This window comes from Oncorhynchus masou, chromosome 28, assembly GCF_036934945.1.
Source record: "Oncorhynchus masou masou isolate Uvic2021 chromosome 28, UVic_Omas_1.1, whole genome shotgun sequence".
Lineage (NCBI taxonomy): Eukaryota > Metazoa > Chordata > Actinopteri > Salmoniformes > Salmonidae > Oncorhynchus > Oncorhynchus masou.
This window is the reverse complement of record NC_088239.1, coordinates 73417932-73557660: the sequence shown is the minus strand read 5'-3', so window position 1 is coordinate 73557660 and position 139729 is coordinate 73417932. Positions and strand designations below refer to the sequence as shown.

Sequence of the window (139729 nt, the reverse complement as noted above, 5' to 3'; positions counted from 1 at the left end):
ACACAGAACCCAGAGGAAAACGAGGCTCTACAGAAGTTTGAGGAAACAACTACCTTCAAAGATGGACAATAGCACGTGGAGTTGCCATGGAAATGAGAAATGCCAGAACTCCAAGACAAGTATACAAGAAACGGTTTGAAGGTCTGAAGAAAAGACTGAGGGATGTGACGTTGTACAGCAGATAGAATGAAGTAGTAGAGGACTATTTACAACAGGATATGGCAGAGGACGTGCCCAAGGACAACGCATAAAGCGGAGACAATGTAAAATACTTCTTACCTCACCATGCAGTACTCCAAGGTGATAAGGTGACAACAAAACTGAGAGTGGTGTTTGATGCCTCGTCCCATGAAGATGGCTGTCCATCCCTCAATGACTGTCTACTCACAGGACTGAACCTGAATCCGGATCTGCTCAGCGTTCTGATAAGGTTCAGACTACATGAAATCGCATTCATGGCAGACATCAAGAAAGCTTTCCTGCAGATATCCCTAGCAGAGAAAGACCGAGACGCCGTGAGATTCCTATGGCTCACAGGCCCACCAAGGGGAGAAAATGAAGAGGAGCTGCGTGTGCTGAGGATGAAAAGAGTGGTATTTGGAGCTTCCCCCAAGTCCATTCTTGCTGGCAGTTAAAAATCAGGAAGCACCTGAAACGATATGAAACAGAACAACCAGAAGTTGTAGAGATAGTGACTTTCTCTATGTAGATGATTTCATCGCAAGTTCACACAACGTTGAAGAGGCTTACATTGTGACAACTGCAAAGCGAATGCTGTCGATTGCAGGCATGGACCTCTGCAAGTGGATGACCAACTCCCCTGAACTGAAAACAAAATGGGAGAGTACGACAAATGTCCACCCATTGACACTAGAAACACAAGGAGTAGTGCTGAAGGTTTTAGGTTTAGTTTGGAGATCGAGAACAGATGACTGTTTCACCTCAGGCCGCTACTGAGCATTTTCTAACGCAAAAGGAAAACAAAGAGAAGTGTTCTGCAGTCGTCTGCAAGCATCTTCAACCCTCTTGGTTCCCTGGCCCCTTCACCATTAGGATCAAGTGCATGTTCCAGGAAATGTGGAAGAGGGGACTCAGCTGGGACAAAGAATTACCACCTGATCTGACAGGAGAATGGCAACAGTGGTGTTCAACACTACCCCAGTTACACCAGCTCACCATACCAAGGTGGTACAGAACAGACATGCGGCCACAGAACGGCCACACTCTGAAACTACACGTGTTCTGTGATGCAAGTGCAAGGGCCTACAGTGCAGTAGATAACATGCAAGGTTAATCACAAGACAGGGAAACAACGACATGTCTAGTTGCATCCATGTGCAGGGTAACCAAACTCAAAAAAATGAGCTCATGGGAGCGAGACGAGCAAACAACCTGATGACCACACTGGAAATGGAAGAAAAACAGATCAAAATGTGGACAGACTCGATGATCGTGCTGCATTGGATTTGCAGCTCAGCACAGAAACAAAGTGAGAGATCCAGTCCTTGACCAATCCAGAGTCATGGTCACATATAAGTGAAAATGAATCCAGCCCTACAAGAGGACAAACTGTTCGAAACTTGCCACAGAGCCAGCTTTGGTGGAATGTACCCAGAATTCTGACATCACCCAATCAGTCCAAGGAGCCTGATGATAACAAGGTTCCAGAAGAGGTAAATGCAGAACTTAAGTCCAGTCGCCAGGTTACTGTACAACTTGCAGCAAACAGCACAGACATCACTGACCCTGTGTTGGAGCTTCAAAAGGTACAGCAAACTGAGAAGAGTGTTCAGAGTCACCGCCTTGATAAAGAGATTCATAGCCAATGCTCGTACAAACAAAGATGCAAGGTGAACTGATTGCTGATGAACTGTTCGATGCAGAAAAGTACTGGATCAAGGTAAGAAGAGTTTCGGACAGGAGATCAAACTACTGAAGGCAGGAAAATGTCTAAACAACGACTATAAAAATCAGATAACTGAAACCGTCCTTGGACGAACACAAACTACTCAGTGTAGGAGGAGGACTGCAACAGACCAACTTCACATTGAGAGTAGCACCCATGGGTTCTGCCCAACAAGTACAGATACTCAGAAATGCTGATCCAGTACCACCATGAGAAGGTGATGCATTCTGGAGTAAGACACACTCAAGTACAAATCAGAGAGCGATACTGGATCTTGCTTGCTAGGCAGCTAGCCAAGAGCACAGTGGTAAGATGTATAGTGTGCAAGAGATGCAAGGCAAGGGCCGGACAACAGGTCATCGCACCTTTACCCAAAAGTCTGAATAACTGAATCCCACCATTCGAAGTCACAGGTGTGGATTTTGCAGGACCGCTCAACATGAAAGAAAATGGTTCTGTAAAGAAGTCATACATTGCACTGTTCACTTGTGCTGTAACCAGAGCAATGCATTTGGGACTGGTCTCAGATCAGTCAGAGACATTCCTGTTAGCTCTAAAAAAAAAAAAAAGTCATCAAGGAGAGGATTACACAAGATAATACACCCAGACAAACCTTGAAACTAGGAAAGATTGAGGAACTGTTTCCAGGCCGAGATGGCCTAGTAAGGTCATGTTCAGTTCGCACTGCTTCAGGAACTTCGTTGAGGAGACCTATTCAGTTGATATACTGCCGAGAGATTTAGATGATCACAGTTGTTCATCGGGAGGAGGATGTTGTAACTTGACTGGGTTACAGAGTTAATGTTTACAGTTAATTCATTGAGCTGTATCTTAAGATATTTTCAAATGTAATTGTATTAGAATGTGTGTTGGCGATTGAGAGAACTACATTCATATTTTGTTGTATTGGTGAGTATTGGATTACGCTTTTGACTGCAAGTTTCAGAATGCCTTGCGTCAGGAAGTAGAGAGAACACGGCAGTTATGTACAAGTGATTATCCTGACTCCCGCTAGCAACTTTGTTTTGCAGAATCTAAAGTTATTAAATGTAACGTGAACAAGTAGTATTACTTAAAGCTTTCATTTCAACCCCGATGTTCCGAGTCATTACTTTGAAGATATTTATTCTATATACAGTGTTGTTGAATATGACAAAAAATTAAAATGCCAGGCAGTTATTGAGACAGGGTACAAACTAAAGTGTTGATAAGTGTTTCCTAGGGGACCCTATAAGCTTTGGCGACATTGCATGTTCTCTCTTAGCTACTTCATGCAGCTAACATATTCTTGCTTTGCATATTCCTTTTTGATTTAGAAGATACTGTTGCACAAACATGGTGATTTAGGTCTACAGCGTCACTGGTATTATCAGGCTGTATTAGCTCGCTACGTTTGCTCTTACTCAGTACATTTATTAGCTATTTATTAGCTAGCTATTAGCAGATAATTAGTGTCTCAAGTTTCCTGGCAACTTGCTAAGAAAAGACAAACTAGCAGTTTGCTGATGTAAGAAACAAACTGATAGTGTCATTATAGAACGCTAGTGGATTTATATTACGAAACAAAGTGAAAACAGCATTGTTATCATCAACATTGTTGCATGTGCTGCATTGACCATGCAGACTAAACGCAAGTGTCTCGTGGTTGAGGAACATCAAATGGCCTCCTTGAGTGACCAGGGGCGTGGCTAGGTCAGTATGGAAAGTGGCATGGAGAGAGAGCGATGACTCAAGTAGCGAACTAAAAAAAATTGACATTACACATGGCATATCACATTTAACAAACCAAACATTCAAATACCGTTATGTTTATTTGAGGGGCGGGGTTTACCTTTATTTAACTAGGCAAGTCAGTTAAGAACAAATTCTTATTTTCAATGACAGCCTAGGTACAGTGCCTTGTTCAGGGGCAGAACGACAGATTTGTACCTTGTCAGCTCGGGGATTTGATCTTGCAACCTTTCGGCTACTAGTCCGACGCTCTAACCACTAGGCTACGCTGCCGCCCATCTTGGCTCTGCCTGTCGGAAGTGGAGTTCCAGAGCTCACCGGTGTGCATGGACGTGACTCCATTTTGTTCCTTGCCCTCTTCAACGCGTCATTCTCCAACTGACTCTCCGCCAATGACGCGTGACTCTCCACCGATGCAGAGTGACTCTCCGCCAACGCATTAGCTTTCGCCTGTATTTCTGCCCTCAGATAATGCTTCTCTTTCTACTGGTCTGCCTTCAAGGACTTGATCTCGGTCTTCAAAGTTTGAATCTGATCCATGTGCACCTTCATCAGATGAGCTTAATGGTACCGCCCTGAGCCCCCATCGATTACAGCAGCCCATGATAGAAATGGTAAATCAATCCAGTTGCGATTTAAGTAGATCTTTTGACTGACGCCTTTAGTGACAGGTCTAATGCTCTAATATTTAATCATTTCTGCCCTCTGAGTTCATATCTAAGGGGCATTTTTCAAACCATTATTAGTTTCATTGCAAGTTCACACTAAAACAAACCGGCACTAAGAACAGCGTGAACGTTCACCTAGTCAGCGCCATTATTACTGCAATGCCCCTTAAAATGTTGCTCTGTGCTACCCAGTGGGAAGGGGGTCCACCCCGCCACCCTTCCCCATGGGCTAGGTCAGTTTTCTGTGCGCTGCTCTGCCGCCCGTTCCGTTCCTCCTGCACTTGTGCCTTGAACCTTGTGCGCCTACCGCTATCTCAGTGGATAAAGCTGGAGAACTGCAAGGCAATCCCATTGTGCACCACTCCGGAGCCATGACCAACATATATTGTCCTGCTTGAAACATTGTTTGCAGAATTCACAGCCTGCTACACTTGTGAAAAAGGTTGGTAATATATCTGAGAATATTTAAGGGGCTTTTATATAATTCTAAATGAATTAATAGCTTTGTTATAAAAATTACGATATCTTAGAGATTTTTTTTTTTTCAAATAACGTAAAGTGAGTGGGGAAAAACCCATTCTTGAACATGGGGTGAGACATTGTTACTAATTTGTAAATAAAGCCAGTTTGTTATATAGAATTATTTATTTCTGGTTTTAGAGGGAGAGAACCAGCATCTGTAGCAACACAGGTTGCACTGCGATGCAGTGTCTTAGACCACTGCGCCCCTCGGGGGCTGTACAACGTGACCGGTCAGGAGTACGCTACAGTACTACAGTAGGAGCAAAATAATCCTAACATTTCAACACCCTAATTGTAATCCAAGTTTCTCTTAGAATAAAAACCTTAGAGTAAGTTTTTTTAAGTAATACTGACAAGTAGTAACAAAAATGATAAGATGGCGCCAGTGCAGAAGGCAGACGTTTTTCGTGTCCCCATCCGATAGTGTTTTTTGTTCGTAACTTATTTATTTTACTCTTTTTGTACATAATGTTGCCGCTACAATCTCTTATGACCGAAAAATAATTTATAGACATCGGGACTGCGATTACTCAGACAGGCAGAGTCCTTTTTCTAACATAACTTTGACGAGCCAGAGGATATACGGCTCCCTCGGGAACAGGCCCCGACCCCAGTGATCTGCTTGAAGAGGAGGCAGAGAAAGAGGCCAGCGAAAAAACCCTCACTCCCCTCAATTCTGCTCACAAACATGCAATCTTTGGACAAAATGGACGAGTTATTGGGAAGATTAAACTACCAACGGGAAATGAAAAACGAACATCTTATGCGTCACGGAGTCGTGGCTGAACAACGACAATCTCAACATACAGCTGGCTGGTTATATGATGTACCAGCAGGATGGAACAGCGGCATCTGGTAAGACAAGAGGCAGCAGTCTGTATTTTTGCAAACAACAGCTGGTGCACGATATCTAAGGAAGTCTCGAGCTATTGCTTGCCTGAGGAAGAGTTTCTCATAAGCTGCAGATCACACTACCTACCAAGAGAGTTCGTATTTTTCTTACCACCGCAGACCAATGCAGGCACTAAAACTGCCCTCAGTGAGATGAATACCGCAATTAGCAAACAGGAAAACGCTCATCCAGAGGCGGCGCTCCTTGTAGCCAAGGACTATAACCCCTGAACCACTCATCCCGGATCCGGTATAATTGTCATCAGCAACGCTGAATAGCATAGCACCACAGTCAAATAATATTACTAGAAAATACTCATATTCATGAAATCACAAGTGCAATATTGAAAAAAACAGCTTAGCCTTTTGTTAATCCACCTGTCGTCTCAGATTGAAATTATGCTTTACAGCAAAAGCAATACAAGCGTTTGTGTAAGTATCGGTCGCTCGACAAAACAATTAGTACACTTAGCATCAGGTAACTTGGTCACGAAAATCAGAAAAGCAATCAAATTAATCGTTTACCTTTGATGATCTTCAGATATTTTCACTCACGAGACTCCCAGTTATGGAACAAAAGGAATATTTTTTATCCAAATATCTCCGTTAGTTTGGTGCGTTATGCCCAGGAATCCACCGGAAAGAGCGGTCACGACAACGCAGACAAATTCCAAATTATATCCATAATGTCTACAGAAAAATGTCAAACGGTTTTTATAATCAATCCTCAGGGTGTTTTTCAAATATCTATTCGATAATATATCAACCGGGACAGTTGGCTTTTCACTAGGACCGGAAGTAACAATGGCCCCCTTTCTCTTTTGCGCACAACACTCAGAGCCCCCACCTATCCACTTACGCGATGTGGTCGTTCACACTCATTCTTCAAAATAAAAGCCTGAAACTATGCCTAAAGGTTTTTGACACCTCAGGGAAGCCATAGAAAAAGGAATCTGGTTGATATCCCTTTAAATGGGCAATAGGGATGATTAAGAACAGAGGTTTCAAAAACAGGGGCACTTCCTGATTGGATTTTCCTCAGGTTTTAGCCTGCAATATCAGTTCTGTTTAACTCAGACAAAATTTTGACAGTTTTGGAAACTTTAGTGTTTACTATCCTAATGTGTCAATTATGTGCATATTCTAGCATCTGCTCCTGAGAAATAGGCCGTTTACTTTGGGAACGTTATTTTTCCAAACATAAAAACAGTACCCCCTAGATTCAAGAGGTTAATGCAGGGCAACTTAAATATTTTTTAACTCATTTCTATCAACAAGTTAAAATGTGCAACCAGGGGGAAAAGAACTCTGGACCACCTTTACTCCACACACAGATGCATACAAAGCTCTCCCTCACCCTCCATTTGGCAAATCTGACCATAATTCCATCCTCCTGATTCCTGCTTACAAGCAAAAATGAAAGCAGGAAGCAACAGTGACTAGATAAAAATAAAAAGTGGTGAGATGAATCAGATGCTAAACGACAGGACTGTTTTGCTAGCACAGACTGGAATATTTTCCCGGGATTCCCCCAATAGCATTGAGGAGTACACTACATCTGTCATTGGCTTCATCAATAAGTGCATCGATGACATTGTCCTCACAGTGACAGTACGTACAGAAGTCTACAGTTTACATACACCTTAGCCAAATATATTTTAAACCCAGTTTCCTGACATTTAATCCGAGTCAAAATTCCCTGTCGTAGGTCAGTTAGGATCACCACTTTATTTTAAGATTGTGAAAATGGCAGAATAGAGAATTATTTATTTCACCTTTTATGTCTTTCATCACATTCCCATCGGGTCAAAAGTTTACATACACTCAATTAGTATTTGGTAGCATTGCCTTTAAATTGTTTAAATTGGGTCAAACTTTTTGGGTAGCCTTCCCACAATAAGTTGGGTGAATTTTGGCCCATTCCTCCTGATAGGGCTGGAATAACTGAGTGAGGTTTATAGGCCTCCTTGCTCACGCAAGCTTTTTCAGTTCTGCCCACAAATTTTCTATAAGTTTGAGGTCAGTGCTTTGTGATGGCCACTCCAGTACCTCGACTTTGTTGTCCTTAAGCCATTTTGCCACAACTTTGAAAGTATGCTTGGGGTCATTGTCCATTTGGAAGACACATTTGCGACCAAGCTTTAACTTCCTGACTGATGTCTTGAGATGTTGCTTCAATGTATCCACATAATTTTGCTCCTCATAATGCCATCCATTTTGTGAAGTGCAGCAGTCCCTCCTGCAGCAAAGCACATCCACAGCATGATGCTGCCACCCCTGTGCTTCAGGGTTGGGATGGTGTTCTTTGGCTTGCAAGCCTCCCCCTTTTTCCTCCAAACATAACAATGGTCATTATGGCCAAACAGTTCTATTCTTCTTTCATCAGACCAGAGGACATTTCTCCAAAAAGTCCGATGTTTGTCCCCATGTGCAGTTGCAAACCATAGTCTGGCATTTTTATGGCGGTTTTGGAGCAGTGGCTTCTTCCTTGCTGAGCGGCATTTCAGGTTGTCGATAAAGGACTCGTTTTACTGTGGATATAGATACTTTTGTGCCTGTTTCCACCAGCATCTTCACAAGGTCCTTTGCTGTTATTCTGGGATTGTTTTGCACTTTCCGCACCAAAGTACGTTCATCACTAGGAAACAGAACGCGTTTCCTTCTTGAGCGGTATGACTGCTGTATGGTCCCATGGTGTTTATACTTGCGTCCTATTGTTTGTACAGATGAACGTGGTACCTTCAGGCGTTTGGAAATTGCTCCCAAGGATGAACCAGACTTGTGGAGGTCCACAATTGTTATTCTGAGGTCTTCGCTGATTTCTTTTGATTTTCCAATGATGTCAAGCAAAGAGGCACTGAGTTTGTAGGTAGGCCTTGAAATACATCCGTAGGTACACCTCCAATTGACTCAAATTAGGTCAATTTGCCTATCAGAAGCTCCAAAAGCCATGTCGTCATTTTCTGGAATTATCCAAGTTGTTTAACTTCTTGGATATAGGGGGCGCTATTTTAATTTTTGGATGAAAAACATTCCCGTTTTAAACAAGATATGTCACGAAAAGACAGCCTTGGAAAGAAAACACTGACGTTTCCAAAACTGCAAAGATATTGTCTGTGAGTGCCACAGAACTGATGTTACAGAAAAAAATCCAGATAAAAATACAATCAGGAAGTGACGCATTTTTTGAAACCGCCTCATGGCAATGACTCCTTATATGGCTGCAGCAGAGAACTGGAACGAAAGGCGGCCAAATGAGGTGTTGGCTTTCGGGATGATCAGTGAGATACACCTGCTGGAGCGCGTGCTACGGGTGGGTGTTGCCATCGTGACCAGTGAAGTAGTGAGGTAAGGCGGAGCTTTATCTAGCATAGACTTGTAGATGACCTGGAGCCAGTGGGTCTTTGGAGGTTAGATAGCACAGTGTCCAAGGACGGGCCAGAAGTATACAGAATGGTGTCGTCTGCATAGAGGTGGTTCGGGGAATCGCACGCAGCAAGAGCAAAATTGATATATACAGAGAAAAGAGTCGGCCCGAGAATTTAACCCTGTGGCACCCCCATAGAGACAGCCAGAGGACCGGACAGCATGCCCTCCGATTTGACACAACTCTGTCTGCAAAGTAGTTGGTGAACCAGGCAAGGCAGTCATCAGAAAAACCGAGGCTACTGAGTCTGCCGATAAGAATATGGTGATTGACAGAGTCGAAAGCCTTGGCAAGGTCGATGAAGACGGCTGCACAGTACTGTCTTTTATCGATGGCGGTTATGATATCGTTTAGTACCTTGAGTGTGGCTGAGGTGCACCCGTGACCAGCTCGGAAACCAGATTGCGGAGAAGGTACGGTGGGATTCGAGATGGTCAGTGACCTGTTTGTTGACTTGGCTTTCGAAGACCTTAGATAGGCAGGGCAGGATGGATATAGGTCTGTAACAGTTTGGCCGTTTACATTGCATTCCACGAGCACTGCATGGCAGGCTGACCACCTGTTACGTGAGTACAGTAAGGTGCCACGGTAAGTTGCTAGCTCGCATTAAACTTATCTTATAACAAACAATCAATCTTCACATAACCTAGTAAAATCAACCATGTGTAGTAAACTAGCTTGTCCTGTGTTGCATATATTCAATGCTGTGCCTGTTAATTTATCATCGAATCACAGCCTACTTCGCCAAACGGGGGATGAACTCCCGAGATAAGGCTGGCAATACTATAGTGCCTATAAGAACATCCAATAGTCAAAGGTATATGAAATACAATGGTAAAGATAAATAGTCCTATAAATTCCTATAATAACTACAACCTAAAACTTCTTAGCTGGGAATATTTTAGACTCAGGTTAAAAGGAACCACCAGCTTTCATATGTTCTCATGTTCTGAGCAAGGAACTTAAACGTTAGCTTTTTTACATGGCAGATATTGCTCTTACTTTCTCCTCCAACACTGTTTTCATATTATTTAAAGCAAATTGAACATGTTTTATTACATATTCGAGATCAAATTGATTTTATTGATGTATTATACTAAGTTCAAATAAGTGTTCATTCAATGTTGTTGTAATTGTCATTAATGCAAATATATAAAAATCTGCAGATTAATCAGTATCTGTTTATTTTTTGGTCCTCCAATAATCGGTATTGAAAAATCCAAATTGGTCGACCTCTCGTACATACCCCAACCAGAAGCATGGTTGCATCACTGCCTGCATCACTGCCTGGTATGGCAACTTCTCATACCCAGTACATCACCGGGGCCAAGCTTCCTGTCCTCCAGGACCTCTTTATCAGGAGGTGTCAGAGGAAGGTCCTAAAAATGGTCAAAGACTACAGCCACCCTAGTCATAGACTTCTCTCTGCTACCACACGGCAAGCGGTACCAGAGCACCAAGTCTAGGTCCAAGAGGCTTCTAAACAGCTTCTACCCTCAAGCCATAAGACTCCTTAACATCTTGTCAAATGGCAACCCAGACTATTTGCATTGCCACCCCCTCCCTTCACCACTGCCAATCTCTGTTGCCATCTATGCACAGTCACTTTAATAACTCTACCTACATGTACATACTACCTCAACTAACCGGCACCCCCCTGTATGTATGTGTGCAAATAATTTTTTTTTTTACTGCTGCTCTAATTACTTCTCTCATTTTTATCCATATTTTTTTAAACCACACTGTTGGTTAGGGGATCGTACGTAAGCATTTCACTATAAGGTCTACACCTGCCATATTTGGCGCATGTGACTAATAAAATTTTATTTGAAAAAAATATGTGTATTTTTCTGGGTGTGAGCTGCAGGACAGAGGATTAGCAATTCTTACAGTATTGTTCTAAATTCAATCACCATCCTCATTCAAAATTGAAATTCAATTTTAAAGACACGCACAATTATCAGTTTCTATTTGGTTTATGTCGCCAATTCACTGTCAGTTTGACAGAGTAGCACATTGGGACCCAAAATCATAATCCGTGCTCTAACTCCCCCTTGCGCTGGTCTGGAGCAATGAAGTAGTGATGCAGAGTACTGTACTAAACCACAAATTACTTTGAAGTCACGCAGTATAACACAAAACTGTGAGTTGAGCAACCACTGTTTGGTTCATCCTTACCCGGTGCAGTCCAGGTAACTCCTCCTTCGCCCGATGGTACGCTACCACACACTCCAGGCACTTATCGAGGTCATCGTTGAGTGCCGCCTTCTCGTTGACTGCCTCCTCATCCTCTGCTAACCAAGACACAGCACAGTACCTCTGGAGCAGTTTTGCAACATCGTCACCCAATGACGTGCACCAACGGCACATGCTCATCTACAAGGGACAAGATGAGAGTGTTGCTAGACCTTGTGATCATTTGACATCCAACATGCAAGAATGTACCCCTTTGAGGACAATGAACTCGTTGGTTCTGCTGACACATCCACTTTATCAATGAGCAGCATTGGCTGCCTAAATCAAATATGTAGAAATGTATTTGGTGCTACAAACTGGTAAATGTTTATGACACTGGGATTTGGCTGAGCAGTCAAAATAGGTAAGTGGATAGTACAGCAAGGTCACAAGTTCCCATTCAAGAAACAAGTACCCCAGGAAGCCTTATCCAACATAAACAATCCCATTGAGTTGGGTGTGAAACCCTGGCCGGGAGGTGAGAAAACTGGCAGAAGACAGGCACTTCAAGGTCTGCCCCTCAGCCGAAAGCTTACTTTGTCTCAAAAACTATGGTTTGAAACCACAGTTTGATACTATTTTTGATTTAACTAGGCAAGCCAGTAAAGAACAAATTCTTATTTTACAATGACGGCCTAGGAACAGTGGTTTAACTGCCTTGATCCGGGGCAGATCGAAATATTTTTTACCTTGTTAGCTCAGGGATTCAATATTGCAACCTTTCGGTTACTTGGCCCAAAACTCTAAACACTTGGAGGTGTCAAGTACAAATATTCACTTTAACAGCAGTTACGGTCCCAAAAACTACCGTCAAATAATAAAAGGCTTACTTCCTGTATTTTAGCTAGCTAGAACAAGGCCTAATTACTGTAAATTTAGTTAGCTGGCGAAAGTACAGTAAACAGGGCTTGATATAGCTAGCTAAATTACAGGATGTATGCCTTTTTATTTTGACGTAGTTTTTGGTACCGTAACGTAACTGCTGTTAAAGTGAATATGCCAACTTAATCTTATACAACTAGTAGAAAAAGCTTGAGAAAAATTTGATGTTGACACGCGAAAGTTGTAACCAAGTTACCGTTACTACGAGCATTTAGTAATAACATTACTAGGCCGTCTACTGTACTACCAACACAGTTTACAGTGACATTGGCAATATTATCTAGTTGGCCTAGCAGTGTCAGGCCCCATTTCACCAACAAAAGAGCTCCAATATCGCTAATATTCCATATGTTGGTGTGCGTGACTGTCTAAATGCTGTTTTAAATCTGTAAATCATCAAGTGATTCGTCAAGTGGCTGGTTAGGTAGTTAGCAACTAGCAGCGCAAATTGTAGCTAGTTACCTGGCTAACGCACCGTTAGCTTCAGCTAGATGCACAAACAGAAACATTTTAAATGTAACTAACTTAACTAGCTAGATATGACGCCAACTTTAATAGTTAGCTAGCTACTTGTTTCCTTATCAGCAAATGTCACGACATTTAATTTGTTGGCGATTTTAGAGACGTTTGTAGTCTAGCTTCCAGCTGTGTCGACAAGTTGTCTGGTGAAAGCAAGGATGTAAACCTGGTGGCATGAGTCGAACCCTGCCGCGGTCTGGAAAGTCGTTAGCTGGCTACAAAGTCGCGTCTTGTTTAACCAGAACTCACCATGTTGAACAAGTGCTTAATCCAAACGGTGCACTAATTTATTTCATCTTGATAGATATATAGATTCCCAATATAACGAACATTCAATGACATTTCTCGCTAACGTGCTGTTTACACTGCAAACACACGCGGTCATTCTAGAACAAAACCACCTCTGAGCCAAACCAGTGATCTCCTCACTCGCCTTGTCCCTTGCTGATTTACTTACTACTTCTTCTTTGGGATTTGGTTGGCGGATCGCATCCAAATTTAGGTGCATACACCGCCACCTACTGTACTGGTGTGTGAGGCCTTTCACGGCATACCTACATTATAATCTTAGACACAAAATTAGGAAAAGGATAAGGAAAATTACCCAACCACATATTAGCATAAAAAACACATAAAAAGCACCACCCATCCACTATTTAACCCCACCTAGACCTACTCCAGACCAGGTCTGAGAGGATATCACTACCACTCGACACCTACTGCAGCTGTTCTGCAGTAAATTCTCACAATCCCAAGTACTTCTCTTCTCTCTATTTTCTGTGAATTAAGATACATTTCTGCAGTACAACTAACATCTCCCTCCTACACACTGCTGTAATATGTCCATAACCCTGATACCTAAAACAACGTAATATTTTCATCGCATAACTCTCACGGGATAACTGACACTTCCTGCCTTGACCTTATCTAGTAATGATTCTGCATCAAAACTCAGCATGACAGATAATGTCTTCTCAGTTTCCCTACCGGATCTACGTCTTATCAAGTTGCGGGTGTCATAGACACCAGGATTCTTCCATTTCAATTGCTCTTCCTCAGCACTTATTAATGCCACCCCTGTTATCATTCCTTTCAACGGCACCCTGCTCTGGAGAGCAAAGCATGTCACAATTATTATCCCTAATCTCGTAATCTGGAGCGCCCTCTCCTCTGAGCATTGGAAACACAATAAATCATCACAAGTGCACTCCGAGTTACCTTCACCAACTCAACAGTCCCCAACCTCTCCTCCACCCAACTTGACACCACATATGAATCAACCAAACAGCAAGGATCCATTATATCTACAAATCTCACTCCCACTGGGCCAAAATCATCCTGATCTTCCTTGGGACTAGGCCCAAACTCGGCAATCACACTCAACAAGTGCCATCTCTGAACTACTGGAGCACATATCCCTGTTTTTGCACTTGACGCCGACTTTCCTCACCACACTACTTGCCTCTACACTCAACTTCTTCTCGGCAGTCATTACTGCACCTGCAACTACATTTAAATGTATCTTCACTCTCATCCTGTCCCAATTCCTCCCCAAGCTCTTCGAAAAATTCTGTGCAATCCTCCATTCCATATTCACTCAAAAAATATTCTCTCTCCTTTTTTTCTTGTTCATCATCTTCTCCTTCACCAGATATTTCAGAAGGCCTGTGTAATCCCCCACACATTTAGTCAGAATATACTCCACTTTCTTCCTTATTTCCTTTTTCACCATCTTCCCCACAGCGGCCTTCGTCCAACACCCCACCACCTCTCCGCCATCTTCCTTTTTCAAGGGAGGCTCTTTCCACATTCCTTACGTACTGAGAAGTGGACCTATTTTAGAGAGAAGTGAGCCTGATGTTGCCTTTTAGAATCCAAGAGTGAAATACTCACTCTCTCGTCTAACATGTGGGTTCAGCATTCTTGAACAAGTTAGAATGTTAAACAAATGTTCTTTCAACTTACTTCACCTGTTGTCCACAGATTTTGTCCCTATGTCTGGGTTAATCTGATTCTGAGACTGCTCTTCTCTGTATCACGGAGGCGCTCCGCACTGCTAAAGCTAACTCTCTCTCCTCTGCTCTCATCCTTCTAGACCTATCGGCTGCCTTCGATACTGTGAACCATCAGATCCTCCTCTCCACCCTCTCCGAGTTGGGCATCTCCGGCGCGGCCCACGCTTGGATTGCGTCCTACCTGACAGGTCGCTCCTACCAGGTGGCGTGGCGAGAATCTGTCTCCTCGCCACGCGCTCTCACCACTGGTGTCCCCCAGGGCTCTGTTCTAGGCCCTCTCCTATTCTCGCTATACACCAAGTCACTTGGCTCTGTCATAACCTCACATGGTCTCTCCTATCATTGCTATGCAGACGACACACAATTAATCTTCTCCTTTCCCCCTTCTGATGACCAGGTGGCGAATCGCATCTCTGCATGTCTGGCAGACATATCAGTGTGGATGACGGATCACCACCTCAAGCTGAACCTCGGCAAGACGGAGCTGCTCTTCCTCCCAGGGAAGGACTGCCCGTTCCATGATCTCGCCATCACGGTTGACAACTCCATTGTGTCCTCCTCCCAGAGCGCTAAGAACCTTGGCGTGATCCTGGACAACACCCTGTCGTTCTCAACCAACATCATGGCGGTGGCCCGTTCCTGTAGGTTCATGCTCTACAACATCCGCAGAGTACGACCCTGCCTCACACAGGAAGCGGCGCAGGTCCTAATCCAGGCACTTGTCATCTCCCGTCTGGATTACTGCAACTCGCTGTTGGCTGGGCTCCCTGCCTGTGCCATTAAACCCCTACAACTCATCCAGAACGCCGCAGCCCGTCTGGTGTTCAACCTTCCCAAGTTCTCTCACGTCACCCCGCTCCTCCGCTCTCTCCACTGGCTTCCAGTTGAAGCTCGCATCCGCTACAAGACCATGGTGCTTGCCTACGGAGCTGTGAGGGGAACGGCACCGCAGTACCTCCAGGCTCTGATCAGGCCCTACACCCAAGCAAGGGCACTGCGTTCATCCACCTCTGGCCTGCTCGCCTCCCTACCACTGAGGAAGTACAGTTCCCGCTCAGCCCAGTCAAAACTGTTCGTTGCTCTGGCCCCCCAATGGTGGAACAAACTCCCTCACGACGCCAGGACAGAGGAGTCAATCACCACCTTCCGGAGACACCTGAAACCCCACCTCTTCAAGGAATACCTAGGATAGGATAAGTAATCCTTCTCACCCCCCCCCCCCCAAGTGGCTGTTCCACTGGATGTCAGAAGGTGAATTCACCAATTTGTAAGTCGCTCTGGATAAGAGCGTCTGCTAAATGACTTAAATGTAATGTAAATGTACAAAATATCTACAGGGAAGCGTTATTAACCTAACCTTCAGTACACTGGTTTGTATATCAGTTTGTATTTACGGTTTTTATTTTCAATACTGATGCAATCCACATGTGACAAACACTTGCACAATATGGCTCCAAACACTTCCAGCTGATTGCCAGTGGGTGTGTTTCGGTTGACTATGTTTGGTTACATTTGGTTATTATTTACATATTGCAAGAGATGGAAAATAAGCGATGCTACAGAACCGACTGGTGCTGTAAAAGGTTGGGCGAACAAGGGTATCCACTGGAAAATGTTGTTTACTCATCTCCACCTGCTCCCGCCAAAAGGACCAACAGCATGTACAACTGGTAGAGTAGGTTACAACGTCATTATATTCAACATTCTGACTTGTAAAGACTACTGCTTCAGTCAGACTGGAATTCTAACAGTCTGTTTTTAGGTAAGGCCTGACATAGTACTCCGACTCAGGGACTAGTTATTTATTACACAAATAAACACAAACTAACTCAGTTGAATGAATATCATTAATGATATGTAGTAATAATAATACATAATAATACTTTTTAATGTCAGTACTATCTAAACATTTAGATAGAGATAGAGCTTACATATAGGATACGTTTCTTAATTTGTAGCATTGCGTGCCAATTTCCATATATTCTTATTGCAGAGATCAGCACAGCAGGGCTGCTGGCAAACGTACGGCTAGCTGACAATTGCCCCAGCACTTTTGACACAAAAGCGTTGAAAGGCAGAAAGAAGTACTGTTGTTTAGACTGATTTGCCACACGATTTATCTAATCATGCACAATTAATCTGTGCTTCAATATGATCAACCGATAACAACCACAGCTGCAGATAGCCCAGAGAAGCCTATACGCTTAGTTCCCCTATGGCCAGGGGGAAAAAAGTGGTAGCGTTAAAATATTTATAGCCTACACTAGGTATTTAAAGCCTAAAATAGGCCAATTTTTTGTGTTAAGGAAAAATGTGAATGTGATCAAATTTGGTATATATTCAAACTTCAGGTTGCTAGTCTACCTAGACCTTTTCAATCCAAAACAAGGAAACAGTAAACATGTTGTCCCCCACGAATGATGTACATACCGGATGTCTTTGGCAAGACGCATCATTCACCCGAGTTTCGTAAAAGTCAGTCCAGTGGTGTTTGAGATATGGTGTGGGTTAGCTAGATTCATATCCCTGAGCATGTGTGACACATTTCATACAGACCAAGAGATAAACATGACTGTTTTCGCATATGTTGAGTCTTGACAGTGTTAGCAACATGTGAACCAAATTGTGTTACAATATGAGTGTCTTTGACTGACATACAGTACATTTGTAAAGTATTCAGAACCCTTCCCTTTTTTCACATTTTGTTACCATTGCAGCCTTATTCATCAATCTACACACAACACACCATAATGACAAAAGCAAAAACACGTTTTTAGATATTTGGCAAATGTATTTAAAATAAAATAAAAAGAAATAACTTATTTACATAACTATTCAGACACTTTGCTATGATACTCGAAACTGAGCTCAGGTGCATCCTGTTTCCATTGATCATCCTTGAGATGTTTCTACAACTTGATTGGAGTCCACCTGTGGTAAATTCAATTGATTAGACATGATTTGGAAAGGCACACACCTGTCTATATAAAGGTCCCACAGTTGGCAGTGCATGTCAGAGCAAAAACCAAGCCATGAGGTAGAAGGAATTGTCCGTAGAGCTCCGAGACAGGATTGTGACAAGGCACAGATCTGGGGAAGGGTGCCAAAAAATGTCTGCAGCATTGAAGGTCCCCAAGAACACAGTGGCCTCCATCATTCTTACCTGGAAGAAGTTTGGAACCACCAAGACACTTCCTAGAGCTGAGCAATCGGGGGAGAAGGGCCTTGGTCGGTCAGGGAGGTGACCAAGAACCCGATGATCACTCTGACAGAGCTCCAGAGTTCCTCTGTGGAGAACCTTCCAGAAGGACAACCATCTCTGCAGCACTCCACCAATCAGGCCTTTATGGTAGTGGCCAGACGGAAGCCACTCTTCAGTAAAAGGCACATGACAGCCCGCTTGGAGTTTGCCAAAAGACATCTAAAGGATTCTCAGACCATGAGAATCGAGATTTTCTGGTCTGATGAAACCAAGATTGAACTCTTTGGCCTGAATGCCAATCTTAACATCTGGAGGAAATCTGCAACCATCCCTACAGTGAAGCATGGTGGTGGCAGCATCATGCTATGGGGATGTTTTTCAGTGGCAGGTACTGGGACACTAGTCAGGATTGAGGGAAAGATGAACAGAGCCAAGTATGGAGAGCTTCTTGATGAAAGGTTCACCTTCCAACAGGACAACGACCCCAATTATACAGCTAAGACAACGCAGGAGTGGCATCGGGACAAGTCTCTGAAAGTCCTTGAGTGGCCCAGCCAGAGCCCGATCGAACATCTCTGGAGAGACCTGAAAATAGCTGTGCAGCGATGCTCCCCATCCAACTTGACAGAGCTTGAGAGGATCTGCAGAGAAGAATGGGAGAAACTCCCCAAATACAGGTGTGCCAAGCTTGTAGCATCATACCCAAATCAAATCAAATGTTATTGGTCACATACACGTGATTAGCAGATGTTATTGCAAGTGTAGCGAAATGCTTGTGCTTCTCGCTCTGACAGTGCAGTAATATCTAACAAGTTACACAACATTTACCCAATACACACAAATCTAAGTAGGAATGAATTAAGAGTTTATACATATGGACGAGCAATGTCAGAGTGGAACGGACTAAGCTACCATAGAATAGTATAGAATACAGTATATACAGTCATGGCCAAAAGTTTTGAGAATGACACAAATATTAATTTTCACAAAGTCTGCTGCCTCAGTGTCTTTATATATTTTTGTCAGATATTACTATAGAATACTGAAGTATAATTACAAGCATTTCATAAGTGTCAAAGGCTTTTATTGACAATTACATGAAGTTGAGGCAAAGAGTCAATATTTGTAGTGTTGAACCTTCTTTTTCAAGACCTCTACGATCTGCCCTGGCATGCTGTCAATTAACTTCTAGGCCACATCCTGACTGATGGCAACCCATTCTTGCATAATCAATGCTTGGAGTTTGTCAGAATTTGTGGGTTTTTGTTTGTCCACCCACCTCTTGAGGATTGACCACAAGTTCTCAATGGGATTAGGGTCTGGGGAGTCTCCTGGCCATGGACCCACAATATCTATGTTTTGTTCCCCAAGCCACTTATCACTTTTGCCTTATGGCAAGGTGTTCCATCATGCTGAGAAAGACATTGTTCGTCACCAAACTGTTCCTGGATAGTTGGGAGAAGTTGCTCTCGGAGGATGTGTCGGTACCATTCTTTATTCATGGCTGTGTTCTTAGGCAAAATTGTGAGTAAGCCCACTCCATTGGCTAAGAAGCAACCCCACACATGAATGGTCTCAGGATGCTTTACTATTGGCATGACACAGGAAAATGACTTTACCCCAGTCGTCAGCAGTCCAATCCCTGTACCTTTTGCAGAAAAGCAGTCTGTGCCTGATGTTTTTCCCGGAGAGAAGTGGCTTGATTGTTGCCCTTTGTCAAGAAGAACCAGGCCATCCTCCAAATGTCTTCACCTCACAGATGCACTTACACCTGCCTGCTGCCATTCCTGAGCAAGCTCTGTACTGGTGATGCCCCGATCCCGCAACTGAATCAACTTTAGGAGACGGTCCTTGCTGGACTTTCTTGGGCGCCCTGAAGCCTTCTTCACAAAAATTGAACCGCTCTCCTTGAAGTTCTTGATGATCCGATAAATGGTTGATTTAGGTGCAATCTTACTGGCAGCAATATCCTTGCCTGTGAAGCCCTTTTTGTGCAAAGCAATGATTCCGGCACGTGTTTCCTTGCAGGTAACCATGGTAGACAGAGAAAGAACAATGATTCCAAACACCACCCTCCTTTTGAAGCTTCCAGTCTGTTATTCAAACTCAATCAGCGTGACAGAGTGATCTCCAACCTTGTCCTCGTCAACACTCACACTTGTGTTAACGAGAGAATCACTGACATGATGTCAGCTCGTCCTTTTGTGGCAGGGCTGAATTGCAGTGGAAATGTTTTTGGGGGATTCCGTTCATTTGCATGGCTAAGAGGAATTAATTAGCAATTAATTGCAATTCATCTGATCACTCTTCATAACATTCTGGAGTATATATGCAAATTGCCATCAAACAAACTGAGGCAGCAGACTTTGTGAAAATTAATATTTGTGTCATTCTCAAAACTTTTGGCCACAACTGTACATTGGAGATGAGTAATGCCAGATATGTAAACATTATTAAAGTGACTGGTGTTCCATTCCTTGAACTACCCAGTGATTTCTAGTCTATGCATACTGGCAGCAGCCTCTAATGTACTAGTGATGGCTGTTTAACAGTCTGATGGCCTTGAGATAGAAGCTGTTTTTCACTCTCTCGGTCCCATCTTTGATGCACCTGTACTGACCTCGCCTTCTGGATGATAGCGGGGGGAACAGGCAGTGGCTCAGGTGGTTGATGTTGGTGATGATCTTTTTGGCCTCCTTGTGACATAGGGTGCTGCAGTTGCCATACCAGGCGGTGATACAGCCCGACAGGATGCTTTCAATTGTGCATCTTTAAAAGTTTGTGAGGGTTTTAGGTGACAAGCCAAAATTCTTTAGCCTCCTGAGGTTGAAGAGGCTCTGTTGTGCCTTCTTCACATCACTGTCTTTGTGGGTAGTCCATTTCAGTTTGTCAGTGATGTGTATGCCAAGGAACTTGAAGCTTTCCACCTTCTCCACTGAGGTCCCGCCGATGTACCTGTATATAAGGGTGTGCACCCTCTGCTGTTTCCTGAAGTCCACGAAAAGACAAGTTCCACCTGTCTTTTCACCACTGCACAACCCCCATATGCCACACCATCGGCGTCCCCACAGTTACATCACTTTCATCACCAAGGTAAATTTGGTTTCATATTCACACATTCGTTATTTCGTTTATTGTTTTGTATAGTTTGTATTCAGTGTTCAGTGCCTCTTGGCTGCATCTCTGATCAGTCTTCTCCTTGTATGAGCTGAAAGTTTAGAGGGACGGCCAGGTCTTGGTAGATTTGCAGTGGTCTGATACTCCTTCCATTTCAATATTATCGCTTGCACAGTGCTCCTTGGGATGTTTAAAGCTTGGGAAATCGTTTTGTATCCAAATCCGGCTTTAAACTTCTTCACAACAGTATCTCGGACCTGCCTGGTGTGTTCCTTGTTCTTCATGATGCTCTCTGCGCTTTTAACGGACCTCTGAGACTATCACAGTGCAGGTGCATTTATACGGAGACTTGATTACACACAGGTGGATTGTATTTATCATCATTAGTCATTTAGGTCAACATTGGATCATTCAGAGATCCTCACTGAACTTCTGGAGAGAGTTTGCTGCACTGAAAGTAAAGGGGCTGAATAATTTTGCACGCCCAATTTTTCAGTTTTTGATTTGTTAAAAAAGTTTGAAATATCCAATAAATGTTGTTCCACTTCATGATTGTGTCCCACTTGTTGTTGATTCTTCACAAAAAAATACAGTTTTATATCTTTATGTTTGAAGCCTGAAATGTGGCAAAAGGTCGCAAAGTTCAAGGGGGCCGAATACTTTCGCAAGGCACTGTATATGATCAAAAATGTATTATTAGCTAACTTAGCTTGCTACAGAAATGTAATGTGCAGACTAACTCAAATGAGCTGCTAAGGTAACGTTCACTGCCTTTACATCAGTGGAGGTTGCTGAGGCGAGGACGACACATAATGATGGCTGGAACCAATCAAATCAAATCAAATCAAATTTATTTATATAGCCCTTCGTACATCAGCTGATATCTCAAAGTGCTGTACAGAAACCCAGCCTAAAACCCCAAACAGCAAGCAATGCAGGTGTAGAAGCACGGTGGTTAGGAAAAACTCCCTAGAAAGGCCAAAACCTAGGAAGAAACCTAGAGAGGAACCAGGCTATGTGGGGTGGCCAGTCCTCTTCTGGCTGTGCCGGGTAGAGATTATAACAGAACATGGCCAAGATGTTCAAATGTTCATAAATGACCAGCATGGTCGAATAATAATAAGGCAGAACAGTTGAAACTGGAGCAGCAGCACGGCCAGGTGGACTGGGGACAGCAAGGAGTCATCATGTCAGGTAGTCCTGGGGCATGGTCCTAGGGCTCAGGTTCCTCGAGAGAGAGAAAGAGAGAGAGAAGGAGAGAATTAGAGAACGCACACTTAGATTCACACAGGACACCGAATTGGACAGGAGAAGTACTCCAGATATAACAAACTGACCCCAGCCCCCCGACACATAAACTACTGCAGCATAAATACTCGAGGCTGAGACAGGAGGGGTCAGGAGAAACTGTGGCCCCATCCGAGGACACCCCCGGACAGGGCCAAACAGGAAGGATATAACCCCACCCACTTTGCCAAAGCACAGCCCCCACACCACGAGAGGGATATCTTCACGAATCAAATAGAATATCAAACATCTGGAAACCATGCGTTTGTATTTGATACCATTCCACAGATTCTGCTCCAGCCATTACCACGAGCCCATTCTCCCCAATTAAGGTGCCACCAACCTCCTGTGCTTTACATATTGTATAGCAAGCTAAGTTAATTAAATATCACCAGCTTGCTAACTTCATATTAGCTAGTTAGCCATCTTGATGTTTTTATTGTTGTAACTAAATGCATTTGTAGCTAGCTAGATAGCTAGCTAGCTAACAATCATGGAAGATGGTGAAAGGATTCGCTAGCTGTTCTAGATGTCAAAGAAGGGAGAGCAGACTACTCTGGATAGAGCAGGTACCTTTGTGGGAGGACATTATGCTAATATTCTCCAGTTCTAGTCCCTAGCAAGAAGAAACTGAGGACAGAGATGGAGTAACATAATTAGGGCTGTCTAATTTTAGTAAAAATCCAGCCTGTTTCATTGTGATGTCTTCTGTCCTCAGAGAGCCATGGGACCTTTACATCTTTTTATTTTACTAGGCAAGTCAGTTAAGAACAAATTTTTATTTTCAATGACAGCCTTGGAACAGTGCCCCTGAACTGCCTGTTCATAGGCAGAATGACAGATTTATACCTTGTCAGCTCAGGGATTTGAACTTGCAACCTTTTAGTTACTAGTCCAACACTCTAACCACTAGGCTACCCTTTCGCAGGCAGTTTCAATGAATGTCCCAAGAGAAAAAGGGTACATCCTTGTATACCATGGATTATATGTGTACCTATATTGGCAAAGTTTGTAAACAAAAATACAGTTTAAAAGTCATGCAATGTATAAACCTTTTACAACTGGAGCAGGCCAACCATACTGGGTGTGCACACTTCTATTACAGCCCAGAAATAACACACCTGATTCAAGGTATCAAACCGAAATAGTTTATAATCAAGTGTGCTATTGTTGGGCTGGAACGGAAGTCTGCTCACCCAGTAGATCAGGGATCAGTGGAGCGAGGTTGGCCACCTCCGGTATTGAATTATTTTTGTTTACCTGTAATTATGCTTTTGTGATAAATAGCTTACTTGCTACTAAAACTTTACACTTGAGTTAGCTTACTTGTACACTTTGAAATTATATGAAACAGTGTTGATTCTTTGAAGTTAAGTGTCTAAACATGTTTTAATTGTTAACTTAACTATTATTCAAGATTAACTAGTGTTAATGTTGATTAATTACAGATCACAATCCTGCAATAAAGAGGGGAATGGAATGTTTGTGTTTGTTTCTCAAATGAACATGACCATTTTGTCAGTCATAAGCTCTCCAATTAGATTTATTTGATTGTCACAATTTTTTCAGGATATCAGCCATGTGGGAGGTGGCAGTTAGTGGTTAGAGTGTGGGGCCAGTAACCGAAAGGTTGTTTGATTGAATCCCCGAGCTGACAAATTAAAAATCTGTCGTTCTGCCCCTGAACAAGGCAGTTAACCCAAGGCCGTCATTGTAAATAAGAATTTGTTCTTAACTGACTTGCGTAGTTATAGGTATTTTTTTGATTGATAGGAATAATGACTAAACAATATCTACATTTTAAATAGATCTATAACTAATTAAACTCTACTCTGTTTTATTATATCTGATTAACAATATTAATTCATAAGGAAGGGATTGTGGAGCATGAAACAGGGGGTAACAAAATAAATACCATTCCAGCCAGGTTAGAGGGGACTGGAATTGTGGGTTTTTAAGTAAGCAGAAAAGGTTGTTAACCTATAGTTGAACAGACTCAACTTAGCTCTGGATGTTTAGATAAGGCAGAGTGTGTTTTCTCAGGTTTTCCATGAGCTGTAACTGTCTGCTAAATGGTGATGGATGAAAACTTCAGAAGTTTATCTTGATTTAACTGTGTGTCTGGACTAAGAGAGCAAAGGGGTTGGAATGAATTTTTCAACTTGTTGGGTCCTGGTTGATAGGAGGAAAAACGTTTTAGAACTTATGATGTCATATTTTGTATATAAACTGTTGTTCGTGGTTACATGGGAGCGCGCTCCGAGAATAAATACTATTATCTAATTTTGATAAGACTGGTCTCTGTCTATTTTATGCAAATAGGAATCTTACAAATTCTTATAAAATAGACAGTTATTTAATTAATGTATAATTAATAGGAATTATGAAATTCCAGTGACACCTAGTTAAAAAAAGGTTAAATAATTTTTAAAAAGTGAACCCATTATGCAGCTGATAATGGCATGCAACGCCAATGCAGCCATATGCCTACAGCAGTGGATCCCAACTCCAGTCCTTGAGTTCCCCCAACAACACACCTGATTCAACTCATTGAGGGCCTGATAATTAGTTGACAAGAGGAATCAGGTCTGTTTGTCTGGGGCTAGAATAAAACTCTACCCCTTGACATTGTGCATCTGAATTAGATAATAGCTTAACCCACACAATGTTTGTATTGTTCAGCTATATGTTATCAATTTAAAAACTATACCAGTAGGCAATGTATGAGGCTGATCATTATGCTAGATTTTCTACATGCCTTGTGCTGACAAGATTGTTTAGTTCATATCCAACCCTTGCAATCGAGGTGGTGAAATGTCTGGACGCAGATGGGATCCTTAGCTTAAAACATACAACTACTACCAAGTTCAATGCCAGATACTTTTCTCCCAGAGGGTCTGAGTGGTACTTGGAGGCACCACCGTGATATTGAAGATAGTTTTTTAAAGACTACCACAACAACTACATTGTCTACACTAAATGTGTTTAAATTGTAAAAGAATGACACGTTTCAAGTTAATGTCACATGCACAGTAAAATGCCTTTAATGCAAACTCAAAAACCAACAATGCAATAATCAAATGTATTTCTAGAAAAAAGCACACAAGAAATATGAAATGCACAATAAAGTAAACAAACATACTATATACAGGAAACATTAAAAAAGTTTGTTCCAATACCATATTTACATGTGCAGTGATACTGGGGTGATGGAGGTAGATATGTATAGGGGTAAGGTGACAGGGATACTGGGGTGATGGAGGTAGATATGTATAGGGGTAAGGTGACAGGGATACTGGGGTGATGGAGGTAGATATGTATAGGGGTAAGGTGACAGGGATACTGGGGTGATGGAGTTAGATATGTATAGGGGTAAGGTGACAGGGATACTGGGGTGATGGAGGTAGATATGTATAGGGGTAAGGTGACAGGGATACTGGGGTGATGGAGGTAGATATGTATAGGGGTAAGGTGACAGGATCCTGGGGTGATGGAGGTAGATATGTATAGGGGTAAGGTGACAGGATCCTGGGGTGATGGAGGTAGATATGTATAGGGGTAAGGTGACAGGGATACTGGGGTGACAGAGGAAGATATGTATAGGGGTAAGGTGACAGGGATACTGGGGTGATGGAGGTAGATATGTATAGGGGTAAGGTGACAGGGATACTGGGGTGATGGAGGTAGATATGTATAGGGGTAAGGTGACAGGGATACTGGGGTGATGGAGGTATATATGTATAGGGGTAAGGTGACAGGGATACTGGGGTGATGGAGGTAGATATGTATAGGGGTAAGGTGACAGGGATACTGGGGTGATGGAGGTAGATATGTATAGGGGTAAGGTGACAGGGATCCTGGGGTGATGGAGGTAGATATGTATATGGGTAAGGTGACAGGGATACTGGGGTGATGGAGGTAGATATGTATAGGGGTAAGGTGACAGGGATACTGGGGTGATGGAGGTAGATATGTATAGGGGTAAGGTGACAGGGATACTGGAGTGATGGAGGTAGATATGTATAGGGGTAAGGTGACAGGATACTGGGGTGATGGAGGTAGATATGTATAGGGGTAAGGTGACAGGATACTGGGGTGATGGAGGTAGATATGTATAGGGGTAAGGTGACAGGGATACTGGGGTGATGGAGGTAGATATGTATAGGGGTAAGGTGATTAGGCAACAGGATATAAGATAAACAGGGTAGCAGCAGCTTGTGGGTATGTAGTTTTTATAAATGTATGTGCATATTATGTGTGAGTGAGAAAATGGAGTGTTTGTTTTGGAGTGACCGTGTGTAGGGCCCTGTGAGTGTGCATAGATGGTGCAAAACACTGAAATAAAAGGTCAATAAAGATGCAAGGTAAACTTGGTCCGTGTAGCAATTTTGTTAGCTAATTATCAGTCGTATTGCTTGGGGATAGAAGCTGTTCAAGCTCTTGCTGGGCTGCAGCAGAGAATCTATGGCTTGGGTGGTTGGGGTCTTTCACCTGATATGGAGGTCCAGGATGGCAGGGAGTTTGGCCTCAGTGATGTACTGGGCTGCCCACACAAACCTCTGGAGTGCCATGCGATCGAGGGCGATGCTATTGCTATACCAAGCAGTGATGCAGCCAGTCCATATGTTCTCAAAGGTACAGTTGTAGAACCTTTTCAGGATTTGAGAGCCCATGCCAAACTTTTTCTGCTACTCTGTTTATTATACAAACATAGTCACTTTACCTCTACCTACATGTACATATTACCTCGACTATTTTATTGTTGCAATTTTTTAATTAATTATTTTCTTCAGTTTATTTCAGTAAATACTTTAACACATATTTTTCTTAACTGCATTGTTGGTTAAGGGCTTGTAGGTAAGCATTTCACTCTAAGGCCTATCTATACCTGTTGTATTTGGCGCATGTGAATTCTATATCTTTTTGATTTAGTGACGCCAAATTAAAATCACCAGAACCAGAAAGGCAGCCTCTCCCCGACTCCACTATCCTGTCTGCCCGGTGAATGAAGAATCCACCGAGTTGGATAGTCATGGGGTGCATCTTGTTTGAGAACCATGTTTCTGAAAAGCAAGGAACATGGCAATACTTGGGCTATAAGAAATCATTTTTATTCAATGGGGCTAGGCAAAGCAAAGATGACAAAATAAATGTCTTTACACTTGGACAACAACATGGCTTAAAGTACAGTATGCTTACAATATCAACAAGTCTTTTAAACAAATACATTATATTCATACAGTTTAAGGGGGCACTTTGTCATGACAAGGTGCTCTACTCAATTGACACAACAGAATCATTCAAATTGTCCAAAGCACAGCATATGACAACCATGTCATATAACTGAGGGGAGTCTCTTCTTTCATGTCTGGAAAAAGATGAAGAAGTAGTAGAAACTGATGCTGCTGCAGCATTACTCATCTTCACAGGGGAATCCAGTCAACATGGGTGTCTTGATATAGGTCAGCTGGTGAACCTACTGTACATAAACACATGAGAAGCACACCTGACGTTAGAATATCAAATCTTCAGGTCCCCTATACCATCGGGGCTCTTAAGTGTTTGGTTGTGTTTAATTCATTCAGGTGTTTTAGTGTTATATAAAGATTACATCTATTGTTGGGCATATTCTATTGTCCAGCATATTCCATTGAGGCCTTTGTCCTATGCGGTAATGTCCATATATTCTCCCTCATCTTATGAATAAAGTTATAAAATTATCATTGAGTTATCATATGAATGTTTTTTTGAACAATAATTTCCTTCAGACTATATGGACATCATATTGTACAATTTGTGTCTACCCTTTTCATGGTCATGGCAAGAAGGGAACCTTTTGTAAAATTAACGTAATATTTTACATTTCATAGCAGATACTGAGAATATACGCTGCAGGTTAGAAGAATTAGGATAAGGTTGTGAAAAAAGGTAAGGTTAGCTAAAAAGCTAAATAAAACTTTTTTATGTCAATTTGCGAAAAACTGGATCCCTTTTAGCCAAGACCGCTTTTCAGCCTAGATTATTAGGTAAAGACAGTTTCAAGTTGGATATTCAATGGATATTCGCGCTTTCAAACCTCAATAGCTTTCAAACCACTTGAGCCACAGACTCCAAATAACTGTCATGATGTTGGAAAAATTGTGCACAACATTGCACAGGTCTTATTTTCACGATTCGGACATTAATTTGCTTTCCAAAGCTAATAAATGTGGAAATGTGAGCAGCATTTTGTATTCCAAGTTGAATTAGTTAGGGAGCACAATGTTTTTTTACATTCACATTTCAATAGCTCCTTGGTCATGTGACCTACTGACTTCAAACAAGGTTCAGAATGTCCACTGACTACCCTTCTTTATTGCACACCCTTTAGTTTGTGCATTTTCATCTCACATCGTTTTACATTAATTTTTCAAAATGTAGAATTTCAAGAGCCCCTTGGTCATGTGACTTCAAACAAGGTTCAGGATGTCCACTCTGTGGGCCTACACATTGCACACCCTTTGGCCATTTTAATCTCACATGGTTTTACGTGCATTTTTCAAAATGTAAAATTTCAATAGCTCCTTGGTCATGTGACCTAATGTGACCTAATGTCCAATGACTGCCCTTCTACATTGCACACTCTTGTACTGTAAAATCACGTGGTGTAACGTACATTTTTCATAGTTTCAAATTTGCAATAGCTCCTTGGTCATGTCAATTACACACTTAAGAAGCATGCAGTGGATTTACACCCATGTTGCATAATCTCTAGTCATGTATCTTCTATATTATTGTACATTAATATTAGTTTGACAATTAGGGGGTTCAGTCCAGTGTTGTGTTTACCCTTTTCTTTAATATTTATCTACAATAATTGGTAGTTCTAAGTACCTATTTCCCCAGTTTTTTTATTTGTCCACAGTATTTAACAGTGGTACACAATAGGAGAGACAGATAATATCTCCTTTCGCCGTTAATATCAACCATAAAGGAAAAGGGCAAAGTACGAGAGTCATGCTATTACTTGTCCAAAGCAGGGATGGAGAGTGAGCCATAGTACGAGAGTCATGCTATTACTTGTCCAAAGCAGGGATGGAGAGTGAGCCATAGTACGAGAGTCATGCTATTACTTGTCCAAAGCAGGGATGGAGAGTGAGCCATAGTACGAGAGTCATGCTATTACTTGTCCAAAGCAGGGATGGAGAGTGAGCCATAGTACGAGAGTCATGCTATTACTTGTCCAAAGCAGGGATGGAGAGTGAGCCATAGTACGAGAGTCATACTATTACTTGTCCAAAGCAGGGATGGAGAGTGAGCCATAGTACAAGAGTCATGCTATTACTTGTCCAAAGCAGGGATGGAGAGTGAGCCACAGTACGAGAGTCATGCTATTACTTGTCCAAAGCAGGGATGGAGAGTGAGTGAGCATGCATTACTTGTCCAAAGCAGGGATGGAAAGTGAGCCATAGTACGAGTCATGCTATTACTTGTCCAAAGCAGGGATGGAGAGTGAGCCACAGTACGAGAGTCATGCTATTACTTGTCCAAAGCAGGGATGGAGAGTGAGCCATAGTACGAGAGTCATGCTATTACTTGTCCAAAGCAGGGATGGAAAGTGAGCCATAGTACGAGAGTCATGCTATTACTTGTCCAAAGCAGGGATGGAGAGTGAGCCATAGTACGAGAGTCATGCTATTACTTGTCCAAAGCAGGGATGGAGAGTGAGCCATAGTACGAGAGTCATGCTATTACTTGTCCAAAGCAGGGATGGAGAGTGAGCCACAGTACGAGAGTCATGCTATTTCTTGTCCAAAGCAGGGATGGAGAGTGAGCCACAGTACGAGAGTCATGCTATTACTTGTCCAAAGCAGGGATGGAGAGTGAGCCACAGTACGAGAGTCATGCTATTACTTGTTCAAAACAGGGATGGAGAGTGAGCCACAGTACGAGAGTCATGCTATTACTTGTCCAAAGCAGGGATGGAGAGTGAGCCATAGTACGAGAGTCATGCTATTACTTGTCCAAAGCAGGGATGGAGAGTGAGCCACAGTACGAGAGTCATGCTATTACTTGTCCAAAAGCAGGGATGGAGAGTGAGCCATAGTACGAGAGTCATGCTATTACTTGTCCAAAGCAGGGATGGAGAGTGAGCCACAGTACGAGAGTCATGCTATTACTTGTCCAAAGCAAGGATGGAGAGTGAGCCATAGTACGAGAGTCATGCTATTACTTGTCCAAAGCAGGGATGGAGAGTGAGCCACAGTACGAGAGTCATGCTATTACTTGTCCAAAGCAGGGATGGAGAGTGATCCATAGTACGAGAGTCATGCTATTACTTGTCCAAAGCAGGGATGGAGAGTGAGCCACAGTACGAGAGTCATGCTATTACTTGTCCAAAGTAGGGATGGAGAGTGAGCCATAGTACGAGAGTCATGCTATTACTTGTCCAAAGCAGGGATGGAGAGTGAGCCACAGTACGAGAGTCATGCTATTACTTGTCCAAAGCAGGGATGGAGAGTGAGCCATAGTACGAGAGTCATGCTATTACTTGTCCAAAACAGGGATGGAGAGTGAGCCACAGTACGAGAGTCATGCTATTACTTGTCCAAAGCAGGGATGGAGAGTGAGCCATAGTACGAGAGTCATGCTATTACTTGTCCAAAGCAGGGATGGAGAGTGAGCTGGTGAGGTTGGCTGCAGTGGGTTTGCTGGTCAATACATATACTGAACATGTAATCACAGTAATGGTGGCCAGTAAATCAATGAATAAAAATGTAATATTGACAAATTAAACATAAATTGTAGACCTTTCATCTTTTCCAACATGTCAGACACTTAATTGAAGTTAAGTATGAAACATTTCACAGTGTTAACTTTCTCTTTATCCCTGGTTGATGTACATTTCAGAGCCTCTTCAGTGTGGATGGGATATAGCATACATTTTTAACAACAAAGACAGCACTTCCAGTTTGTGTTCTTCACTCTGTTGAACTCTTTTGTCTTCATTCCTAGGAACAGCACATGGAACCACCGTTGGCATGCAGAACATTCAATCAAAACAAAACGTAACACGTTATAAATAATATCAAACATCAATGCAGTATGACGAATTAGTCATCCATTGTGTTATCTCATATATTGTCTTACATGCCGTCACTGTTGTCAAAAGATTATAAACATGTTAAATGAAGTTACTAACCCAGTCCGTCTTTGGGCCACATCCAGGGTCTTTATCAGTGTCACACATGAAGCAGTGGGTTTGTTGAACTGTGAAATCATAGGCATGAACTGAACACATGGCTGTCCCACACAACTACATCAAAATAAAGAATTTACATTTACTTTGAATTAAACGTCCTTACATACCAGACATTTTTTGTCTATCCTCAGCCATTTCTTTCCGCAGTTGCTCCGTGTGTTTTTGAAGGTTCCATATCAATTTGGGATGTTGGGGAAGTTCTGTGCAACTTCCTTGGCCATCTACACCAAAGAATAAATGAGGGTTTTTGACCTAATTGTCACACAACAGCTAACCATTCATTATTGAAAATATAACTATAAAACCTGCATTACAAAGACCCCACAGCTGAAGGTGTCCTGCTGCATGGTGGGAGTTATTTCCCCTCTACACTTAATGTCCAGCCAGTCTTCTTTTCCATGGCAGGATCTTCTCATTTTGAAGTATTCTCTTTTTATGTAAAATAATGGAATTCTGATTAGTTATAGAAAAATGGATACACAAGCCAAATGTGTATGCTATTTTCCTTATCACTATAATATAGTAGTAATTTATTAGTATAGGTAAATTCCTTTATTCCCCATTCTTCACACAGCCTAAATTATAAGCACTGAACCATTTACAGGACAATAATAAAAGTAGCATATAGGATCCAACTCTATAACAGAGTGAATAAATGTAGAGCGTTTGTAGACTTTAAGAAAAAAATATGAAGTGACAGTTTCATCAGTATGTGCTTAAAGAAAGTCAAAGTCAATATCACAAAGATCACAGATGACAGTGCCCACAAAATCTATGACAATAGAGATTGAATTGTAAACACCAAAGTGTGTTTGTCAAAATAATATCTGAAAATATCAGTTGTTGAACATAATACTTCTATTTGCAATATTCCATGTACCAACACTACATGTAGGATGGACATAAGACATTCCCACATACAGTATTAAAAAAATATATTATTTCACCTTTTTTCAACGAGGTAAGCCAGTTGAGAACAAGTTCTCATTTATGGTTAGAGCGTTGGACTAGTTAACTTTGCGGTTGCAAGATTTGAACCCCTGAGCTGACAAGGTGAAAATCTGTCGTTCTGCCCCTGAACAAGGCAGTTAACCCACAGTTCCCCGGCAGTCATTGAAAATAAGAATGTGTTCTTTGGATGCAACTCAGCATTCTTTGTCCTCCAAACACGACGAGTTGCGTTTTTACCAAAAAGTTCTATTTTGGTTTCATCTGACCATATGACATTCTCCCAATCTTCTTCTGGATCATCCAAATGCTCTCTAGCAAACTTCAGACGGGCCTGGACACGTCTGGCACTGCAGGATTTGAGTCCCTGGCGGTGTAGTGTGTTACTGATGGTAGGCTGTGTTACTTTGGTCCCAGCTCTCTGCAGGTCATTCACGAGGTCCCCCCATGTGGTTCTGGGATTTTTGCTCACCGTTCTTGTGATCATTTTGACCCCACGGGGTGAGATCTTGCGTGGAGCCCCAGATCTTTAACCACATAATGGTTAAAGAGCTATTGAAATGTGAGCATTTTGATTTGTCACTATGTTGACGGTCCATAACTACTGTTGGTGGACGTAAGGAAAACTACAGGCGGATATCCGTCGAATATCCAACTTGATACTCTTTACCTCGGTCTAGATTACATGGTTGCTTTCAAGACAAGGTCGTTCTAATTGATCTGTTGTCAGTAGAGTAGGCCTAGACTACCATCGTATTAAAAAAAGATTCTGTTAATGTCTCCAGTGATATAACGTGTAGTAGAATTGCATTTAAAGTTATCAACGGCCACATGTTTCCCGTGCAAAGGAAAGAAACGTGTCTGATATAGCCTATTAACATATGCCACTACGCGCTTATTAACAGCCGAAATGATCACTATCCAATCTACTCATCACATTAGGAATAGTAGGTTCACATTAGCCCGCAAATGCGACGATAGAGGCATGCAATACCTTGTTATATGGGGCATTTTTATGGTGAAAAAAAATGGATTTCCAAAACTTGAAACTCACGCGACACATGCTAAAAGCTAGACTACAAGCTATCGAGCCAACTAATTCTGCTTAGTGTTGTTAACGCCTGGTTAGCATAACAGCGAAACTAAAATCAAAATCGATAAGACTTGACCTACCAATGATGAAATGATCGTAGCAGCAAACCCTGTATTGACAGCTGTCTGGGTTGAGGTCTTGATGGGCAAAAAGGTTTATTCGCTTCTCTGAGTTCTTGAGTCTTATCTCATTGGTATTGCCAATGATGTTTCATGATTGCGGGGAATCTGTAAACATATTTTTCCCCCTTTGTGTTTCCGGCCTCGTTTGAGCAGCCATATACTCCACAGAAAATGACCGTGGTGATGAATCAACTAGTTCCAGTCACTTTTATCATTCAGTTTGGGGTAGGCCCTCGGCTGTTGTCAGAATAATTAATGCAGTAGTCTTCCAACATAGCCGCCAGGAGGCGTTCTCCGTCAACTGAAAGCTCTCCAGGGTTGCCAGGTCCAAATAAAATTTCTAGCCCGATGACATGTGAAAACCCACTCACAAGGCCTTTTTGCAATAAGAGGGGAGTTGCCACATTTATCAAATAAACCCCTTTTCCATAACGTTTTCGAGCGAAATAAGAAGGAATATCAACATTATTTTTAACAACGTAGGCTACGAAGTAAAATTAGGGTTTTCCATCAAAATAATAATTAAAGCGAATTTAAAGATATGTTGCAAGAGAAAAGACAAACTGCCCTTAAACTCTAAAGATCATTTTCCATCAATGGATGTCAGTCAACTTGTTTTGACTGCTATGATTAGGCAACAAGGCCCGAGGTGTGGTATATGGCCAATATCCCATGGCTGAGGGCTGTTCTTAGGACATAGGACATATACCACAGGCCATATACCACAAAGAACAGCCCTTAGCCATGGTATATTGGCCATATACCAGAAACCCCTGAGGATCCTTATTGTTATTATAAACTGGTTACCAACATAATTAGAACAGTAAATTTAAGTTGTCATTCCCGTGGTACGCCTCTGATATACCATGACTTTCAACCAATCAGCATTCAGGGCTCAAAACACCCAGTTAATAATTGTAAATCAATCCTGTTTGCGCATGTGCATAACTATCGATAAATCCGACAGGAGAGTTTGAGCGAAGAAAGTTAGACAGGATCTTGAAATCTCTGTGCAAGAAGCACTTGGATGAACTTAAAGAAACTAATGTTAGACTATATTTTGGCAATTGTGCCATTATTATGTGCCAGAGGTTAAGACTACAAACCGTTACAAATGGCCTATATGTGAGATTTACTTATTTTATTAGGCATAGGCTACTGACTAAAATCTGGGTTTATAATCGCAATTACATTTTGCTATGGTTTGCTGAGCTAGATGCAGGGAGGCTATAGCCCCTGATAGGCCAACATCTAAATTCAGGGAAAAGTCCACAATGAAACTGACATTACATGTGAATAATGATACATTTGCCTTAGAGCTGTGACCAAGATCACAATTGACAGCTTCCTATTTAATTAACTAAACATGGCCATTAATAATGGCAAAATCACACAAGGCTACAACAACAAACTGAGTTATAGGCTGTTAATTACATCTGTTTGTCAGCTCCAGGTAGACTACATAAGTGGCATAAAATGATTTGCAATGACTCCAGTGATATCATCATTTCAATATATATGTATTGTATCAAATGGTAGGTTAAAGTAGCCTGCAATGGCATATAAATTAACAGCCTACTTGATGGCCAATATATGCAAATGTGCCCTATGATTCTCCACTTTCAATGTGGACTTTTGACTATAACACCAGCACACAAGGAAGTAACTTCCATTCCAAATTTCCACTCATGCAGTGCTCCAGACCCTAGAACTGTGCATGAGTAAAACCCTTCACTAGATAGTGTTAAGTCTACATTAGAATTAATTCTACTTTAAACCACCTCTGAGAGAAACGCCTAAAGTAGTTTTCCAATGCTTTGTTCCCGTTCTCTGAGTTTTAGTGCTCTAATATGTTTTATGGAAACAGGGTGTCTCCATAATGACCAATCTAAATAGCCTACCTACAATTTGTAAAAAGTTGTCACGACGTGCATTGTCTCAGCTGCAGCACTCACTCAACCAGTGCTCTCAACACGCACACACACACAAATCTTGCTGCTGTGATTGCACACTGTGGTATTTCACCCAATAGATATGGGAGTTTATCAAAATTGGATTTGTTTTCTAATTCTTTGTTGGTCTGTGTAATCTAATATGGTCATACATTTTTGGCAGGAGGTTAGGAAGTGCAGCTCAGTTTCCACCTCTTTTTGTGGGCAGTGTGCACATAGCCTGTCTTCTCTTGAGAGCCAGGTCTGTCTACAATGACCTTTCTCAATAGCAAGGCTATGCTCACTGAGTCTGTACATAGTCAAAGCTTTCCTTAATTTTGGGTCAGTCACAGTGGTCAGGTATTCTGCCATTGTGTACTCTCTGTTTAGGGCCAAATAGCATTCTAGTTTCCTCTGTTTTTTTGTTGATTATTTCCAATGTGTCAAGTAACTCTCTTTTTGTTTTCTCATGATTTGGTTGGGTCTAATTTTGTTGCTGTCTTGGGAATCTGTGGGGTCTGTTTGTGAACAGAGCCCCAGGACCAGCTTGCTTAGGGGACTCTTTTCCAGGTTCATCACTCTGTTGGTAATTGCTTTGTTATGGAAGATTTGGGAATCGCTTCCTTTTAGATGGTTTTAGAATTTAATGGTTCTTTTCTGGATTTTGATAATTTTGATCATTACTTTTACTTTGTAATTTAACTAGGCAAGTCAGTTAAGAACAAATTCTTATTTTACAAGGACGGCCTACCCCGGTCAAATCCTCTCCGAACACGGACGCCGCCGGGGCAATAGCGCACCGCCGTATTTGACTCCCGATCAAGGCTGGGCGTGATACAGCCTAGGATTGAACCAGGGTCTGTAGTGACGCCTCTAGCACTTAGATGCAGTGCCTGAGACCGCTGCGCCAATCAGGAGCCCCAAGTGTATATAACTATTACGTATACTTTTGATACTTATACATTTGAAGTCGGAAGTTTACATAAACCTTAGCCAAATACATTTAAACTCAGTTTCACAATTCCTGACATTTAATCCTAGTAAAAAAATCCATGTTTTAGGTCACTTAGGATCACCACTTTATTTTAAGAATATGAAATGCCAGAATAATAGTAGAGAATGATTTCTTTCCTTCATCACATTCCCAGTGGGTCAGAAGTTTACATACACTCAATTAGTATTTGGTAGCATTGCCTTTATATTGTTTAACTTGGGTCAAACGTTTCAGGTAGCCTTCCACAAGCTTCCCACAATGAATCAGCTTTGTAGGCCTTCTAGCTCGCACACGCTTTTTCAGTTCTGCCCACAAATTTTCTATGGGATTGAGGTCAGGGCTTTGTGATGGCCACTCTAATACCTTGACTTTCCTTAAGACATTTTGCTACAACTTTGGAAGTATGCTTGGGGTCATTATCTATTTGGAAGACCCATTTGCGACCAAGCTTTAACTTCCTGACTGATGTCTTGAGATGTTGCTTCAATATATCCACATAATTGTCCTCCTCATGATGGCATCTATTTTGTGAAGTGCCCCAGTCCCTCCTGCAGCAAAGCACCCCTACAACATGATGCTGCCACCCCAGTGCTTCACGGTTGGGATGGTGTTCTTTGTTTTGCAAGCCTCCCCCTTTTTCCTCCAAACATAACGATGGTTATTATGGCCAAACAGTTCTATTTTTGTTTCATCAGACCAGAGGACATTTCTCAAAAAAGTACAATCTTTGTCCACATTTTTATTTATTTATTACACCTTTATTTAACCAGGTAGGCTAGTTGAGAACAAGTTCTCATTTACAACTGCGACCTGCAGAGATAAAGCAAAGCAGTTGGATACATACAACACAAATGTGCAGTTGCAAACTGTAGTCAGGCTTTTTTATGGTGGTTTTGGAGCTGTGGCTTCTTCCTTGCTGAGCAGCCTTTCAGGTTATGTCGATATAGGACTCGTTTTACTGTGGATATACTTTTGTACCTGTTTCCTCCAGCATCTTCACAAGGTCCTTTGCTGTTGTTCTGGGATTGATTTGCACTTTTCGCACCAAAGCACGTTCATCTCTAGGAGACAGAACGTGTCTCCTTCCTGAGCGGTATGACGGTTGCGTGGTGCCATGGTGTTTATACTTGCGTACTACTGTTTGTACAGATAAATGTGGTACCTTCAGGCATTTGGAAATTGCTCCCAAGGATGAACCAGACTTGTGGAATTCTACAATTGTTTTTCTGAGGTCTTGGCTGATTTCTTTTGATTTTCCCATGATGTCAAGCAAAGAGGCACTGAGTATGAAGGTAGGCCTTGAAATACATCCACAGGTACACCTCAAATTGACTCAAATTATGTAAATTAGCCTATCAGAAGCTTCTAAACCCATGACATCATTTTCTGGAATTTTCCAAGTTGTTTAAAGGCACAGTCAACTTAGTTTATGTAAACTTCTGAACTACTGGAATTGTGATACCTTGAATTATAAGTGAGATAATCTGTCTGTAAACAATTGTTGGAAAAATTACTTGTGTCATGCACAAAGTAGATGTCCTAACCGACTTGCCAAAACTATAGTTTGTTAACAAGACATTTGTGGAGTGGTTGAGAAATGTGTTTTAATGACTCCAACCTAAGTGTATGTAAAATTCTGACTTCAACTGTATATTTAACACCAAATACTTGGACTTTTACTCAAGTATTTTACTGGGTGACTTTCACGTTTACTTGAGTAATTTTCTATTACGGTATCTTTACTTTTACTCAAGTATGACAATTGGGTACTTTTCCACCACAGCCCCGGAGTCTCTTCCCTGTTTTACACCTGGTCGTTTGGTGGATGGGACTACCAGCTCTCTGTAACCTAAAGGGCAACCAATGGGTCTGTCTCCTCTATCTCCAATCCAAAGTTAAATCTAGAATTGGCTGGAATGAACTACAAAAATCTCTGAAACTGGAAACACTTATCTCCCTCACTAGCTTTAAGCACCAACTGTCAGAGCAGCTCACAGATTACTGCACCTGGACATAGCCCATCTATAATTTAGCCCAAACAACTACCTCTTCCACTACTGTATTTATTTTATTTATTTTGCTCCTTTGCACCCCATTATTTTTATTTATACTTTGCACATTCTTCCACTGCAAATCTACCATTCCGGTGTTTTACTTGCTATATTGTATTTACTTCGCCACCATGGCCTTTTTTTGCCTTTACCTCCCTTATCTCACCTCATTTACTCACATTGTGTATAGACTTGTTTCTACTGTATTATTGACTGTATGTTTGTTTTACTCCATGTGTAACTCTGTGTCGTTGTATGTGTCGAACTGCTTTGCTTTATTTTGGCCAGGTCGCAATTGTAAATGAGAACTTGTTCTCAACTTGCCTACCTGGTTAAATAAATAAATAAAAATAAATACCACGTTTCTTGTAGGATGACAATGTCTGTATTTCCAATTTCTTTGATGAAGTCTGGGTTCCTGCTTTTTAGGCCAAAGGCAGATGACCTTGTATATTCCAGGATGAGATAGTAAAAGCTTTGTGTTCCATGGTGTCCATGCTCTGCTCATGGCCTGGGCATATGTGTGGCTGTCATGTTGAGGTCCTTGCTGCAGGGCCGGGGGCATGGGGTGGCAGAAGGGGCATAGGTCTGATCTAGGGTGTTGCCAGGGTTTGTTTGGGGTGGTCTCAGCTGGTTGGGGTGTGGCTGGTGAAGCTGTGGTCTGGGTATAGGTCCTCTTGGCGTGGGTTCTCTCAGTGGAGGTCCTTCGGGAGCTGGTCTGGGCGGGGTGTCTGTTGCTCCTGTGTGAGGTTCCGGGTGTTGCGGTTGAGGGGGATGTCCTTAAGGGTCCTGGCAAAAGTTGGGATTGCTGTCTTGTAGAGGTGGACCTGGTCGTAAAGACTGTTCAAGTCCAGGGTGTAATGGTGAGCCAGGTATACATTAGGTTTTGAGGCACAGTCCCGAGAAATGCTTGCGTTCACCTGCTGTGTGGTGGCAAGGTGAATGTCTTCTCGTGGTAGCATGCTGGCGATAACCACTTGTGTGTTGGGGAAAGTGGAAGAAGCTTTTTTAATCACTCCCTTGAGTGCTGTGGCCACCCGTTCCTGCTGGGCCCTCAGGTCGTTTGTGCCTTTGTGAACTATAAATGTGGCTGGGGGACCCTAGTCTGTCCTCTGACTTCTCCAAGGCATGCCTAGTGTTTGGGCACCAGGGTTTAGTCACTTTGTGTTTGGGAAAAAAAATCTCTTGAATGTATTTGCTATTTGAATCAATGAGGAGCACATTTTCTGGCTTTTGTGTGTCCTCAGTGGATGTGTGGGGGTTGTCAAGAGAACAATGAGGGGAGCTGACAGGGGGGCAGTTAGGAGGGGGTGGGGTCCGTTGGGTTGGTGGGTCCTGTGTCGTCTGTCCCATTGTGGTGTTGGCGTTCTGGTTCCGGGTCTAAGACCCATAGTTGTGCATGCATTGGTTTTGTTGCTAAACAACCAAGCAGTCTATATAAACCACAGCCCTCTGCAAACACACCTTCTCTGATGTTGGTTTCAAGGCAGTACTTATTTAAATTAGGTAAGAATATCATGTTATCATTGGTGTATGGAACGGAGAGTTATGATGACATCACCCTGTCCCCTTAATAATCCTGCCTCCTGAATCCAAGTATTTGACATGGGGGAGGGAACCAGAAACTATGATCAAACATTGTCAATGTGAAAGTAACAGTAATTTTTCATACTTGTTATCATACAGTAATTGGATCTGGTTTGATCCAAATATCATGACTGACACTTCATGACCTTAAAAATATGTCCAACATTTTTGTTCAATAGTCCCAAAATATAACATCTATAAAATACATAATGATGCTTATCTGGACCTCTGTCTATTTCCATACCATGGACCACTTTTTGTTGACTATTCACTGAAGAACTGGAGGGAAAAGAAGCCTACAATTGTACATAAACACGACATTTCTTTATTCAGCCTGATATGGGTTACACTCGATGAAAAAAAAAGATAATCTAAGAGAACTACTTCCCTTTATGGAGTTAATGACATTTCCAAATCAGCTTTTGACCCTCACCAGACCACTTCAAATATCAGTTGTTGCATTTACGAGAGGAACACAGCGTAATCAAATGCTACAATTGACCTGAGGTTTCCTTTTTGAAAAACAAACAAAAAAACAAATTTTTCCCTCAGCAGTCATCTCGTTTGTTTTTCCACCAAAAGATATGGAATGTTTGGAAAGGTAGGTGAAAAGAATGTTTGGAAAGGTAAGGTGAAAAGAATGTTTGGAAAGACAAGTGGCAATCCACCATTTCATGTTCTCTCAAACTGCAACAAAAATGGAAAAAAAAGAAAAACAAATCCTAGATTTCTGCTCCTGGGGTGTCAGACATGCAGGTAGAAAGGGGTTGAGAAAACACTCCTTTGCTCACTGAGTGAGTAAGAGGTGCAGAAAAACACTTCCCCTTGTGTTGTGGCGCTTATTTCTCTGCTTCTCTATCATCTCCAACAAACAGAAATCCAGAACTCGTTGCTGTACAGCAGGTAAACTAGCCCCAGCTTGTACAGTATGTGAGCGCTTAAACGCCTGTAAGTCAATTTTTGAAACGAATACATAGGGTTGGTAGTCATACAGAGACAGGAAAGAGGTATCAGAGGGGTCTTTCTCCCCCACCTTTTTCTTACATTTTCAGAGTTCAAATGTGTTTATATTATGTTTTACACAACTTTTTATTTTTTATTCTCTTTTTCGTAATACAAGAGCCAAAAAAACTGTTTGCTTGTTTCCCCCTAGAATTATGCAATATAAAAAAATATCTAATTTCATGCTGTTTTAACATCAGCCAATATTGGTACTTGACAGAGCCCTCTTTCTTGGCTTTTCTGAAAATCTTTTTCTTACAGTACATGGTTACCATCTGCGCATGTGCTTTTACAGTTGAAATATAAACTCAGCAAAAAAATAAACATCCCTTTTTCAGGACCGTCTTTCAAAGATAATTTGTAAAAATCCAAATAACTTCACAGATCTTTATTGTAAAGGGTTTAAACACTGTTTCCCACAAACAATTAATGAACGTGCACCTGTGGAACGGTCGTTAAGACACTAACAGCTTACAGACGGTAGGCAATTAAGGTCACAGTTACGAAAACCTAGGACACTAAAGAAGCCTTTCTACTGACTCTACTATCTAAAAACACAAAAAGAAATATGCCCAGGGTCCCTGCTCATCTGCATAAACATGCCTTAGGCATGCTGCAAGGAGGCATGAGGACTGCAGATGTGGCCAGTGCAATAAATTGCAATGTCCGTACCGTGAGACGCCTAAGACAGCGCTACAGGACAGACAGCTAATCGTCCTCGCAGTTGCAGACCACGTGTAACAACACCTGCACAGGATCGGTACATCTGAACATCACACCTGCGGGACAAGGACAGGATGGCAACAACTGCCCGAGTTACACCAGGAACACACAATCCCTCCATCAGTGCTCAGACTGTCCTCAATAGGTTGAGAGAGGCTGGACTGAGGGCTTGTAGGCCTGTTATAAGGCAGGTCCTCACCAGACATCAACAACATTGCCTATGGGCACAAACCCACTGTCGCTGGACCAGATAATACTGGCAAAAAGTGCTCTTCGCTGACGAGTCATGGTTTTGTCTCCCAGGGGTGATGTCAGATTCTCGTTTATCGTTGAAGGAATGAGCGTTACACCGAGGCCTGTACTCTGGAGTGGGACTGATTTGGAGGTGGAGGGTCCATCATGGTCTGGGGCGGTGTGTCACAGCATCATCGGACTGCACGCAATTGCAGGCAATTGCTGTGCGTTACAGGGAAGACATCCTCCTCCCTCATATGGTACCCTTCCTGCGGGCTCATCCTGACATGACCCTCCAGCATGACAATGCCACCAGCCATACTGCTCGCTCTGTGTGTGATTTCCTGCAAGACAGGAATGTCAGTGTTCTGCCATGGCCAGTGAAGAGCCCGGATCTCAATCCCATTGACCACGTCTGGGACCTGTTGGATCAGATTGAAGGGTGAGGGCTAGGACCATTTCTCCCAGAAATGTCCAGGAACATGCAGGTGCCTTGGTGGAAGAGTGGGGTAACATCTCACAGCCTGAACTGGCAAATCTGGTACAGTCCATGAGGAAGAGATGCACTGCAGTACTTAATGCAGCTGATGGCCACACCAGATACTGACTGTTATTTTTGATTTTGACACCCCCTTTGACACATTCCATTTGTTAGTCACATGACATTGGAACTTGTTCAGTTTATGTCTCAGTTGTTGAATCTCGTTATGTTCATACAAATATTTACACATGTTAAGTTTTCTGAAAATAAACGCAGTTGACAGTGAGAGGATGTTTCTTTTTTTGCCGAGTTTATATTAATTTATCATTAAATAGTATACCTCTTGCACAGTCTTGCATGCATTGGGGGAGCATTTCGGCAAGCTATACAAGGAGAGGCATATGGACGGACTTGCTCAGGCTGTGGAATCCGGGCCGAGTCCAGACACTCTCTTGGTCCACCTGTAAATCGATGGCCTTTATACCATTTCAACCAGGTCAGTCCAGAAGATAATTGATTCTCCAGTGTGTTTTTTAATGAGTGAGCGAGCGTGTGTGTGTGTGTATGTTCCTTTACTCAATTTCTCCAAGGAACTGCTGAGATCACTGAAGCTTTGTTCCAAGCTTCCGTTGTCTGTTTCTGGAGGATAAGCAGACATTCAAACCATTACTACACAGGTAAACATGGTTAAAAACATCAACTCTATTTGGAGTCACACAGATTCCCACCTAATGTGGTTATTAAAATATGTCCCTTACCTCGCCTCTGACCTGGTCACTGTGTACTCAAACCAAAGGATGTTGGGGATCAGGCTCGTGTCCCGCACCAGAAAGAACTCTGATATCGGCCTGTCAGCAGTCAAGGATGGCGAGAGAGGTGGGACAAAATAAAAAATGGAGACACACTGAGAAAGGGAAAAGTACACAACAGATAATCAAGATGAACACATCAGTAGCTACAGTATACGCTGCCCAAATCTGTGCCAGGCTCTGATGGTTCACTTCTTGCTAAGCCTGTGTGCCCCCCTGAGAGGTGTCCCTGTTCTTTACCATGCTGCTATCTTGGGGAATAGCGGTGTAAGCACCTCCTGTGTGAAGAAGAACCAGACTACTCCTATGGTGCTACCGGCCACTCCCCCATAGAAGACCTGACTCCAAGTGTGGTACAACAGGTACACCCTGCGAAAAGGTACATTGAGCATTTTTTAAATAAAAATTGTGCAATTGTGCTAAATGGTTAAGAGTTGGGACCAAATTGACAAATGTGTCATGGTCTAAAAATACATTAAAATCAAGATAAATTAACTTGTCCCTCACCTGCTGTATGACACTGATAAGGCCACGCCCAACAAGCTGATGGACAGTATGTGTCTCCACAGCAGCTCCACACACCGAGCGTTGTTCGTTTGATGCATTCTAGACACAGGGGGCAAAGTGCGTCAGCCGACATCAAATGTTATGTATGGCTACAATGCAGAATTTTTTCCCCTTTTAAATAAATGTAGTCTGCGAGAGAATGGTAACTCACCTTAAATAAAGGAAAAGAAAGAAGTAAACAACAAAAAACCAGATGAACTGGGAATGACTGGAGGGCATCCCATACTCTGTTGTCAGGGTTGTGTGAGCTCCTGAGAAAAGATACAGAAGAACAGGGTTTAATCACACGCTATGACAATCACAAATAGAACAGGGTTTAACCACACTCTATGACAATCACAAATAGAACAGAGTTTAACCACACGCTATGACAATCACAAATAGAACAGGGTTTAACCACACGCTATGACAATCACAAATAGAACAGGGTTTAACCACACGCTATGACAATCACAAATAGAACAGGGTTTAACCACACGCTATGACAATCACAAATAGAACAGAGTTTAACCACACGCTATGACAATCACAAATAGAACAGGGTTTAACCACACGCTATGACAATCACAAATAGAACAGGGTTTAACCACACGCTATGACAATCACAAATAGAACAGGGTTTAACCACACGCTATGACAATCACAAATAGAACAGAGTTTAACCACACGCTATGACAATCATAAATATTTATGGGCATTTTTGTCCATCAAAAGCTGAAATTAGTAAAACTCGTGACGGTTAATGTCAGAGATGCTTCCGTTAGAAATGCCTTCAACAAGCTGCCACCCATAGTATTGTTGTTTTGTGTATATATTACCACTATCATATGAAGTGTTTTGCTAGTTTGGGATTATATGATTGATGTGAAGATTATAAATTGGTGTTCAATTCGGTCTATGACTGAAAGAAACCAATAAAACCTACTACGTTAAATCGACTGACAACTGAGAATGCTCCCCGTTCTCTCCACTGTGACCCATACAAAAGCAATTGGCTCATTTGTTTTTGACTAATACAAAAATCTGTGTCTCGCTGCATCCTGGAAGCATGAACTTAGTAATGCTGTGTACCATTTCTGCATTCTTGCAGTCTTGCCTACAATATGAACTTATGTTACCATTGTTGGGTTCTGAGAATATGAAATCTACTTCATGTTACTGAGAGAGTGCTGAGGTTTAGAGGGTCTACATCAGAAGTTAATGGTTATAGGAGGAAGGTATGTAGTGTGTGCAACTAAGCTTGGAATGTGATGAGTGTAGGGGAGCGATTACATGTGGCAGGCGTGAATGGTAAGGGGAGAGAGCCATGGATTAGTGATGGGGGTGTGGTCCGTATCACTAGTGTCCTGCCTAGCAGTAAAGAATGATGTTTGTACAGATGGGTAGGAGACTCAACTTATGAGGAACGGTTAAATATCAGTGCTTGTGTGAAAATGTTTTTTTTTGTCTAATGCAGGGAAGAATAAACTTGTTTAAGCTTTCAGTGTCCGTTGAGTGTTTTACTCTGAGAATTAACACAATACACCAACTGTATATTTATTTGATGCACGGACAGACACTGTATTGGCATTATTTGTATGTGTACAGACATATCCAAGGTGACGTAGCAGTGCAGAGGTGGTTTGTTGTCCTCTCGTTTACTTTTTGTATTTTTCAGATTTTTTTGTATATATATATATATATATATATATATATTCCAATTTATTTTTCAATCGCTTTTTCCATTTTTAAATTAAATATACCTTCCGGGAACACGCCTCACTCAATGTGACACGGATCCACTATTTTTTTTTTAGACCCTATAGCCAAAACTTTCACCAGAAGGTAGCCAGCTAATTAACTAAGTTACTATCCATTTAGTCATTGTTAGCAGCCTTTACCCTCTGCTCAGGCACCAGCCGTTTTTTTAGCCTGGATAATGCCTGCCAGCCTCGGACTGTTTTTCTCCACTACAACGCAAGATTCCTGCCGTAAACACTGGACCATTGATAATCACAGCTAGCTAGCTGCCACTGAGTGACCCAGCCCCGAAACAAGCCCAGAGCCAGGCACATCTCCCGGCTAGCAAACAAAATTCCCACAACTAAAATACCTATTTCGCCATCTGTCCCAGTCCCTTCGTCGTCACGGAGATAGCTTGCAAAGTTCTTTCATACTTTCCAGGTCTATGCCCAAACAGTTCGAGGTTCAAATTTTAAAAATGAATCTCTCCAGAAATAAGTCTCTCACTGTTGCCGCCTGTTATAGACCCCACTCAGCTCCCAGCTGTGCCCTGGACACCATATGTGAATTGATGGCCCCCCATCTATCTTCAGAGTTCGTTCTTGTTAGGTGACCTAAACTGGGATATGCTAAACACCCTAGCAGTCCTACAATCTAAGCTAGATGCCCTCAATCTCACACAAATTATCAAGGAAAAGACCAGCTACAATCTTAAATCTGTAAATCTGCAACTGTTCAGGGAAGTCAGGAACCAATACACACAGTCAGTCAGGAAAGCAAAGGCTAGCTTTTTCAAACATAAATTGGCATCCTGTAGCTCGAACTCCAAAAGGTTTTGGGACACTAAAGTCCATGGAGAACAAGAACACCTCCTCCCAGCTGCCCACTGCACTGAGGCTAGGTAACACGGTCACCACCGATAAATCCATGATAATCAAAAATGTCAATAAGCATTTCTCTACGGCTGGCCATGCTTTCCTCCTGGCTACCCCAACCCCGGCCAACAGCTCCGCACCCCTCGCAGCTACTTGCCCAAGCCTCCCCAGCTTCTCCTTCACCCAAACCTGCAAAACCTGGACTCGTACAAATCAGCTGGGCTAGACAATCCTGGACCCTCGCTTTCTAAAATGATCTGCCGCCATTGTTGCAACCCCTATTACCAGTCTGTTCAACCTCTCATTCTGTCCGAGATCCCTAAAGATTGGAAAGCTGCCGCGGTCATCTCCCTCTTCAAAGGGGGTGACACTCTAGACCCAAACTGTTACAGACCTATATCCATCCTGCCCTGCCTTTCTAAAGTCTTTGAAAGCCAAGTTAATAAACAGATCACTGACCATTTAGAATATCACCGTACCTTCTCCGCTGTGCAACCCGGTTTCCGAGCTGGTCACGGGTGCACCTCAGCCACGCACAAGGTACTAAACGATATCATAACCGCCATCGATATAAGACAGTACTGTGCAGCCGTCTTCATCGACCTGGCCATGGCTTTCGACTCTGTCAATCACCGTATTCTTATTGGCAGACTCAATAGCCTTGGTTTCTCAAATGACTGCCTTGCCTGGTTCACCAACAACTTCGCAGATAGAGTTCAGTGTGTCAAATTGGAGGGTCTGTTGTCCAGACCTCTGGCAGTCTATGGGGGTACCACAGAGTTCAATTCTCAGGCTGACTCTTTTCTCTGTATATATCAACGATGTCGCTCTTGCTGCGGGTGATTCCCTGATCCACCTCTATGCAGACAACACCATTCTTTATACATCTGGCCCTTCTTTGGACACTGTGTGAACTAACCTCCAAACAAGCTTCAATGACATACAACACTCCTTCTGTGGCCTCCAACTGCTCTTAAACGCTAGCAAAACCAAATGCATGCTTTTCAACCGTTCGCTGCCCGCACCCGCCCGCCCGACGAGCATCACTACTCTCGACGGTTCTGACCTAGAATAAGTGGACAACTACAAATACCTAGGTATCTGGCTAGACTGTAAACTCTCCTTCGACTCATATCAAACATTTCCAATCCAAAATCAAATCTAGAATCAACTTTCTATTTCGCAACAAAGCCTCCTTCACTCACGCCGCCAAACTTACCCTAGTAAAACTGACTATCCTACCGATCCTCGGCGATGTCATTTACAAAATAGCTGCCTGACCGCCTTTCCTTCCAGTTCTCTCTTGCCAGTGACTGGAACGAATTGCAAAAATCGCTGAAGCTGGAGACATACATTTCCCTCACTAACATTAAACATCAGCTATCTGAGCAGCTAACCGATCACTGCAGCTGTACATAGTCCAGCTGTAAATAGCCCACCCAATCTACCTACTTCACCCCTATATTGTTTTTATTTACTTTGCTGCTCTTTTGCACACAAGTATCACTACTTACACACCATCATCTGCTCATCCATAACTCCAGTGTTAATCTGCTAAATTGTAATTACTTTGCTACTATGGCCTATTTATTGCCTTACCTCCTCATGCCATTTGCACACACTGTATATAGACTTTCTTTTTTTTCCTCTATTGTGTTTACTGTATGCTTGTTTATTTCATTTAACTCTGTGTTTGTCGCAGTGCTTTGCTTTATCTTGGCCCAGTCGCAGTTGTAAATGAGAACTTGTTCTCAACTAGCTTACCTGGTTAAATAAAGGTGAAATACAAAAATGTAAAAAAAAAAAAACATTTTGAAAAGTTCAGACGCCTCGAATTTTCTAATTTGTTTTTTGAATAAGACTTTAAAGTAACAAATGTGGAAAAAGTCAAGGCGCCTGAATACATTCCGAATGTACTGGGTCACTACAGTAAGTGAATTGTCGCTTTCCTCACCTTCACATGGGCGGGGCTCCCGTAGAATATGCTTCAGCAGCCAATTCACACCTTCGTTCAGGATGAGCCCACCGAAGGAGGAGATCTATGGATGAGGATTGGGAAAAGGATTATGCGTGAGCATATGTCTTAGTCCACCATGTGTATGAATACAGCTTAAATATTTTCTTACAGAAATGTAGCTTGCAACATTAGCCTAATCTTTACTATTAATGGGCAATATCTATATGACCTTGCACAAGCTATATGACCAAGCTACAAGTTATGCACAGTGCCTTGCAAAAGTATTCACCCCCCTTGCCGTTTTTCTTATTTTGTTGCATTACAACCTGAAATTAAAATGGATTTTTACTTGGATTTCATGCAATTGACACACACAAAATAGCCCAAGTGGGTGAAGTGAAATGAAAAAAATATTATTATTTTTTTTTAACAGAAACAGAAAACTGGTGCATGCATATTCACCCCCTTTGTTATGAAGCCTCTAAATAAGTTCTGGTGCAACCAATTACCTTCAGAAGTCACATAATTAGTTATTTTACCTTTATTTAACGAGGAAAGTCAGTTAAGAACAAATTCTTAATTTCAATGACTGCCTTGGTCAGGGGCAGAACGACAGAGTTGTACCTTGTCAGCTCGGGGATTTGAATTTGCAACCTTTCGGTTACTAGCCCAACGCTCTAACCACTAGGCTACCCTGCCTCCCCAAGTTAAAGTCCACCTGTGTGCATTCTAAGTGTCACATGATCTCATATATATATATATAAAAACTTGCATCTTCAAAGTGGTAAGCATGTTGTGTAAATCAAATGACACAACCCCCACAAGAAGAATTATATATATATATATATATATATATATATATATATATATATATATATATATACGTTCTGAAAGGCCCCAGAGTCTGCAACACCACTAAGCAATGGACACCGCCTAGTAAGCGGCACTATGAAGACCAAAGAACTCTCCCAACAGGTCAAGGACAACGTTTTGGAGAAATAAGGATCAGGGATGGGTTATAAAAAATATCAGAAACTGAACATTCCACAGAGCACCATGAAATCCATTATTAAAAAATTGAAATAATATGGCACCACAAAAAACCTGCCAAGAGAGGGCCGCCCACCAAAACTCACAGACCAGGCAAGGAGGGCATGAATCAGAGAGGCAACAAAGAGACCAAATGTAACCTAGAAGGAGCTGCAAAGTGCCACAGCGGAGATCGGAGGATCTGTCCATAGGACCACTTTAAGCCATACACTCCACAGAGCTGGGCTTTACAGAAAAAAAATAAGCAAACACATTTGGTGTTCGCCAAAAGGAATGTAGGAGACTCCCCAAACATATGGTAGAATGTACTCTGGTCAGATGAGACTAAAATTTAGCTTTTTGGCCATCAAGGAAAATGCTATGTCTGGCACAAACCCAACACCTCTCATCACCCCGAGAACATCATGTTTTTCCATCGTAAGGGACTGGGAAACTGGTCAGAATTAAAGGAATGATGGATGGCGCTAAATACAGGGAAATTCTTGAGGGAAACCTGTTTCAGTCTTCCAGAGATTTGAGACTGGGACGGAGGTTCACCTTCCAGCAGGACAATGACCCTAAGCATACTGCTAAAGCAACACTCAAATGATTTAAGGGGAAACATTTAAATGTCTTGGAATGGCCTAGTCAAAGCACAGACCTCAATCCAATTGAGAATCTGTGGTATGACTTAATGATTGCTGTACACCAGTGGAACCCATCCAACTTAAAGGAGCTGGAGCAGTTTTTCCTTGAAGAATGGACAAAAATCCCAGTGGCTAGATGTGCCAAGCTAAGAGAGACATACCCCAAGAGACTTGCAGCTGTAATAGCTGCAAAAGGTGGCTCTACAAAGTATTGACTTTGGGGGGCTTGATTAGTTATGCACGCTCAAGTTCAGATTTTTTTTGTCTTATTTCTTGTTTGTTTCACAATAAAAAATATTTTGCATCTTCAAAGTGGTAAGCATGTTGTGTAAATCAAATGACACAACCCCCACAAAAAGCTGTTATAATTCCAAGTTAAGGCAAAAAAATAGGAAAAATGCCAAGGGGGATGAATACTTTTGCAAGCCACTGTATGGCTTAGCATGTGACATGTGTCAGTGTGACACGTGTCCTGTCCTCATTTAGTGATCCAGCAGGGAGTTGGGTAACCCCGTATGGGGCAAGGATCTGGGTTACATTACTTACCGTGTGCAGTTCACGCTTGAACACTATGAGAGTGACAAAGCCTACGAGGATCGCTATGGGCAGCAGGCTGGTGTAGGCCAACACTTGTCCAGTCAGATCACCTTTGAGAGCAACCAACAAGAAATTCTTAAACACAATCCCCTTGCAGGAAAATGTGAACATTCAGGGGAACATCCAGCAGGGCAGTGCCTTCAGGAAAGTATTCAGATTTCTTGACTTATTCCGAATTGTGTTACGTTACAGCCTTAATCTACACACAATACCCCAGACATTTTTGCTAGTTTATAAAAATAACACTTAAATATCACATTTGCAGAAATATTCAGACCCTTTACTCAGTACTTTGTTGAAGCACCATTAGAAGCAATTACAGCCTTGACTCTTCTTGGATATGATGCTACAAATTTGGCACATAGAAGCAAGCGTTGCGGGTACTATTTAACGAAGCTGCCAGTTGAGGCCTTGTGAGACGTCTGTTTCTCAAACAAGACCTTCATGTATCTCTCTTTCTATTCTGGTTAGAGACAGTTTGCACTGTTCTGTGAAGGGAGTAGTACACAGCGTTGTACGAGATCTTCAGTTTCTTGGCAATTTCTCACATGGAATAGCCTTCATTTCTCAGAACAAGTATAGACTGACGAGTTTCAAAAGAAAGTTAATTGTTTCTGGCCATTTTGAGCCTGTAATCGAACCCACAAATGCTGATGCTCCAGATACTCAACCAGTCTAAAGAAGGACAGTTTTATTGTACTTTAAATCAAAACAAGTTTTCAGCTGTGCTAACATAATTGCTAAAGGGTTTTCTAATGATCAATTAGCCTTTTAAAATGATCAACTTGGATTAGCTAACTAACACAATGTGCTATTGGAACACAGGAAAATAAAATAAAATAAATAAAGCCATTTCCAGCTACAAATAGTTTTTTACAACATTAACAATGTCTACACTGTATTTCTGATCAATTCGATGTTATTTTAAAATGGACAAAAACAACTTGCTTTTCTTTCAAAAACAAGGACATTTCTAAGTGGCCCCAAACGTTTTGAATGGTAGTGTATATGGATGAATTATAAAGCCACGTACATTTAACAGTTAGGCTATTGATTATAGACCTCATTACTTTGGACTTTGCGCTCTCAATTTTCTTAGACAATTAGGGTAAGCCCTATTTGCAAGGGGCTAGTATTACTAGAAGACGTTGGTTATGTAATTATTACCCCAGAATGTCTTATTCCAGAGGATGATTCGGACTGGATTCGTTTTTTCCAAACTGTTTTTTCTTTCTACAAATAAATTGATCATTATGACCGATGCCTGGAGTTTTTTTTCATAGGCGGGAATAAGTCCAGGCGATTATAGGGCTACACTTATAACTAGAGCTTGGTTCCCACGTTTCTAAACCATCTTTGGTTCGTGTCGCCATAATATTTGAATTGAGCAAGTATGATCATAATCATTAGGATTTTTTAGCAATCCGTAGTCGACATACTAAATGGCCACCAGCCTTCAGATGTGAGCTAAACAGTGCACTTGAGATGTGTTTTAAGGCTATATGCGCAAGTGAATGTATAATTTCTGAACGTTTAGGCCAGTTGTACGCTGCTTGGGAATCTATTAACAGCAAGGCTTATATTAAATAGGCACAATATTGTTTACTAATGCATTTGTCAATATATAAAATTCATACTAACAACATTTTAACAAAATAATTCACTGTGAAAGTTGATACATGTAGGCCCTTCATATAGGCTATGCGTAGCACTTCATTAAATGTATCGAATCAGTTATTGTTTTTTTGCTCAAACCATGATTAACACCTGTCAAACTCAGACATTTCTCTCAAAACACATGGATGTCGATTCGCACGCGAGTAGAGTTATCAGAGGACCTTGGAGGTCGTAAAAAAAACAGGATATTCTGGCTGGAATTGTTACTCTGCACAAATTACTGACATGGCAGATTCGGACGGGACTCAAATTACAAATGTGTTTTGTGCTTGTGCACATAATTACATTCATTACCCGACCAACCGCAGTAAAACGAATCCATTCCGAATAGGGTTTAAGGCAATGGCTGTTTAATTGCCTCTGCTGCTCTCAATATGCAGGCTAATTTTGCTATTATGCACATAGCAACATAGTGAAAGGCGCCAATTCTACTGCGCACCCTAGATTGTTTCAGTACAGAGGACAGCGACCATATCCAACGCGGGAGACAACGCATTTGTTATCAAAAAATAATGATGTATTAGTGTTGCACCATTATCTTTACATAATATAACCATATACAATCAGTATCACGTCTTCGAGTGATTGACTGTGCCATCCGCAATGGATTAGTCTGAGACATGTGCGAATCAGACAGGTAGGTGTTTTGTGCATCATGGAAAAAAATAAAATGCGACTGCTCAACTAAAGAAATCTCAGTCAACCAACAGCCTTTCGACCAAACAATCGGCGAGTCGACTAAATGGTGTATGTTTTTGGGCAACCTGACCAAATGCACATAGAAATATGTTAGATCTGTCATTCTCATAGAAAGCAAGTCTTAGATGCAGTAGATATGTTCTATTTGAGCCATTTCTATGCTTCCTGTTTTGTACACCAACTTCAAAAGGACTGAAAATACAATATATTCATTAATGGAAAATATACCTCACAGGGTTTAGATGGAACAATGATGTTTTATTTTACCTTTATTTTACTAGGCAAGTCAGTTAAGAACAAATTCTTATTTTCAATGACGGCCTAGGAACAGTGGGAACTGCCTGTTCAGGGGCAGAACGACAGATTTGTACCTTGTCAGCTCGGGGGTTTGAACTTGCAACCTTTCGGTTACTCGTCCAACGCTCTAATCACTAGGCTACCCTGCCGCCCCATTCAATGTCATTGCTTGTTTTGTCACAAACGGAAATTAGGTAAACTAATATTTTTTGTAACCAGGAAATAGTGGAGCGATTTCTGCATAGCATATCTTTACGGTTGGTGGAAAATTCTGTGCTACACTAAACAGTACCAAACCTGTAACTCTCCAGTAATGGATACCAAAAATACATGGTAAACTCAGTTTCATGTGTTACAATCTGTAGTTAGCATCAAGCAGAAGTTAGTATCAATGTGATAACTAATTTGGGTTAATATTCAAACACCATAAAGGAAGTTAGCTAAATTGTATGATGATACTTTTTTAATCGTTTCCCACGTTCCATTAAAATGGGTGATGGTTGGTGTACTGGGTAGTTGGCAAGTTATCTAAACCAGCTAACGTGAAGATGTTCGTACAATGTATTACACATTATCAATTTGCGTGATAAATGTAACACGTTCCACAAATGTTTTGTCAATGTTTGAGGCTTGGAAGGCATAACGTTAGCTGGCAAACTACACAGTGTATTTCAACTAGCTAACTTCGCTAGCTACCTTACGGTCTCACAGTCAAAACGAGTTGGCTATACGGGGCCAGTAGTCAAGTGGCAAACAAAGATATATTCTAACGAATACATTTCATTATGGGCATGGGTTGTACATGACCATTTTTAAATGCAACACGTCAATGTAGCAATGAAAGCTCGAGCTAGTTAGCTTGGCATTATGGTCAACTGCGCATGCGGAACTGTCACACAATTTGGCAGTTCATGTTCGGAGCTGTGTATACGCTTTTTCCAGGTCTCACTATTTGGCAGTTCCCGTCGGTCGTGCCCAGTCAGTTGCAAATCATCCCAAGATCTCTTGCAGATTACCAAATCGTCAAGCATCCGACGAATGTAAGCTAATATTGACGCTTAAATACACTTACCAGCAGGGAACTCTATGTGGGTTAGCGATATCGACCGCCATCGAAGTGGTACCGAGCACTGTTCTTCAGACGCCATTTTTCCCGGACACCGGTGACGAATCAAAATGTAATACGTAAATCCGTCCAACCAATAGGAAACACGGTTCCTTCCATGAAAATCACCATTCACAAGAGTAGATCCCCATGAAAAATAATGTATGGCTATTCGGAATGCGTTTTTCCCCAGAAAGGAGCATTATTACAGACATAAATACTTCTGTTTCATCAGCTGTCCAGGTGGCTGGTCCCAGTTGATCCAGCAGGTGAAGAAGCCAGATGTGTAGGCCCCGGGCTGGCGCGCTTCAGACTTGGTCTGCGGTTGAGACCAGTTGGACATACTGCATAATTATCTAAAATGACATTGGAGGCAGTTTATGGTAGAGAAATTAACATTAAATTATCTGGCAACAGCTCTGTTGGCCATTCTTGCAGACTCCCTCAACTTGAGACATCTGCACATTTTAGAGTGGCCTTTTATTGTCCCCAACCCAATGTGCACCTGTGTAATGATCATGCTGTTTAATCAGCTTCTTGTCAGGTGGATGAATTATCTTGGCAAAGGAGAAATGCTTGCTAACAAGCATGTAAACAAATGTGTGCACAACATTTAAGAGATATGCATGCACAAAAGGTATATGTAAAATGTCTGATTTTATTTCAGCTCATGAAACATGGGACCAATACTTTACACATTGCATTTATATTTTTGTTAAGTATATTTAGCTACTGTCCACATCACCAACCAACTAGAATGGTCCACACACACCAAGACAGTCGTGAAGAGGGCATGACAAAGCCTAGTCCCCCTCAGGAAACTAAAAAGATTTGGCATGGGTCCTCAGATCCTCAAAAGGTTCTACAGCTGCAACATCGAGAGCATCCTGACTGGTTGCATCACTGCCTGGTAAGGCAAATGCTCAGTCTCCGACCGCAAGGCACTACAGTGGGTAGTGCGTACGGCCCAGTACATTACTGGGGCTAAACTGCCTGCCATTCAGGACCTCGACACCAGGCGGTGTCAGAGGAAGGCCCTAAAAATGGTCAAAGACCCCAGGCACAGACTGTTCTCTCTACTACTGCATGGCAAGCGGTACCAGAGTGCCAAGTCTCGGACAAAGGCTTCTCAACAGTTTTTACCCCCAAGCCACAAGACTCCTGGACAGGTAATCAAATGGCTACCCAGACTATTTGCATTGTGTGCCTCCCCCCAACCCCTCTTCTACGTTGCTGCTACTCTCTGTTTATCATATGCAGTCACTTTAACCATATCTACATGTACATACTACCTCAAATCAGCCCGACTAACCGGTTCCTGTATATAGCCTCGCTATTGTTGTCTTTTTTACTGTTTCTATTTCTTTACTTACCCATTGTTCACCTAATACCTTTTTTGCACTGTTGGTTAGAGTCTGTAAGCATTTCACTGTAAGGTCTACACCGGTTGTATTCGGCACACATGACAAACTTTGATATGCCTTAATGATCAGCTATGAAAAGTCAACTGACATTTACTCCTGAGGGGCTGACTTGCTGCACCCTCGACAACTACTGTGATTTATTATTATTTGACCATGCTGGTCATTTATGAACATTTGAACATCTTGGCCATGTTCTGTTATAATCTCCACCCGGCACAGCCAGAAGAGGACTGGCCACCCCTCATAGCCTGGTTCCTCTCTAGGTTTCTTCCTAGGTTTTGGCTTTTCTAGGGGGTTTTTCCTAGCCCCCGTGCTTCTACACCTGCATTGCTTGCTGTTTGGGGTTTTAGGCTGGGTTTCTGTACAGCACTTTGGGATATCAGCTGATGTACGAAGGGCTATATAAATACATTTGATTTGAGGGATCTCTCTTAGGTGATGCAATGCCAAAAGCCAAAGACAGTCACAATTTATTTGATAGGGAAAAGTCTAATTGAAAGATATTTTAATAAGAAAAAAATATGCAGATTCTAAAACTTTCAGTTTGTGCTGGCATTGTAATTTCACAACAATAAAAAGACACAAAAGGCATGAATAGGACACTTGTAGTGTACAACAAGTAATTTCATCATACTTAACTGAGTAAGAAGTTTTTCCTCCTCTTTGGCCATTTTGAAATCATAAACCTACTAATGTCACATAATGCAGACTTAAAAGATTGAATAAGCAAAGAGTTAACTGGCCTGTCTCATCAGCTTACATAAGAGTTCCTACAGCTGAATTTTGAAGTATAATCCATACAGTACAGAGTAAACAGTATTAAGCAGTTAATCATTCACTAAATCTGCATTGACATTTTCCTAGTTTTGATACCACAATTACTGGTAATTAAGATTAATTGTTCATTAAAAAGGAAGTCACAGGGCATCTAATGCAATCCAACACTATGCTGACTGATGGGACACATTAACAAGATGCAAAAAGCAGTACAGGTATGACAAGAGTCCACATGCAAAGGCTGTTGAGGATAGTGCAATTCTGATACTACATATAGATCTATTGTTGGTTTAACCGAGAAGGAAAAGTAAACTAATCTCACAACCCAAAGGCCACCATTTGGGTATCCGAGCAGTAACGCATAACTATTACATTAATCTCCCATTGGGATGCGATACGTATTGATCAATTCATATACTTTTCATAGTAATTGGAGCCTAGGAGATCCCAAAATAGGCAGGGCAGTTTTCATTTGTCACTCAATTGATTCGAGTAACACAATAGAAATATCTGAATCAAATGTAGGTCTGCGAGATAGTTTGCCCAAATTAGACCAACAAATCACATGTACAAAAACCAAGAATTCAATCTAATACGTCGTCTGGCACAATGTCTGCCAGTCTTAGAATGGGTATTCAATAATGCCATTTCTAGGGAAAAAGCCTCAACCTTGCTGTCATTTACTCATGTTAAATATATCCAATAACATCAGTACATTTCATGGCGCAAGAACATTTTAAAACTAGACCTACCAATGACCTATCCAACTATTGATTAACAAAATAAAGGGTTAAGAGCGTTAATGTATTTTTTCCAATATACTGCAAAGGAAGGATCTTTCATGTGCCAAAAAAAAGAAAGTTTAAACTCTACTGGTTACTAGAAAAGCTCCATAAACAGTAATAGGTATTAAGTTAGACTTCGATTTTTATTTAACCCTTCTTTTACCAGGTAAGTGGACCGAGACCATATTCTCATTTACATCAAAGATCTGGGGAAGAAGAGGGGGGATGAATGAGCCAATTGGAAGCCTGGAATCCAAAGTGATATGTTCCGTTTCATCATCGTTTCACTTCACCAATATACACTACATGCTTGAACATCTCATTCCAACCGAGGACTGACTATTTCTACACACTTTAGCACTCGCCGGACCCATTCTGTGGGCTTGTGTGGCCTACTACTTCTCGGCTGAGCAGTTGTTGCTCCTAGACATTTCCACTCCACAATAACATCAGTTACAGTTGACAAGGGCAGCTCGAGCAGGCCAGAAATCTGACAAACTGACTTGTTGAAAAGGTGGCATCCTAGTACAGTGCCTCATTGAAAGTCACAGAGCTCTTCCTTATGGGCCATTCTACTGCCAATTTTTGTCCATGGAGATTGCATGGCTGTGTGCTCGATTTTATACACCGGTTAGCAACGAGTGTGGTTAAAATAGCCAAATCCACTAATTTGAAGGTGTGTCCACATACTTTTGTATATGGATTTCAGGCTAACAAGACAGCCCTAAAGCCGATTCTGAATACACAGCTACAATATACTGAACTCTTATATCAAGATCACAATAACCGCATACTATACCACAACATTTGAATGTACATTGACAATCCCCATTTCAACAAAATGTGTGAGAGCTCAGTACAAGGTAGCTGTGAATTCAAACATGTAAGGTAGTATCGCTCCTGTCTTTTGTTGAGGGCATGTGGGAATATTAGTGGGAAGTGCTATTCAGAAACAATGCTTTACTCAAAAACAGCGGAAATGTATTTTAAAAAAAATCTCATCCTGCTCCGTTAGGTGCGGTAAATACCGGTATCACTGTTTGTTTTTTTTACAGACAAAAAGCGTGATTACAGACAATAAGAATTTCACTCGATCGTATACTCACACACACAACTCAACAACAATCATCAGAACTGGCAAAGCAGTTCATGATATCCTACACCACCATTCAAAAGTTTAGGGCCACTTAGAAATGTCCTTATTTTTGAAATAAATCGTTTTTGTCCATTAAAATAACATACATTTGATCAGAAATACAGTGTAGACATTGTTAATGTTGTAAATGAATATTGTAGCTGGAAACAGCTGACTTTTAATGGAATATCTACAGAGGCCCATTATCAGCAACCATCACTCCTGTGTTTCAATGGCAATCGAATGGCAATCCAAGTTTATCATTTTAAAAGGCTAATTGGTCATTAGAAAAAACTTTAGCAATTATGTTAGCACAGCTGAAAACTGTTCTGATTAAAGAAGCAATAAAACTGGCCTTCTTTAGACTAGTTCAGTATCTGGAGCATTTGTGGGTTTGATTACCGGCTCAAAATGGCCAGAAACAAAGACCTTTATTCTGAAACTCGTCAGCCTATTCTTGTTCTGAGAAATGAAGGCTATTCCAATCGAGAAATTGCCAAGAAACTGAAGATCTCAGACAGAGCTGTGTACTACTCCTGTCACAGAACAGCGCAAACTGGCTCTAACCAGAATAGAAAGCGGAGTGGGAGTCCCCGGTGCACAACTGAGCAAGAGGACAAGTACATTAGTGTCTAGTTTGAGAAACAGACACCGCACAAGTCCTCATCTGGCAGCTTCATTAAATATTACCCGCAAAACACCAGTCTCAACATCAACAACGAAGAGGCAACTCCGGGATGCTGGCCTTCTAGGCAGTGGCAAACAAAAAGCCATATCTTAGACTGGCCAATAAAAAGAAAAGATGGGCAAAAGAACAAGACACTGGACAGAGGAACTTTGCCTAGAAGGCCAGCATCCCGGAGTCGGCTCTTCACTGTTGAGCCTGTAATCGAACCCACAACTGCTGATGCTCCAGATATTCAACTAGTCTAAAGAAGGCCAGTTTAATTCCTTCTTTAAATCAGAACAACAGTTTTCAGCTGTGCTAACATCATTGCAAAAGGGTTGTTTAATGATCAATTAGCCTTTTAAAATAATACACTTGGATTAGCTAACGTGCCATTGGAACACAGGAGTGATGGTTGCTGAGAATGGGCGTCTGTACGCTTATGTAGATATTCCAATAAAAACCAGCCGATTCCAGCTATTAGTCATTTACAACATTAAATGTCTACACTGTATTTCTGATCAATTTGATGTTATTTTAATGGAAACAAAAAAAGTGCTTGTCTTTCAAAAACAAGGACATTACTAAGTGACCCCAAACTATTGAAAGGTAGTGTATTTCCTGTTCTCCAAGCGTAACCTAAATTCAGCCTGCATTGTCACACGTCACCGAGGTATATGCTACAGTATATTATTAGGATTTCTGGGGTGGTATGCCCCTGCTTGGCATCTTTTTTTTACCCCCACAGTACCTCGATACTGACCATTTTAAGTATGAGGACAAGAGGAAGGAATATCTGTGCACTTTTTCTGTACATACAAGTTAATGACTGTCCAATGCCCTGCCTGACCTTATGTACAGTATTAGACATTTGTATTACACATTCTCTTGAATGAATAGGTGCTTTTTTTTTCATCAATGCGGCACCTAACACTATTGGAATAAATACGATAAATGAAATGGATGATCAATGGATAGAGGAGACGGAAGCAACGAGTCCTGCAACATCACGTCCCAGGGCACGCCTTCAAATTGGGGGGAGGGGATCGGTTCGGATCCCCTGCCTCAGAGAACACACTTACTATACATCCATTACATAGACACAACAAACATTTTCTTGCCGGATGGTTGTTGGTTCATCACACATTTGGAAAAAGGGATAACTAGGTATTGACTGATAAACAACTCCAGATTCAACTCAGATGATAAAATGTACGAGGAGAGCTAGAACAAAAACATCCCTCTTTCACGTAAGGACCAATACAAGTCGGGTTCTGTTCGATTTGGTGGCTGTTATGTTTAGGGTGTAGAACCACCGACTGACTGGGTGATGCTGCAGTTCAAGCTTGTGAATTAACAACCCTCCTAAATCTTGCTCTTTAAGTCCGGCTTTTAACAACCCAGTCCATTCCAGCTCAGCTAAGTCAGATACAGGGTCATATTCATTGTGCCACAGTAGCAAACCACTTTCTAACTGAAAATGAAAATCAATGTTCTTATTGGACAAATTCATATACTACCTCCCTGTTTCATAACATCCCAAATGAACACTACCCATGTCTCAGTGGTGGTTGGAGGGGCTGGGGCCCGGTTCTATGTCTCCTTGGGGTAGGGCTCCATTGGGCTCCAGCAGGCTGTCAATGCCAAGGTAGCCCAGCAGGATGTCACTGCGGCGGTGGGACAGGCTCAGGATGTCCTCAGCTAACGACTGGGCCGAGGTGAAGCGCACCTTGTCGTGGTCAAACATATCTTTCAGGTACTGCACTATTTGTTGCTGGAGAAGAGAAAAGGACATTGGTGAGGAATGTGCTCATAAGAGATGTAATTTTGCAGATTTATTTATAAGAAAAATCTAACTTGTTTTCCACATTAATTTCCCTCCTGAAAATCTGTCGAATTTAGGTAGACTGGGTAAGTCACTTGGTAGACTGTCCACAGGGATTATGATATTTGAGAGATTAAGGCATCGTAGCGATCAGCGTGATTAAACTGCTGATGTAAGGTAAAAAGGACAGACAGATGGAAAGATGCAGACAGAGACACACGTGAAAATAGTAAATTAGTAGAAAATAACAAAGTGGTGACGTGTGACCTCTAAATACTGCTAGTAGTAAATTGGAGACAAAAAGTTAGGATTAAAACTCACCTTGAAGATGGTGCACACCTCACTGAGGTGCTGTCGGGGCCCCAGGAAGCCAAAGGCCAGGACGGGGCTGACTTGTTCTGATATGGCGTAGAAGTGGGAGATGAAGCCGTCTGGAACCATCAACAGACGCCGCTTGGCCTTCAGAACGGACCAGCACGCAGTAGCCAGGGCCTGAGAGACACACACATAAAGTATGGTTTATTACATTTTAACCAATGGTAAAGTTGCAGTGAATGCTATAGACCCTGTTTTCCATGTCTGCCTGTGTAATTATATTTATGCTGTGTAATGCTTGTTGTGTTTGTATTGCAGTTGTAACAGCTAGTATCACTAGATCATGTTGACTATAGGATTGTGGGCGTCTGTCTGTCTCACCGTCTCCTTGAAGCTGTCAGAGAGCCAACGGTTCCTGAGCACGGCCACAACGGACGAGGGTGGGCTCTCCAGGTCATCAAAGGCATCCATCAGGATGAAGTCCAGCACGATGTCAAAGAAGTTCATAACCACCACCTGGTAAAGGTCATAGATCATACGAGGTCAGGAGCTTTAAAACACAACTAGGTCATATATTCATCAAGGCACACCATAGGAAAAACAAGGGTTTTTCTTACTGGTAGAAAAAAAAAATGGTAGTCTACCTGTATCAGTCTGTTTGGTTTGCAATGAATATGGCCCAGCTTCAAGCCACATGTAAAATGTGAGAGTTCATGAGTTGTCAGACACTAAAGTCAGTCTATCCAGAGTGATTTAGACACAGATTATTCCTACAATACCTTAAAATAATCACCAGAATCTCTACAAACAAACACTTTCATTCATGTTTGAAAAAAAAGAATAAAGGAAAATAGTGTCTCACCCCTCGCCCCTCCAGTTCCATCCTGCTGACTGGCCAGGTCTCCTCTCTCTGGGTGTAGAGAAGCATGTCCTCATAGGTTTCCAGGAAGGCTTTGGGACTCTACAGGTGAAACAGGAACACAACCAACTCAATAAAAAAGCCAATCAGAGGAGTTCATTACAAAGTAACATGTTCATAGAGAAGAGTGTTGGTGTTGAGCCGTCTGTCCAGTGCACGGTCTGTCCAGTGCACGGTCTGTCCAGTGCACGGTCTGTCCAGTGCACGGTCTGTCCAGTGCACGGTCTGTCCAGTGCACGGTCTGTCCAGTGCACGGTCTGTCCAGTGCACGGTCTGTCCAGTGCACGGTGGGAATGAAATAACTTAGCAAGAAAAATAAAAAATATCCATGTCAACGGACAATAAAGTTGAAATGTATTGTCTGGGTTAGTGTTGCCACCTTGTTTGCCTTGGTCATGAGTCCTGTGATCATCTGCTTGCCGGTCTCCATGAAGAACGTCCGGTGAGTTTCGTCCAACAACAAAACCTGTCAAAACAACAACAACCACTGAGGACGTCAGCAAAGATGACCAATCTTAGTCACATCAAATCCATAGAGACATTATCCATATACAGTTGAAGTCAGAATTTTACATACACTTAGATTGGGGTAATTAAAACTTGTTTTTCAACCACTCCACAAATTTTTTGTTAACAAACAATAGTTTTGGCAAGTTGGTTAGGACATCTACTTTGTGCATGACACAAGTCATTTTTCCAACAATTGTTAACAAACTGATTATTTCCCTGTATCACAATTCCAGTGGGTCAGAAGTTTACATTCTCTAAGTTGACTGTGCCTTTAAACAACTGGGAAAATTCCAGAAAATGTCATGGCTTTAGAAAATGGGGAGGCTTCTAAGCCGAAGAACACCATCCCAACCGTGAAGCACGGGGGTGGCAGCATCATGTTGTGGGGGTGCCTTGCTGCAGGAGGGACAGGTGCACTTCACAAAATAGATGGCATCATGAGCTTCTAAGCCGAAGAACACCATCCCAACCGTGAAGCACGGGGGTGGCAGCATCATGTTGTGGGGGTGCCTTGCTGCAGGAGGGACAGGTGCACTTCACAAAATAGATGGCATCATGAGGAAGGACAGTTATGTAGACATATTGAAGCAACATCTCAAGACACCAGTCAGGAAGTTAAAGCTTGGTCACAAATGGGTCTTCCAAATGGACAATGACCCCAAGCATACTTTCAAAGTTGTGGCAAAATGGCTTAAGGACAACAAAGTCAAGGTATTGGAGTGGCCATCAGAAAGCCCTGACCTCAATCCCATCGAACATTTGTGGGCAAAACTGAAAAAGCATGTGCGAGTAAGGTGGCCTACAAACCTGAATCAGTTACACCAGCAGCTCTGTCAGGAGGAATGGGCCAAAATTCACCCAACTTATTGTGGGAAGCTGGAAACAATTTAAAGGCAATGTTACTTACCAAAAACTAATTGAGTATGTAAACTTCTGACCCACTGGGAATGTGATGAAATAAATAAATAATTCTCTACTATTATTCTGACATTTCACATTCTTAACATAAAGTGATGATCCTAACTGACCTAAGACAGGGAATTATTACTCGGATTAAATGTCAGGAGTTTAAATGTATTTGGCTAAGGTGTATGTAAACTTCAGACTTCAACAGTACCAATAAGTCATCTTCAGTAAGGATTTCAGACCTGGAAGGCTTGTCTCACACAGTGGAGCTTGGCTAGGAAGTCTTGGTCACCGTAGCATTCTAGCAGCTCAGTTCTGAGGAAACATATGGAAATCAGAAATGTGAATAGTTATTAGTTCATTTTAACAGAAATATACGGTTGTGAGTAACACTAAACAAATAGTAGTATTTGTTTTCTTCCAAATACTTAGAGCTACGATTGATTTTTGCTGGCGCAATGGGATCTATGGAATAGTCCAAAAAGTAAAAACCCCAAAACTCCCATCTGGCACTCAATCAAGTGCGCAAAAAAATAAAATAAAAATACTACTATTTTAACCCAGGTCCAGTACTTAACTAGTCCTTACCGGAGCTCTCGACAGGGCACGCTGCCGCTCTGGACCAGTGACACAGCCTCGTCGTAAAGAGCAGCGGGCCTCAGAGGCTGACACACCTCCAGAGATAGGTTGTCAAACAACTGCAGAGTAAAGAGGGAGAGGCACAATCCTCAACACGTTCATAACATAGGATACATGATAGTCATATGAGAGAGACTGTGTGTGTGAGGGAGAGTAATGTGCGTGATAGAGTGAGTGAATGAGAGAGAGAGAAAGAAAGAAAGAGAAACTAACTTCTGCTGCTGAGAAGAAGGAATCGTCAGAAGTGATTGTAGTGGCATCGTCTTCACGCATTCTACTCTCCAAGTTTGGCAGGATGAGTGTTCCCTCACTCTCTGACAGGACGACAAAGCAAACAGTCTGAGCCACAACAAGGACTATGTAAGTCAAGTGACCCATTATGGATAAATGCTAAAGCTACTGTCAACATATTTGAACTAGCTGCATGCTAATAACAACAACAAAAATCAACAGATTTGCGCTATCGTAGCATGTTAATTACCAAAGTCTGCCAGCAGGCTATCTGGGGGAATAGTGGCGCCAAAGTCCTCCTGTAGGTGGTAGGCCCTGTGCAGGAGGGTCTCCAGCTTCTCGGCAAAGACCTTGTTACGCGATTCAGACTGAAACCATGAAAACAAACAAATCACTACATTAGTTGATTAAATCAAAATCACAGTGGCCCTCCAGGGCTGGAGTTGCCCATCCTTTCTCTGAATTTTTAAGGAAATAGAGGCTGGTGGAGGAAGAAATCCGATGGGCTCATTCAATTCCACTCAAGCAATTACAATAAGCCCGCCCTCCGATTTTTAATGTAATGGTAGGTGGATTTGTGAGAGTGCTGCTTGCTCTTGACCAGGGCTCAGTTGAGAATGAGATGCATATCTCAATGGGACTCACCTGGTTAAATAAAGGATAAATAAAAGTGTACCGTACCGTTGAAAGTGCGATAGTTCTGTGGCATACCGTGGGCAGGTTGGGGCAGGCCGCTGCCCCCTCCAGGGCTAGGCTGGTACTGGCTTTGGAGGCATTGGAGTGGGTGTGGTGCCGGATGTTCAGGGCCTGCTCCCACTTCTGAAGGGCCTCCTCAAACAACTCCATACCTGGGAGAGGGGAAAGATGTGATCAGAATAACATAGAAAATCTGGGATTTTGGCTAAAGGAAAGGTCAGTTTCAATAATATATGAATGATAAATGCCAGAAAAGCAGGAATTACGAATTAATCAGGAAGAACGGCATTCCTGTTAGGGGAGGGGGACCTTAGGGTCTGTTCCTATTCCTTACCCTTTCCACCAGAGTGTGTAGTGCACTTGTAAAACCGATGCTTTTTTCAATCCAGTGTTTCTTTACATGCATGAGCGAGCGGGAAAGAGCAATTGTACATATGGGGAAAATACAGTAGGGAGAATGGAACACAACCACAGCTTAATGTCAGTCCTTAGTATTATGATGCATCATAAAATGACAAGATGAGTGATGCTATCCTGCCAGGTTGGTTTATAATGACATCTACGTGCTGGGAGGCCACCCAGGTGTTTGGTTGTCAAAGACGGATAACGGAGTCTAGCTGAATTAGAGATGTCTTTGTCCAGGTGTTAATGGAAAAACTAACAGTGCAAGAAATACAGCATAGTCAGATGTAACCCTCTATATCAATGTCCCACTCCTATTCTTCCTCTACCAAGGGTCCTCAAAGCCCCTTTCATTGAGCCAAACAGTTATATTGAATATCAAATAAGAACTAATTCCACTTTGGGAAATACTTTTCCCCATTGGTGGGCAGGTAGCCTACATTAGTGTTGGGCCAGTAACTGAAAAGTTTCTGGTTCGAATCCATGAGTCAACAAGGTGAACAATCTGCCCTCGAGCAAAGCACTAAACACTATTTTCTCCTGAAACTCGTTCTCGATAAGAGCGTCTGCTAAATGAATACAAATTTAAAAGCGCACCAAACACTGTCTCAGTTTGCTATGGACAGTCCCCTTTGCTGAATCTTTGAGGGAATCCATGAAGGGGTATTATTACCAATGATGTACAGGTTCTCTGCGTTTGCATCCCCCATGGCTCCCGACTCCTCCTCCACAGGCTCTGCCTCCCAGGGAGTCGACGGATTGGCCGACTGGTTCGGAGAAGTCGGGACTCGCATCTGTGACAACAAAAAGACAATAACAAATTGAAATCTTGAGGGGCCATGGACCACAAGGGTCTAAGAAGAGTTAAGTGAGGTAAACAATCCACTGAAGAAGAAGAGTGAAATCAGAATGAACTATGTTAAAATGATCGTCAAAGACTATAGCTCAGCGTTCAACACCGTAGTTCCCTCCAAGTTCCTCACCAAGCTAGGGACTGAACACCTTCCTCTGCAACTTCCTGAGAGGCCGGGCGCAGGGTGTGAGAGTGTAGGCAACAATACATCCACCACGTGAACCCTCAACACAGGGGCCCCTCAGGGGTGTGTGCATAGTCCCCTCCTGTACTCCCTGTTCACCCACGACTGAGTGGCCACGCACGACTCCAACACCATCATTAAGTTTGCAGACGACACAACGGTGGTAGGCCTGATCACTGACAAGACAGCCTACAGAAAGGAGGTCAGAGACTTAGCAGTGTGGTGCCAGTACAAATGACCTCTCCCTTAACGTCAGTAACACCAAGAAGCAGATCATGGACTATAGGAGAAAGGGGAGAGTACGCCCCCATCCACATCACTGGGGCTGAGCTCCCTGCCATCCAGGACCTCTATAGCAGCGGAGAAAGGCCCAAAAGAATGCCATAGACAACAGCCACCCAAGCCATAGACTGTTCACTCTATCATCTGGCACCAGATCATAGACTCTGGGACCAACAGGCTCCGAGACAGCTTCTACCCCCAATGCATAAATCTTCTTAGACATAAGATTGCTAAATAGTCCATTAAAAATGGTTACCCGTGCTATCTACACTGACCCTACACACACTTCATTGACACTCCCACACATACTTATATTCACACACACACTTTCACACATAATTTTCTGAGTCTACTCTGTTCTTTATTTTACGCTAATTATGTTCTATCCTGATGCCTAGTCACGTTACCATGCCTTCATGTACATATCTACCTCAAATACCTCGTACCTCTGCACACTGATCTGGTACTCAGACGCCTAGACCTTTTCCACTTTGTTATGTTACAGCCTTATTCTAAAATGTTTTATATAAAAATCTCAGCAATCTACACACAATACCCCATAACAACAAAGCGAAAACAGGTTTAGAAATGTTTGAAAATATATATATTAAAAAATATTCAGACCTTTTGCTATGAAACTTGAAATTGAGAGCAGGTGCATCCTGTTTCCATTGATCATCCATTAGATGTTTCTACAACTGGATTGGAGTACACATGTGGTAAATTCAATTGATTGGACATGATTTGGAAAGGCACACATCTGTCTATATAAGGTCCCACAGTTGACAGTGCATGTCAGAGCAAAAACCAAGCCATGAGGTCGAAGGAATTGTCTGTAGAGCTCCGAGACAGGATTGTGTCAAGGCACAGATCTGGGGAAGGGTACCAAAAAAGGTTCTACAGCATTGAAGGTCCCCAAGAACACAATGGCCTCCATCATTCTTAAATGGAAGAAGTTTGGAACCACCAAAACTCTTCCTAGAGCTGGCTGCCCGGCCAAACTGAGCAATCGGGGGAGAAGGGCCTTGGTCAGGGAGGTGACCAAGAACCCGATGGTCACTCTTTACAGAGCTCCAGAGTTCCTCTGGAGATGTTGTCCTTCTGGAAGGTTCTCCATCTATGCAGCACTCCACCAATTAGGTCTTCATGGTAGAGTGGCCAAACGGAAGCCACTTCTCAGTAAACGGCACATGACAGCCCGCTTGGAGTTTTCCAAAAGGCGCCTAAAGACTCTCAGACCATGAGAAACAAGTTTGTCTGGTCTGATGAAACAAAAATGTAACTATTTGGCCTGAAAGCCAAGCATCACATCTGGAGGTAACCTGGCACCATCACTATGGTGAAGCATGGTGGTGGCAGCATCATGCTGTGGGAGTGTTTTTCAGCAGCAGGGACTGGGAGACTAGTCAGGATTGAGATAAAGATTAATGGAGCAAAGATCCATGATGAAATCCTGCTTTAGTGTGCTCAGGACCTCAGACTGGAGGCAAAGGTTCACCTTCCAACAGGACAACAACCCATAACACAACAACGACAACGCAGGTGTGGCTTCGGGACAAGTCTCTGAATACCCAGCCAGAGCCCAGACTTGAACCCAATCTAACATCTGGAGAGACCTGAAAATAGCCGTGGAAAGACACTCCCCATCAAACCTGACAGCACTTGAGAGGATCTGCAGAGAAGATTGGGAGAACCCCCCCCCCCCCAAATACAGGTGTGCCAAGCTTGTAGCGTCATACCCAAGAACTCTCGATGCGGTCATCACTGCCAAAGGTGCTTCAACAAAGTACTGAGTAAAGGGTCTGAATACTTATGTACAATGTGTTATTTCAGTTTTTTAAACCAGTTTTTGCTTTGTCATTATTGGGTATTGTGTGTAGATTGAGGAAAAAACAAAACAATTTTAGAATAAGCCTGTAACATAACAAAATGTGGAAAAAGAGTGAATGCTTTCCCAAATGTACTGTATATAGCACCAGATTGATCTGGTACCTACTGTATATAGCTCCACTCGTATTTTATTCCTTGTGTTACTATTGTTACTATTTTTTAATTTGTATTCGTTGGGAAGGGCTCGTAAGAAAGCATTTCACTAAAGTCTACACCAGTTATAGTAGGCGCATATGAAAATGTCTTTAATTTGAGTGATAGTAAGGAGAGTCAAACGTACAGAGGCTATGCTGTGGGAGGAGCTTGAGTGTTTGCTGGGAGCCAGTGAAGAGATGCCGCTCATGGTTTCGTTGCTCCGTGTGCTGGGGCTCATCATCTGTCGCCCGGGAAATGGACCACCTGGGATGGAAATGAGACTGTTAGCTAACACTTCTATCAAAAAGGCATTTTGATCACATTAATAACTGGTATTCTAACCGTGATCATGATGAAACAGCTTTCACATACAGTATCCACACAGCCTTATGGAAACACCAGCATGTCAATGAACCAACTTACTTGACTTAATCCGTTTTACTTCCTTGATGTCAATCAGCCAACCAACAAACATCAACAAAATGATGTGCCAATTCTACAGCCTGATTCAAACCACCAGTAATCACATTGAAGTGAAACTCACCTCTCCTCAGAGATGACGGTCTCCCTGACCGGATCAACGCCTCTGGTATTCCCACCTGCTTCTGCTCATCTTTCACAGCTGTTGCCTGTTTCCGTTTCCTGCCGCGTCTCTTCATGTGGTGGGCGGTGAGAGCCAGGGCTACGCTCCCCAGAGCTGTGGCGAACAGCACCTTCTTTAGACTGGGAGAAAGCTTCAGCTGAGAGAATATGGACTGATGGGAAAAAGAGATGGGGTGAGTGGTCACAACAAGCTAAAACAACTTGAAGCATATATGCTTATGTATCAAACATGTATCTTCGGTGTGTCACATATGGGGGGAATTAAAAATAAGTTACTTGCTAATAAAGAACAAACTTATGCTTTTTTTGGCAACATTCTTTGCAATGTTTTAGGATTCTTACAAACATATTCAATAGTGTACTTGAAAGTGTCTTCTTGGGGAACATTGTTTACCTGCCCAAAGGTGGAGTAGAGAAACACGGGGATCTCGGCCACAGTCATGGCCAAGGCCTGGGCGATGGACATCCCTTCTGCTCTTCTGATTGACATTTCAGTAGAATGCCCACAGAGCTTCCAACAACCCCTTTACATCAACCTCCTAAGGGGCTTCCTTCTCTGTTCTGCTCTGAGACCAGCCAGCCAGCACAGTGCCTGGTCGTAATTAGGCTGTGGTCAGCCACTTCTGAGTCTGGGTGGGTCCCTCTGGTCCAGCTTCAGACTGTAGCCGCAACCAGTGTACCGGAGTCCTGTCCACACTGGTTTTGGTGCCCTGTCTCTCTTCTTCACTTATCCAAAGGCACCATGTTTCTCGATCCGTGCAAACCTAGGGGGAGTGTGAATTGTTGTCATCATTGCTACAATGAAGTGATATCAATCAGTGATAGTTAAATCTGACTACTTCACAAAATATGTAATTAACTGAAATGAACACATATACATAACATCGTCTCAGGCTATATAATGTAACAACCAAACAGCATCGAGAACAGAGTGAAGTAGACACACAGGCATTGCACAGGCCACCACGACAGCTGCAGTTACACTCTTAGCTTGCTAGCTAACGTTAGTTACTAGCCAGCATAGCATCAAAGAAGCACGACCAACTACATATGAGTAGAATTCCTCTAGAAGTTAACATGTTTAACGTTATTTTTTACTTTGACCAAATATTAACTCAAAAAGAGACCCTCACAGCCTAGCGCCAAAGTAGCATTAGCATCATGCTAGCTGACAAGCCGTCCCAGCAGGTTCACAACTTTCAAGGGTTATCATATTTGACAATAACCTTTGTAACATCAATAAGGTCTCTTCGGTTTTGGCTGCGAATGGAATATTACAAACCTGTCCTGATTGCTGACCAACCCCACTAGCCGGACATGCTAGTTAGCCAGCTAGGAACTTTGATTCGCGCACTGACAGCTACTGCTGGCTTCGAATCCGGCCTGGCTGTCAGATCACTCAGTCAACGGTCTCCGATGGACTACTAAAAGCTGTCGAAACGTGTATTCAAGAGATTGCTAACCTTTTTATGGATAAAAAAGATACCTAACACAATAAATCATAGAATCATCCAAAAGCTACTAATGCACATTGCGCATCCAAAGAGCTGTAAAGGACATTCAGCGGCGCATTTCACACACTACTGTGATATTTGCTTCAAGGCAGACACATTTGTAATTGATACCATGGAAGACCAATGTCTGTTGAGTATATGCGGGCGCGTTCCTATTGTGGTCAATCACAATTGAGGAAGGAGGAGGGTGTACATTGAATATCCAATCGTATCAAAGATTGGGGCCTGACTCTTGCTTGTTCCATGGCAAAAGTTAAGTGAAAAGTCAAAACGTTTCATCCAAAAATGGATCAATAGTGTTAAAGCATTCATATGTTTAACATTGGTAACGGATTGTTTATTTATTTTTGTACACAATTGTGTTGTCACAGTTGGATCTGTGCATAAAAAGCCATTTCTGTTTTAGGTCTTGTGAGATAAATATCTACTCCTGTCTTAAGTGTAGTGTATGGACATAAACTGTTCCCAGTGCTGGTGTTCGTATTGGTTGTGGTGGGTTTTGACTAGATGGGATAACGGCAGTTTATGTCAGAATTAACCAGAATAGAGAGCAATAGTAATTACATACTCATCAGCTAACATTGCTTTTTGTGAATTTTGAAGCGTTTATGTAGGATTTTTTTTAAAGCAAAGGAAAGGCATCATAATTCATAAAGATCACTGACTGATATTATCTCATATAACAAAACGTATAAGATATCCTAAGCCTGCGTTAACCTTATTTTCGGCGTTTATCCCCAATTCCTATTCTTTTCGCATTCATTTTCCTCATTGGAATGGCTGAACGAACCAGACGTAACTCATTTCCACTTTTTTAGGAAGTTACATGCTGGCGAGTGCTATTGACATTACGGAGCAGGCTAGGAAAACTTACTCCGCAGGTTAGAATAATTAGGTTAGCGTTGATTTGAATGCTAAAAATGTTATTGATGCTTGTGCTGCAACCAAGAAAGATAATGTGCCTGCTGCTCATTAATTTAATTAGGCAAGTCAGTTCAGAATACATTCATGTTTACAATTACGACCTACCCTGGAAGCAGCTGGGCGCCGCTTGGTCTCTCAATCAATACAGCCGGGATTTGAACCAGAGACTGTAGTGTCAACTCTTGCACTGAGATGCAGTGCTTTAGACCGCTGCGCCACTCGGGAGTATGATGAAAGGGATGTCTAGTATGGGCTATAGAAATAATTTACTAGTATGAAGGATAGAAATAATTAGGTTTTCCATAATAATAAGGTTTTCCATAATTAGGTTTTCCACAGTAATAAAATGTGTCCAATATCAGGAACTAAGCTATCCAGGTTCTGTTCACTGACGGAACATAATATGGGTAACACCATCACTCACAACAAGGGAAATACTAGGTTAGTTAGCTTAACATGTATCTTCTTATTTCATGTTAACGTATTATAATAACCGATACAGAGAGTCGGTTATTCGTTTGGTCAACGTTTCTGTTAATTGATTTCCTTTATGGCACTGAATTAGCTGCCACCATGTTATGGCAAAATATTGGTCATGATGATAGTTAACTAGCTAGCTAACGCGGTTCGATTGGTTATTTTGTCAGTCATTTCGACCGATGTGCACTGAAGTTGACCCCCTACACTGGTTTTAAATGTGCTATTGATTAAACATCAGTTGTCAAATTAACGGTAGACGTTTTTATTCAACAGGTGAGATACCCAATTTATTTCCCACCAATTGTGATGAAATCCATTAGGGGCGGGGCCAGAGGTCTCTAATGGATATGAAGTCTCAGGTAAACATGACATCTTGTTTCCTACTCCTCATCATTATTACAGTAACATTTACTTCCTATGCACACTGACTATAGTTTTTTAACCTGTTCATCTGATGTCAACAGAGGTTCCACTGGATTTGTCTAGTTATTGTAACACTGTCAGTGTTGTTATGGTACGTCCACATGACCAGATCAGATGGGTCCAACAGCATGGTCAACATTGGTCTCCAAGGATACCTCAGGATCACCCCTGGCAGGAGGGATCAGGTGAGCTGTTGATTTGCAGAGGTCTGCGTTGTGTTTTGCAACAGAGAATTAAAATTAGCATTTCCATTGGTCAAGCGCAGGTAGTCCCTCTCTATTTCATTCTATTTTCTTCTTTTTTTTGGTGCCTAATGAACACACCCCAAGCCTTGTTCCACTTGCCAACACCTTCAGCCAGAAAGAAACAAACTATATGTTGATGTAAACATGTTAATACATTTTCACCTCATGTGATTTTATGCCCTATTCTCTCCCTCCAGTTTCTGAAGATGCACTGCCACCAGTGTGCCTTGGTGTCCAGCTCGGGCCAGATGCAGGGGGCAAGTCTCAGAGAGGAGATTGACCAAATGGGGTGTGTGATCCGCATGAACAACGCCCCCACGCTGGGCTATGAGAAGGACGTAGGGAGCAGAACCAGTCTGAGGGTCGTATCGCACACCAGTGTTCCCCTGCTGATTAAAAACGAGAGCTATTACTTCAGGCACTCTGCGGACACCACCTACGTGTTCTGGGGTCCTGAGCGGAACATGAGGCAGGATGGGAAAGGGCGTGTTTTTAATGCCTTGATGAAGATGGCCACGAAGTACCCGCAGGTCAAAATATACATGGTGACTCGGGAGAAGATCCAGTACTGTGACAGTGTTTTTCAGAACGAGACAGGGAAAAACAGGTAAATAATGTCCTCGCCAAGCACTCAGGGGTCATGTTAATTAGGGTACAAGGGTCAAGTCCAGGTAGTCTATTACTTTTTCAGTCCGTTTTCTTCTGTTTGGTGCCGAAATGAACACGGCCAAGATGGCTGTGTTGCTATTCTTATTATTGTAAGTTTTCTCTGTTTCAGAATGAATTCAGGTGCTTTTCTCAGCACTGGTTTCTTCACCATGATCCTGGCCATGGACATGTGTGACAGTATTCACGTCTATGGGATGATCGACGATAACTTCTGCAGGTGAGTTATTTGAAAAAGATGTGGAAGCAACTACCTGTCCAATAGCACATTTATTCTGGCGTAATAGCACATTTATTCTGTTTTGAGACTAATTAAATTTGAATAAAATAAATAGGAACCCTGAACTAGCCGTCAACTTGCCTTATATTACACTGTTTTGTGTTACACCACATTGTACTGAGAGCTATTGGGATTGATTGGCTGTATTTGACAATTAACCACACCCCTTTCATGCTTCTCTGAAGCCGTGCCGATCACAGTGTTGCTCCTTACCACTACTACGAGGGAAGCCGGATGGACGAGTGCCGCATGTACCGGATGCACGAGCACGCAAGTCGTGGCGGCCATCGCTTCATTACCGAGAAGGCCATCTATGCCCGATGGGCCTTGCACCACAGGGTGGAGTTCAAACACCCTTCCTGGAACCTGCGGGAGAGGAAACATGACCCCTGAGTGTTGTGCCTGGTGACTTTTTAAAATATTTGACCTCTGACCCCCGTATGACCCCGTTGGGGAATTCTGTGCAGTATGAGAGTCAAATGATCTTACTCCTTCATGGGGCTACAGTATTAATTAGAATATTTATGACAGCCTAAATGGTGTTCAAAACATTGTATTCAATAGTCAAGCATCAAACTGCCAACTTTTTTACATTGGTCAAAGTGCTCATATTTATAATTTTAGACCTTTAGCCTATGTCTAAAGTACAGTATTCTAACCACTATTAAATTAAAACTGCTATTGGTAGGTCTAGTGATGCCAAATCAAATAAGATTTTTAGTGTTTGAACAAACTTGATGCCTTCGTTGTTGGTTTGTCATAATTATGCCTTTTCATTTCTGCACTCTTAAGATCCAATGTTTTGTCATTTAATGTAGCTGTTATGATGCACTGACTGAATGTTCAGCAACGTATTATGTTTTTTCCTGTTCACTGCTATATGCCCATGTATTTCAATGTAATGAAACATTGTTGTGCTTTCCTATCAGAGTTTAGTCTTAACAACATTTCAAACTTTTACATATATTTATAATGTTATGGTTCAAATGTAACAAGAATCATGAATTTAGTGTCACTGAAATATAATAATGTGCTGGTCATTTACTATCAGAGAAAGTGATCTGATAGCAAAGAGAAACTATTTTGCTGATTTGATTGGTTTTTGCAGAGGCCAATGGAACGATTTGACATGTTATGAGTTGAGACTCATCCCCAAAAAGTGTGCCTTTTTTCTTTAACTTCCTATTTTTGTCTGACATTATACACATGTTGACTTTAAACAAAAAATGTTGTTACTTGACAAATGGTAAATGGTTTAATGTTACTTTTATATAAGGTCTGATATGCCTTATATTCTGATGGTCTTAATGATGATATTTACAAAGCTTGACAATGCTACAATCATGTTCATTGGAAAATCCCTATAGTGCTCTCTTTTAGGAAATATGAAATGCTCTTTACCTGCCTTTTTAAATGACTTAATGATGTTGTCTGATTCCAAAGAAATGTATTATAAATGTTTACAGTATTGTGGTGTTTATCTAGTTTATTCTGAAGGTGTCTGGTTTTCACAACACTGAAATTAACTATGTCCATTTTTAAATACTGGCCTTTGTGTCTTCTCTAAATGTTTTATTTAGTTCCTAATAATAATTATCACTGCGGCGCTGAAATTTTGATGACGCAAGCGAGTCCCCTCCTACGATGGTTTAGGGAGATGGGGGACGCGCCGACAGATCAAACGTCAATGATGCACAGATCTCATATGGATAAAAAACGAATTGGTAAGCAAACCTCGTATTCATTTCATTTAATCATTATTCTACAGAAATTGTTGAATGACAGCCATTTCCCGCTATTATGGCTTCAGAATAAAGCTATTTATGGTGTCAACACGAGTCATGTCCGATAGCCAACGCTAGCAGTGAGACCACGGGTTTAGGTTTGGGCCAGAATATTGTCATGTCCCCCAATAGCTTATTCTATTGAATTTGTATATTTAAGTAGATAGGCTTATAATTACAGTTGTGCCAGTGCGCTCAAATGAAATATGTGCAATAGATATTCCTTTTTATTTAAACCGGAGGTGTTGGTTTTCATGAACTACTGTCAAACGGATAGGGCCCAGATGTTGGACATCAGTTGGAATAACAAAAAACGAAAGAAAATAAAAAAGATTGTGGTTGTCAAATTCTTGAGAATGCATTTTATTATGCAATTTGCAGATAACCACAAGACATTATTCTGAGACAATTGTGATTAATTTTCATTGCTACCATATCATAGGATTCTTATAGGTCGTTTTAAATTAAACGTCACAATAGGCTATTGTACGTTTGATTTGGCTTCTGGGGGGCAAGGACACCCCCATCTCCGCTCGAACTATTGACAACTACTATGCTTCCCGTTCTTAAATTTCATTTTTTTGTCTTTTACTTTCGGTTGTGTACACCAGCTTCATACATTGATTCTCTACAAATGCTTGTTTTGTCACTTAGAATGAAAATAGGCAAACTATTAGAATGTTTGCAACCAAGAAGTGGCGGAGCGATTTCTGCATAGGTCCCCTTTAAATAAATGTTTGGCATCCTAGCAAAGAAAACAACATAATTTAGCTTGCTTCATCAGTGATTAACCGAGGTAAAAATAAGTTTCAGGTTGGATATTCAACGGATATTCGCGCTTTCAAACCACTTGAAAGCTATTCATGAGGTTGGAAAAATTGCGCACAACATTGCACAGGTCTTATTTGACCAGCATTTTTTATTCCTAGTTGAATTAGTTAGGGAGCGTAAACAAAGTAAAAACGTTTTTTTTTTTTTAACATTCAAATGTCAATAGCTCCTTGGTCATGTGACCTACTGACGTCAAACAAGGTACACAATGTACACTCAGTGGACCTACACATTGCACAACCTTTAGTTTGTCTATTTTCATCTCACACGTTTTTACATTAATTTTAGAGCCAATCCTTATCCTGAAGTTACAGATCTTTTTTGCCAACTTCCCTTACCTACATTGTTATAACATGCCAGAGGCTGTGCACCTTGGAGACCCGCTGCGGATATGGGTACGCCCCGGCGTGAGATTTACACCCTCTCCCACAGATTTTCAAGGGCCGGGGAGAGCTCACCAGATGCCGCCGAAACCGCAACGCTTTCCAGGGCTTGGGCCCCTCTCTTGGGCGAACCCATTTCAGGGCGCCCTGCCCTTCACAAAGAAAAGAGAACTCTCCCCGAGGCACCCGCCAGCTTATCCGGAATCGGCCGCATTACCGCACTGGATGACTCGCGGCGCCCTTCTCCGCCAGTCCATGGACATTCTGAAAGTAGTTTGAGGTCAGTAGGTCACATTACCAAGGAGCTATTGAAATGATCAAGTTTGAAAAATATATGTAAAATCGTGTGTGATGAAAATGGACAAACTAGAGGGTGTGTAATATACAAGGGTATTCCCTGGACATTCTGAACCTTGTTTGAGTCCAGTAGGTCACATTACCAAGGATCTATTGAAATTAGAAACATTGAAAATTAATGTAAAATTGAGTGAGATGAAAATGGACAAACTAAAGGGTGTGCAATGTGTAGGCCCACTGAGTGTACATTCTGAACATTGTATGAAGTCAGTAGGTCACATGACCAAGGAGCTATTGAAATTAAAACATGTAAATAAATAATTTAAAATAGTGCGAGATGTAAATTGACAAAAAAAAGTGTGTGCAATGTGTATCTATGCCATCAGGTTAGCTAGAACCAGTTTTGAAACTTTTAGGAATAATGGTTAAAGATCCATTGAAATTTGAAAAATATTATTTGTCACTATTTTGACGGTCCCTAACTGCTGTTGGTGGACGTAAAGAAGACTACAGGCGAATATCCAACCTGAATCTGTATTTTCCTCGGTCAGAGATTAGGTTTTGAGAAAGAACTTGATATCTGTAAATCATCATCCTCCTGGTAAAGTTATCAGTATAGATGACAAGCAAATCAAACAATATTTGGATATACTCATCTAGTTTAACCCCAAAAGTTCGCTTGTTAACTAACTAGCTCGCTAGCTAGCCAGCCATATTGACCTGATCTGTGTTTAGCTAACCATTTTGGCATGGTCCATCAATAAATATAGACTATATTGGTATATCATGTCTGTCAGCAGCAATCACAATCTAACACTCTTAAAAACGGTTGAAAAGGGGAATCTGTTAGCGATGTTCACTTTGTAGGCTACAATGGTTGGGGGGAAAAGTACATTAGGTCTACCTACCACACTAGCTACATGTTTAGCCAACTGTACAAAGTTTCTACCTGCGGTAGCTTGCAAAGTAGACGTCAGCTAACCGTCCCATGGCAAATGCTCCCTTCTGCTGCTTGACAGGCAGACCAAAAAATATTTGAAATTAACCTAAACCATGCATACTTGTCAGGTATAGTTCACATTTATTTTATATCACTCAAATATCAAAATAATGGTAGCCAATATTGAGAGATATCGTGAAGCTACCTTAACGTATCTGAAATTACATGATCAATTGATGTTTACTAATCATGAAAAGTACGCAGTAACTTGCTGTATAACTCTGGTATAGCTAAATGTGCGCATTTGTTTTGCATGGAATAATTGGAAATGTGTAGGTCTGACAATGCTCTTCAAGGGGTGATGATATTACAGCCAAATAGTTAACATTTATTTAACAACAGCAAGCAGTTGTCAATGGTTTTAGCGGAGAAGGCAAATCGAACGGAAAACAACTTATTGTGACGTTTTGTTAAACTACCTATTGACTATAAGTATACAATATAGCAGCCTGAACGAATTTAGCGTGTATTCACTTTTGAACATCTGCCTCTTGACAGGGGTGGTAACCAGAAAAGCACAGAACATGCAATGTAGCTCAGCCTGACTTGGAAGCATGGGGATGAGGCTTGTTGAAAAGGTAAAATCATTCTGAGCATTGATATACTCTCACTTAAAATGTTTTTCTTGTCAAATTAGCTATCAAATATTATTACTGATGCACTGTGCATAATAGGCCTATCTGTATGTTTTGTAAAAGCATTTGGTCACATTATGTACAAAGATGGTAAATAAACCTGAACTTGACACAAATGAGTTCCTCTCAGAATGGCAACTGTTATTTGAACTGCCTTTGAGAGGTTGTTTTTCATTACTATAAACCAGATAGACAACAAAGCACTAACATTGATCTCGGTACCCAGAACCAAATACAGTGTACATGCTAGTCAGCTACTAAATACATTTATGTAACAGTCTGTCACAAGAGACTAATATTGACAGACAACACACCACGAACATTGATGTATATTATATCAATGGTTCCCCTATCTTTGGCAGCAAGGGCCTCAGAGCCAGAAGATGGTGATCTTCGGAGCCATATTCCTCCTGATGACCCTCCTCATCCTCTTTAGCTCCAACAGCGGCAACGACATCAGTCCCTTCTACAGTCCCTTCCGGGCGTCCTCGCCTCATCACCCCATCAAGGTCACTGACCTCAAGAAATGGGCAGGGAAGGAGGGCTATGTGGCTGTCTATGGAAACAAGGTAATTTACACTCAGGGTTTGAATTACAGAGACCATCTATGGAACCTCTATTTAATCCAGGAGACGTGGTCAAGAAGGCTACATCTTGTATAAAAACAACATTAAAGTCATGGGTTAATATGAACCCTGTTCTCACACTTGCGGGGTTAAGTTAAAGTAGTGCCAAAAATGCTTAGCACTGGCTAAATTTTTCGGTGGATTATAGATATATAGTCTCTACCACATGATCCATAGATCCATAAATCAAATGTATTTATATAGCCCTTCGTACATCAGCTGATATCTCAAAGTGCTGTACAGAAACCCAGCCTAAAACCCCAAACAGCAAGCAATGCAGGTGTAGAAGCACGGTGGCTAGGAAAAACTCCCTAGAAAGGCCAAAACCTAGGAAGAAACCTAGAGAGGAACCAGGCTATGTGGGATGGCCAGTCCTCTTCTGGCTGTGCCGGGTGGAGATTATAACAGAACATGGCCAAGATGTTCAAATGTTCATAAATGACCAGCATGGTCCAATAATAATAAGGCAGAACAGTTGAAACTGGAGCAGCAGCACAGCCAGGTGGACTGGGGACAGCAAGGAGTCATCATGTCAGGTAGTCCTGAGGCATGGTCCTAGGGCTCAGGTCCTCCAAGAGAGAGAAAGAAAGAGAGAATTAGAGAGAGCACACTTAAATTCACACAGGACACCGAATAGGACAGGAGAAGTACTCCAGATATAACAAACTGACCCTAGCCCCCCGACACAAACTACTGCAGCATAAATACTGGAGAAACAATAATGCATAGCCCAAAAACAGACACAAATGCATTTTAAGAACAACTCAAGTCCAAATTGAGTAAAAAACTGTTGCACAGTTTCATACAGCTGTATTAATATAGCTGTTTTCTGTATGATTGGTGAGCTTTAGTTTTGAACTACTATTTAACTTCCACAGAATTTTTAGAGAGAAAGAGAACACAGGGAGACGAACACCTACCTAGAGGTGACAGCATCCCCTCCCCAATATGCCCCCTTAGACACAACTATGACAAAGCAACCAACAAAAGCGGGTCACAACTCCTGCAGCTCTGTCGCAAGCTGGGTCTGTACATAGTCAATGGCAGGCTTTGAGGGGACTTCTGTGGTGCACCTACAGTTGAAGTTGGAAGTTTACATACACTTAGGTTGGAGTCATTAAAACTCGTTTTTCAACCACTCCACAAATTTCTTGTTAACTACAGTTTTGGCAAGTCGGTTAGGACATCTACTTTGTGCATGACACAAGTCATTTTTACAACAAAAGGTTTACAGACAGATTATTTCACTTATAATTTACTGTATCAGAATTCCAGTGGATCAGAAGTTTACATACACAAAGTTGACTGTGCCGTTAAACAGCTTGGAAAATTCCAGAAAATGTCATGGCTTAAGAAGCTTCTAAATTGACTCATTTTTATTTTATTTTTTAATTTCACTTTTATTTAACCAGGTAAGCTAGTTGAGAACAAGTTCTCATTTACAACTGCGACCTGGCCAAGATAAAGCATAGCAGTTCGACACATAGAACAACACAGAGTTACACATGGAATGAACAAAACATACAGTCAATAATACCGTAGAAAAAAAGAAAACAAAGTCTATATACAGTGATTGCAAATAAGAAAGTTAAGGCAATAAATAGGCCAGGGTGGCGAAGTAATTACGATATGACAATTAAACACTGGAAGGGTAGATGTGCAAAAGATGGATGTGCAAGTAGAGATACTATGGTGCAAAAGGAGCAAAATAAATAAATACAGTATGGGAATGAGGTAGATAGATGGGCTGTATACAGATGGGCTATGAACAGGTGCAGTGACCTGTGAGCTGCCTTGACAGCTGGTTCTTAAAGCTTGTGAGGGAGATGGGAATCTCCAGCTTCAGTGATTTTTGCAGTTCTTTCCAGTCAGTGGCAGCAGGGAACTGGAAGGAAAGGCGACCAAAGGAGGAATTGGCTTTGGGGGTGACCAGTGAGATATACCTGCTGGAGCGTGTGCTATGAGTGGGTGCTGCAATGGTGACCAGGGAGCTGAGATAGGACGGGGCTTTACCTAGCAGAGACTTATAGAAAACCTGTAGCCAGTGGGTTTGGTGACGAGTATAAAGCGAGGGCCAGCCAACGAGAGCGTACAGGTCGCAGTGGTGGGTAGTATATGGGGCCTTGGTGACAAAACGGATGGCACTGTGATAGACTACAACCAGTTTGCTGAGTAGAGTGTTGGTGGCTATTTTATAGATGACATCGCCGAAGTCAAGGATCGGTAGGATGGTCAGTTTTACGAGGGTATGTTTGGCAGCATGAGTGAAGGAGACTTTGTTGCGAAATAGGAAGCAGATTCTAGATTTAATTTTTGATTGGAGATGCTTAATGTGAGTCTGGAAGGAGAGTTTACAGTCAAGCCAGACACCTAGGTATTTGTAGTTATCCACGTATTCTAAGTCAGAGCCGTCCAGAGTAGGGATGCTGGATGGTGCGGGCAATGATCGGTTGAATAGCATGCATTTAGTTTTATTTGCGTTTAAGAGCAGTTGGAGGCCACGGAAGGAGAGTTGTATGGCATTGAAGCTCGTCTGGAGGTTAGTTAACCTCTCTAGGGTAGGGGGCAGCATTCAGAATTTTGGATGAAAAGCATGCCCAAATTAAACGGCCTGCTACTCGGGCCCAGAATATATGATATGCATATAACTGATAGATTTTGATAGAAAACACTAAAGTTTCCAAAACTGTAAAGTTAAAATAGTGTCTGTGAGTATAACAGAATTGATTTAGCCTGTGAAAACCTGAGAAAAATCCATTCAGGAAGTAGTTTTTGTTTTGTTTTTGTAGTTTTCTATTCAATGCCATTTTTTTGTAGTTTTCTATTCAATCCATTGACTTAGGACTCAATTTGCTGTTCCTATGCCTTCCACTGTTGACATCTAGTCTTTAGAAATCGTTTCAGGCTTGTATTCTTATAAATGAGAGAGTAAGACCAGTCTGAAGGAGTGGACCCTAATGCAACGCAGAGTTTTTTTCGGGCTCATGTGCATTTCTTGTTTACGTTTTATATTGACAACGTTATAGTCCGGTTGAAATATTATAGATCATTTAGGCTAAAAAACAACCTGAGGATTGAATATAAACATCGTTTGACATGTTTCTATGAACTTTACAGATACAATTTGGATTTTCTTGTCTGATTGTTTTGACTGAGTTTGAGCCTGTGGATTACTGAAGAAAACGTGCTAACAAAACGGAGGTTTTTAGATATAAAGAGACTTCATCGAACAAAAGGAACATTTATTGAGTAAATTAATGTCTTCTGATTACCGCCATATGAAGATCATCAAAGGTAAGGGATTCGTTTTATCTCTATTTCTGAGTTTTGTAACGCTTCTGCTTGGCTGGTTACTGTTTGTAATAATTTGTCAACTGGGCTATGTTCTGGGCTAGGTATGTTCTGGGCTAGGTATGCTTTCGCCGAAAAGCATTTTATAAATATGACACTGTGGTTGGTTTAACAAGAAGTTAATCTTTAAACCTATGTAAAATATGTTTTGTTTTCTGAATTTTTATAATGAGCATTTCTGTAATTAAATTTGGCGCTCTGCAACCTAACTGGATGTTGGCCAGATGGGACGCTAGCGTCCCACATACCCTAGAGAGGTTAACACAGTGTCCAAAGAAGGGCCAGAAGTATACAGAATGGTGTCGTCTGCGTAGAGGTGGATTAGAGAATCACCAGCAGCAAGAGCGACATCATTGATGTATACAGAGAAGAGAGTCAGCCCGGAAATTTAACCCTGTGGCACCCCCATAGAGACTGCCAGAGGTCCGGACAACAAGCCCTCCGATTTGACACACTGAGCTCTATCAGAGAAGTAGTTGGTGAACCAGGCGAGGCAATCATTTGAGAAACCAAGGCTGTTGAGTCTGCCAATAAGAATGTGGTGATTGACAGAGCCTTGGCCAGGTCGATGAATACAGCTGCACAGTAATGTCTCTTATCGATGGTGGTTATGATATCGTTTAGAACCTTGAGCGTGGCTGAGGTGCACCCATGACCAGCTTGGAAACCAGATTGCATAGCGGAGAAGGTACGATGTGATTCAAAATGGTCAGTAATCTGTTTGTTAACTTGGCTTTCGAAAACCTTAGAGATGCAGGGTAGGATAGATTTAGGTCTGTAGCAGTTTGGGTCTAGAGTGTCTCCCCCTTTGAAGAGGGGGATGACCGCGGCAGCTTTCCAATCTTTGGGAATCTCATACGATACGAAAGAGTAATATGGGTTGCTATCTGGATATGGGTGAAGGAGAAATGGTGGGGGCTTGGGCGGGTTGCTGTGGAGGGTGCCGGGCAGTTGACCGGGGTAGGGGTAGCCAGGTGGAAAGCGTGGCCAGCTGTAGAGAAATGCTTATTGAAATTCTCAATTATTGTGGATTTGTCCGTTGTATCAGTGTTTCCTAGCCTCAGAGCAGTGGGTGGCTGGGAGGAGGTGCTCTTATTCTCCATGGACTTTAGTGTCCCGGAACTTTTTTGAGTTTGTACTGCAGGATGCACATTTCTGTTTAAAAAACCTAGCCTTAGCTGTGTAAACACAATGGGACCATGCAGCCGTCATACCGCTCAGGAAGGAGACATGTTCTGTCTCCTAGAGATGATCGTACTTTATTGTGAAAAGTGTAAATCAATCCCAGAACAACAGCAAAGGACCTTGTGAAGCTGCTGGAGGAAACGGGTACAAAAGTATCTATATCCACAGTAAAACGAGTCCTATATCATAATAACTTGAAAGGCCACTCAGCAAGGAAGAAGCCACTGCCCCAAACCGCCATTAAAAAAAACAGACTACGGTTTGCAACTGCACATGGGGACAAACATTGTACATTTTGGAGAAATATACTCTCGTCTGGTGAAACAAAAATAGAACTGTTTGGCCATAATAACCATCGTTATGTTTGGAGGAAAAAGGGGGAGGCATGCAAGCCCGAAGAACACCATATTAACCGTGAAGCACGAGGGTGGCAGCATCATGTTGTGGGGGTGCTCTGCTGCAGGAGGGACAGGTTCACTTGACAAAATAGATGGCATCATGAGGAGGGACAATTATGTGGATATAGTGAAGCAACATCAAGACATCAGTCAGGAAGTTAAAGCTTGGTCACAAATGTGTCTTCCAAATGGACATTAACCCCAAGCATACTTCCAAAGTTGTGGCAAAATGGCTTAAGGACAACAAAGTCAAGGTTCTGGAGCGGCCATCACAAAGCCCTGACCTCAGTCCTATAGAAAATTTGTGGGCAGAACTGAAAAAGCATGTGCGAGCAAGGAGGCCTACAAACCTGACTCAGTTACACCAGCTCTGTCAGGAGGAATGGGCCAAAATTCACCCAACTTATTGTGGGAAGCTTGTGCAAGGCTACCCAAAACGTTTGACCCATGTTAAACAATTTAAAGGCAATGCTGCCAAATACTAATTGAGTGTATGTAAACGTATGACACACTGGGAATGTGATGAAAGAAATAAAAGCTGAAATAAATCACTTTCTCCAATTATTCTAACATTTCACATTCTTAAAATAAACTGGTGATCCCAACTGACCTCATACAGGACATTTTTACTAGGATTAAATGTCAGGAATTGTGAAAAACTTGAGTTTAAATATATTTGGTTAAGGTTTATGTAAACTTCCGACTTCAACTGTATAGCTCATCTCTTGGCGGTAGTACACTACTTTATCACCGATTTCAACCCAGAGTCAGCCCGCTGACACACCTATCAAATCACAATATATAGTTGAACAAAGCAATACTCAACTAGGGCCAGATGGATTAACAGGATGTGTACTCTGAGCATGCGCTGACCAACTGGAAAGTGTCTTCACTGATGTTTTCAACCTGTCCCTGACCGAGTCTGTAATACGAACATGTTTCAAGCAGACCACCATAGTTCCTGTGCCAAAGAACACCAAGGTAACCTGCCTAAATGACTACCGACCTGTAGCACTCACGTCTGTAGCCATGAAGTGCTTTGAAAGGCAGATCATGGCTCACATCAACGGCATTATCCCAGAAACCCTGGACCCAGTCCAATTTGCATACCGCCCCTGCAGATCCACAGATGATGCAATCTCTATTGCACTCCACACTGCCCTTTACCACTTGGACAGAAGGAACACCTGCGTGAGAATGCTATTCATTGGCTACAGCTCAGTGTTCAAGACCATTGTGCCATCAAAGCTCATCCCTAAGCTAAGGACCCTGGGACTAAACACGTCACTCTACAACTGGATCCTGGACTTCCTGACAGGCCACTCCTAGTTGGTAAGGGTTGGCAACGGCACATCTGCCACGCTAATCCTCAACGCAGGGGCCCCTCAGTGGTGCGTGCTCAGTCCTGTCCTGTACTCCTTGTTGGTAAGGGTTGGCAGTCCTGTCCTGTACTCCTTGTTCACTCATGACTGCATGGCCAAGCACGACTCCAACAATATCATTAAGTTTGCTGACGACACAACAGTGGTAGGCCTGATCACCGACAACGATGAGACAGCCTATAGGGAGGTCAGAGACCTGGCAGTGTGGTGCCAGAATAACAATCTCTCCCTCAACGTGATCTAGACAAAGGAGATTATTGTGGACTACAGGAAAAGGAGGACCGAGCACACCCCCATTCTCATCAACGGGGCTGTAGTGGAGCAGGTTGAGAGCTTCAAGTTCCTTGGTGTCCACATTACCAACAAACTATCATGGTCCAAACACACCAAGACAGTCGTGAAGAGGGCATGACAGGGTAGTGCGTATGGCCCAGTACATCACTGGGGCCAAGCTTCCTGCCATCCAGGACCTATATACCAGTCGGTGTCAGATGAAGACCCAAACAATTGCCATAGACTCCAGTCACTCTAGTCATAGACTGTTCTCTCCCTCTCTGCTACCACATGGCAAGTGGTACCGGAGCGCCAAGTCTAGGTTCAAAAGGCTTCTTAACAGCTTCTACCCCCAGCCATAAGACTCCTGAACAGCTAATCAAATGGCTCCCTGGACTATTTGCATCCCCCCCTCATTGATAGACTTAAAGGGGCAATCTGTAGTTGCTTCAACTATTTTTGGACTTATAAATTATATATACTGTATAATACCAGTCAAAAGTTTGGACTCTACTCATTCAAGGGTTTTCATTTATTTTTTACTATTTTCTACATTGTAGAATAAACTATGAAATGGAGGAATCATGTTGTAACCAAAAAAGTGTTAAACAAATCATAATATATTTTAGATTCCTCTATGTAGCCACCCTTTGCCTTGATGACAGCTTTGCACACTCTTGGCAAAGCATGCAATTCCATTAGCGCAGCATTTATTTTTCAACTGGAATCAATGAGACCAGTCAGTCCTCCATGACAACAAAATCATAAACAACAGAGTAGGGCTGGCTGGTCCTTAGTTTTGGGGTCATGCTCAGGTAAAATTAATCGTATTATTATATGTAGTAGAAAGCGATGGGTTAGAAGAAGCCTACATAACCAACCCATGAAGTAAAATTTTACATCCATATATGACCAGCTATGTAAACTTTAACATTGATTTATCCTGCAATAGATGTTGTTAAATTGGTAACATACATTTTTGTTTTCTTCTAATGCCTCTTAAGGGGAAAGTAAGCTAAAAGTAACAGAATGTAACCAGATTACGTTACTAAGTTTGGGAAATCCAAAAGTTTCGTTACCAATTCCAATTTTGGACAGGTAACTAACGGATTACATTTATAAAGTAATCTACCCAACCCTGCTTGGGGGTATGATGTTTGTCCGTCTTTCTTACTCATTATTCACAATTCATTCATGATTATCCGTAATGTTAGAATCCACATTATTGTAGAAGGGTTTAGAAACATATTATATTCTTATTGACAATAAGTGACTCAAATGGCACAATATATTATTTACCAATCATTTCTTTTGGGCACAAAATAATCTAAAACACAAGCAGAAAACAAATCCAACAAATGTGTAGAATCACAAACTTGATGTAGTCATTGCGTGTTATGAATATGGGACCAAATACTTAACTTTTGGCTACTTTAATAAGCATATAAATGAATTTGTCCCAATACTTTGGGTGTCCTAAAAAGGGGTGGATTATGTACAAAAAGTGCTGTAATTTCTAAACTTTTTTAAAAATTAAAGCTGACAGTCTGCATTTTAACCCCATTGTCATTGTATCGTTTCAATGGGCTTGAGTACAAAGCCAAAACAAAAAAAAATGTCACTGTCCCAATACTTTGAGCTCACTGTATATTATATACTGTATATATTTTCTCAGTTGTTGTTTCTGCATTCCCTCTCCAGAGTCTGACCCTGCACTGCCACCACTGTGCCCTGGTGACCAGCTCCAGCCACGTGCTGGGCAGCGGGGCCGGACCGGACATCGACCGCGCCCAGTGTGTGATCCGCATGAATGACGCCCCCCTGTCGGGGTTTGAACGTGACGTGGGGAGCCGGACCACCCTCAGGGTGGTGGCTCACTCGAGTGTGTTCAGGGTGGTTCGACGGCCAGCTGAGTTTCTCAACCTCACGGATCAGCAGGCAAGTTCTGCAGTCATATTCTGGGGACCACCCACCAAGATTGGTAGAGAGGCTAAAGGAACACTGTACCGTCTGATCCAGAGAGTCAGCATGACCTACAGTAACCTGTCCAGCTTTACCATCACGCCCAGCAAGATGCACAAGTTTGATACACTGTTTCAGAAGGAGACAGGGCGAGACAGGTGGGTAGAATGAAGGAAAGCTGTTATGGTGAAAGAACAATGGGGATAATGCAGAAATCTGTACAAATTCAATATATAATTACCAATCTATTTTGGCACTAATATCGATCGATAATGATGAGCACAATGTGGGGATTTTCCTGGCATCTAATGATAGACATTTCTATCAACCTCTAAATGCTATTTTTGTTAACGTTTTATTCTACGGTTTCCTTCCACAGAGCAAAGTCTCAGTCCTGGTTGAGCACTGGCTGGTTCACAATGGTGATTGCGATAGAGAAGTGTGACAATATTAAAGTGTACGGGATGGTTCCGCCCAGTCACTGTGGGTGAGTATGAACTAATGAACAATGTTACACATAAGAAGAGGATGAATCAATGATAGTGATCTATCAAGCACTTAAATCTACCAGGCTATTACATTGTGTGTGTAATCATAAATTAGTAGTAAGCAATTAATCTATACTGATTATTTTGGAACCATTGTCTCCAACTGACAGGATTGCTTTCATATAAACAACAGAACATTGTATATTATGGTTGTCTCTGAAAGAAGCCAGACGAAGATCTTTGGGTTGGAATGTTGCACTTTAAAACAGCAGGGGGAGAATTTGTCTATGAAGGAGCCGTAGGGTTATTGCTACCCAACATATGCTGGTTGTCAACGTAATCATTTGTAATGCCTCTTTTTCCAGAAAAAAGCCCCAGCCCAAGAAGATGCCTTACCACTACTATAAACCCAGAGGCACAGATGAGTGTGTGACCTACCTGCAAAATGAGAGGGGTCGGAAGGGCCCCCACCATCGCTTCATCACAGAGAAACAGGTGTTTGCACGCTGGGCCAAGCAGTATAACATCACCTTCGCTCACCCAACATGGTGAGATGACTGGTTCCTTCAACAAAGTTAGCCCAAGGTATGAGAGAGGTGACGCACACATCTGGACCAGGGTCCTGGACAGTGCACGAATACCCTTTTCACACTACTGGACCAAACTGAGCTGAGCCTAGCTGTATTGGCCTGGTTGGGCATCTACCATACAGTAGTTGCTGGAACTGTGATGTAAAGGACAACGTGAAAAGAAAATATCAGAGCCAGCACGTGTATGGTTCAGATCGGCCCTATTATGTCAATCGGGCAATAAGTTGAATATATTTTATTATTCTTATAGAACTACACATTTCTGTGTCCCCTTCTCCGAATGGCAGCCATTTCTGTAGCTCTGTGATGAACCTGAGCTTAGTTTGTAAACATTAATATACATTCTGAATGGGCTTCTTTTTTTTTTACAGTGCAAAATCAAAATTTTATGGGATTTTGTAAATACGGTATTTCCTGTGTTTGGCAAGGAAGTTTGAAGAGGGCAACTGCAAAAATATTTATTGTAAATAAACAAATTAATTGATATTTAAATATGTATTTTTACATGTTTATAATGCTTTTGTTAAATGTCCTCAAAAGTACTCACATAACAAGATAATGTCAACTTTACGAATTGAGGGAAGATTGTATTATTCAAGAAGTTTTAAAGGGGAAATCTGCAGTAGCTACATCAATTTGAACTTGAGGAATATAAATTAAATGCCTCATGAGCTTTGTTCAACTTTCTTACCCCATCAGAACTGAAAATATAAACTTGTTTTACTCTAATGGTTGTAAACAAATACTGTATAACCTCAAAGCAAAAACTATCATTTTTATATAGTTTTCAGTCCTTGCATCCATAGCTCTATGAATGAGTGGTTACATTTCTCCGTCCCATAGTGAAACAGTGAGAGTACACTTGTTTCAACGCTTTAAAGGAATTCATTTGAGACCTTTATATGCTTACAGACAGTATGGCTAAAGTTAACAGTGACATGTTGTTTGTAGCATTACCGTATCCAATCTAACCTTTAATGGCTCAGTGTTAATATACCAACATCAGAACACAAGCTTACATTTATAGCGCTGTAGGTTGGCCCGTGCCAAGCCAGTGGATTCACACCATGCCTGTTGAATGTAGGGGTGTGTGAGCTTCCGTAAGGCATTCACACAAATGTGCTGTATTAGATACCAAGTAGTTTTATCCTGTCTAACCACGACATGGACGAACGTTGCCTCGTCATCATGATTGACCCTTTACCTCTGACATCCTGAGGCGTGCAGAGGTTTGAGTTTGAATAATTCAAACTAATGTATTGCGGTATTCATTAGCATCACTGAACAGAATGTATTGCATTATTTATTGTTAGCATTGTGTTCAGCAACTTATTCTTCATGTATGTTCTGTAATGCGTCTTGAGAACAAATGACAAACTGATGCATATAAATGACTTAATTCACCTGGAATCCTATACAGAGGGGATAGTAGAAACAGAGCAAAGCTAGCGTTAGCTTTAACTAGCAAAATGCTACCAAAGAGAGAGGATATAAATAAGGAAACACCAAGAATGAGGTCTCATGGCCAAGACACTAGGTTCTTCTTCACTTGTGCTGTGATCTCTTAACCTTGAATAAGTAAAAAAACAGCACAGAATAATCCCAGCAATGTCCATTCATTCGAACCCAGAAGTATTTAAATATTAAATTGACTCCTGGGTCAGTTAGCTTCACCCAGTTCCCTAAAAAAGTGAATTATTTTTTAGATCCTTTAGTCTTCCTCTTAGTGATGGTTTGTCAGTAGCCACTTCCTGTTATGAACCATTCGACTTGTCTGGAAATGCGGCTGTGATTTTCTGCCTCAGGCTGGACATGGAGATCAGGATGGCCTCCTGTGGAAGACATGATCAGAGCAACAGAATATAGACTGGTCAGATTGAACTCCCAGCCAATATGACAGATTAAGGGCCCTGAGATTTTCCTTCACCAAGTAGGGGCACCTGTCAAACTCATTAAACGGAGGGTTGAGTGTCTGGGAGTTTCGCTGCACCCTTGTACTTGATTGATGAATTAAGTTCACTAATTAGTAAGGAACTCAGCTCACCTGATTGTCTAAGGCTTAATTTAAACAAAAAAAACAAAAACCCGCAGACACTCAGGCCTCTGTGGAATGGGTTTGAGATCCTCGATGTAGGGAAACCATGTTCCATTGTCAGAGTCGTTACTGGTCAGGGAATAACTCTGACCTACAGCAGACATGTGAACGACAGTTCGCTATACTCTGTCTTCCCCTGCTACACACTCACCTCTGTGCGGATGGTTCTGCTGCCCTGGTTGGGGCAGGTGTTGAGGTACAGGTCAAATAGGACACCGGGGTCCGTCACCTCCAGGTTCTGATCAGCGTCCACACTGGCCTCCAAGCCCTGCAGACCACCAAACACAACCAACATGTGCCTGGAGAGTGAGAACAGAATAAAGTTTCAGGCCATATATAATCTCAGCTAACCCAGAATTAAAGTCTTGCATTATTGGTCAGCTGCTCGATTAAATTCTGGGTCCTTACATGTTAAGAGAAGGGATTAAGAGATGCTAGAACAAGGAACTCCACCCTCTATCTTTGCTAGTTACGTACAAGTCTATGTCCCCTACTCTTCTGAAATTCTAAAGATGCCAACGCCTGCGACATTGTGATATGTCAAAATAACCAGTGATGAAAAACCCAAAAATCAGATCTACTGCTGCTCATTATCCCACGCATTCCCCACAGACTCTACGGTACCAGTTGTTGACGTAGATCTGTCCACGAGAGATTCAGTCATACACAACGAAGTTATGTAACACATGTAAACAGGTCTTCCACCAGACCTTCTTGCCCTCATACTCTGAACTTACTTGAATGGAGAAAGAGAAGTTTTGTCAACATCACTGCCTTTCTCAGATGTTCCAATGGTCAAATCATAGCCCTCTTTATGTGGACACTCAGTGAACACATTACCTGCAATCCAAATCAACACTTGGTAAATTGAGATTAGTCAAATTGAATGAAACTCTCAACCTCACGAAATTGAAAATAATGGCTCCAGTTGTGGAAGATACAGTGCCTTGCGAAAGTATTCGCCCCCCTTGAACTTTGCGACCTTTTGCTACATTTCAGGCTTCAAACATAAAGATATAAAACTGTATTTTTTTGTGATGAATCAACAACAAGTGGGACACAATCATGAAGTGGAACGACATTTATTGGATATTTCAAACTTTGTTAACAAATCAAAAACTGAAAAATTGGGCGTGCAAAATTATTCAGCCCCTTTACTTTCAGTGCAGCAAACTCTCTCCAGAAGTTCAGGGAGGATCTCTGAATGATCCAATGTTGAACTAAATGACTAATGATGATAAATACAATCCACCTGTGTGTAATCAAGTCTCCGTATAAATGCACCTGCACTGTGATAGTCTCAGAGGTCCATTAAAAGCGCAGAGAGCATCATGAAGAACAAGGAACACACCAGGCAGGTCCGAGATACTGTTGTGAAGAAGTTTAAAGCCGGATTTGGATACAAAAAGATTTCCCAAGCTTTAAACATCCCAAGGAGCACTGTGCAAGCGATAATATTGAAATGGAAGGAGTATCAGACCACTGCAAATCTACCAAGACCTGGCCGTCCCTCTAAACTTTCAGGTCAAACAAGGAGAAGACTGATCAGAGATGCAGCCAAGAGGCCCATGATCACTCTGGATGAACTGCAGAGATCTACAGCTGAGGTGGGAGACTCTGTCCATAGGACAACAATCAGTCGTATATTGCACAAATCTGAGTGGCAAGAAGAAAGCCATTTCTTAAAGATATCCATAAAAAGTGTTGTTTAAAGATTGCCACAAGCCACCTGGGAGACACACCAAACATGTGGAAGAAGGTGCTCTGGTCAGATGAATCCAAAATTGAACTTTTTGGCAACAATGCAAAACGTTATGTTTGGCGTAAAAGCAACACAGCTGATCACCCTGAACACACCATCCCCACTGTCAAACATGGTGGTGGCAGCATCATGGTTTGGGCCTGCTTTTCTTCAGCAGGGACAGGGAAGATGGTTAAAATTGATGGGAAGATGGATGGAGCCAAATACAGGACCATTCTGGAAGAAAACCTGATGGAGTCTGCAAAAGACCTGAGACTGGGACAGAGATTTGTCTTCCAACAAGACAATGATCCAAAACAAAAAGCAAAATCTACAATGGAATGGTTCAAAAATAAACATATCCAGGTGTTAGAATGGCCAAGTCAAAGTCCAGACCTGAATCCAATCGAGAATCTGTGGAAAGAACTGAAAACTGCTGTTCACAAATGCTCTAGATCCAACCTCACTGAGCTCGAGCTGTTTTGCAAGGAGGAATGGGAAAAAATTTCAGTGTCTCGATGTGCAAAACTGATAGAGACATACCCCAAGCGACTTACAGCTGTAATCGCAGCAAAAGGTGGCGCTACAAAGTATTAACTTAAGGGGGCTGAATAATTTTGCACGCCCAATTTTTCAGTTTTGATTTGTTAAAAAAGTTTGAAATATCCAATAAATGTCGTTCCACTTCATGATTGTGTCCCACTTGTTGATTCTTCACAAAAAAATACAGTTTTATATCTTTATGTTTGAAGCCTGAAATGTGGCAAAAGGTCGCAAAGTTCAAGGGGGCCGAATACTTTCGCAAGGCACTGTATGTAAATAATACACCTACTTAGACTTGAGGCCAGGCGAACACTGTAGCCCCAGTACAGACCTCCCTCTGTTCGCGGCTTGTGAGGCGCCACCACCACCCCTTTGTGTAGTCTTCCATCTGTGTAAACACACATACACAAAATACTGAGCAACTATGAGTGAAGCATCATATTTGTATGTGAATAGCTGAAACGTACTTCTCAGAAGCACCTATTCATGGAATCAAAGATAAGCGGAGTTGGATGGACAGATGTGGACCGACCTTTATTCTGGATCTTGTTCATGTGGACAGTGACTCTGAGACCAGACTGTAGCTGCTTATCTATCTGCACCTCCTAAAAGTAGCAGAAAAATAAATCAATCCTCTACTACATCCTGCTGCTGTTGGGGTTCAATGTCAGCACACAACTTTCTCGGTCCGTTGACCTATGGTTCTTCTTATGGCATATTACCGAACTTTATCATCATATCGAGACATCTACTCACCTTCCACATTCCACAGTTGACCAAGGAGCCTTTTCCTGGTTTGCTAGGCCGATCGAGGACCACCCCCTCCCGGTACTCACACTCATCATCCTTCCTCATGTGGTGAGGGCTGTCCAGAGGGTTGAGCAAGCCTTAATGGGAAGGCACCAACACACGGTTAGGGCAAATATGGCTGTACTAGAACATTCATTATAATGTTTACACCATGACATCTGTTCATATATGGTTGGGAAAACCAGGAATGGAGGTGGAGTTTTCAGCTACTCACTCACCGGCATACTGTAAATCTTTATGCATTGGGAAGAATGATTTGCGCAGGTACCTTGGAAAATAATACAAAGGGAAGAGGATTCAAACCATAGTCAAAGACAGCAGCTGCGTTTGACTTAGTCTGTTATAAGTCAATGTAGTACTTACTGTGGGCATTCCAAGAACTGGAGGATTCTAGCCAGTTGAATGCTGGCTTGACCCTTCTTGCCGACACCATTGAATTCTCCCTCAACAGTCCTGGGAAATAAAACATTGTGGATCAGTATAATTATACTGCCACTGTCAAGACCTAACATCTAAAACAGCATCAAATTACTAAAGACATGAGCCTAAAATAAGATGCACAGAAACAGAGGTCTTACTTGACATCCTCATCTTGTTCGTCAAATACGATGATCTCGTCGACACAGAACACGACGCAGGCTCTGGCTATCTGTCCAGCCAGGTATGTGCGGAGTTCTGTAGACTGGGCATTGTCCAGGACAGAACCAGGCAAGGCCACGCTCACTGTGTACGACCGTCCTATGGTTGCAGATGCGGGAGTCAAAATCATACATTATTTTATTCTTAGGCATTTTTTAAAGATAGAGGGATCATAGTGGAATAACCAGTGGGATGAAAACCGAATCAATATTACCTGATTGGTTTTCCCTCTGACTCTGCTGCAGTGCTGCCTCAGTCTTCTCCTCCTCCTCTTGCTTCTGCTTGTCAAGTTGTTGAATCAGCTTGGATTCTTTGATTTGCTTCTTGATCTCTTTTCCTATTATTCAAGGAAAAACATGAGCTGGATTCACAAATCAACAAGTAGTAGGAAAGGAAGTCAAGGTGGTTACCTAGTCAGTTGCACAACTGAACACATTCAACTGAAATGTGTATTCGGCATTTAACCCAACCTCTGAATCAGAGAGATGCGGGAGCTGCCTGAATCGACATTCACGTCATCGGCACCCCAACGGCAGATTTTGCCACCTTGCCAACTCGGGGATTCGAACCAGCGACCTTTCGGTTACCGTTAGGCTAAGATACTAAGCAGTGTACACTTAGCCTATACATAGGCACATGGCAATAATTTCCATTTCATGTCTTGAGAGTCTGCTTATATACACGGTTGTGATTTCTGATGTAGTACAAGACTGAACTCAATCCCAACTGGGGTCAGATAACATGTCTGTAAAAGTGCGCATGCCCCGATAATCAACCATAGCGATTAGTTTGGCAAGTTTTTAATAATAATAAAGTAGGATGAAGGATGCTTACGTTCCGCTTTCCATTTCTTCCAATCTACTCTGTCCTCGCCCTGTAAAACATGAACATATACACACCATGTTAGTTAGCATTATGCTAGCTGGCGAACCGATGTAAAATTACGGTCGTTTAACGTAAAAAAATCACTAAAATCTCAAGATGTGACACGAATTGCCTCTTTTAGACATCAGAAGACAACGTATGACGTCCCAGTTTAAAATACCTGAGAAGAGGACAATTTGGGCTTTTTCGATGCAACGCTGTCCGTCATCTTTCCCTGCAACCAACACGTGAAAACAGAAACTTCCGGTTCGCATAATACATTTTCAAAATAAAAGTAATCTACCAGCCTTAAATCAAACATGATTGCTCTAAACATGTCATTTACACAAACCTGGTAAATGTAGATGATTTCATAAAAAGCAGGACTCATTCAAATTTAGCCGCTTCAAAACTCTTTATTTTTACAAGATCAGCATACAGTTTTATGCAAATAAGCACACTTTGGGACAATTTCTCTGAGGAGTAGACCACCAGTTGATAATACAAAAAAAAAAAAAAATCACTAAAAGATTGAAGGACATTGTTGGGTTCTGAGAATATGAAATCTACTTCATGTTACTGAGAGAGGGTCTACACCAGAAGTGAATGGTTATAGGAGGAAGGTATATAATGTGTGCAACTAAGCTTGAAATGTGTTGAGTGCAGGGAAGCGATTACATGTGGCAGGCATTGATAAGGGGAGACTCAGAATTAGAACCTTACAGCATCAAATACAGTGTTGTCTACCAAAGACAGCAAATTCAATGCACATCTTTCCCTTGGTCTCATTTTTAAATGTGCATTAATGTCATTCAGAACAGTTAAACAAAAATATTCAAATCAACAGTAATGTGATAAAATTATAGTGCACTCTGGATGGTGATCACATCCATGCAGGACGGATGATTACTCTAAATGGTTGATTACTACCGTATCAGGACAGATTTGAAAAAACAACAACAAAAAACAGCCAACTAGAACAATCAGAACTGGGAGTGTGACTGACTACGCCGACATATGCCTTCATGACATAGTAGATATACACAGTATCCAAAACATTAGGAACATCTGCTCTTTCCATGACAGACTGACCAGCTGAATCCAGGTGAAAGCTATGGGCCATCCACTTCAAAAATCAGTGTAGATGAAGTGGAGGAGACAGGTTAAAGAACAATTATTAAGCCTTGAGACAATTGAGACATGGATTGTGTATGTGTGCAATTCAGAGGATTAATGAGCAAGACAAAATGTTTAAGTGCCTCAATGGGTTATGGAAGTAGGTGCCAGGAGAACTGCGATGCTGCTAGGTTTTTCACGCTCAACAGTTTCACATATGTATCAAGACTGGTCCACCACCTGACGCCCATCCAGCCAAATTGACAACTGTGGGAAGCATTGGAGTCAACATGGGCCGGCATCCCTGTGGAACGCTTTGGATAAGAGTCCATGCCACAACAAATTGAGGCTGTTCTGAGGGCAAAAAGGTGTGCGAATCAATATTAGGAAGATGTTCAGGACACTCAGTGTACGTTGACAAAGGAAAACATTCTATGGAGGTATATTCCTACAGTAATACATAGTGTACACAAATCCAGAGGTGTTGAATATGGCTCGGTTTAACGGAGCAGACTTAAATTGAGCTAGGGTGGATAAAGGCAAAAACAGGAAGGGTTGTCTGTGCCTTCTTCATTTTCAGTCATTCCACTTTCTGAGGATATCCTCAGCAGCGTTCAATGTCGAGTCCTCCTTGACGAAGCAGAACCGAATGTAGTTTTGGAAGTCCTTGCGGTGCTCAGGGCTGTAGAAAGCCGAGACAGGGATAGTGGCCAAACCCTGCATTATGAAGAACATATATAAAGTCAGGATTACATTATGCATCATCCATACCATGTCAACGTTTCAATATTTATTTCAACCTAAACCTCTCCCCTCTTGTTACCTTCTCTTTAATGAGCCACTTGACAAATCTGTAGTCGTGAGGTTCATCCTGAGTGCTTGGATCATTCAAGTCAACCTCTTTGAGAAAAAAAACAGTTATGAAATATTAAGAGACATTGAACCATTACTTCACATGCCCATATTAACCAAGACAAATTTGATGAAGCTGAAACATTGTTACTCTCACACAAGCGGATCCATGAAAAAAAACAACACATTGCAACACTCGCAAACAGATAAATGACATTTTAACAACCAGATACAAGCAAACACACTGTAATGGTACATTAATACTCACTGAGAGAGGAGATGTCTGATATCATGAAGTAGCCTCCCTCGGGCAGAATGGGCTGCAGGCCAACACTCTCCAGACAGGTCGCCAGCTTCTTCCTCTTTTGATTCAGCATCTCAGGCAACTGCAGGAAGTAACTCTCTGGCGTCCCAAAGAGCTCGTACTCTCTCTGGAAACCTTGGGCCACCGCCTCCTGAGTGGGTGCAAGAGTGAGTGTGAACGACTCACCCAAAGCATGAGCTGGAGGATGTTGTCTTACCTTTGAAAGTTAACAATTCAATTTCAGATAAGATTTAGACTGAATTTAAAGACAACTTCCGTCAATTTAAAAGTTGTGAGCAAGACATACAGTATTCTCACCTTCCTCATTCAATAGGCAAGTTAGTTAAAGTAAATAAGTCAAGAAGTTAGCGTAAGGGTGAGGTCATATGTCTTCATACACCAACAGTAGTGGTTTAGAAATCAGTCATAAACCTGAGCGGCCGTGGCACAGTGGTACACAGAGTTCTGATGGACGGTCTTCAGGTGCTTTATAATGGGCCCTGCTCCAATAGCCCAGCCAACCTGAAACAATCATCATTGCAATACAAACAATATGGATTAGATATGTCTTAGTCAATTCAATACACACAATATAGATTGCATATGGCACTGTGCCTCAACTTGAGCATAGCATTTCAGTGGGTTACCTACCTTCCACCCTGTAGCACTGAAGCTCTTTCCTCCGCTTCCTATCGTGACAGTCCGCTCCCACATCCCAGGAAGACTGGCTTGAATGAAAACAGTCAAAATAATATTTAGCTGCATCAGGGCATTATTACCATACTGCTATCACCGTTGACCATGGCTATTACATCATGCTATAGAAAATGTGCTGCTCGTCTCTATTGAATCCACTGTCTCTCACCTATCTTCACGTGCTTGGCACCGTCATAAGTCAGCCACTCGTACACCTCGTCACTGATACACACCACATTGTGCTTTATACACAGGTCAGCAATCACTTGGAGCTCCTCCCTCTTATACACCTATGTGACAAAGAGGAGATGTGGTAGGTGAGAAAAGTCAGTGATTAAGGTGTTTCTAATTCAATTGCACTGCCAGATTACGTGGTTAACTGTGTTTCTGCACAGATCGTTTGCACGACAAGAATGTCACCCGTAATATGAAATGGAGATGTTTCAATGTTATCCTTGAGCTAAGTCTCACCATACAGTGGGTGGTCTCACCTTGCCTAATGGATTGTTGGGAGTGTTGATGACGATGGCTTTGGTGCGTGGGTTGAATTTACTGGCCAACTCCTCAGAAGATAGGACCCAGTCTGCACTAGTCAGGGCCTTGCCCCCCTCCACTCTCTAGGACAACACAACCTCAGCTTTATGTTATCTGGACTTCTCTAAATTAATTACATGCACACAATAAAATAAAATCACCTCAACTAATCTGTATCCCCGCACATTGACTAGGTACCGGTACCCCCTGTATATAGCGTAGTTATTTTTATTATATTTCTTTCAAATTAAATGTTTTACTTTAGTTCATATTTTAAGTCTTTCTTGAACTGCATTGTTGGTTAAGGGCTTGTAAGTAAGCATTTCACAGTAACGTCTACCCCGTCTGTATTTGGTGCATGTGACAAATAACATTTTATTTGATGCAATTATTGTGGATTGTTCAGATTAATATAAGTTTAATTAAAAAGTTTACATGCTTTGCAAGGAGAACAATTTTCCTAATAATTATGTTTATATGGACCCATCTGAAATCAGGCTACTTCATGGAACGTTGATAAATGCAGAATATCGGCAATCAAAATAAACGTTCTACCACAGTGTCCATGTTATTTGAGAAGCATAGTTGATTATGAGTTCGGACATACAAAAGTATGTGGACACCCCTTCAAATTAGTGGGTTCGGCTATTTCAGCCACACCGTTGCTGACAGGTGTATATTATATATTTTTTTTTAAATCGAGCACACCGCCATGCAATCTCCATAGACAAACATTGCCAGTACAATGGCCTTACTTTACTGTAAAGTTTGGTGGTGGAGGAATAATGGTCTGGGCCTGTTTTTCATGGTTCAAGCTAGGCCTCTTTGTTCCAGTGGTTTAAAGTCTATGTGAAAGGCTCGCTCGGCGCTGCCACATGCGCAGATCACACTGCTGGAATGCCGATTAAGGGGTTTACATGTCTTAATAATTTGAAAGATTGCTCAGAAAACCAGGTGTTTTAATGGGCATATGCTTACTTCGAATTTTACCTTACGCCGATTAACATAAACAGAGTCAGGTGTTTACAGGACTATTACATAATCTGCCTACTGCCATAATCAGTTTAATATCGGCAGGGTAGCATAGTGGTCAGAGCGTTGGACTGAGCTGACAAGGTACAAATCTGTCGTTCTGCCCCTGAACAGGCAGTTAACCCACTGTTCCTAGGCCGTCATTGAAAATAAGAATTTGTTCTTAACTGACTTGCCTAGTTAAATAAAGGTTAAAAAAAATAATAATAATAAAATATCGAATTACTGTGCATGTAAACATTATCAATGAGCTTTAGGCTAGCACTTACTGTTACACCATAGGAAATGGGCCATGAAAGGTACATAAAAATATCACTAAAAAATAAATAAAAAAAACACTACTCACGGGCCTCAGTGGCACATAGACACCTTTTCCTCCTGCCATCTTCACCATTGGCTGATAGCAGTCGAAAAAAGGCTCAATAATGATGACCTAGAAGACAGAAGTGACTGACTGATAGGAGATGCACAGTAAAAACTGTGCATCTCAGTATTGAGTTGCACCCTTTGTCTAGGTGTTGTTGACGACAGTCACTGTTACCTCATCTTCTTCATCGACGAGGGCTTGAAAGGTGCAGAAGAGAGCCTGGTAGGCTCCGACAGTGACCAGGATGTCCTTGAAAGCATCAATCTCATGTCCCACGACTCTACCAAAGAACTTAGCCAGGATCGACACAAGAGGGGGATGGCCCTAGAGAAGAACAAAATAAACCACACACACTTTAGAATAATTAACACGCACATTACCAAGCTTCTTATTTGTGGTGCTGGGAGTTACTGTCCCTAAGACCAACAATGTAAAAACAAAATGTGTGTGTGCGTGTGTGTGTGTGTATATACAGTGGGGTAAAAAAGTATTTAGTCAGCCACCAAATGTGCAAGTTCTCCCACTTAAAAAGATGAGGCCTGTAATTTTCATCATAGGTACACTTCAACTATGACAAACAAACTGAGAAGAAAAAAAAAATCCAGAAAATCAAATTGTAGGATATTTTTTGAATTTATTTGCAAATTATGGTGGAAAATAAGTATTTGGTCAATAACAAAAGTTTCTCAATACTTTGTTATATACCCTTTGTTGGCAATGACAGAGGTCAAACGTTTTCTGTAAGTCTTCACAAGGTTCTCACACACCGTTTCTGGTATTTTGGCCCATTCCTCCATGCAGATCTCCTCTAGAGCAGTGATGTTTTGGGGCTGTTGCTGGGCAACACAGACTTTCAACTCCCTCCAAAGATTTTCTATGAGGTTGAGATCTGGAGACTGGCTAGGCCACTCCAGGACCTTGAAATGCTTCTTACGAAGCCACTCCTTTGCCCGGACGGTGGTTTGGTATCATTGTTATGCTGAAAGACTCAGCCACGTTTCATCTTCAATGCCCTTGCTGATGGTAGGAGGTTTTCACTCAAAAATCTCACGATACATGGCCCCATTCATTCTTTCCTTTACACAGACCATCATCCTGGTCCCTTTGCAGAAAAACAGCCCCAAAGCATGAGGTTTCCACCCCCATACTTCACAGTAGGTATGGTGTTCTTTGGATGCAACTCAGCATTCTTTGTCCTCCAATCACAATGAGTTGAGTTTTTACCAAAAAGTTATATTTTGGTTTCATCTGACCATATGACAGTCTCCCAATCTTCTTCTGGATCATCCAAATGCTCTCTAGCAAACTTCAGACGGGCCTGGACATGTACTGGCTTAAGCAGGGGGACACGTCTGGCACTGCAGGATTTGAGTCCCTGGCGGCGTAGTGTGTTACTGATGGTAGGCTTTGTTACTTTGGTCCCAGCTCTCTGCAGGTCATTCACGAGGTCCCCCCATGTGGTTCTGCGATTTTTGCTCACCGTTCTTGTGATCATTTTGACCCCACGGGGTGAGATCTTGGGTGGAGCCCCAAATCGAGGGAGATTAGTGGTCTTGTATATCTTCCATTTCCTAACAATACCTATTGCAGATTCAGTCTTCCCAGCCCCCTGCAGGTCTACAATTTTGTTTCTGGTGTCCTTTGACAGCTCTTTGGTCTTGGCCATAGTGGAGTTTGGAGTGTGACTGTTTGAGGTTGTGGACAGGTGTCTTTTATACTGATAACAAGTTCAAACAGGTGCCATTAATACAGGCAACGAGTGGAGGACAGGGGAGCCTCTTAAAGAAGTTACAGGTCTGTGAGAGCCAGAAATCTTACTTGTTTGTTGGTGACCAAATACTTATTTTCCAACATTATTTGCAAATAAATTCCTTAAAAATCCTACAATGTGATTTTCTGGAATTTTTTCTCATTTTGTCTGTCATAGTTGAAGTGTACCTATGATGGAAAATACAGGCCTCTCATCTAAGTGGGAGAACTTGCACAATTGGTGGCTGACTAAATATTTTTTTTGCACCACTATGTATATATATATAAATAAAACACATTTGGGGTCACTTAGGAATGTCCTTGTTTTTGTCCATTAAAATAGATCAGAAATACAGTGTTGACAATGTTGTAAATGGTAGCTGGAAATGGCAGATTTTTTAATGGAATATCTACATAGGTGTACAGAGGCCCATGATCAGCAACCATTACTCTTCTGTTCCAAAGGCACGTTGTGTTAGCTAATCCAAGTTGATCATTTTAAAAGGCCAATTGATCATTAGAAACTCTTTTGCAAATATGTTAGCACAGCTGAAAACTGTTGTTCTGATTAAAAAAGCAATAAAACTGGCCTTCTTTAGACTACTTAGAGGATCAGCATTTGTGGGTTCGATTACAGGCTCAAAATGTCCAGAAACAAATAACTTTATTCTGAAACTCAGCCTATTTTTGACCTGGGAAATGAAGGCTATTCCATGCAAGAAACTGAAGATCTCATACAATACGGTGTACTGCTCCCTTCACAGAACAGTGCAAACTGGCTCTAACCAGAATAACAAGAGTGAAAGGCCCCGGGGAACAACTGAGCAAGAGGACAAGTACATTAGTGTGTCTAGTTTGGGAAACAGACGCCTCACAAGTTCTCAACTGGCAGCTTCATCAAAGTCAACAGTGAAAAAGCGACCTCGGGATGCTGGCCTTCCAGGAAGAATTGCAAAGAAAAATCCATATCTCAGACTGGCCAATAAAAAGTAAAGATTAAGTTGGGCAAAATAACAGACACTGGACAGAGGAACTCTGCCTAGAAGGCCAGCATCACGGAGTCGCCTCTTCACTGTTGACGTTGTGACTGGTGTTATACGGGTACCATTTCATGAAGCTGCCAGTTGAGGACTTGTAAGGCGTCCGTTTCTCAAACTCAACACTAATGTACTTGTCCTCTTGCTCAGTTGTGCACCAGGGCTCCCACTCTTTCTATTCTCATTAGAGACAGTTTGTGCTGTTCTGTGAAGGGAGTAGTACACAACATTGTATGAGATCGTGGCAATTTCTAGCATGGAATAGCCTTCATTTTTCAGAACAAGAGTAGACCGACGAGTTTCAGAAGAAAGTTTTGTTTCTAGCCATATGGGGCCTGTAATTGAACCCACAAATGCTGATGCTCTAGATACTCAACTAGTCTAAAGGCCAGTTTTATTGCTTCTTTAAAATCAGAAGTTTCAGCTGTGCTAACATAATTGCAAAAGTTTCCTAATGATCAATTAGCCTTTTAAAATGATCAAATTCAATTAGCTAACACAATGTACCATTGGAACACAGGAGTGATGGTTGCTGAAAATGGGCCTCTGTACGCCTATGTACATATTCCATTTTAAGAAAAGCCATTTCAAGCTACAATAGTCATTCACAACATTGTCTAAGCTGTATTTCTGATAAGTTTCATGTAATTTTAGATGGACTTTTTTTTTTTTTTGCTTTTCTTTCAAAAACAAGGACATTTGTCAGTGACCCCAAACTTTTGAACAGTACTATTAAAAATAAAGGAAAACCCTGGAATAAGTAGCTGTGTCCAAACTTTTGACTGGTTCTGTATATATGCCACACACAATTTTACCTCTGCGCATTTATTGTGATCGACATTTCTGTACAAGACATTTTTCTAAACAAAAAGACCATGTAATTTCCTCACCATCTGACATAAGCACGCCCCACTCAAAAAATGTAGAACTAAGAACAGATATAGCCAAGACCTGACTGCCCTTGACCAGCACAAAAACATCCGGTGGCGGTCTGCAATAGCGTCGAATAGTCCCCGCGATTTGCAACTGTTCAGGGAAGTCAGGAACCAATACACAGTCAGTCAGGAAAGCAAAGGCTAGCTTTTTCAAACATAAATTTGCATCCTGTAGCTCGCATTTCTCTACGGCTGGCCATGCTTTCCTCCTGGCTCCCCCAACCAACAGCTAAGCGGTCATCCTCCTCTTCAAAGGGGGTGACTCTCTAGACCCAAACTGTTATAGACCTATATCCATCCTGCCCTGCTTTTCTAAAGTCTTCAAAAGCCAAGTTAACAGATCACTGACCATTCCGAATCCCACCGTACCTTCTCCGCTGTGCAAGCCAGTTTCCCATGGGTGCACCTCAGCCACGCTCAAGGTACTAAACAATATAACCGCCATCGATAAAAGACACTACTGTGCAGCAGTCTTCAACGACCTGGCCAAGGCTTTCGACTGTCAATCACCATATTCTTATCGGCGGCAGATTCAATAGCCTTGGTTTCTCAAATGACTGCCTCGCCTGGTTCACCAACAACTTCTTCGATAGAGTTCAGTGTGTCAAATCGGAGGGCCTGTTGTACACAGACAGACAGACAGACGGACAGACAGGACAGACAGACAGGACAGACATATATATATATATATATATATATATATATAGATGATGTCGCTCTTGCTGCCGGTGATTCCCTGATCCACCTCTACGCAGACGACACCATTCTGTATACATCTGGCCCCTTTGGACAATGTTAACTAACCTCCAAACGAGCTTCAATGACATACAACACTCCTTCCGTGGCCTCCAACTGCTCTTAAATACAAGTAAAACCAAATGCATGCTTTCCAACCGTTCGCTGCCTGCACCCACCCGCATCACTACTCTGGACGGTTCTGACCTAGAATACGTGGACAACTACCTAGGTGTCTGGCTAGACTGTAAACTCTCCTTCGACTCATATCAAACATCTCCAATCCAAAATCAAATCTAGAATCGGCTTTCTATTTCGCAACAAAGCCTTCTTCTCTCACGCCGCCAAATTTATCCTAGTAAAACTGACTATCCTACCGATCCTCGAATTCAGCGATGTCATTTACAAAATAGCTTTCAATACTCTACTCAGCAAATTGGATGTAGTCTATCACTTTGGCCACCTTTCCTTCCAGTTCTCTGCTGCCAGTGACTGGAACGAATTGCAAAATATATATATATATAGCTGAAGCCTTACATTTCTCTCACTAATTTTAAACATCAGCTATCTGAGCAGCAAACCGATCGCTGCAGCTGTACATAGTCCATCTGTAAATAGCCCACCCAAGCTACCTACCTCACCCCCATATTGTTTTTATTTACTTTGCTGCTATTTTGCACATCACTACTTACACACCATCATCATCATCATCTGCTCATCCATAACACCAGTTAATCTGCTAAATTGTAATTACTTTGCTACTATGGCCTATTTATTGCCTTAGCTCCTCATGCCACTTGCACACATATAGATTTCCTTTTTTTCTATTTTGTTATTGACTGTACACTTGTTTATTCCATGTGTACCTGTGTTGTCGTTTCTGTCGCACTGCTTTGCTTTAACTTGGCCAGGTCACAGTTGTAAATGACAACTTGTTCTCAACTAGCTTACCTGGTTAAATAAAAAATACAAATGTCTTGAAAAAAAGGTATAAAACATCAACCACAAATGTGCTGAGGTAAAATCAAGTGTGTGGCACACACAGACACTATTGTGTTTCTCACGAAAGCATGTGTGTACTGATGCATTGAACATCCTCCGTTGACTGCTTTGCAGAGGGCCTCTTGGATGTAGCTTGGTGGGGAGAAGTCAGGAAAGCCCTGGCCTAGATTCACCACCTTGTAGTCAGCAGCCAGCTGTGTCAAATCAACCCTGTCAATACAGAACAATTGATAAACAACAATGTATGATATGGCTCATGTGCGTGCAACATTTTTATTTCTGTAAAATTACCATATATTTTTGTCAATTCCCTCGATTCTGCGAGCATGTAGCTGGCGTGCCATGATTAACTGAAATGAAATAAATGTTCATTTACTTTATTAAATAGTCAATTGAAATATGTAGATGATTTCACATTGCTCTTTAGAGCATACAACTCCTTATAAAATATACTTGAATAGCCACAAGCGGCCATTTCAATAGCCTGACCCTGGACACTTTGTTTAGTCACCTGAGGCATGGGGCTGGAGAAACCACTCTCAAATTAATTGACATATCTATGGCTGCAATGATTGACAGTCTGACATGCCAACATTTTGAAGCTATATTGTTTGCTGCTTTCAAGAGAACTGAGAACTCAGGAGGAAGAAAAATAGCTGACTGGGGAAAATAATTTGAATGGTCAGTCATCCAGCTCGGAATTCCAAGTTGGGAACTCAGGCTTCTTTCCAGAGTGGTTCCCAACCCTTTTCATTTACTGTACCACCAACTGAATTTAGCTCTGCCCGGAGTACACTTTCATGTGCATTTTACCAGTTGGCTTATGTTCTCATCTCAAATAACCCCCGTGGATAGGCCAAGTAACACCAGGGATCCAAGTAACCCTGGTTGGGAACCACTGTTTTAGAACGCCAATCTGAAGATCACTGACGCCATGATTTGACGTTATTTTTCAGAGTTCCCTGTTGTCTTGAAAGCACAAAGAGAACATGTAAAAATGGTTACTTATTCATATCGGTAGATCCCCATACCTTAAGTTCAAAAATGTTTCCTTTCCAACTATTCACAGCCACATTTGCCGCTACTCTTCTTAGCATGTCAGTGAGGAGTGCAGATTACCTTGAATCAGTTGGTGTAATGAACCACCCACACAACTCAGGCTACGCATTCAATGAATGATTAGCCACAATAAAACTGGTTAACACAAAATAATCTTTGACTAGTTCAGTTTGACATTTTCAGCTGGAGGCTATAAGTTAGCAATTTATCTTATAAAGGTTATCTAAATTCTAGTAAAACAAAAATATTACCTGATCTTATAACAGAATCAACGTTTGCAAATTCGAGCTATACGTTCGTGTCTTTAACCAATTCGCTGATGTTTTGCTAGTGTGCCGACTGTACTTCTCAGCTGGGGTAAAAAAAAATAATACTAAAAACTCCTTCAGCTGGGGGAAGACGTCACGATACTACCCCCGAACCTTGACCCCCCCCCCGTTTTGATTATAACTTCCCGTATAGGCGGGGCTTAATATATAAATTGTCACTTGTGCCTTTAGTTTTAGGTCGGTTTATTTCACCGGTTCTACACCAGCGGATGAATCGTGCACGCGCCAATGAAATAATTTAATAAATAATTAACCATCAGTTGCTACCTTAGTGTTTCATTTGTTTACATAAACACCCATTAATAGGCCTATCAATCACTCAATCAATCTATAAGAGACAGTGTGCACCACATATGGCAATTAAGTGTTTCCAATGCTATTTGTGTGGCGCTTTCAAACAAATGAATACAGGGTAGTTAATATGGGCATATTTCTTCAATTCAATTACATTTAGCAAAACATTGACATTCAATATAGAGAAATCAGATGAAGTTAGGTATTTTAAACTGAAGCTTACACTTTCAATACAGGACATCCATGGCATGTGTCAACCATTGCGACCAACAGAATAAAAGTAAAAAAGCAAGCATTGATTTGACAAAGAGCTCTGGTTATTCAAACCTTGAGGAACCCTGTATTGGGTCTTTGCCCTGTCCAGTGGCTTTTAACATAAGTCCAAAGCATTATGAATATTATGTGGACACTGGACAAAGCACCATACCACAAAAAAAGCAGTAGAACTCAATCAAAAAGACATGTTCATCAATTAATCAGTCCATTTTCCACAACCCTCAGCTTGACCCTCCTCCCCATCCACCTACACCTGAGCCTTCTTCAGGTCTTCAGGCAGCACACGGCCCCTCTTCCTGGCCCGGTCCTTTTTCTTCTCCACTTTGCCCTTGTTGTTCTTCTGGATGTTTCTGCGTCTCTTGTCCTGTCGCCTTTGCATCTTCTCCACCACCGTCTCGCTGCGCTCCGTCCACTTCTTCTTCCGCTGCGAGCGCATCTTCTCTTTCCTCTTGAGCGAGGCCCTCAGCAGGTTCTCGTCATCCTTGATCTTCAGACCCTCTGCCTTGTACAGCACATTGGTCCACTTCATCTTCTCCTCCTGCACCTTGGCCTTGCCCTCATCCTTCTCCCGCAGCTCCTCCAGCTTAGCCTTGCGAGCCTCCACGCGCCCCAGCAACTGCTTGTAGTTCTTGCCCACCAGCGGTGTCAGGCCGCCTTTTATCCGGTTCTTCTTCTCCTTCTTCTTCTGCTCTTTGTCCAAGAACCCACCATCGCCCAGCTCCACCTTATTGAAGACGATGGCTGTCTCGTCCCGCTTGCCCGCAGCTGGTGCGGTGGGAGGAGGGGCCTCTTCCCTTTTGATCTCAGGCTCATACTCTAAGCCAGCTTTCTCAGCGAGCTTCTTAATGAGGAACTCTTTACGCTTCCTCTTCTTGCGCTCCCTCTCCTGCTTTCTCTTCTCTCGCTTCTTCTGCACCTCCTCAGAGGATGGGTCCTTAGGGGTTCCCTACAGGAAGAAAAGGGGATGTAAGGTTAGTTGTAGGCTATATCAACAGAATTGTGCATTGTCATGACAGTCAACTGTGGATAGGTAATGAGACATTTTACCGCATGTAGACACTGAACAACCCCTTAGATAACCTAATACATACCTGCCCACGAGACTCCTCAATCTTCTCATGAAGTCTCTGCCGTAGAATATCTACCGTGGAGAATTTAGTACCCGGCTTTCCACCTTCAGGGTGAGAACAGAAGTCAGTGAAGAGTACAATAATGTCTCTGACATGGCTATTACACCATTTATATTGGACCTAGACAAAAAACAAAGAGGAAAGGCAAGTATCACCAGAAGATGTTAGGAAGTTGAGCATCATTTGTGGACTGGACATCAATATATAACTTTACCTTTGGGCTTCTGTTTAGTCTCAACCACCACCCCATTTGGAACTGTAGCTTTTGAGATCTTCTGTTCTACTACACCAGATGCTCTCTGTGCTGGGGTGATGGCAAGCTTCTTGTTTGGCTTCAAAGGTAACTTCTGGTGTTTCACTACGTTGCTGTTTACACTTATCTGTTTGTGATTGGTTTTGTTCCTCTTCTTTGGAGGGCCAGCCACACGTCCACCTTGAAAAGGGACTTCATTCATGAAGAGAGACAACATGTTAGGTTGTACAAGTACAGATGAAAATGCCTATAATATAATAATAATAATAATATATCCCATTTAGCAGACGCTTTTGTCCAAAGCGACTTACAAGTCGGCTGGGGCTACTACTTTTACATATGGGTGGCCCCAGCGGGAATCGAACCCACGACGCTTGGCGTTGCAAGCGCCATGCTCTACCGACTGAGCCACACAGGACCCTATACATTGGAGGGGTGTTTATTTTTAAGTCAGTGATGCTAGAGGTTCATTGATTAACATCAGCAACCATCTAAAATGTATTCAAAAACAATTGTCATACAAATTAAAACATGCAGCAAGCTAATAGATAGAACCCGAAAACATTTACCAAATGGCCTATTCCTTGGTTCTTGCTGTTGAGCACATACTTTACTCGCCAATTTCTGAAGGTATGAGTCCTTTGAAGCAAGACTTGCCATTTCTCGAACAACAAAAAAATCGACAACCACGAATCTGCTAACAATAAATAGCCACTAGCTAATGTAAAGTCCCTCTTCAAACAGAAAGTACGAGCGAGATGTTGCAGGTCATCTTTCTGATACCTTAACCAATGGTGAATAAATAACTTTACTTATGATGACCAAAATAAAATTGCAACATTTGCTGTTAAAATGACAACCAAAGACAGACAGCATTAAAAGTACTAGCTAGCTACAAATGCACGTGTACAGACTGAAATGGGCGTCACATTGAAGTCAGGTTGGACCGGATGTAGTTACATCAAACACAATCCCTCCTGCACACAGGACATGTAAGTTATTTTGCCAGTTGCCTTGTCAAATTGACTATCTCTGTGTGTTTACCATATTTTCAGTAACTATGGGCAGTTTAACAGTTATGTTCGCGTGTTCTGCTAAGACCTTGAAGATGATCAAAAATAACGTAAGTTGATATAGCTACAGTATTTCAAGTATTAATATCTTAAGAACTAACGTTAACAGGCGTTAGCTAGCTTGCTATTGCATAAATTCCAGTGACCTACAGTTTGACTGCTGATGTAATGATGTAGGTGAATGCATTTCTCTTTTCAGTCACATGCAATTTATTTCAAGAGGACTCTATTGCCACGACTGCCTCTCTTCAAACAATCAGAAGGTAATGTTTCAGACATATTCATAGCTAGCAAACTAGCCATGTGATTCAATGACCGAAGCTTACCATTTCATAACGTTGATTCGTAATGGTTATAGCTCTGACACCTTTCCAAACACTCCGACACCTTTCCAAACACTCCAGGCAAGTGTATCAACTTTGGTCGACTGTCAAGCTCCACAGCTGCCAGTGCAGCGAAGGGAGAGGACTCCTTCCTCAAATGGCTCCTGCTTCTGATCCCTGTCACCACATTTGGTCTTGGGACATGGCAGGTATGACTCCATTAAACAGTAGTTCAAATGGCAGTACCTCTAGAATGGATATGACAAATTATATTGACCTAAGCAACTCTTCTACTTAGGTGAAACGTCGGGAATGGAAAATTAAGTTGATTGCAGAACTGAGAAGTCTTACCTCCGTGGAACCCATTCCTCTTCCTATTGAGTGAGGAACACATGCACACACAAGTTATCAGACAGATAACTACACATAATTATGTTGTTTTGATTTTTTTAGTTCAGACTGGAAGTGTTTGTAATGTTCTTGTTTATATGTCTTTGCTTCCTAGTCCTCTGGAGTTGAACAATCTGGAGTACAGGAGAGTAAAGGTGCGTGGGCACTATGACCACTCCCAGGAGATGTACATCTTACCACGCTCACCTGTCGACCCAGAGAAAGAGGCAAGGGAGGCAGGCCAGCTGTCATCCAGTGGAGATACTGGAGCCAATGTCGTTACCCCGTTCTACTGCAGTGACCTAGGGTAAGAGACACACACACATCGCAATTGCTGCTACCAGTATGTGTGTGTATGTGAGAGCTCCAAAATGTTAAGACATTATTGTCTCCTTACACTGTTGACATTCTTGTATACATTTCACAGGATCACAATCCTTGTAAACAGAGGATATGTTCCTAGGAAGAAGATCAAACCAGAAACCAGGATGAAGGGACAGGTAAGGCCCCCTCCCCCCATATTCATTGTCTAATTCAAGACTCAAAGTTGTCATGGGTGACGATTTTGTCATGGCGCTGCTCTGTAGGTGGATGACGAGGTTGACCTGGTAGGTGTGGTGAGGCTGACAGAGATCCGCAAACCCTTTGTGCCACAAAACGACGTGGAGCACAACCGCTGGCACTACCGCGACCTGGAGACAATGGCTAGAGTCACAGGGGCTGAGCAGATCTTCATCGATGCTGACCTGGGTACAGCTCTCAGTATTACCCTATTTAGACAATACACTTTGATTTAATTGCATGGTATATGAGAAAATAAGGTATGTGAGACTGAATGGTGATTAACATGCCCTTCAGCTGAGGTTTGGAATAACAGTAAATCCATTTTTTATCCGAAGTGAGTTGGTAGTGAGTTTTTCATTCATTCTCAATGAAACAAAGGTTTGTTGGTTAATATTCTCAGCCAGCACAATTCCGGGTGGACCTATAGGAGGACAGACCCGAGTCACCCTAAGGAATGAACATATGCAGTACATTATGACGTGGTAAGTTGACATTTTTCATATCAATTACTGTCCTTGGTTTTTTTCTTCACTGTGAGCCTCTATGGCTTGCATAACTAAAAGTAGGACTAGGATCACTTGAGCTGTATGCATATCCAATGAGTGCTTCTCTTCCTCTCTGTAGGTATGGCCTCTGTGCAGCAACCTCTTACATGTGGTATGCGAAGTTCATCAAAAGGATTGTGTAAAACACCCCGCAATGGCTTGAGTAGTGGAAATGAATGTTTGTCATGAATATACCACAGCCTGATCATGGCAGTATAGAAGCTGCTGTAGGTACTTAATGTCTAGGTTTTATTTGACAAATGTACACTTACAAATGCAACATGTAAAGTTGGTTTCATGAGCTGAAATAAAGACCCCAGAAATGTTCCAAACACCAGTATTTCTCTCAAATGTGTTACCTGCCTCAACTGCAGGCGAGCGGTTTAGACGTAAACAGAAGTGCCCCACAATGACGGTGGGGCTATGGCATGGGCATTCATAAGCAGCGAACAATTAAATTATTATAGATGGCAATTTGAATGCACAAATACCATGAGCGAGGCCCATTTGTCTATGCATACCTGCATTCCTATTCATGTGAAATCCACAATTGGCTTAATGAATTTGATGTCCAAATCAATGAAATTGCATGTTTGTAAGTAGGATTGTGCATATGAAGTATCCTAATATAATAGCAAACTGCATCCAATTGTCATGTTATGATTGGGTGGTTTAAATATGTTCAGGCCTGAGCTGAACTATTTCAAGTAAAGCACACTACACAATGTTTCTGCTGGGTAATGCCACCTGTTGCACCATCAGTGGCCTTAGGTCAGCAAGTGTAATACACAGAGGAGCACCAGTCGTCCCACTTTTTGTCCAGGTAGTTCTCCCGGCATCAGAAATCATACCAATTTGTTATACATGATTGGCACCAATGGTGTATGATCATTTATTTTATAGATTCAATACACATACAAAATGTGCCACTACCATTGACATTTGAAACTCATGTGATCAGCACAATATCCATTTAAGGTTCACATGCATAACATAGGGGTTCTCATTGGACAAAAAAAACAAGAACATATTTCTTGAGACATTTATTTTGATATCAAACAGTTTATCCGAGCTTGGTGGCCAGTTCCTTGGCCTTAGCCTTCTCCAGCTTGGCAATACGGGCTGTGGACTTCGGACCCATGATACCACCTCCCCAGTGACGACGGATCTAGAAGGAGCACATTGTCATGAGTTAATTCAGTGGGAACCAAGTTAAATTAAGTCAGTTCAGGGTGACAAAGAGGTGACTCGTGTGCTTTAAGCTAGATCCCCCTCAAGTTAAATATATTTTTGGGGGGGGATAGGGGGCAACATTTTCACTTTTGGATGAATAGCATGCCCAGAGTGAACTTCCTCCTGCTCTGTCCCAGATGCTAATATTAGCATATTATTGGATAGAAAACACTGAAGTTTGTAATACTCAGTCATCATTCAAACAGTTTTAACAGAACTCATGGCAGGCAAAAACCTGAGAGAAGAAATCAACCAGGAAGTGGGACATTGAAGTTTGTAGTTTTTCAAAGCTTGGCTTACCAAGTACACTGAAATATGGATGAGGTTGCACTTCCACTAGATGTCAACCGTATTTTGAAACTTGAGTGAGGATTCTACCATAAAGGAGGGGCTCATGAGACCTGATTGAGTCAGTGGTCTGGCATAGTGCCTGTCATGACGCGAGCTCCCGACAGAGTTACCTCGCGTTCCAGTGCTTTATCTGAAGACAAAGGAATTCTCTGGTTGGAACATTATTGATGTTTTATGTTAAAAACACCCCAACGATTGATTCCATACATTGTTTGACATGTTTCCAAAAGGACTGTAATGGAACTTTTCAAGTTTGTGTCTGGATGAAATGCTCGCGCCTCATGAAGATGGATTATTGAGCTGAACACGCTAACAAACAAGTGGCCTTTTGGACAACATGGAACTTTATGGAACAAAGTCATTTGTCTACCCGGGATTCCTGGGAGTGCCTTCTGATGAAGATCAAGGTAAGTGAATATTCATGGTGTTGTTTCTAACTTTTTTGATTCCAAAATTGCGGCCATTCCCCTGGTTGTTTTGGGTTCTGAGCTGGATATAAATATGCACATTATCGAACAAAACATACACGGTGTAACATGATGTTCTATGAGTGTCATCTGATGAAGATCAAAGGTTAGTGATTCATTTTATCTATATTTCTGCTTTTTGTTGACTCCTATCGTTGGCTGGAAAAATGGCTGTGTGTTTCTTCGACTTGGTGGTGATCTAACAATCATGTTGTGCTTTAGCTGTAAAGCATTTTTTTATTATTTTTATTATTTATAATTCGGACACGATGGATAGATTAGCAAGATGTTTCTTTCATTTACTGTATCGGACTTGTTAATGTGTGAAAGTTACATATTTCCCAAAAATATTTTTTAATTTCGCACACTTCCTTTTCAGCGGAATGTTGTTGAGGTGTTCCGTTAGTGGAACCCCTGTGACAGAAAGGTTAAGCCAATTGCATAAGTATTCTTGGTGGGTGTCAGCATTGCTGTTAAGACAGCTAATATTCATTCCCATCTGCAAAAGCCATAAATGAACCCACAAGAAAATCCACCCATCTTCAGGACCCAGAAACATTGTGGCTTGACTACTTGTCAATATTGACAAAACGGTAGCTGATCAGACTGGCCACTCACCTCCTCATATCGGTCATTGTAGTTGGTCTTGATGGCTTCCACCAGCTTGGCAAGGGAACCTTTGTCTTCACTGAAAAAGTAGGAACATGTCAGTGCATCGTCAAAGTACAATTGACATTCAGGTGAACTGCACGTATACCTTTGGCTCAGGGTTAAAAAGCTCATAAAGCCACACGGTCGTTCAGTTGAAGAAATTCATACATCATCGCCAAAAGGATTTCATAGAACTTACTAGAGGTAGGCCTCAGTGCATCAATATTTGTCTTTGCCACTTGTTACTCACGGGTTTGTCTGTGTGAAGGCGACTGAGGTACAGGTCTTTCTGTGCACCAGTCTTCCCAGCCTGGCCTTGCCCTTGACAATGCAGTAAGGGACGCCCATCTTGCGACACAGAGCAGGCAGGAAGACCACCAGCTACAGAGGAGACAAGAAAAATGACTAGTATCAATATCTATGGACAACACATTTCTGGCTGTGCCTTCTCAACTACAATACAGGGCAGCGGTCTTAGCTCAGAATTAAAAAGCTCGTATGTTTGATCCACATAGAGGATTCAGGTGAAGAAATTCAAGCATCATTGCAAATGACCACATATGCCCACGAGTAATAACAGCCTGCTAAAGTGAACCCATACAGCAAGAAACAAGCCTACAATTTCAGTTGTCTTACCTCAATAGGGTCCACATCGTGGGCAATGACCACCAGCTGGGCCTTCTTGCTTTCCACCAGAGTGGTGACAGTGTTCACACCTATGGGAGAATTCAACATTGATATCAAACCCACATTCAAAAGAGTTGTTGAAATAGTCAAACAATTCATGGCTTATGCTCAGGGTTAAAAAGCTCAATAAAACTACATGACTGTTTCAGGTGAAGAAATTCAAGCATCATTGCATCAACGCCAAAGTATGTATAATTTATTTTCTTTAAAAAGACCTCAATCCCTGCCTCACCTGCACGGAGAACAGGTGGCCTCTTTGTTGGGGTGTCTCCCTTTCCAGCGGCCTTCTGTTCAGCGCGGGCCAGCAGCCTCTGCTTCTTCTCCTGCTTGGTCTCCGGCCTGTACTTGTGGGCCAGCTTGAACAGCTGTGTGGCTGTGAGGGAAATAGAAAACCAGTACATTAACTGTCTCTGGGACATAGCAGAAAACATGACCTGCGACTCAGAATATCTGAAGTTAGAGATCCACAAGGATCGTTTTAGGGTCTTCTAAGTAAGGTGCATCAGTGATCTTGGTGGGATGTCAACATTGCTGTTCAGATAGCAAATATTATTCACATCATCTGCAAAATACCCCACAAAATAATTCATTCAAGACCCAGAAAAAAAATTACCCAAGCAATACACGAATCAACAGCAAAATTGATAAACGCATGCACTGAGAATTACCAGTCTGGCGGTCTAGTGCCTGGGTGAACTGGTTGATCGCTGGGGGGACCTTCAGACGCTTGTACAGGATGGAGCGCTGCCTCTGCAGACGGATGTAACGGGGCCATTTCACAAAGCGTGTCAAATCACGCTTTGGCTGGATGTCCTGACCTATGAACAAACATGGGAGATTAGTGCACCCAATCAGTACTGTGTAATCAGAAAAGTCAAAAGCCACTATAGTCATGGAACAAGTGCATCAGCGATCTTGGTGGGTTGTCTGCATTGCTGTTAAGATAGCAAATATTCTTTACATCATCTGCACAGGCAAGACAGAACAGTTACTAGAAATCAAATACAAATCCCAAAAGGTTCACTTTACGCACCAATGCCATAGTTCTTTGGCCTCTTCTCGAACAGGGGGTTGACCACTTTCTTGGCCTCATGCTTTTTGGCCACAGAAGGGGCTGGTGCCACCTTCTTCCCCTTAGACTTCTTGCCTTTAGGCTGTTTAAAAAGTAGACTGGTCAGCATACATGACAGTTTGTTCAAAGATATTTAAACAATAGTGTGGCTTTACCTCACGGTTAAAACGTTTGTTTTCTAATCCACATATAATATTCAGTTGAAGAAATTCAAAGCATCACAGCAAAAGCCAGAAAATAAAGACTGTTCCGTGGTTATAACGAAGGAAGCTACACATCGTGACATGTAAGTTGGTTAACCAACCAACTTTACTGCGAGGTAAGGTTAGTTATGGATACCTAGCCAGCTAAGTGAACCAACCAAACAACTAACTTACAGCCCTCGTTAACTATCCAAACAGGCATTTGACAACTTTATGTAACGTTACACAATGCCAATATCCCCTTGTCTATGCGAATTGACTGCAAGAGGGCAGGCATCGTAGTTAGCAAAACGGGCTGAAGCGAGGTTAGGCCTACTACTTGGTTGTCCATCGAGTCTTGTACACTACCCGCCACAAGCGTAAAGCGATTTATACCTGCATACACTACATTTCAGCCGCACAGTCGGACTCCGAATACATTAATTAAAATGCTGTACTAAGAGGTCCCGTGTGGATAACGTCACCGGCAATATCACTGCCAATTCATGAGTTATCCGATAAAACAGCTAAATATTAGCCCACCATACAAAGATAAAATTGGTGCTTGTGTTATGTATACCAGATTAATATAACGTTTATCAGATATCATAGCTTTAGAAAGAAGATGACGAGGGATGAAAACATCTAGATTTCCCCCCGAAATAAAATACCCGTACACTCACCATGTTGGATCAGACAGAAAGGAAGATCCATGGATTGTGGGTAATTTAAGTACCGCGAGACATTTATGTGACGTCATAAACAATCGACGGCAGTGGTGATTTTGAACGGGATGTGCACCTTTCTATTTTCATAAATAATACTTTTCAACAATGTATTAGGAGGTACGTGATGTTTTATAATTGATATAGAACTGTATATACCATGCACAAATAGATGACCTCAGTATTGACGATTTGTGGTTAAGTTAATCGATTTCTCTTCATTTCTGCAAGTAGCAGTAGCGGTGGGTGCGTGGGTAAAATCACTGGCGAAGCTAGAAAAAAACCTTATTACAACATAAGCGTTGTGATAATTGCGTTGTTTGCTCTAAAAATAGTGTTAGTTAAATATGCCTTGCACCCGTGATATACAGGTCTAAAGGCCGAGACAATAGGAAGACACAGTGGCAGAATAAATTCAACCACACCTTTATCACAAAACTGGAGCGCAACCTCTGTCCGGTGAAGTCCACAGTGAAGTCCACAAAGCATATTGCATGTTACAAACGCATTCGTGCAAGTCGAAAAACATGTTGACTCACTCTACTTGTAGAGGAAGCTTATGTCATCTTAGGCTACCTGGCTAAAATGCTAGCTCGCCTGCCTGACTTACTTTCATGTGAAACGTTAGCTAGTTAACATTAGCCTTATATCCTCTCAGGCCAGGAACACAACAATGAGTTATCCGAGGTAGAGGTCAACCGATTATGATTTTTCAACGCCGATAACGTAAACTCGTACATCGTCTTGGTCCGTACAATTGCCCTTATTCTAGCGCCCCAAAAAGTAATACTTCCAGATCAACTGTAATGTCAATACCATTGTAAAGCACTATTTATCCCATTTCCAACATAATCAATTACATGCCCTAAACGCTGCCCGTTTCTGCATAATTCAAGCAGGCAATGAGCCCTTTTTAAAAATGGCGGGTGGGGAAGCGAAACTAATGCGTGATAGTGAGAGATGTTGTGTGGGAAAATTGCTTTTTTCACTCGATCTGTCCAACGTATAACCTTATCGCCTCTAAAATGTAAATAAAACACTATAAAGAGTTGATATAATGTGTCATTAAATACCTATTTGAGGGTTTGTGTCGAATTTGAATCAGGTTTTTAGGAAGGTGCTTCTAAGTGATCTTAGAAGTAAACAGCGGCTTTGAGAATGATGACAAAAAATGACTGTATCCCCCCTTACCCAGCCACTGACCATTTATTTTTTTTAAAGTATGATAGAAGTGCTACACCTGGTGGAGAGAGATTGTAAGATAGAAATAGTTGCTTTATCCGTGCTGTACATTACGACATGACACGTCAAGATGTCACGGTGGGTCAGTTTTTTCAACTTTTCTCCAATACTATAGAGCCATTACCATGTCGATCAACGCATGAATAGAAACCTAGTTCACACCCCCGATTTTGACGTCAACACAGTCATTACAGTCCCATTAGTTTTCTTTGTAGCCTCGTTTGAATGCTGCGGTTGCGCACATTTGTACGGAATGGGGTGAGTTTACGTTACCGATTATTGGAGGACCAAAAAAAGCCAATACCGATTAATTGGCCAATTTTTTAAAATGTATTTGTAATAATGACAATTACAAACAATACTGAATGAACACTTATTTTAACTTAATATAATACATCAATAAAATCAATTTAGCCTCAAATAAATAATGAAACATGTTCAATTTGGTTTAAATAATGCAAAAACAAAGTGTTGGAGAAGAAAGTAAAAGTGCAATATGTGCCATGTAAGAAAGCTAACGTTTAGGCAAGACCATGGTGCTTGCCTACGGAGCTGTGAGGGGAACGGCACCGCAGTACCTCCAGGCTCTGATCAGGCCCTACACCCAAACAAGGGCACTGCGTTCATCCACCTCTGGCCTGCTCGCCTCCCTACCACTGAGGAAGTACAGTTCCCGCTCAGCCCAGTCAAAACTGTTCGCTGCTCTGGCCCCCCAATGGTGGAACAAACTCCCTCACGACGCCAGGACAGCGGAGTCAATCACCACCTTCCGGAGACACCTGAAACCCCACCTCTTTAAGGAATACCTAGGATAGGATAAAGTAATCCTTCTCACCCCCCCCCTTAAATGATTTAGATGCACTATTGTAAAGTGGCTGTTCCACTGGATGTCATAAGGTGAATTCACCAATTTGTAAGTCGCTCTGGATAAGAGCGTCTGCCAAATGACTTAAATGTATATGTTAAATGTTTACGTTCCTTGCTCAGAACATGAGAACATATGAAAGCTGGTGGTTCCTTTTAACATGAGTCTTCAATATTCCCAGGTAAGAAGTTTTAGGTTGTAGTTATTATAGGAATTATAGGACTATTTCTCTCTATACCATTTGTATTTCATTAACCTTTGACTATTGGATGTTCTTATAGACACTTTAGTATTGCCAGCGTAACAGTATAGCTTCCGTCCCTCTCCTCGCTCCTACTTGGGCTCGAACCAGGAACACATCGACAACAGCCACCCTCGAAGCAGTGTTACCCATGCAGAGCAAGGGGAACAACCACTCCAATTCTCAGAGCGAGTGACGTTTGAAATGCTATTAGCGCGCACCCCTCTAAATAGCTAGCCATTACACATCTGTTAACCAGCCTAATCTCGGGAGTTGATAGGCTTGAAGTCTTAATCAGCGCAATGCTTGAAGCATTGCGAAGAGCTGCTGGCAAAACGCATGAAAGTGCTGTTTGAATGAATGCTTATGAGCCTGCTGGTGCCTACCATCGCTCAGACAGACTGCTCTATCAAATCATAGACTTAATTATAACATAATAACACACAGAAATACGAGCCGTAGGTCATTAATATGGTCGAATCCGGAAACTATCATCTCGAAAACAAGATGTTTATTCTTTCAGTGAAATACGGAACCGTTTCGTATTTTATCTAATGGGTGACATCCATAAGTCTAAATATTCCTGTTACATTGCACAGCCTTCAATGTTATGTCATAATTATGTAAAATTCTGGCAAATTAGTTTGCAATGAGCCAGGTGGCCCAAACTGTTGCATATTCACTGACTCTGCGTGCAATGAATGCAAGAGAAGTGCCACAATTTCACCTGGTTAATATTGCCTGCTAACCTGGATTTATTTTAGCTAAATATGCAGGTTTAAAAATATAAACTTCTGTGTATTGATTTTAAGAAAGGCATTGATGTTTATGGTTAGGTACACATTGGAGCAAGGACAGTCCTTTTTCGCGAATACGCACCGCATCGATTATAGGCAACGCAGGACACGCTAGATAACTAGTAATATCATCAACCATGTGTAGTTAACTAGTGATAATGATGGATTGATTGATTGTTTTTTATAAGATAAGTTTAATGCTAGCTAGCAACTTATCTTGGCTTGCTGCATTCGCGTAACAGGCATGCTCCTCGTGGAGTGCAATGAGAGGCAGGTGGTTAGAGCGTTGGACTAGTTAACTGTAAGGTTGCAAGATTGAATCCCCGAGCTGACAAGGTAAAAATCTGTCGTTCTGCCCCTGAACAAGGCAGTTAACCCACCGTTCCTAGGCCGTCATTGAAAGTAAGAATGTGTTCTTAACTAACTTTCCTAGTTAAAAAAAAAATTAAATAAAGGTGTAAAAAAAACAGCCAAATCGGTGTCCAAAAATACCGATTGCTGATTATGAAAACTTGAAATCGGCTCTAATTAATCGCCCATTCCGATTAATCGGTCGACCTCTAATCTGAGTTATCCCATAAAACAGCTAAATATTAAATCAAATCAAATTTTATTTGTCACATACACATGGTTAGCAGATGTTAATGCGAGTGTAGCGAAATGCTTGTGCTTCTAGTTCCGACAATGCAGTAATAACCAACAAGTAATCTAACTAACAATTCCTAAACTACTGTCTTATACACAGTGTAAGGGGATAAAGAATATGTACATAAGGATATATGAATGAGTGATGGTACAGAGCAGCATAGGCAAGATACAGTAGATGGTATCGAGTACAGTATATACATATGAGATAGTTAAAGTGGCTAGTGATACATGTATTACATAAGGATGCAGTCGATGATATAGAGTACAGTATATACGTATGCATATGAGATGAATAATGTAGGGTAAGTAACATTATATAAGGTAGCATTGTTTAAAGTGGCTAGTGATATATTTACATCATTTCCCATCAATTCCCATTATTAAAAGTGGCTGCAGTTGAGTCAGTGTATTACCACACCATACATACTTACCACACCATACAAAGATCAAATTAGTGCTTGTTTTATATATACCATATTACTATAACTGTTGAATTAATGGTTGGATCAGAATCAAATCCCTATCTCCGCCCATGCCTAGTATAGGAAAGGGACCATTTTAGCTAGCTAGCCACTGGAAGACAAAAACACAACTAGTAGACGCGACTTGACAGCAGTGACGTGAAATACAAACTGGCTTCCCTTGACCCTTTATTTTGGTGCACCAGGATCAAATCAAAATCAAATCAAATGTATTTATATAGCCCTTCGTACATCAGCTGATATCTCAAAGTGCTGTACAGAAACCCAGCCTAAAACCCCAAACAGCAAGCAATGCAGGTGTAGAAGCACGGTGGCTAGGAAAAACTCCCTAGAAAGGCCAAAATCTAGGAAGAAACCCAGAGAGGAACCAGGCTATGTGGGGTGGCCAGTCCTCTTCTGGCTGTGCCGGGTGGAGATTATAACAGAACATGGCCAAGATGTTCAAATGTTCATAAATGACCAGCATGGTCGAATAATAATAATGCAGAACAGTTAAAACTGGAGCATCAGCACAGCCAGGTGGACTGGGGACAGCAAGGAGTCATCATGTCAGGTAGTCCTGGGGCATGGTCCTCCGAGAGAGAGAAAGAAAGAGAGAATTAGAGAGAGCACATGTGGGGTGGCCAGTCCTCTTCTGGCTGTGCCAGGTGGAGATTATAACAGAACATAGCCAAGATGTTCAAATGTTCATAAATTACCAGCATGGTCGAATAATAATAAGGCAGAACAGTTGAAACTGGAGTAGCAGCACGGCCAGGTGGACTGGGGACAGCAAGGAGTCATCATGTCAGGTAGTCCTGGGGCATGGTCCTAGGGCTCAGGTCCTCCGAGAGAGAGAAATAAAGAGAGAATTAGAGAAAGCACACTTAAATTCACAAGGACACCGAATAGGACAGGAGAAGTACTCCAGATATAACAAACTGAGGACTATTCACACCAGGACTATTCACAGTTGAGCACACTCAGTTTAGGTCGATGCTATTATTTTTTATTTTTTTTATTAACCAAATGCTCGCTGGCTTCCCTTGCATTGAATGCTACTGGCCAGACAGGGGCACTGTTTTGCTTTCTCCGGTGAGATACAGGTCATTCAGCCTCTTGCGAATTGAAGGAAAATTATGAAACACAGAGAGACAAAAGACAAATAATTGTATTTTTTTTTTTTTGTATTTTTTGGGGGAAGCCTGGCTTCTTCTGGCATTCATGAACGCAACGCCACTGTCAAGTGTAAAGAGTCAAGACATTGGCTTATGGCGCTGGAGATTGGAGGTGTCCTGTGAGAGAAAGGCATGTTGAGGTTGCCAGGGTTAGAGCAGTACAGAAAGTGTTGTATGCTGAAGCAATGAAGAGGTTGGTAGAGGAAGATGGGTACAGGGTGAGGGATTCTGAGAAGATTCCTGTGAGTAGGCAGAGACCAATAAAGCGTTATGGGAATAAAATGTGCTTCGTAAGGTGGGTGTTTTAGTATTCATAGCCATGTTTGTCAACTGTACGGCAGAAATGGAATGTAAGCCACAGAAAACAGCTGCAGAGAAGTACTTGGGACTGTTGGATCTGGGAATACAGGCATTTCGCTACACCCGCAATAACTTCTGCTAAATATATGTATGTGACCAATACAATTGGATTTGATTGCGAGATTTTACTGCAGAAGAGTTGCAGGGAATATTGAGTGATAGTGTTCTGTCCTCCCAGACCATTGGCCTGGAGAAGGGTAAGATAGGGTTAAATAGTGGAATTAGGTAGTGTTTTTTTGTGGGGGCTAATAGTTGTCAGGGTCATTTTAATCTCCCCCAATTTTGTATTGCCGTAATTTAACGTAGGTAGGTTGTGACTATCCTCACACTCCGGTACAATAGGTGGCAGTGTATGCACCTAAAAGTTGGAATGTGATCCGCCAACCCAATCCCAAAGAAGACGAAGAAGTCAAGACATTGCATTTGATGATGCGCGCTAGCAATGCCATGCCATTTTATTTTGCTGGCTAACTACAGTATAATGTGGGGTTATTTTGAATGTTATGTATCTCCTTTATTTGCTTTTAGGGGTTTGTTTACGTTCCTGAATACGATGGCCAATCAAAGAGCGCTCCCTCAAAGCAAGGAGAGTCTTCTTCAGAACTACAACAAAAGACTGAAGGATGACATCAGGTCCATTCTAGATAACCTCACGGAAATCATAAAAACCGCAAAGGTAGCTGTAACGTTACGGGATTGTATGTGTGTGTGTGTGTGTGTGTGTGTGTGTGTGTGTGTGTGTGTGTGTGTGTGTGTGTGTGTGTGTGTGTGATCATGCGATCACATTTGAGTGTGTGAGACAGTGTGTGTTTTTCTATGTGAGCGAAAGAGAGAAACAGACAAAGGAGTTTTTCCCTAATGTTTTTTTTTACTGAAAGACGGTTTAACCCATAAAGTCATTCTATCTCTTCTGTTCAACCAAAATGTGTTGTGTTGTTTTGCTCCAGGTAGAGGACGAGACACAGGTCTCTCGGGCTACACAGGCTGAGCAGGACCACTATGAGATGCACGTCAGAGCAGCCAACATTGTAAGTGCATGCCAGCAAGACTCCCTCGAGACTAGGAGAGCTTTCCTTCAACTTTAAACCCCTTGCTTAGGGAACTTAATGATTGAGTTGGAATTCAACCCTGGCTCATGTTCATTTGGGCCTGCAATGGAAAACATTTTGGAACAGAAAACTCAAATGAGCGTTTCTTATTGAACAATTTCAGGTAGTCCCACCCTGTTTCAATCTGTTTCTTCCACATTTGTTGCATAATGAACATGACCCTGTATTGAGTGCATGTTACAAGGCAAAAGCACCAGTGATAATCCCAGTGGTTTGCTGTTGTGTCTGTAGGTGCGTGCGGGCGAGTCCCTGATGAAGCTAGTGTCGGACCTGAAACAGTTCCTGATCCTCAACGACTTCCCTTCGGTCAACGAGGCCATCAGCCTGCAGAACCTGCAGCTGCGCTCGCTGCAGGAGGAGTGCGACAAGAAGCTCACCTCGCTCCGTGACGAGATCGCCATCGACCTGTACGAGCTAGAGGAAGAATATTACTCCTCCAGGTACAAGTAGGCTCATACTGCACAGTCAAGGTTCGGTTGATCCACTCTATCTTGACTTATAGCCCCTCGTCCCCCTCACTGTCGTGCCTTATGAAGGGTTTATCTTACCCCACCACCTCAGTCATCGCCATTAGTCCTTTAGTGTCTCTGTGTATTGCGTCAACTTCAATAGAATATCCAAATGCTGGTTTTAACAGCAAAATAGATGGTTGAACTATGGGCAAAGTTATTTTGCAGTACATTCACCATGATGAATCTAATCTCATTTGGTTGAAAATTAAATTATGTGCCTTGTTTGTAATGCCTCTGGAAGTTTTTTTTTATATCCTCATGTATGATAGATTGTAGGTCTCAACATGGTAAATGTTATACCCAATCATAAGTGTGGTCCTAGGGTACACTATATATACAAAAGTATGTGGACACCCCTTCAAATTTGTGGTTTCTGCTATTTCAGCCTCACCTGTTGCTGACAGGTTTATAACATTGAGCACACAGACATGCAATCTCCATAGACAAACATTGGCAGTAGAATGGCCTTACTCGAGCTCAGTGACTTTCAACATGTCACCGCCATAGGATTCCAACTTTCCAACATGTTAGTTCATTACATTTTTGCCCTGTTAGAGCTGCTCCCTGTCAACTGTAAGTGCTGTTATTGTGAAGTGGAAACGTCTAGGATCAACAACGGCTCAGCCGCGAAGTGGTAGCCACACATGCTCACAGAACGGGACCGCAGAATGATGAAGTGCGTAGAGCGTCTGTCCTCGTTTGCAACACTCACTACCGAGTTCCAAACTGCCTCTGGAAGCAACGTCAGCTTTCCATGGCCGAGCAGCCGCACACAACCCTAAGATCACCATGCGCGATGCCAAGCGCTGGCAGGAGTGCTGTAAAGTTTGCCGCCATTGGAGTCTGGAGCAGTGGAAATGCGTTCTCTGGAGTGATGAATCATGCTTCACCATTTGTCAGTCCGATGAATGAATCTGGGTTTGGTGGATGACAGGAGAACGCTACATGCCCGAATGCGTAGTGCGAACTGTAAAGTTTGGTTGAGGAGGAATACTTGTCTGGGGCTGTTTTTTATGGTTTGGGGGTGAGGCCCCTTAGTTCCAGTGGAGGGAAATCTCAATGCTACAGCATATAATGACATTCTAGACAATTCTGTGCTTCCAACTTTGTGGTAACAGTTTGGGGAAGGCCCTTTCCTGTTTCAGCATCTCAAAGCACCCATGCACAAAGCAAGGTCCATACAGAAATGGTTTCTTGAGATCGGTGTGGAAGAAATTGACTGGCCTGCACGAAGCCCTGACTTCAACCCAATCGAACCCCTTTGTGATGAATTGGAATGCTGACTGCAAGTCAGGCCTAATCACCCAACATCAGTGCCCGACTTCAGTAATGCTCTTGTGGCTGAATGGAAGCAAGTCCCCTCAGCAATGTTCCAACATCTAGTGGAAAACCTCCCAGAAGAGTGGAAACTGTTATAGCAGCAAAGGGCGGACCAACTCCATATTAAGGCCCATGATTTTGGAATGAGATGTTCAACGAGCAGGTGTCCACTTACTGTTGGTCATGTAGTGTATCTAGTTGCTATATTCTTCCTCAGTTGTTTGTAATAGGCTGATGACTGAGAGAACATACAGTTGAAGTCGGAAGTTTACATACACTTAGGTTGAAGTCATGAAAACTCATTTTTCAACCACTCCACAACGTCTTTCTTGTTGACAAACCATAGTTTTGGCAAGTTGGTTCGGACACTTTGTGCATGACACAAGTAATTTTTCCAACAATTGTTTACAGACAGATGATTTCACTTATAATTCACTGTATCACAATTCCAGTGGGTCAGAGGTTTACCTACACTAAGTTGACTGTGCCTTTAAACAGCTTGGAAAATTCCAGAAAATTGACGGTGTACCTGTGGATGTATTTCAAGACCTACCTTCAAACTCAGTGCCTCTTTGCTTGACATCATGGGAAAATCAAAAGAAATCAGCCAAGACCTCAGAAAGAAAATGGTAGACCTCCACAAGTCTGGTTCATCCTTGGGAGCAATTTCCAAACGCCTGAAGGTACCACGTTCATCTGTACAAACAATAGCACGCAAGTATAAACACCATGGGACCACGCAGCCGTCATACCGCTCAGGAAGGAGACTCGTTCTGTCTCCTAGAGATGAACGTACTTTGTTGCGAAATGTGCAAATCAATCCCATAACAACAGCAAAGGACCTTGTGAAGATGCTAGAGGAAACCGGTACAAAAGTATCTATATCCACAGTAAAAAGAGTCCTATATCGACATAACCTGAAAGGCCACTCAGCAAGGAAGAAACCACTGCTCCAAAACCGCCATAAAAAGCCACACTACGGTTTGCAACTGCACATGGGGACAAAGATTGTACTTTTTGGAGAAATGTCCTCTTGTCTGATGAAACAAAAATAGAACTGTTTGGCCATAATGACCATCGTTATGTCTGGAGGAAAGAGGGGGAGGCTTGCAAGCCGAAGAACACCATCCCAACCGTGAAGCACGAGGGTGGCAGCATCATGTTGTGGGGGTGCTTTGCTGCAGGAGGCACTGGTGCACTTCACAAAATAGATGGCTTCGTGAGGCAGGAAAATTGTGTGGATATTTTGAAGCAACATCTCAAGACATCAGTCACGAAGTTAAAGCTTGGTTGCAAATGGGTCTTCCAAATGGACATTGACCCCACGCATACTTCCAAAGTTGTGGAAAAATGGCTTAAGGACAACAAAGTCAAGGTATTGGAGTGGCCATCACAAAGCCCTGACCTCAATCCTATAGAAAATTTGTGGGTGGAACTGAAAAAGCAAGGATGCCTACAAACCTACTCAGTTACACTATCTCTGTCTGGTGGAATGGGCCAAAATTCACCCAACTTATTGTGGGAAGCTTGTGGATGGCTACCCAAAACGTTCACCTAAGTTAAGCAATTTGAAGGCAATGCTACCAAATACTAATTGCGTGTAAGTGTATGTAAACTTCTGACCCACTGGGAATGTGATGAAAGAAATAAAAGCTGAAAGAAATTATTCTCTCTATTATTCTGAAATTCACATTCTTAAAATAAAGTGGTGATCCTAACTAGAGGTCAACCGATTAATCGGAATGGCCGAATTTCAAGTTTTCATAACAATCGGTAATCTGCATTTTTGGACACTGATCATGGCCGATTACATTGCACTCCACGAGGAGACTGCGTGGCAGGCTGACTACCTGTTATGCGAGTGCAGCAAGGAGCCAAGGTAAGGTGCTAGATATCATTAAATGTATCTTATAAAAACAATCAATCTTATCATAATCACTACACAGGTTGATGATATTACTAGTTTATCTAGCTTGTCCTGCGTTGAGTATAATCGATGCGGTGCCTGTTGATTTATCATTAAATCACAGCCTACTTCGCCAAACGGGTGATTTAACAAGTGCATTGGTGAAAAAAGCACTGTGGTTTGCACCAATGTGTACCTAACCATAAACATCAACGCCGTTCTTAAAATCAATACACAAGTATATATTTTTAAACCTGCATATTTAGTTAATATTGCCTGCTAACATGAATTTCTTTTAACTAGGGAAATTGTGTCACTTCTCTTGCGTTCTGTGCAAGCAGAGTCTGGGTATATGCAGCAGTTTGGGCCGCCTGGCTCGTTGCGAACTGTGTGAAGACCATTTCTTCCTAACAGAGACAGCCAACTTCGCCAAATGGGGGATGATTTAACAAAAGCGCATTTGCGACTGGGAGGTCCATGGGGCGACGCACAATTGGCCTAGTGTCGTCCGGGTTAGGGAGGGTTTGACCGGTAGGGATATCCTTGTCTCATCGCGCACTAGCGACTCCTGTGGCGGACCGGGCGCAGTGCACGCTAACCAGGTCGCCAGGTGCACGGTGTTTCTTCCGACACATTGGTGCAGCTGGCTTCCGGGTTGGATGCGCGCTGTGTTAAGAAGCAGTGCGTCTTGGCTTTTTTTTTGGTCCCCCAATAATCGGTTTCGGTGTTGAAAAATCATAATCGGTCGACCTCTAATCCTAACTGACCTAAAATAGGGAATTTTTACTAGGATTAAATGTCAGGAATTGTGAAAAACTGAGTTGAAATGTATTTGGCTAAGGTGTATGCAAACTTCCGACTTCAACTGTATACCTTTAAAGGGATCTAGGTAACACATTCTTAAGCTTTACAGTCAGTATTTGTGGACTGGTGAGTGGGTGTAGTTGTGTGCTGAAATGTGGATAAGATCCTTTAGTAAACTATTCAATCATGTAATTGAAAGATTTGTGTTAACTCAGAGCAAATGGCTCAGGAAGGGAAATGTAAGAAAAAACATGTTTTAAAAATGCTTTCATTGCAAAATACTTGGAATCTAATGAAGAAGGAAAAACTATGCTTTAATTACAAAATCACTGTAAGATCATTTCTACAAGCAAAAGTATTATGCATTTATAACCCTAATTATACATTGTGAACATATAGGTCCATTAACCAACACACAGGCATTTGTGTTATTTATTTTCTATTGAATGGTTTTATACTGGAAAATGCGAGACGACAAATCTAATCTCTACGAGAGTTCCAGAAACTTTGCATTGAACGGAATCCAGTGTTGTATCTGACAATTGACCAAGCCAGTAACCGTGCAAACTGTGTTCACAAAGCATGCACTGTTGCACACATCAACTATGGCAATATGTATTTAGTCTGTGTCCGTCACCTGCATAGACCAATGATGTATATAAACCCTGGATTGCTGATGCAATCCATTGACCATTGAGAGGCTTTGAAGCCACCGGTCGGCCATATTTGCACTGCCCAGTAGGAGCAGTCCTCCATAGGAATGAATGGAATTCTACAGTGTTTAAATTACATGTTTCAAGGACAAAATTGCATGTATTTAAGTGTTTTTGTTGTTGTAGTGGCGACCGTAACATTAGTAATCTCCCAAAATTATACATTGTAAGGAAAATAAATAGCTCACAATATAATGTAAAAGTATGCAATAAGGTATCTGTAATAGAATAAATGTGGCAAAAACAAATGTAGACATTAATAAATGCATCTCTATTCCATTTTTTTTTACACTGGTGGGGGGGGGGGGGGCGCCATGTCAAGATGGAGGCACGGTGGCTTCAACACAGCACCCTCTATTGGTCATATAGTGTGTGTGTGTGTGTGTGTGTGTGTGTATGTATGTATGTATGTATGTATATATATATATATATAATATATATATATATATATATATATCATTGGCATAGACCAAGTATTTTATCTTTATAAACACTGAAAAATAAACTAGAGACAAAACATTGTCATTTTCTGTCTAATTTATTAAACTGTGAGAAACCGAGCTGTCTCTAGATGCTGCTTTTCAGCATGCAAGGTGTTGTATCCCTTCTTTTTCTTTGCCTGTGCATTTCCTGTTCTTTGCCCTGCATCAGGATCTAATGCACTTCTGGGGGTAAGATTACACAGCTAGGTGATACAAACTAGGGTCACGACACCAGTATTGTGATACTACGATACTTGATTTTCCTTGGCAAAAAGGAAAACACAAATTCAGACTAAACTCCTTGATCCTTCAAAAAACCAACTGTATGTGACATATAGTGTGCTTTAGCTTGGAAAAGAAACATGGGATTCTGTGTGACAACATCAGGCTACTGGTTTCTGACATTAGGACTGTTTTCCTCAGGAAATTCAGTACGCCTCATGTTTTGTTTTGATTCCTTCCCACGATACTTCACAGTATCACATTACTTGTATCGCAACAACCCTAATAACAACTAGTGTATCTAACAGTCAGTTACAGATGACCCAACTCTACGTTTACATTTCAGGCATTTAGCAGACGCAATTAGTGTTACATGCCTTGCTCAAGGGCACATCGACAGATTTTTACCTACTCATTGACCCTTTGCTCCAGGTCATGTTTCATTGATTGTGTTGCATTTGGAAATGGAAACAAAACAAGCAATGAAAGTATCCACTTTACCATCTTTGAGACTGCATTGCAGCTGTTAATAGCGAAGACGAAGAGGAATGAAAGACTACAGACATTTATTTAGGGAAATGGTCACAGCACCAGACACTAGCTGACATTCCTCTGGAATCCTTTTAGAGCTTAAGCTTGTACTTCATACTGCTGATTCCTGTGCATCATTCCTGTGTCTGTCTCTTTAATGCAGGTGTGTGTCTGTACTCTACCAGATGTGTCAGACACACACCTCTCTTCTCTGTGCTTTGCTGATTCTATGCCCCTCTATGGTTTTTGTTCTGGTAAAGCTACGGTCAGTGGGACAGTACCGACCTGCCCCTGTGTGAGGCCTACTGGCGTTGGGACAGTTGGGCGTCCCCGGATGGGGGCGCCACCTCCGGGTCAGCCCAGGGGGTCGAGGAGGACACGGACGGACCTGCCTCCCAGGAGACCACCCCCAAACACCACCTCAACGGACACGGGACCACCACCGCGGCAGACAAGCCCTAAAGCAGACCACATATAGATGTAGAATGGACCTCTCCCTCCAACACTGTCACTCAGATTCTCAGTGGTACGTAGATTAGTGTTAATGTATCATAGTCTATCCATGTACAGTATGACAAGTCTTCCACTGTCAGTGTGTCTGGTGGAAATGGGCGGCAAGCAAAACTGAAGACCTTTTAATGTTTCAAGGGTATTCCTCTGTATACTTTAAGATTACAAGGGATCAGTATGAACACTGTTGATAAGCTAACGTTACACTCCAACTGCACAAATATCACTCATACTTTATTTAATCAATAATGGTAATCCATCTAAGGTTGCTTCTCCGATAGTTTATAAATGCTGTAAGCTCTGTAGCAAGGTATCCGACCAAATGGATAGTGTTATTTTTTTTTTTCAAGTTAAATTTGGACAAGATTACAGATAGTCTTCACACTAGTTGCATTAAGCATTATTAGCTGGCCCAAACAACTTAATGTGTCTCCCAAAAATCTAACCAAGATTTTGTTTTTGCCTTGTCTAATATCCCCATCACATACACCTGTTGAGATTTAGTTCGAAAGACATTTCAGTTACCCCAGTGACAGAAACATGGTGCATTACTGATGCCAATTTCTTTATTTTGGTTAACTTGTCTAAGTGTATGACCATAAGACTGCATGTCATGCAAGTGTATGGATGTTATGTTCTTGGATATCTTTTGTAGCATTGTTTTTGTAATATTGCAATTTCAGTTAGTAAGCTTTTAATTGCATGAAGAATTCAATAAGTGAATAAAACACCATTATAAACTTAAGCCTGTCTCTAATCTTAAAAATAAAAGATTTCTGGAACAATCCAAAAATAGTCAGCTATTACTACTGGTTTTGTTCTGACAAATGTCAAAGAGAACATGGTACATTTATTGTAGAAACCAAGGATGTAATGACATCAAATAATTCAGATGTATGACATTTCACATGCTATTGATAGAATACACTATATCAATCGAGTCCCAGACAAAACAACAAAAGCTGGAAACAAAAAGCAGAAGGGGCTATTTATACAAATGGGCATGGATTTGTTTTCAAAAGGAAAAACTAAGCATCGCCCTCGACTAAAAATCATGTTCAATGGAGATGATCCAAATTCCAGTCAAAGGGCAAATCTATCCTCAGTATCTACGGTTCATCTTCTTGAACTTCTCGTAGTGGTAGTCGTCCGTGGCCTTCTCGTTGTTAGGCCTCTTGCGATGGTTGGCTGGTTCCACAGCTGGAAGAGACATGAGAGCAGATTGACAGTTAACGTCTCTAATAGGTGTATTCTCTAATATTTCAGCTAAAAATATACAAATGTTTTCATCTCAGATACTGTGTTATGCTATCAGTATTAGCTGTGGCTTCTCTCTAGCAATACGTTTGTATATATCCTCTGGTCTGTAGTGGTTGATGCAGTTGTGTGGATTCTTCTTACCCTCTGGTCCTGGTTTCTCTGTGTCACCCACACGAAGAGGCCTGGCCTCTGGCTCCTTTGGTTTGTGTCTATTGTGGTGTCTCTGTGGGGCGTTCACGTCTTCACGGTAGACTGGAACAAAAGATATTCACACAGTTAAAGGCTGACAGATCAGCATGTGTAAAACAGGTGGACGTGATTTGATGTCATGCTACGGAGTCAAGCCTAGCTGTACTGGGCTGGCCTGGTTAAGCATCCACCACTGTTCGGGTCTGCCCTGTAGTGTGAAGCAGGTATCAGATGACATTAACATAACTCACAGCGGTTGTGCTGGACGTAGTTGACAGCGATGTTGGTGGGGACGAAGGAGGTACCGTTGTCCTTCTTCTTGTTCCTCTGATCCTGTAGCAGCTTGGCCTTGGCCTCCTCTGTGAAGATGATGTTCTTTATCTTAGCACTGAAAAACAAAAATCTGAAATAATGCTCTTTATCTAAGCTTCAAGGTGTGCTAAACAAACACAGCTGTTGTGCAAGGTTTTCAGTCACTGGATTTGTTGTGGTAAGATTACGAGACATTGCTATAGTTGCTACAGACATTAATACAGATTTAACAAGAGCAAAAAAACAGAACTCCTAGGGGAAACACTCTTGGTGTATTCAGCTGCAGAAACTTTGAGACCCTGGCCACTCACTCAATGCCAAGGTCAACTTCGGGGATCCCACTCAGCATCTGATTGGACAACATCTCTTCAGTCTTCTTGGCCGAATTGACTCGGATGTTCTCCGGCAGCTCGTACAGGAGGTCCTCAGCGTTCTTCACTTTTACCTTCTGCTCCTCCGCTTCCACCAAGCCCTTCTTCTTCTTCAGCTCTGTCTCAATGTACTTCATCCTAGTCGGGGGGAGAACATTTGAAAATATACAGCAAAATATAGAACTTGTGAACTGAGACATCAGTGAGACCTCATCAGACAAGATGAGAACTCAGCAAAAAAAAGAAATGTCCCTTTTTCAGAACCCTGTCTTCCAAAGATAATTAGTAAAAATCCACAGATCTTAATTGTAAAGGGTTTAAACACTTTCCCATGCGTGTTCAATGAACCACAAACAATTAAAGAACATGCACCTGCAGAACGGTCATTAAGACACTAACAGCTTACAGACGGTAGACAATTAAGGTCACAGTTCTGAAAACTTAGGACACAAGGCCTTTCTACAGACTCTGAAAAACACCAAAAGAAAGATGCCAAGGGTCCCTGCTCATCTGCATGAACGTGCCTTAGGCATGCTGCGAGGAGGCATGAGGACTGCAGATGGGCAGCAATTTATTGCCAGGGCCACGAGTTACACCAGGAATGCACAATCCCTCCATCAGTGCTCAGACTGACCGCAGCACAAACCCGTCGCTGGACCAGACAGGACTGGCAAAAAGTGCTCTTCACTGACGAGTCGCGGTTGTGTCTCACCAGGGGTGATGGTCGGATTCAAATTTATCGTGGAAGGAATTAGCGTTACACCGAGTCCTGTACTCTGGAGCGGGATCGATTAGGAGGGTCCGTCATGGTCTGGGGCCGTCATGGTCTCAATCCCATTGAGCATGTCTGGGACCTGTTGGGTCAGAGGGTGAGGGCTAGGGCCATTTCCCACAGAAATGTCCGGGAACTTGCAGGTGCCTTGGTGGAAGAGTGGGGTAACATCTCACAGCAAAGAACTGGCAAATCTGGTACAGTCCACGAGGAGGAAATACACTGCAGTACTTAATGCAGCTGGTGGCCACACCAGATACTGACTGTTACTTTTGATTTTGACCCCGCCTTTGTTCAGAGACACATTATTCCATTTTTGTTAGTCACATGTCTGTGGTACTTGTTCAGTTTGTGTCTGTCTCAGTTGTTGAATCTTATGTTCATAAAAATATTTACACAAGTTTGCTGAAAATAAACGCAGTTGAGAGAGAGGACATTTCTTTTTTTTGTTTAATGTATTTTCCGTATGGCGTCAGCTAATGGGGATCCTAATAAAATCGAATAAAATGTTTGGTTTGCAGAGATTTGTTGATAACATACATGTCGGCATCTTCATCTCGTCTGTTGGTCTCGGCAGAGAAAGAGGTGCCCAGATTAAGGTCCCCTGTATCGTCATCGGTCCTGAAGGTGGAGAAGAGACATACACCATAAATACTGACAAAAACTCAGTCTTACACACTTTAAAAGCCTCAAACTGGTAGCAATAAAAGCTTACATGTCTCTGGCCCGGTCTTTAACTTTTTTCATGTCAACAACCCCTCCCGTCTTCAATTTAAAAGGGTCATTCTGTTGAGCAATGAAAGTTGAGAATAATGTAGTTAGTATAAGATGTTTGAAGCAGAAACAAACACATTCAATGTATCAACTACTGAACAATAACACTATGTAAACAAGGGAGAAAAAAAACATACATCACCCCCTTCGTCCAAGCGAAGTTTCTCCCCCTCCAACAATGCGGCCACGCTGAATAGTATAACAGAAAGTTAATCAGAACTTTTCAGTTTCGTTAAGGTACAATTTCTCAACTATTAAAGTAATTTTATAATATGCCTGTTAATTTTTTTTAGAATATATGCTAAATTGTACATGCCTCAGTAGGCGCAAGTAACGGTCTTACTCCATCTTAACACAATAAGCTTGCTCATTTGAGTCTTTGTAAATAAACTATGATTAAAGCTATTATGTCTCATGGACTGAGAATTATTCAATTTATCCAGCCGCATCCCTTGGCTTTATAGCAGCAAACCAAGTTATGAGCCTGTAATTTGGCTGAAAACCCAATTCAGTCTTTAAAAAAATAAATGTTGATAATCAAATATTATTGCATAGCTAGCTGTGATATACACTTCTAGCTAAGTGCAATTGCCATGCTTTCCATCTGGCTACTCCTACCCCGGTCAACAGCACTGCACCCCCCAAAGCAACTCGCCCAAGCCTTCCCCATTTCTCCTTCTCCCAAATCCATTCAGCTGATGTTCTGAAAGAGCTGCAAAATCTGGACCCCTACAAATCAGCCGGGATAGACAATCTGGACCCTTTCTTTCTAAAATTATCTGCAGAAATTGTTGCCACCCCTATTACTAGCCTGTTCAACCTCTCTTTCGTGTCATCTGAGATTCCCAAAGATTGGAAAGCAGCTGCGGTCATCCCCCTCTTCAAAGGGTGGGACACTCTTGACCCAAACTGCTACAGACCTATATCTATCCTACCATGCCTTTCTAAGGTCTTCGAAAGCCAAGTCAACAAACAGATTACCGACCATTTCGAATCTCACCATATCTTCTCTGCTATGCAATCTGGTTTCAGAGCTGGTCATGGGTGCACCTCAGCCACGCTCAAGGTCCTAAACGATATCTTAACCGCCATCGATAAGAAACATTACTGTGCAGCAGTATTAATTGATCTGGCCAAGGCTTTCGACTCTGTCAATCACCACATCCTCATCGGCAGACTCGACAGCCTTGGTTTCTCAAATGATTGCCTCGCCTGGTTCACCAACTACTTCTCTGATAGAGTTCAGTGTGTCAAATCGGAAGGTCTGCTGTCCGGACCTCTGGCAGTCTCTATGGGGGTGCCACAGGGTTCAATTCTTGGACCGACTCTTTTCTCTGTATACATCAATGAGGTCGCTCTTGCTGCTGGTGAGTCTCTGATCCACCTCTATGCAGATGACACCATTCTGTATACTTCTGGCCCTTCTTTGGACACTGTGTTAACAACCCTCCTGGCAAGTTTCAATGCCATACAACTCTCCTTCCGTGGCCTCCAATTGCTCTTAAATACAAGTAAAACTAAATGCATGCTCTTCAACCGATCGCTACCTGCACCTATCCGCCTGTCCAACATCACTACTCTGGACGGCTCTGACTTAGAATACGTGGATAACTACAAATACTTACGTGTCTGGTTAGACTGTAAACTCTCCTTCCAAACCCATATCAAACATCTCCAATCCAAAGTTAAATCTAGAATTGGCTTCCTATTTCGCAACAAAGCATCCTTCACTCATGCTGCCAAACATACCCTTGTAAAACTGACCATTCTACCAATCCTCGACTTTGGCGATGTAATGTACAAAATAGCCTCCAATACCCTACTCAACAAATTGGATGCAGTCTATCACAGTGCAATCCGTTTTGTCACCAAAGCCCCATATACTACCCACCATTGCGACCTGTACGCTCTCGTTGGCTGTCCCTCGCTTCATACTCGTCGCCAAACCCACTGGCTCCATGTCATCTACAAGACCCTGCTAGGTAAAGTCCCCCCTTATCTCAGCTCGCTGGTCACCATAGCATCTCCCACCTGTAGCACATGCTCCAGCAGGTATATCTCTCTAGTCACCCCCAAAACCAATTATTTCTTTGGCCGCCTCTCCTTCCAGTTCTCTGCTGCCAATGACTGGAACGAACTACAAAAATCTCTGAAACTGGAAACACTTATCTCCCTCACTAGCTTTAAGCACCAACTGTCAGAGCAGCTCACAGATTACTGCACCTGTACATAGCCCACCTATAATTTAGCCCAAACAACTACCTCTTTCCCTACTGTATTTAATTTATTTATTTTGCCCCTTTGCACCCCATTATATTTATTGCTACTTTGCACATTCTTCCATTGCAAATCTACCATTCCAGTGTTTTACTTGCTATATTGTATTTACTTTGCCACCATGGCCTTTTTTTGCCTTTACCTCCCTTATCTCACCTCATTTGCTCACATCGTATATAGACTTGTTTATACTGTATTATTGACTGTATGTTTGTTTTACTCCATGTGTAACTCTGTGTCGAACTGCTTTGCTTTATCTTGGCCAGGTCGCAATTCTAAATGAGAACTTTTTCTCAACTTGCCTACCTGGTTAAATAAAGGTGAAATAAAAATAAAATTAGCTAATGTACACAACAGAAACATGCTGTTTAACTGTAAACTTTACTTACCTAACTCCAGTCTGTCTTTTCCGTAAACTCTGAAGTTCTTTAGCTTCGTCCAGTTTCGATCTGAGTAGAGAAAAAAAGATTTGACGAGTGTCAATATCAAGAACAGGAAGAACTGCTATCTGGCAATCGAAGTCATTAGCCAACTAGAAGCTAGCCATCATACACGTCGTGGCTAACTAAGGTAAGCTATATTGAAAACGTCTCAAACGTTACCTAACTTCAGCTGTTATCTCGTCTTCCTCTTCATCCGAAGAGCTTTCTCTTCTCCTTCTAAAGTTTTTTCCCGACGGCATTATTGTAGAGTTTTCGAAAGGATGGAAGCAAACGTTGTGTACACGACTTTACAGTGTACGCAGATGCTCTTTTGGCAACAATAATAACACAGGGGACAGATTTCGCTGACGGACTAATGCACCACTTTCCCCCAAACCGGATGTGACGTATATTGTGACGATTGTAAAAAAAATAAAAAATAAAAATACATACATGAACATATATATTTTTATATGTTTTATTTCTTAACCCTCCTGTTGTGTTCGTTTCATGTTAATTAATTATGTGTAATTATGTGTCCAAAATTACCGCAACATTATTGCTGATAATACATATTTTATAATATATATTATCACCTAATGTTGCCTTAGATCTTTTTATCAACTTAAGTTCTTGTGAACATTACACGTTTTGGACTTCTATTTGGTATTTATGGCCTGTAGGTATCATTGACCTGAGCTCATACGACTCGTTTTTGAGTAGAAAAAAGCAGAATGTATGGATTTGTAAGCCAATTTGTAAGTCGCTCTGGATAAGAGCGTCTGCTAAATGACTTAAATGTAAATGTAAATTATTTTGACTATAACAAATACTCAGATGAAACATATTGTGCTATTTATCACAGACTACTTTGAGTCAGAGTTTAACAGGGACTCTTTCCTCCTCACCAGTGTCATGATCAAAGATATGATCAAGAGCCTCAAATACAGTATATCGTTTGGTCATTATGCTACCACAGAATAAATTGAGAGCAAGGCCTCAAAAAAACTTTATATACTGTACAAGAGCTGCGAGAAAAGTTCTATATATTAATGAAACAATGTTGCGATTGTTTGTGAGAATGCCAACAGGTGTGGTTCCCGTGGGGGAA

At 41.9% G+C, this 139729-nt stretch overlaps 12 protein-coding genes, 1 long non-coding RNA gene and 6 other non-coding genes across 29 annotated transcripts in view; 4 read left to right on the top strand and 15 right to left on the bottom strand.

The window, feature by feature from the left end:
• Positions 1-13215, bottom strand: part of setx (senataxin) — a 60010-nt gene extending 46795 nt beyond the window's left edge. The window contains exons 1-2 of the mRNA XM_064943257.1: positions 13031-13215; positions 11324-11521 (exon numbers count right to left, since the gene is read on the bottom strand). Of these exons, the coding sequence (XP_064799329.1) occupies positions 11324-11521; positions 13031-13033 (201 nt within the window). The 5' untranslated portion in view covers positions 13034-13215. The remainder of the gene's footprint in view (positions 1-11323; positions 11522-13030) is intronic.
• Positions 13216-27491: 14276 nt separating this feature from the next.
• LOC135518241 (uncharacterized) lies at positions 27492-34067 on the bottom strand. Its single transcript, XR_010452123.1, has 5 exons — positions 33765-34067; positions 31751-31864; positions 31584-31651; positions 31324-31392; positions 27492-27881 (listed from the first exon to the last, which is right to left on the bottom strand). It is a non-coding gene; the product is annotated as an uncharacterized LOC135518241 (long non-coding RNA).
• A 6611-nt stretch (positions 34068-40678) lies between these two features.
• dolpp1 (dolichyldiphosphatase 1) lies at positions 40679-54856 on the bottom strand. 2 transcript variants are annotated; one of them, XM_064943254.1, is made up of 8 exons: positions 54758-54856; positions 50962-51062; positions 48737-48821; positions 44337-44436; positions 44126-44224; positions 43859-43987; positions 43568-43657; positions 40679-43448 (listed from the first exon to the last, which is right to left on the bottom strand). In XM_064943254.1, the coding sequence occupies exons 1-8, from the start codon at positions 54831-54833 to the stop codon at positions 43412-43414; spliced, it is 717 nt and encodes a 238-aa protein (XP_064799326.1). In that variant the 5' UTR covers positions 54834-54856; the 3' UTR covers positions 40679-43411. The 2 variants fall into 2 exon arrangements, with proteins under 2 accessions (XP_064799326.1, XP_064799328.1); XM_064943256.1 differs by lacking the exon at positions 40679-43448 and having other exon boundaries at positions 43627-43713.
• Positions 54857-56639: 1783 nt separating this feature from the next.
• miga2 (mitoguardin 2) lies at positions 56640-71565 on the bottom strand. 4 transcript variants are annotated; one of them, XM_064943250.1, is made up of 16 exons: positions 71251-71565; positions 70363-70732; positions 69910-70120; positions 69511-69629; positions 66695-66815; positions 65605-65771; positions 65174-65291; positions 64906-65006; positions 64642-64751; positions 64296-64368; positions 63017-63103; positions 62581-62679; positions 62363-62401; positions 62100-62234; positions 61725-61895; positions 56640-61352 (listed from the first exon to the last, which is right to left on the bottom strand). In XM_064943250.1, exons 2-16 carry the CDS (start codon positions 70456-70458, stop codon positions 61140-61142), a joined length of 1860 nt encoding a protein of 619 aa, XP_064799322.1. In that variant the 5' UTR covers positions 70459-70732; positions 71251-71565; the 3' UTR covers positions 56640-61139. The 4 variants fall into 4 exon arrangements, with proteins under 4 accessions (XP_064799322.1, XP_064799323.1, XP_064799324.1 ...); XM_064943251.1 differs by having other exon boundaries at positions 65635-65771; XM_064943252.1 differs by lacking the exon at positions 62363-62401.
• A 1224-nt stretch (positions 71566-72789) lies between these two features.
• st6galnac4 (ST6 (alpha-N-acetyl-neuraminyl-2,3-beta-galactosyl-1,3)-N-acetylgalactosaminide alpha-2,6-sialyltransferase 4) lies at positions 72790-75970 on the top strand. Its single transcript, XM_064943245.1, has 6 exons — positions 72790-72847; positions 73160-73245; positions 73351-73494; positions 73752-74161; positions 74333-74440; positions 74686-75970. Exons 2-6 carry the CDS (start codon positions 73228-73230, stop codon positions 74891-74893), a joined length of 888 nt encoding a protein of 295 aa, XP_064799317.1. The 5' UTR covers positions 72790-72847; positions 73160-73227; the 3' UTR covers positions 74894-75970.
• A 91-nt stretch (positions 75971-76061) lies between these two features.
• st6galnac6 (ST6 (alpha-N-acetyl-neuraminyl-2,3-beta-galactosyl-1,3)-N-acetylgalactosaminide alpha-2,6-sialyltransferase 6) lies at positions 76062-90414 on the top strand. 4 transcript variants are annotated; one of them, XM_064943240.1, is made up of 6 exons: positions 76062-76224; positions 79294-79373; positions 79793-79999; positions 88347-88765; positions 88987-89094; positions 89461-90414. In XM_064943240.1, the coding sequence occupies exons 2-6, from the start codon at positions 79350-79352 to the stop codon at positions 89645-89647; spliced, it is 945 nt and encodes a 314-aa protein (XP_064799312.1). In that variant the 5' UTR covers positions 76062-76224; positions 79294-79349; the 3' UTR covers positions 89648-90414. The 4 variants fall into 4 exon arrangements, with proteins under 4 accessions (XP_064799312.1, XP_064799311.1, XP_064799314.1 ...); XM_064943239.1 differs by lacking the exon at positions 76062-76224 and adding an exon at positions 78273-78396; XM_064943242.1 differs by lacking the exon at positions 76062-76224 and adding an exon at positions 78289-78341.
• Positions 90415-90975: 561 nt separating this feature from the next.
• Positions 90976-96632, bottom strand: spout1 (SPOUT domain containing methyltransferase 1). Its single transcript, XM_064943236.1, has 12 exons — positions 96559-96632; positions 96348-96387; positions 95728-95850; positions 95453-95612; positions 95238-95327; positions 95093-95142; positions 94821-94951; positions 94597-94669; positions 94354-94452; positions 92518-92620; positions 91932-92079; positions 90976-91517 (listed from the first exon to the last, which is right to left on the bottom strand). Exons 1-12 carry the CDS (start codon positions 96604-96606, stop codon positions 91440-91442), a joined length of 1143 nt encoding a protein of 380 aa, XP_064799308.1. The 5' UTR covers positions 96607-96632; the 3' UTR covers positions 90976-91439.
• Positions 96633-96773: 141 nt separating this feature from the next.
• On the bottom strand, positions 96774-108440 carry kyat1 (kynurenine aminotransferase 1). Of its 3 annotated transcripts, none has more exons than XM_064943233.1 (13): positions 108047-108440; positions 107768-107896; positions 107028-107086; positions 106799-106946; positions 101453-101602; positions 101258-101344; positions 99837-99962; positions 99515-99635; positions 99301-99377; positions 99082-99171; positions 98614-98800; positions 98317-98393; positions 96774-98210 (listed from the first exon to the last, which is right to left on the bottom strand). In XM_064943233.1, exons 2-13 carry the CDS (start codon positions 107831-107833, stop codon positions 98070-98072), a joined length of 1329 nt encoding a protein of 442 aa, XP_064799305.1. In that variant the 5' UTR covers positions 107834-107896; positions 108047-108440; the 3' UTR covers positions 96774-98069. The 3 variants fall into 3 exon arrangements, with proteins under 3 accessions (XP_064799305.1, XP_064799306.1, XP_064799307.1); XM_064943234.1 differs by having other exon boundaries at positions 107768-107855; XM_064943235.1 differs by lacking the exon at positions 107768-107896.
• Positions 108441-108544: 104 nt separating this feature from the next.
• On the bottom strand, positions 108545-111000 carry surf6 (surfeit 6). Its single transcript, XM_064943238.1, has 4 exons — positions 110647-111000; positions 110039-110269; positions 109786-109868; positions 108545-109640 (listed from the first exon to the last, which is right to left on the bottom strand). The coding sequence occupies exons 1-4, from the start codon at positions 110735-110737 to the stop codon at positions 108942-108944; spliced, it is 1104 nt and encodes a 367-aa protein (XP_064799310.1). The 5' UTR covers positions 110738-111000; the 3' UTR covers positions 108545-108941.
• A 51-nt stretch (positions 111001-111051) lies between these two features.
• LOC135518234 (surfeit locus protein 1) lies at positions 111052-113500 on the top strand. Its single transcript, XM_064943243.1, has 9 exons — positions 111052-111200; positions 111350-111413; positions 111555-111682; positions 111772-111854; positions 111979-112170; positions 112291-112363; positions 112451-112613; positions 112828-112909; positions 113052-113500. The coding sequence occupies exons 1-9, from the start codon at positions 111138-111140 to the stop codon at positions 113113-113115; spliced, it is 912 nt and encodes a 303-aa protein (XP_064799315.1). The 5' UTR covers positions 111052-111137; the 3' UTR covers positions 113116-113500.
• Positions 113501-113850: 350 nt separating this feature from the next.
• Positions 113851-117557, bottom strand: rpl7a (ribosomal protein L7a). Its single transcript, XM_064943247.1, has 7 exons — positions 117395-117557; positions 117030-117179; positions 116594-116734; positions 116311-116390; positions 115925-116055; positions 115642-115711; positions 113851-114140 (listed from the first exon to the last, which is right to left on the bottom strand). Exons 1-7 carry the CDS (start codon positions 117540-117542, stop codon positions 114036-114038), a joined length of 825 nt encoding a protein of 274 aa, XP_064799319.1. The 5' UTR covers positions 117543-117557; the 3' UTR covers positions 113851-114035.
• Positions 115783-115852, bottom strand: LOC135518670 (small nucleolar RNA SNORD36). Its single transcript, XR_010452207.1, has one exon. It is a non-coding gene; the product is annotated as a small nucleolar RNA SNORD36 (small nucleolar RNA).
• LOC135518668 (small nucleolar RNA SNORD36) lies at positions 116149-116224 on the bottom strand. The gene has a single exon (XR_010452205.1). It is a non-coding gene; the product is annotated as a small nucleolar RNA SNORD36 (small nucleolar RNA).
• LOC135518669 (small nucleolar RNA SNORD36) lies at positions 116465-116536 on the bottom strand. The gene has a single exon (XR_010452206.1). It is a non-coding gene; the product is annotated as a small nucleolar RNA SNORD36 (small nucleolar RNA).
• Positions 116860-116928, bottom strand: LOC135518676 (small nucleolar RNA SNORD24). Its single transcript, XR_010452213.1, has one exon. It is a non-coding gene; the product is annotated as a small nucleolar RNA SNORD24 (small nucleolar RNA).
• LOC135518675 (small nucleolar RNA SNORD24) lies at positions 117264-117332 on the bottom strand. Its single transcript, XR_010452212.1, has one exon. It is a non-coding gene; the product is annotated as a small nucleolar RNA SNORD24 (small nucleolar RNA).
• Positions 117558-117583: 26 nt separating the features above from the next.
• On the bottom strand, positions 117584-117660 carry LOC135518671 (small nucleolar RNA SNORD36). The gene has a single exon (XR_010452208.1). It is a non-coding gene; the product is annotated as a small nucleolar RNA SNORD36 (small nucleolar RNA).
• A 715-nt stretch (positions 117661-118375) lies between these two features.
• med22 (mediator complex subunit 22) lies at positions 118376-133028 on the top strand. 2 transcript variants are annotated; one of them, XM_064943248.1, is made up of 5 exons: positions 118376-118460; positions 124661-124808; positions 125080-125160; positions 125473-125681; positions 131992-133028. In XM_064943248.1, the coding sequence occupies exons 2-5, from the start codon at positions 124686-124688 to the stop codon at positions 132191-132193; spliced, it is 615 nt and encodes a 204-aa protein (XP_064799320.1). In that variant the 5' UTR covers positions 118376-118460; positions 124661-124685; the 3' UTR covers positions 132194-133028. The 2 variants fall into 2 exon arrangements, with proteins under 2 accessions (XP_064799320.1, XP_064799321.1); XM_064943249.1 differs by lacking the exon at positions 131992-133028 and having other exon boundaries at positions 125473-131015.
• Positions 133029-133071: 43 nt separating this feature from the next.
• c28h9orf78 (chromosome 28 C9orf78 homolog) lies at positions 133072-138990 on the bottom strand. The gene is made up of 9 exons (XM_064943244.1): positions 138799-138990; positions 138586-138645; positions 136057-136108; positions 135861-135931; positions 135686-135766; positions 134314-134511; positions 133942-134078; positions 133643-133753; positions 133072-133441 (listed from the first exon to the last, which is right to left on the bottom strand). The coding sequence occupies exons 1-9, from the start codon at positions 138876-138878 to the stop codon at positions 133344-133346; spliced, it is 888 nt and encodes a 295-aa protein (XP_064799316.1). The 5' UTR covers positions 138879-138990; the 3' UTR covers positions 133072-133343.
• Positions 138991-139729: the final 739 nt, after the last annotated feature.

Excerpts from the sequence above, each read along its gene's own strand:
- dolpp1 (XM_064943254.1), bottom strand. The coding sequence starts at position 54,833 with ATGGCGTCTGAAGAACAGTGCTCGGTACCACTTCGATGGCGGTCGATA. Across the intron at positions 51,063-54,757 it reads CCACATAGAGTTCCCTGCTG|GTGATCTGACTGGACAAGTG; the intron begins GTAAGTGTATTT and ends TTGCTCTCAAAG. Across the intron at positions 44,225-44,336 it reads TTTCTTTTCCTTTATTTAAG|AATGCATCAAACGAACAACG; the intron begins GTGAGTTACCAT and ends CCCTGTGTCTAG.
- miga2 (XM_064943250.1), bottom strand. The coding sequence starts at position 70,458 with ATGTCAATCAGAAGAGCAGAAGGGATGTCCATCGCCCAGGCCTTGGCC. Across the intron at positions 69,630-69,909 it reads ACCGTCATCTCTGAGGAGAG|GTGGTCCATTTCCCGGGCGA; the intron begins GTGAGTTTCACT and ends TTTCCATCCCAG. Across the intron at positions 64,752-64,905 it reads CCTTCTTCTCAGCAGCAGAA|TTGTTTGACAACCTATCTCT; the intron begins GTTAGTTTCTCT and ends TTTACTCTGCAG.
- st6galnac4 (XM_064943245.1), top strand. Across the intron at positions 73,495-73,751 it reads CCCCTGGCAGGAGGGATCAG|TTTCTGAAGATGCACTGCCA; the intron begins GTGAGCTGTTGA and ends CTCTCCCTCCAG. Across the intron at positions 74,162-74,332 it reads AACGAGACAGGGAAAAACAG|AATGAATTCAGGTGCTTTTC; the intron begins GTAAATAATGTC and ends TCTCTGTTTCAG.
- st6galnac6 (XM_064943240.1), top strand. The coding sequence starts at position 79,350 with ATGGGGATGAGGCTTGTTGAAAAG. Across the intron at positions 80,000-88,346 it reads TGGCTGTCTATGGAAACAAG|AGTCTGACCCTGCACTGCCA; the intron begins GTAATTTACACT and ends TTCCCTCTCCAG. Across the intron at positions 89,095-89,460 it reads GTTCCGCCCAGTCACTGTGG|AAAAAAGCCCCAGCCCAAGA; the intron begins GTGAGTATGAAC and ends CTCTTTTTCCAG.
- spout1 (XM_064943236.1), bottom strand. The coding sequence starts at position 96,606 with ATGACGGACAGCGTTGCATCGAAAAAGCCCAAATTGTCCTCTTCTCAG. Across the intron at positions 92,080-92,517 it reads ACTTCTCTTTCTCCATTCAA|GCACATGTTGGTTGTGTTTG; the intron begins GTAAGTTCAGAG and ends CTCACTCTCCAG. Across the intron at positions 91,518-91,931 it reads GCAGAACCATCCGCACAGAG|GAGGCCATCCTGATCTCCAT; the intron begins GTGAGTGTGTAG and ends TGTCTTCCACAG.
- kyat1 (XM_064943233.1), bottom strand. The coding sequence starts at position 107,833 with ATGCTAAGAAGAGTAGCGGCAAATGTGGCTGTGAATAGTTGGAAAGGA. Across the intron at positions 99,963-101,257 it reads TCTATGTGCCACTGAGGCCC|AGAGTGGAGGGGGGCAAGGC; the intron begins GTGAGTAGTGTT and ends GTGTTGTCCTAG. Across the intron at positions 99,172-99,300 it reads TCAGTGCTACAGGGTGGAAG|GTTGGCTGGGCTATTGGAGC; the intron begins GTAGGTAACCCA and ends TGATTGTTTCAG.
- surf6 (XM_064943238.1), bottom strand. The coding sequence starts at position 110,737 with ATGGCAAGTCTTGCTTCAAAGGACTCATACCTTCAGAAATTGGCGAGT. Across the intron at positions 110,270-110,646 it reads ACCAAGGAATAGGCCATTTG|TCCCTTTTCAAGGTGGACGT; the intron begins GTAAATGTTTTC and ends TCATGAATGAAG. Across the intron at positions 109,869-110,038 it reads GACTAAACAGAAGCCCAAAG|GTGGAAAGCCGGGTACTAAA; the intron begins GTAAAGTTATAT and ends CTCACCCTGAAG.
- LOC135518234 (XM_064943243.1), top strand. The coding sequence starts at position 111,138 with ATGGGCAGTTTAACAGTTATGTTCGCGTGTTCTGCTAAGACCTTGAAG. Across the intron at positions 111,855-111,978 it reads CCCATTCCTCTTCCTATTGA|TCCTCTGGAGTTGAACAATC; the intron begins GTGAGGAACACA and ends TTTGCTTCCTAG. Across the intron at positions 112,614-112,827 it reads CTTCATCGATGCTGACCTGG|CCAGCACAATTCCGGGTGGA; the intron begins GTACAGCTCTCA and ends TAATATTCTCAG.
- rpl7a (XM_064943247.1), bottom strand. The coding sequence starts at position 117,542 with ATGCTGACCAGTCTACTTTTTAAACAGCCTAAAGGCAAGAAGTCTAAG. Across the intron at positions 117,180-117,394 it reads GCCAAAGAACTATGGCATTG|GTCAGGACATCCAGCCAAAG; the intron begins GTGCGTAAAGTG and ends GTTTGTTCATAG. Across the intron at positions 114,141-115,641 it reads ACAATGACCGATATGAGGAG|ATCCGTCGTCACTGGGGAGG; the intron begins GTGAGTGGCCAG and ends TGCTCCTTCTAG.
- med22 (XM_064943248.1), top strand. The coding sequence starts at position 124,686 with ATGGCCAATCAAAGAGCGCTCCCTCAAAGCAAGGAGAGTCTTCTTCAG. Across the intron at positions 124,809-125,079 it reads AAATCATAAAAACCGCAAAG|GTAGAGGACGAGACACAGGT; the intron begins GTAGCTGTAACG and ends GTTTTGCTCCAG. Across the intron at positions 125,682-131,991 it reads GAAGAATATTACTCCTCCAG|CTACGGTCAGTGGGACAGTA; the intron begins GTACAAGTAGGC and ends GTTCTGGTAAAG.
- c28h9orf78 (XM_064943244.1), bottom strand. The coding sequence starts at position 138,878 with ATGCCGTCGGGAAAAAACTTTAGAAGGAGAAGAGAAAGCTCTTCGGAT. Across the intron at positions 134,512-135,685 it reads CGAGATGAAGATGCCGACAT|GATGAAGTACATTGAGACAG; the intron begins GTATGTTATCAA and ends CCCCCCGACTAG. Across the intron at positions 134,079-134,313 it reads GAAGTTGACCTTGGCATTGA|TGCTAAGATAAAGAACATCA; the intron begins GTGAGTGGCCAG and ends TTTGTTTTTCAG.